Source organism: Sturnus vulgaris, unplaced genomic scaffold, assembly GCF_052056855.1.
Source record: "Sturnus vulgaris isolate bStuVul1 unplaced genomic scaffold, bStuVul1.hap1 Scaffold_157, whole genome shotgun sequence".
In the NCBI taxonomy this organism is placed as follows: Eukaryota; Metazoa; Chordata; class Aves; order Passeriformes; family Sturnidae; genus Sturnus; species Sturnus vulgaris.
Genome location: NW_028276074.1, coordinates 2505305 through 2649483, shown reverse-complemented (window position 1 = coordinate 2649483; position 144179 = coordinate 2505305).

The following is a 144179-nucleotide window of genomic DNA, read 5'->3' as shown; positions in this document are numbered from 1 at the left end:
ACAATCTTGTCCACAAAATAAGCGCATTATTTATGACATTTCTCATTTTTTTGCCTTTCCACCATGTCTGTGGCCCCAGACTCTGTCAATAGGGGTTGTGTTCTCTGTGGTTTTAAACGAACTAAAGGATATCCCAAGAAAGTTTGCACTGGAGATTCCCCTTCTCTGGAGCTTCCTTCTGCTTCCTTTTCTGGAGCTGCAGCAGCAATGTCTGTGTGCAGAGTTGGGGGCAGGTCAGGGGTTGTACAGCAGCTCTGCTCCTGCTGGCCACACCATTCCTGATCCAGGCCAGCTGCCATTGGCCTTCTTGTCCACCTGGGCACACGGCTGGCTCATGTCCAGCCTGTTTTCCATCAGTGCCCCCAGGTCCGTTTCTGCATGGCTGCTGTCCAGCCACTCTGTCCCAAGCCTGCAGCACTGCAGGGGTTGTTGTGGCCAAAATGCAGGACCTGGCACTCGGATTTGTTAAACCTCACCTTGTTGGATTTGGGCTTTGGATCCAGCCTGTCCACGTCCCTGTGCAGAGCCCTCCTACCCTCCAGCACATCCACACTCACACCCAGCTTGGTGCCATCTGCACATTTGCTGATGGTGCACTCAATGCCCTCATCCAGATCACCAATCAAGATGTTAAACAGGACTGGGCCCACACTGATCCCTATGGGACACCACTGCACACACGCTGGATGTGGCACCATTCCCCACCACTCTCTGGGCCTGAACATCCAGCCAGTTCTTAGCCCACAGAAGGGTGAACTGGTCCAAGCCACAGACTTCAGCTTTTCCAGTAAATGCTCTGGGACATGGTATCAAAGGCTGAAATTCTGGTAGACAACATCCACAGCCCTCCCCGCATCCAGCAGCCCTGGCAGAAAACTCTTGGTGGGCAGGAGCTGGGCAGGGGGCAACCGAGTGCCCTGGCAGCAAGGCAGGGCAGGAGCACCCGGGGCTGTGTGACCAGGACATCAAGGACATGGATTATCCAGGTCACTGGGGCCTGGTTTGGGTTGCCCAGGGCAGAAAAGATGTCTGGCAGCTGGAGCAGGGTGAGGGAAGAGCCTCCAACGTGGGGCTGGAGCTCTTTGGCTGTGAGGAGAGGCTGAGGGAGCTGGGCTTGTCCAGCCTGGAGCAGGGAAGGCTGAGGGGCTCCTCATGCCAGACTGGCAGTGCCAGCCAGGAGCTGATGGAGAACACAGAGCCAGGCTCTGCACTGGAGGCGGGGCCTGGGGGAAGACAAAACACAATGGCTGGAAGGCTGGAAGGGATCTCAGCAAGTCTGCAGCCCAACCAGTCAGAAACTGGGCCAGTCCAAGTTGTTCAAGGCTTGATTTGGTCTGAATGTGAAAATCCCGAAGGACAGGGATGGGGCAGCATCTCAGAACCTGTCTGAGCCTGTGAGAACAAAGTTTTTCCACATGTCCTGTCTGATCTCCCCTCATTCCCCTTCCACCCTCAGCTCCCTGATGATCCCGGGACGATGCTGTTCCCGATTTTGGAATGGGCTGGAGCAGATGTTTATGGGACAGGAGCCCTCTGGGGCTGTAGGGGACCTGCAGCTTGCAAGGTGCACGAGCACATCTCATTAGCTGGGGCATTTGAGTACTTTAAGAAATGTAAAATTTTTCCCACCAGGAGGGAGCAGGAATTTCCTGGAATTGTACAATGGTGGGAGAAGAAATATTGATCTTTCCCTCTATTTGTGTCACCAATATTCTGTCTATTATTTCATGTCCTTCTTCATTCATGAGTTTCCACCTCTCCTGTTTAAATGGCCATGTCTAAGGACATCTCTTAACTAGAGCAGCTGGGTCTATGTCCTCCCCATTGCTCCCAGATTTCATCCTCTAGCTGTGCTCTGGCCATTCCAAAGCCTCTCAATTGAGTGTCTTCACACTTTGAGCTTCAGGGAGTTGCCCAGTCTTTCATAACTTTAAATAACTCAATAGTCAATATCTTGTGTATATGTCTTTTACAATTACCTTTGTCTTTATCCAAAAATATTGATGTGTGGATATCCCTTGTGGATTATGGGCATGTCAGATGCTGCTGAGTCATCTCACATTGCTGAGGGAGGACTTTTGATGTTTTTAAAATTTTATGGTGTTTACAATTCTTTATGTTGGCCATGAAGAGAAGCCTTTCTGTGCCTCTGAGTCTCACCAGTTCCTGATCCCCAAAGAACACAAACTGCAGAATTTCTAAAGTCCCTTCCAACCTCAGCTCCTGGATGATCTTGGGACGATGCTGCTCCCCATTTTGGAATGGGCTGGAGCAGATGTTTATGGGACAGGAGCCCTCTGGGGCTGTAGGGGACCTGCAGCTTGTGAAGTGCACGAGCACATCTCATTAGCTGGGGTATTTGAGTACTTTAAGAAATGTAAAAATGTTCCGCCAGAAGAGAATAGAAATTTCCTGGGTGTGTACTGATGGCAGGACAAGAAATACTGATCTTCCCCTGTACCTGTGTTACCACTACACTGTCTATTATTTCATGTCACTCTTCATTTGGGTGTTTCCACCTCTCCTGTTTAAATGGCCATGTCTAAGGACATTTTTTCCCTAGACCAGCTCCTATGGCCTTGCCATTGCTCCCAGATTTCCTCCTCCTGTTATTCTCTGGACATTCTACATTAGTCACCGTAATAACTGTGTTTAAATCTATCATAGAATCACCGTTTCTAATGTCTGTGTCTAAAACTGTTCCTGTATGGAAATACCTTGTTCATGGTGGATACATCAGATACTGCTTTGATATTGCACAGAGTGAGGAAAGAATTTGGAAGTTTATTGAATTTTATCATGGGTACCTTTTTTTATGTTGGCCACGAAGAGAAACCTTCTGTGCCTCTGAGTCTCACCAGTTGCTGACCCCCAAAGGACACAAACCTGATGAGTTTTGGCTCTCACTGCAGTGCTGGCACTTGCACCTCCCTCCATACCCACAGCAGAGCTGCCTTGTCCCACAAAGTCCCTGGCAATGCAGGGATGAAGGAAACAGGACAGGCTGTGGGGATCAGGGGCAGGGCACAGCCAGGGATTTGGGGTGGTTGTGAGCCCAGGGCAGGAGCCAGCCCTTGGCCTTGCTGAACCTCATCCAATTGTCCTGGGCCCATGGCTCCAGCCTGTCCAGATCCTTCTGCAGAGCTTCCTGCCCTGCAGCACAGCCACACTCCCACCCAGCTTGGCCTCACCTGGACACTGACTGAGGGTGCCCTCCATGCCCTCGTCCAGATCTGCAAGAAAGAGATTTCACTGCCCTGGCCCCAGTCCTGAGCCCTGGGGACACCCCTGGATGTGGCTCCATTGCCCAGAACTCCTTGGGCTGGAATTCTGTTTTTTTGGAGCTGTGCCTGCATTTGGTTTGTTTGCTGACAATAAATGAACATCCCTCTGTGTCTGGGGCAGCTCCTTCTCCAAGGAAAGCAGGTGGGAGTTGGTGCCAAGGAGCTGAAAGCTGCAGGCACAGTCTGGAGGGGAGAGAGCTCAGATTTTCACAAGGCTGCTCTGAGTGCCAGGGGTTGGATGGGGGAAATGGTGGGGTGGGGGTAGGGACAAAGTCAGCCACAAAGAGTCTTGATTTTCATATTTCTTCAGACTGCATTAGGAGGTGCTTGGGATCAATGTCAACTGGAGATTACTGATAACAGTGTATAGACTGGAAAAGAATAAACAGGAAAAAAAAATATTCTGTCATTACTTTTTAAATGTAATGCATTCATTTTCAGTACAATTGTGAAATCTGTCTAATTAACCAGAATGGAATTAAAACTCAAATTATTCCCATGGGCTTCCCTTGTTAGGGTGATTTGAAATGTTCATGAGCCCTGGGGCACTGAATTCCTGATCTGAAGAGCTGAAGGCTGAACAAGCCTCTGGAGCTGTAAAATTCAGCAGCAACTTCCAAGTTGCTGAGGATGTCAGCAGCCCCCACTGAGGCCATCCCTGCCCAGAGACCGTGGGGGAATGGGCAGACAAGGAGAGCGTCCCTGGGGCTGGGGAAGCAGAACTCAGAGGCACCAGCGGGTCCAGGTGGAAATGGACTCTGGAATGTGGCTGTGAAAGCCCTGCCTGGGCTGTGCCAAGCAGGACACACAAGCCCTGACCCCATCCCCTGGCAATGGGGACTGATGACCTCACAGGATGCTCGTGGCTGTCCCTGAGCAGTGGGATGTGGGGTGGGAATGGTGAGGGCAGGAGAGCAGCAGGAGCCCCCCTGAGCTCTGTGGGATTGGAGAGGAGGCCACCAGCCCTGGCGCTGGAATAAACTGGTGTCTTCTCATGGGCCTTGGTGGGAGGGACAGCAGCCACAGCCAGGGGACACAAATGTCATTGCTGCTGGCAGGGGGGGTCCCAGCCCCCCAAGGCCTTTGTTCACCCCCACTGCAGCTCTCCTAGCCTGGCCTAGGTCTGTGCTGGTTCCCTGGCAGACTTTACCCAGTGCCCCATTTCCCCAGCTCCCTCTGACCGTGGGAGCTCCCAGAGCTTTACTGATGTCCCTCTGGCCTCCCTCGCTGTTGCTTCATATAAAAAGCAGTGTTTGGCTGAGGAATGGCCAATTCCTGTGGGATTCCCAATACCTGCCTTCTTCCCACACCCTGCTAAAGCTCCCGTGGCACTCAACCAGTCCCAGGCACAGCCTTGCTTCAATCTGTTCCTTCTCTCCCTCTGCCAGCACTGAAATCCATGTCCCATCCCCAGCCCCGCAGAGCAGCCCAGTCCTGTCTGGCCCTGCAGCAGGAACTGGAGGCACGGCAGGTCAGGGACAGCCACTCTGTGTCTGGAATGCTCAGCAGATGCTCAGCTCGGGCAGCTGCTGCAGCCCCAGGGCCAGCCCCGCTGCCCAGCACAGCAGCAGAGTTGGCCCCGGGGCTCCTCAGGCCCTTAAAGCACACAAACACACACGGAGTGAAGCTGGAATACACAGAGAGCAAACACTGAAGATTGAAAGGACAGGGCAGACTCTGGTGATCAGGTACCAGGATCAGCCAGCAAAGTCCACTGAGCAGCCCCTGTTCATCATACAGCCAGAGAATGATTTGAGTTGGAAGAGCTCTGCTCTCATCTGACCCCCCTGCAATGAGCAGGCACATCCTTCACCAGATCAGATTGCTCAAAGCCCTTCACTGTTTACAGGAATGGGACATCCACCACCACCCGGGGAACTCATTAACACAGCAATTATCAATCACACTTGTTACCACAGCAACTACCACAGCAACTGTTAATTTACGATTCCTTCCTAAATCTGGTGTCACAGCAAACAAGGCTTGAACCATTTGTGATGCTCAGTTTCCATGGAAACCAGCAATAGGACCCCATTGCTATGGGCTTGTGCCATGGAATTCCAGAGCTGTGATGTCACCATGACAAGCATCAGCCAAACGCTGCTGGTGCCCAACACCACGGCAACCAGACATGGAAATGCTAAGCCAGGGACTGTTTCCATGGTAACCAGCACTTGGGATGGCTGTCATGGCAACCATCATGGATACACTGCCATGTTGCCATGGACATTTCACTGAGACCTGTTGCTGTGGTTGGCTGCCACCACAACCATTTCAGGTCCTGTTGCCAAGGCTGGTTGCCATGACAACCATCGGGGCAGTTGCCATGACAACCTACACAGACACCCTCCATTGCTGCAATTTCCATGGCAACCATCAATTAACCAATTTCCAGGGACTTTGTACAACATTTGCACAACTCATTTGCCATGGAAACGATCCCACAGTACTGTGGAAGGTCAGTGCCATGGCAACCATCATAAAACTCCATTGCTACAGTTGGTTGCTGTCTTGGCTTGCAAAGCAGGATGTAACCAAAAGTGTGCATTCTATCACCATCTGTTAAAACCAGGTGGGGCAGTGTTCTTTATCTTTCCCACAACCCATCCTTCCTCCAGGAGATATCTCCTGTTAATGGGCCTTTGACTCCCAGTGCATGGCTGATAAAATTCCATCATCCCATTGGGAGATGCTCCAGCCATGGGAAGGAGCCAAGACTTTCCTACCTAGACAAAATCTGAGCTTTAGAACATCACAGCAGCCTTTTTCCACTGGATTCCAGAGGAAAACCAGACCCTTCTACATCATCACTGGACCTTCAGAGGAAAATTGCACCTTCTACAGGAGCACTGCTCCAACTGAACCACACCTGTCACTGCAGGAGGATGCAGCCACCATTTAATGGGACTGCACCAACACCCTGACTGACTGATGGGGTGTCAGGTTAGATTCTGACTGTCAATGTTTTGTGGTTTTTTGTATTACTGTATTTTTAAATTTTTTTCCTAGTAAAGAACTGTTATTCCTATTCCCATATCTTTGTCTGAGAGCACCTTAATTTCAAAATTATAATAATTTGGCAGGAAAAGATTTACATTTTTCCATTTCAAGAGAGGCTTCTGCCTTTCTTAACAAACACCTGTCTTTCAAACCAAGACAGTGGCCATGGTAACTATCCTGATGCCTCATTGCCAGGGCTGGGTGACAGCACTGACAGTGCTGGCCCCTGGTGCTGGGGACTAGTTTGGGCTGGGAGGAGTTAACTTCCTTCCCAGGGGCTTCTCTGGGGCTGGGCTTGGATTTGGGCCAGGAAGATTCCAGGAGGTTTTTGGTCCTGCCCAGAGCCAAGGCCTTTCCTGTTCCTCATCTTGCCCTGACAGTGAGGGGGTTGGGGGAGCACCAGAAAAGGGGAGAGACACAGCTGGGACAGGTGACCCTGACCTGGCTCCAGGGGACTCCCAGGCCATGTAGAAGAAGAATCAGTCTGGAAAGAAGGGACAGAAGCAGGAAGGGGGGGATGCTGGAAGTGATGGAGTTTGTGTCCCCAAGTGCCTGGAATGGAGCCCTGCTTACCTGGGGAGAGATGAACACCCACCAGCCTGGGGGAAGCAGGGAGTGAATTCCTGGCTCTGCTTCCTTGCACAGCTTTTCCTTCCCCCATGGACCTGTCTGTGTCTGAGCCCTGGAGTTGTTTGGTCTCTTTCACCCTCTGGATTCTCCCCCAGTGGGTGCTGCAGTGAACTGGGAATGAGGGGCAGGTGCCAGAGAAAGGGACACAGAGATGCAGCTGTGGACTTGTCATGGCACAAGCACAGGGACCCTGAGGCCCAGAAACGGGCAGGTATCATTTCACACCCTTCCCTGCTCTTTGCATTTCGTGCAAGCTTTCTGGAGCATTGCTGGAAATATTTTTGTAATTTCTGAGGTGATTTACACAACACCTCACAGGACACACTCATGGTATCAGGAGAATTATGTGATATACTATGGATTCACGTCCCTAGAAAACACCAAGGTTCTGATTGATTAGTTACTGTTTGAGTCTAGAAGTGGGCAGTACAAACTTCCATTTTTCACTTTCAACTGCTCATGTGGAAAGCACAGTATATTCTTCCAGATCTTTGCACAATATTTGTTAGTTACATACAAAAAAAAAATTGTATTTACATCCCTACTCAACATAAGGAACCCAAACTACTGGCCTATCCATAAGACTACACAAAAAGAAGGCAATAAATATGTTTTACTTTCCACTTCAGACAAATCTCGGATTATTGATTTTTGATTCTATTTGAAAATTTTTCATTCTATTTGAAGATTTTTCATTCTATTGGAAGTTTGAAGAAACTTGTAGGTTTTTTGTTATCTCTAGGCTCTGAACTGGGAGTTGTCATTGTTGTGAAACCAAGATTAATCAGGATTAATACAGAAATAGATGTTCTAATCTATCCTTACACTTCTGTGGCAGAAGCTGCTGGTCCCTAGGAAGGCTAGCTGGTGATTTCTGTCTGTGTTCAAATATTTAAAGCAACAACATTTAGTCTCACACTTTATATTTCAGAAAAACAATTTAATGGCATCTTAACATTGCTTTCATATCTTATAACATGGATATTTTACTCTTTATGAAGATGAAATATCTTTTAATGCAAGTAACTCTATTGAAACTTCCATTTTAGAAATTCCAAAACCGTTTTAACATAGTGAAAACAAAACAGTCTAAAAAGACAGGTCTAACAGCCAGTGAAATGGAAAAAAAACAGAAGACTTCAGACAAAAGTGCATACATTTAACACCTACATTTCTTTCACTGTGTTATCTATTCAGAAAAACAGTAAATTTAAAAGAACAGAAGTTCTTTAAAACCAGAATTTCTAATGACAGAAGCAGCTTTAAAACAACTTTCTATGCAGTTATATTTTTTTCAAAATTTTAAATTGGCTGATTTGTGTCCCAACATTTTGAAGCACAAGGGAGGAAAGGTGGAAAATGCTCTGCAGGGGGATGCAGTTATAGATCTATGAAGTTTATATGTGTAAAGGAAATGAAAATAATATTAAACACACTGAGCACGACAGAAAAATGCAACAAAGTGCTAACTCAGAGAATAACAACGCTGTGGAGGCACCAGGGAGCAATGCCAGGGCACTGGGCCTTTCTGCATTTTAAGCAAAGAGCTTTACAGCTTCTGGAATTTTTCTTTTCCTGTCCATTTTGGAAACCGCCGCCCACCCCGCCTGGCGCATTCTCCTCATGGTTTGGAGTTTCAGTGCAGAGCCTGGAGATTTCCCATGGCATGGAGCTGGTGTCTAGGAAGGGAAATAAAGCCATCCATCAGTTTCTGTAAACAATCTCATTAACTGTTTGGTTTAATCTTATGAAAGGATAACATACCTTTTTTGGTGCTGTGGAATGTAATTGTGAAGCTTGTGCATAATCTTTGTACAATTTTTTAAACATTTCCTCTTCTGAGACTATGCTCTAATAAATTAAAAAGTTATTTAGTCACAATATATTAAAAAATACTTTTTCTTTCCCCCTCAGGATATTAAACTATTAAAAAAAAAAGATGGTGTTATGAGCCATAACAGTTGAATAAAAAGAATGCAAATTATGTACATATAACCACAATTCCAGAAAGAGCCAATTAAGTAAAAATATACACATAAATACTGGCTTGAATGTAGAAGCCCCAACCCTTTATCTTCACTCTTAGACACAGCAGTGAGCACAAAGAACTGTTCAGCACAGGATTTGTTCTCTGGCTCTTACCAGGAGGTCAGTGTGCTCAGAGCTGTCTGACTGACAATCCAGCTGGACAAGCACTTTTTGCTTTTTCCTTGTGCTCTGCTCCGAGGACAGGTTTGTGCTTCTTCCACTTTGCAGTTTATCTGTTGGAGGAGTCTTTATAATATATGTCTGGGAAAGAAAATGTTTGTAGTTTTAAATTCTATTTTATGGGGTAAATATAGAGTCTAAACCCAATCTCATGACCCACTTTACAGTCTGAGTGTCCAAGAAGACACCTGAGAGACGTGGTGGAATTATTTGCTTTCCATCCAAACACGAAGCAAAGACTCAAACAAAGTGGGGTGGGGTAGAAATATCCTTTTTTTGGTTGCCAAACTAGGAGAATGAACAGGAAGCTGTGGAAGAGTTGAGTTTCATGGCACATTGTTATTTATGTTTATCTGCAGAAATTCTGGTTATTCTCAATTGCAGCCACTACACGTGGACTGTATCAAACATCTCAGAAACTGGAAACTAACAAAACTGCAGGAAGAGGCTTTCAGAGAAAGACTGACAGCAATATCAAGATTGGTGTTACTTGAAACAGCCCTTTCACTAGAAGTTAAACTGAGAAACATTGCAATAGTCCAGTGCAGTCCTTTTTTAGAAAGGTAACACCAAAACGATGGTGGATTCTGTTGTTCCAAAATGAAAACCACAAGCAAACTCCTGACAGGGAAGAAGGGCAAGTTCTGCAGTATTCAGTATTCAGGAATACTTTGATACTTCAATAATTTTTGCAGCTATATAAACTTTTTTCCCTTCCATAGAGAAAAAAGTGCTTTTATAAATGGACACTTTTGAAGACTAAGTAAAACAATTCCAGAGATATAAAGCAACAACTGAGAAACAAAAATGACACACTGGGAGCCTTTCCATAAACTGCTGTCTAATGTCTCCATGGAATGGGATCACCCTTTAAAATCCCTGCTTATCTCAGGAAAAAAAAATTAAGCAACTACAGAGAAGTAAGAAATACAGAGAAGTAAGAACACAAAATGTGTTTTGCTGAACACAAATAATTTATCATGGCACTTCAATTGATTCTACACATATAAATACTTCCAAACTCTAAAACCAATTAAAAAGTTAAAGTTACCTTGTGTTTCTTTTCACTTTCAGGAATCATATTTCCAGAGTGCTCTTTTACAAGATTCTCCTAAAACAGAGTTATGTGATAGGAAGGAAATATTTATTTGAATTCAGTTGTTAAGAATCTTCTTGGTGTAATTACAGAACACAGTTTATAATCACAGACTGTTACAAACTTCACACAAATATATGACCAGACACGGTTTTTCTATTCAATTTCATTCCTTACACAACTTCTAGAGCACAAGCCCAGGCCACACCTCACCCACACTGCTCAGTTAGTGAAAAACTCCACCTTTTCTTCAATTTCTGCTTTCAGCTGCTCCTTAAGGGATGACAGTTCACGTTTCAAACATGACAGCTCATTTTCCTAAAAACAATTAAATAAAGGCTAGGGTTAACTATGCCCAATCCAGAAAAAAGAAAACAGTCCAAAATACTTAACAGGGATATTCATTAGATACAAAAGATAATTCTATTTGTTTTTCAACCCTATACTTGAAGTTTTGCTTTACCTTGTTTAAAATTAAAGACTGAAGTACTATAGGAAACAGGTAGTTGATCATAAGTGTTCAAGGTAAGACCTTAAAACACTTGGGAGAATGGGGTGAGAGGGCAGAATCGAACTATTTAAAACAAAAATTTCCTATTCAAACTGTGAAGTCAGAACATGACACACTGGCTGGAAGAGTAGACACAAACACACTGCTACTCCCATTTAGTTTTAGAAGCATTTGGAGTTTTTAGTGCCCAGAATAAGACCTGTAAGACAATAAAAGGAAATAAATTAGTGGGCTGATTTTTACTGTTCAGTCCCACTAAAGCAGATAGTTAACCCCTTCCCAAATATTCAATAGGAAGAAGTAAAACATGACATTTATAATTCTATTACACTCAAGGTGTGTGGGTTTAACACAGCTTGGCTCTCAGTGGGGGTGGAGTGTTATAAGAACATATTCTATTATTGGCTTTTCACAAATATTAAAATGAATGCTGTATGTATAATGTTGGAAAACTTTGCTGTATGAATATAGTTTCTTTTAGTTCTGCTATTAACAAAACTTAGAAATAGTAGTGTGATAAATACATACATTTTTCTTGGAGTATAAAATGATGATGTAAAAAGGTTTTGTTCATGTATGAGAATGATAAAAATGAGAGAATGATAAAAAAAAAAGATAATCAGGAAATTGTTCACATTCTTGGATTATTGGATACCAGAACCCCAGGGAAGAAGAAAAAAATTGATTTACAGGTTGGGGGGGGGATGATTTTGAAAAATGCTTGAAGATCTATGAATATACAACATGTTGATGCATTTAAGAAGTGTTTTCTGAGTTAGTGGGTGGTCTTGGCTGAATGTCAAGCACCAAGCCTTTATAACCTTTTGCTTTACTTTTTGTCTCATTGTTTTTTATTCAACCTTTTAAATTTTACCAGGAAAGGGAACCTCGTTTTTCACAGAAGGAAGCCACAGAAGTGGCTTCTGAGAGAGAAAGCTTCTTCTGTTTCCAGCAGAGCCAATTTCTGAAGGTGCTGATGATGGACACATTGCTGGTCTGATTTTAAAAGCTGGTAATGCCTCTGTGATGACAGATTTAAGGAAGAAAAAAACTGTGTGCAATTCTTCTTCTTCTGAGGGGTGGAAATGTGCGGCAGTAACGGCGTTGCAGTGTTCTTATCCCTCATGGTTTGAGGGAGATGTTGCAGTGTGTTCTCATCCCCCATGGTTTGAGGGAGATGTTGCAGTGTGTTCTCATCCCTCATGGTTTGAGGGAGATGTTGCAGTGTGTTCTCATCCCTCATGGTTTCAGGGAGATGTTGTGGTGTGCTTTCTTCTCAATAATTTGTTCCACTCCCCCCTGCATTGTTAAACTCTACCTTCCCACCTAGTTGTCCATCTTGCCCTAAACCTGCCCCTTGATCCAGAATGTTCCCTGTTCCTCCTCCCATTAAGTTGTCAATCCCACTTTTAACCTACCCTTTACTTTGGAAACTTCCCTGTCAATTCCCTGTTCTTTGAAGCCCCATTGATCTGTTTCAATTGTTCCCTCCCCGTGTTTCCTTGGGTTATATATTGTAAACCTCACCTTGTGCTCCTCCCCAGCCTTCCCCTATTGGTAAAGAATTTGTGCCCTCCCCTAGAACCTCCCCTGTATAAATGTCCCTGCACACCCAGTTTCTTGGTCTGTCATCCCTGGAAAACTGAGATCAACTTTCAGAGCTGCAAAACACTGTAAGAACTTTACAATTGATAGAACTTGAGTAAAAATGAACCTGCAGACAACAATTTTCTCCTGAATCAGAGAAGAGGAAAAAGTGAAGACACATGAAAAGAACGTGGTGACACTAAAGTCAGTGAGGGGAGGGAAGGAAAAGAAGTGCTCCAAACATCAGAGCTGAGATTCTTCTGCAAGCCATAGTGAGGACTATAACACACAAACTGTGTCCCTGGAATTCACAAAGCACATGGGGGAATGCACAGATCCACTCACAGCCCATGAGAAAAGGTGCCCATGCTGGAGTGAGTGGATGTCAAAAAGCTGTCATCTAGTGGGAAATTCAAACAAAGAGAGAAGATAAAGAGGCCCCTTGTTTCCAAACTAGAACAGCTCATCCTCAAAAGATTTCACCCCATGAACTAATGGCCCATGCACAACAGTTGTGGGAATTCTGTTTGCCTGTGGGAGGGACTCATGTTGCAGCAGGTCGGGCAGGACTGCTACTCCTAAAAAATAAAACCACACTGGAAAAGTTCAGAGAACTGTCTCCATTGGGAAAGAACCCACAGCACAGCAAGAAACTCCCTAAGCAAACTGAAAAAAGATTTTTACAAGTGACAAACTGACTAGAGATCACGTTTTGTCTCCCTGTGCTGTTGGTGGGCAACAGGGAGGGACTGGGATAAAAGGTGTTCTAAAGGTTTATTTTAATTCTCATTACCCACTTTTAAATCTATTTATAATACATTTTCTTGATATTGTTGAAGTTCGAACTTGTTTTACCCCTAAAGTGTTTTTCTCCTAATCCTTATCTCAATTCATGAACCCTTCAATTTTTCTTTCCCCTCCTCTACTCTACTACAGAAGAGAAAAATGAGTGAATGGTTTTTTTGTGCGTGCCTGAAGCTTAGCCAGTATCAAACCACTACACAAGAACATCAGCCCCTCCACTGAATTATTTAACATTGGAAAGTACTCCTTACCAGTGCCCTTTCTGATGATAACTGCTTTTGCTGATTAATTTTATATACTCTTAATTCTGCATCTTTTTCTTCAACCATTTTATCATATTCGTTCTGTGTTAAAAAAACCAAACCAACAACAAACTCAAAACATGTGCTTTGTAACATGGAAATGTTATAATTATAGATCTATCCAGTCTTAAAACATCATTTTTTCAAACCAGACTCCTCAGAAGATTCAGAAAGCACCATGAACAAACACTGATGCTTCTGCAGAAACTGCAGAAATCAAATGCTCAATGCAGTATTATTTTGTGGACTGGCAGAGTGTGCTTTATTTCTATGCAATATGTGTTCAGCACCTAAGAGCCAGCCATGCTATTTTTATTAATGGGATCTGCTAAAGATACTGCAAAAGAGAGTAATAGAAAGGTAAACTAAAATGTATCAAGATAAACTGCTGACAGGCACTAAGTAATTTCCCCAGAGAAGGAGGCCAAACTGATACTGAAAAATACTGCATTCAAGGGTATTAAACGAAGCCTAACTTTAAAACAAAAAATTAAATCCTAGAAGTTTAGAGAAATGAAATTTATCTGCCCATAGCCATGTTTCCAAAATCTTCAAATGAATTTGATTTTAGGTGATGAAAAGTCAAGCATGTGTTCAGCTTCCTTTTCCCAGACTCAGGCCTCTTTGTGGGTTTGAAGGGTTATTAACACATTACAAATGCCAGCAATCAGTAAAATCTCTTACCTTGTGCTTTTCCATAAGTGCCACCATTTCAGTTATCTTGTGCTGACAGTGGATATCAGTTTCTCTCTGTATCACTGCTACTTCCTCATAAAGCAACCTCAGCTTTTCTACCTGGGAGCAGTAAATTGCATTTCATTCATAAACATAACAATATATATTTTAAAAATATTACTTTAATTTCTTCTTCCCCCTGTGGGTGCAATGTAGTCTTGGACTTCATTTGCTTTTGAGATCCTTTTCAAATCTGACATCTTTTATGCAGATTGTTAAAATGGGCAAGATTAAAGGTACAAGTTCACTTTGAACCCAAAGGCCATTTCAAGCACTCTGCCCTAACATTTCTTAGCATTACCATCAAAAAATGTGTGGGCAAAAATATACTAATATGGGAGAAGTTATAATCTCATTTAGCTATGCTGACTTTACACCAAGGGTAGAATTTCTTTGAACTATATCTAGAAAGAAAGAATTTTTAACTGGGTTCTTATTTTCAAAGACATATTCAAATACGTCAACTTAAGCACCTGATGTACTAAAGCTTTGCTCACAGGCATACACAACAACCATTTCTGTTGGTAAGACTGAAATGTAAGAGCAAGGGCTCTGGCCAATAAAGCTTCATAAAAACCTTTTAAATAAAAAAAAAATTAATTGCAGTAAAAAATAACACCTCTCACCTGTTCATTAAGTTTCTTTTCATTCACTTTTCTTGTTTCTATCTCTTTTTGATAGATGTCAACTGCTTTCTTATGTTGCTTGTTCATATTTTCCATCTCTAACTGCAATTTATTCACCTTTTGAGAATGCAGAATTGCTGCTGTTATTTGTTTAGGAATTAATATGTTAATAATTTTTTTAACCTCTTATTTTTGAGCAGAAGCACACTGTTACTTCTCAGGTATATGATTAAAGTGTTTCCTATTTAAAAGTCCAGCTTTTTTTTATGAAGAACTGAACTTTGTCCTGAAGTGAGTTAGAAAATACTCAAAGAAACAATGGCAACAGCACAATGGGAAAGACAACCCTAAATGCTGTGAATTCCTTGAAAAAAAAACAAATACAGATGGAGATTTTATTCTCTCTCTTGTAAATCTATGTAAGATTTTCACAGGTTTTATGGGAAATTTCCTCCCAGCTGTGCATTCTGATTACAGTTTTTCCTTTTAAGTTTCTCATATGAATATCCTCCCAAAAGTCCACTTCTTTCCCTAAGTGCAGTACCCAAAGCTGGACACAATGTTCCCATCAGAGGGGTTTCCACTGCAGAACACATTTAAAGAACAGCCTGAAGTGAGTAATGTATGTAAGTCTTTTAAATGCTTTTCTGTCACAATGGGGTTACTGTTCAGTCCACTACCAATAAAAGGAAAAAAAAGAAAGGGACTGATTGGAAACATAATTAATTGTGATGTGAAGTCCATCTCTTTTAAATGTCCAATAGTCAGTGCCCAATGATTAAAAATGGAAGCATCTTCTAAAAACTATGAGCTCATTCCTGCACAATCTGTATCCTAAATCCATAAACCAGCTCACAATGTATTAAACCAGTACTGTCATTAGTTACACTGGGACTTAAAAACACTCACTTCATCTTCTGTGTGATGTTATTTAAACCTACCTTCCCTTCATGAATACTGGTTTTCTTGCTTTCTGCAGTAATTTTCTTTTTCAGCACCTGATTCTGTTGAAATAAAACAAAACAAGCACTGCACTTTAATAAGTTAACAGAATTATGTAATGGTTTAACTGTGTCAAGAATGTCAGAATCTTCAAAATTCCAGCATTCATCAAGTTCCTGTTATTGAATGGAGTTCATTCCATAACTCTCTCTTGTGCAGTTCAGGTTCCAGAACAATTCTCCAAACAAAAGAATGCTCAGATAATTACTGTGAAAATCCTGTTTCTTCATGACCTTAAGAAAGGCTCCCCCGAGCAACAACAGGGAATAACAAATGAGGGGCAGAATGGGAATTACAACTAAGATGCTGCTGACAGAAGGTGTGAAGATGTCATGACCAAAAATACAAGTTATGTATATTTTACAGTGAAGTTTCTACAATTTGTGATAGTGCAGAATTCTTTTCTACAAGTGGTAACTGTGATGGGTCCTTATTACAAGTACATAAATAATACTATATAGTAAATGAAAAAAGTATAAGTTTGTTAAAGATATTATTTTTGTAATTGCTTTTTTCAAATTAAGGCTAATTTAACAGATCAAGTGATTCCAAAGACAACTCCTTAATTTGATCAGTTAGGATAAGAAAGGAACATTTTTAAATTACATAGGTGTATCTAAAGATATCACAGCAGATGAAAAATGCTGAAAAGTCACCCCAAAATACCATGTGTTGATGTATTTGTGACTTTCAAAATCTCTACACACCTCCTGCTGCAACTCTTCAAAGCATTTGGCTTTATTTTCCATCTGTTTCTTTAAATTATTAACCTGAAAGAGATATTTCAAACATTAATTAGTTAAGTCCTAAACATTACACCCTGTGTTAGCAATTTCTGTCAACATTCCCAAACATGCACTTGCACCAGTCTGGTTTATTCTGATGGGACTGAAACACAAGCTGATGTCTTAGAATGACTGGAGTTTGAGCCATAAAGTACTACAAGATGTTAATTAATTTAATTAATAGCAGTGAACCAGTTCCTTAGCAGTTATAGAGTCAAGAAAGAAAGAAGGAAAAAACCTCCAGTATCTTCACAATTTCAAAAATACATTTGTATGAAGTTCCCTACAATCTATGAAAAAACTATTTTTCCCAATTATTTTCTAGACTCTTCAACTGCTTTTCCTTTCTTGAAATTTCATTTTCAATACTCTTAATCTGAAATTAGAATTGTAAATCTTTGACTTTTAACATGAAATTCTGAAATCTGTTTTAATGCTAAAAACCCCAGGTTGCTTTGAAACTACAGAAAGTAAAAATATTTGAATCTATTTAAGCTAGAACTCACATTACATATAAAAACTAATCTAGAGCCCATCCATCACGCAGTGGGTATATGAAAAAAAAAAAGAAAAACAGGTTCCCTGTTTGCCTGAAATCAAACAAATCTTTAATATTCAATTTCCCAGCAAGGAATAAACATCCCTGTGACTGTGCTTGTCTTTCAAAATACCAGGGCTCAGCATGTGGACACACAATGTCACAGCTGGCAGCAGCTGTGACAGGAGAAAGCCCCTGGCAGAGACCACATCCCCCAGGCAGAGCTTTGCAGAAAAAATCCCAACAAACATTTTACATTTCAATTCTGTCCTGCAGGTTATGTAACATATTTCCATACGTACGTTTTCTTCCTTTTCATCCAGTTTACTTTGAATCTCTTCACCTGTCTTTGCCATTTTCTCCTTCAGAGACTCCAGTTCATTTCTAAGGGCCAAATTAACAAGCATTAGTAAATATTTACTTCTTACCTTCAACTTCCTTTCAGTACTAATAAACTCCTGTTTTATTTTCTACAAAGAGCTGCTGATGTTGATGGGAATTTCATAAGCTGCTCAATGAAAATGTTCTTAAAATGAAGCAACATGCCTAGTAAGTCAAGATGTGAACTGTCCATACTTTTTACTTTAAGTAGGAGAAGATGTTCCAGCTAAGCTAAGGAAAAGACATCCTAACCTGGACTATTGTAATGCAGCTCTGAAACATGGGAGGCTGCCTGTCTATTGAACTGATGGTACAGAGATTTCTGCAGAGTAACACTCAGCCAGTTTTGCCTTGTCACATTTCATCCATAACCTTGAACTTCCATTTTCATTTCCTTCACACCTAACATGTCTAATGCACAACAGGACAGCTCTTTCTATGTAAAACAAAATGATGGCAAACATTGTTCCTGTAGCAACAGGTATTTCTAATCTGATAAAATTTGTACTTGCCAACAGCAGAACTGAATAGTTTCTGTTTAGCTGTATTATCTAGAAAAATATTAATCAAAAAAATCCCAGAAAGCAACATATGAACACAACTATCTATCTGAATCTACTTCCTTTAACAATATCAGATATTAATATTTGTTTTTACTTGCCTTAGCTGGCCATTTGCCTCTTCTAGGTTTACAACTAACTGCTTTGTATTTTCTTCCTTTTTCTCACTATCCTAAATAAAGACCAATGTCAGCAAAGAAATAAAATTCAAAGCGACTTCTTAAAAAATTCAAAGACATCCAAAGCACACTGACCTGCCTTATTCACAAGTGTAAATACACTTCTTTCCCAATTCAAGCACAAAAACCAGTTTAGGTACTCTACAGAACCATGTCATGTTGCAGTTTATCATCTGATTTGTAAAACTGAGCACTGTCCTTTAAAAAAATCTGGACTTTTACAACTTGCCTCTTGTTTTTCTTGCAGTTTCTTGAGTTCTGCAGCCACATCATTTCTCTCCTGTGCTATTTGTTCTTTCTCTAGTGAAGGCTTATTGAGACACACTGTTAGTTGTTCATTCTTTAACCTAATTTAAAACAAATGGCTAAGAGGAATAAGAACATGCATTTTGAAATCTCCTTTGAAGTTAAATATACCCATTATCAAGTGTTACTCCGTGCTGAAAAAAGTCCAGGCCTTTATCTACAAATACAGGATTTGCAGTAGTCACAGTGATATAAAAAGGAGATAGAAGAAGTAAAGAAAACCAGAGTCAACTTTTATATAAATATAATGGTCCGTGAAGATGATGTAGTTCAAAGCAGGATTAACAATGAATTCAGAAACTTTCTCTTCTTGTTAACAAAGTCAGAGATATGGAAGAACTACATATTCCATAGAATAATACAAATAGAGAAAATGTAATTTACAACTGTAAGTATCTAATTTATGTTGTATTGTGTGATTCAAAACTTCCATTAGAAAACAATCACCGCTCATTTCACTGTTTTTAAAGTACCTTAAAGTAACTTCTATATAACACAAAAAAAAATTAAATACTATATTTCAAAATGGTCATACATCTCTTGTTGAAGATCTGTTTTCAGAGCCAAAAGCTGGTTTAAATGATCTTGCTCCTTTTCAGCTGTACTAGTCAGCTGTGCTTTCAAACCATGCATTTCTTTCTGCAGAAGGAAAAGGAAGAGTTTTGAGCACACATGTGTAAACTACAACTCATGGTGGTTGTCAGACACGAGCTATCAGCACAAGGCTTTCAGAAGAACCAAACAACATGCACACCATGGGTTATCCAGACTGTACCTTTACATATCTCTGCTGGGATATGAAGTGGTGTGAGATGAGAGCTCTGACACCAGTGCTGTACCTGGCCCCTGCTGTGAGTTTCATTACCCAGTCTGCAAAACTACTAAATTAGAGTCCTTGGATATCATTTTAAATAAAGATATTTGCTTCAGACTTTACAAGCTTTTGCATTCATCGAAATAAAAAAGACTAAAGAAACATCATAGAATTCCAGTTCTATAGGATAGAGCAGAAAGGCAATCAACAGGGCTGTGCCTCCATCCTCAGTACAGGCACTGGAGGAGTGCAAGGGGCAGCAGCCAGGCCCCTGTGCACAGGAGGACAGAGATCTCCTGCTGTCACTGCTGTGAGCAGAGCAGCTCAGGGTGGGACACTGCTCTGTGTGCTACTTCCATGTACTTGTGTTCAAGTTAGGATGTGTAACTTGACTATAAAAACATGTTATTATTGCCCTATTTCACACCTCTCTGATTTCTCTCTCCAAATTCTTCTCTCTCTGCAATTTTTTTACAGTACCCTCAAGATCCTTCTTCAGCAAGAATCCTCCAATTTGCCCATTTTAGAAAATTAGTGAAACTCAGTTCAGAACACTCAATGCACAGATTGTAACAACAAGCAGAGGTAGTAAAATGCACACCTGATTTCACACTACCTTAACTTTAGTTGATATGGTTTCTTGTTAGACTTGTAAATATAAAATCATCATGAAAATAAACCTCTGTTAATAGTGTAATTCATATAGCTTAGACTCCTGTGACAGAAAATGGGCCTGTGCCACAGTACAGCAGGGTGCACAGAGGCCAGAGCTAATTACCTTCCTGTAAGTAAGAAAAAAATGGGAAAACTTTCTATCCAGAGGGATATAAAGGCATTCGAATGGGCATGAATGAAGAAGGAAATAACCAAAAACCTGACAAGGAAAACCAAAACACAGGAGACAAGAAAACCCAAAAACATAGGAGACAAGAAAACCCAAAACACAGGAGACAAGAAAAACAGTGGTAATAAACATGATCTTCAAAGAAAACACTGAAATTGTGGATGAGAAAGTTTAGTAGAAATGTTAAGGTAGACTAGACTGTATTTATTTATGGCATTTAAGGCACTTACAAAGCAAGAGGAATTTCATATGAAAAGCAAATGCCATGAGATTAATAAAATGAACATTTACCAGAGTTTCTGACAGCTCTTCAAGTTGCACTTCTTTGTCACATTTTAACTTAGTCATCTCTTCTACAGCACATGTAATGCAAAATTAATGGAACAGAAATAGTTTTTCATACTTAGCAGGCAGTATAAAACATTTACTCTTTTGCAATAGCCAGTTCTCAAAACTTACTGGATTAAGTTCAGAAACTGTAGAGTTCATTTATGACTCAATCTAAATGTAGACTTTGAAAAATGATTAAGAAAGACATGAGCAAATCTATATCTGAACAGAAACTAATTATTTATCTTAAATAAAATTCAGAGCCTATTATGTTTTCCACAATTATGGCTTCAAATAAACCATGAACTGTAAGACCAGAGTATTCTCCAAGTATTCATGCATCTGCATTGTTCCAGAAAAAAAAAAAATCTGAACTGCTGAAAGTTCAGATCACATGGATAGGCTGAAAAAGGAAACCAGTTATTACTAACTTCCACATGTTTTCTATGTGCATATTCACAATACTGGTATTTTTTGCAAGTACTCCACACCAAGGTCGTGTTTGGTGTGGAACTCTCACAGGTCTCATCCTGCCTTGCTCTAGACAAGCATTAGCAGTTCACTTTGGAACATTTCTCTTTAGATGCCCTCGATGTATACAGGGACATCCAATTCTATTTCTCATCTGTCAGATGAGATCCAGCCCCATGTGCTGCACAGCAGGAAACAGTGCTGAAGGCAGAACTCTTACTCTGGGGGCTGAGGAGCACATCCCCAGAAACCACACGATATCAAAGCAGGATTTAAAGATAAGCCCTGCCACATCCAGCATGGGGAGGGTCTGCAGAAACCTTAATGGGAGAGTTTTATCTCTGCTACAAGCTACAGAAATCCTGTCTGCTACTCCTGGCACCTGCAGTGCTACTGGTCTTAGCTGGAAACCAAAACTGCTTCCATGAGAATTCATGCATGGATGGCCTTGCCATTGGAGCTCTGCACAGCACTGCCCTTTGGCTGTGCAAGGACCAATGACCACGAAAGAAAAGGGAGTCAGGTGAGTCCAAATAAATGCAGGCATTCCTGACAGGTACAGGTAACATCATTCCTCCAACTACTACAGACAGTCCATTTCCAGAAAGCAGCAGAAAACATTTTTCTTACTGCCTAGCTCATTTTCTGCCTTTCTACAAGCCTTACCCAGTTCAGCAGACTTCTTTTGGAGCTCCAAGGTAACCAGCTTTGATTCGTCTTCGTATTTCTTTGATCTAAGAAAATGATAATTTAAAACCTCCAAATGTACAGTACAAAGCACTGCACTTGAAACTTGAAGGACAACAGGACAGTGTCTTACCACAAGCACTTGAAGAACATTTACCTTTCAACAGGCAGACAATATATCAGCTGCAACACCTACCAAATTTCACTTTTACAACTTCAGAACAGCAGACATTCAAGTCAACAAATAAATACTTACAGAAATTTGTATTTCTTGAAGACAAAATTATCGAAGTTGGAGGGGGAAAAATTTTACTTTTTATAGACCAGTATCAACCAGCACAAATATAAAAAAATTACATTAAATTCCCTGCATTTAGACCACTGTATCAAAAAACCTCCAAATTTCAGCTTCATTTCCAGTTGCTCTTGATTTTGTCATAGACTGCAACCTGTAAGATGACTCTGAATGGAAACTCTTTAATTTACCTATTTTGCTCCTTTTGCAGCAAGCTTTTCAAATTGGCAGTAGAAATCTCAAACTCCTCTGTCACAGCTGCAAGCAAAGCCTTCACTTTTTTACATTCTTCCTCCTGTGCTTCCTTTTCTCTGGTGACCTCAATTAATGTCTTCACTGTAGTTTGGAATTCAGCTTCTAAGTTCTTCTGAGTAGCCTTCAAAACATGATCTAATTTCTAACCATGTTTTGCAACAAACAGCTACAGTTGTTTCATATCTAAAGTATCCATAATTATTTATGCAAATACTCATTTAGTTTATTTAAACTGTAAAACTGTAAGCAAGGTGTACCTCTGCCTTTTGCAATGAAATGTCAGCCTCTCCCAGCTTTGCCCTCAAATGTTCTTGACTGACATGGGATTCCTTTAACATTTCTTCTCCATGTACTAAGCAAAAAAGATGTATGTTTATATTTTTAAAAATAGGATATTTACTAAAAAAATGCTGTTAGAAATTCGAAAATACATACATTTATAGAATTTAACAAAGGCCAGTGGTACTGACATCATATACTATAAAAACTTTGAATATAAATGGCTTAAAAATATTGAAAATCAAGGTCTGAAAAGTAAATGTCCTCAGTGGCACCTGCCTGACTGTAAATTTGTAAAACTGAAGCAATGTGTTCTCCCCTTGCAATTTTCAAAACTTCTCACTGCTTGACTCACCCTAAAAATTACCCTGCCAGTTCTCATCCCACATAAGCAGCTTCTGTTTCAAAGATAAGCCCCAAAATTCTGCTGCCAACCAGCAACAGAACAACTATCACAACCCTGTTTCCTATGCTTCTAAAAACAATTACATTTAAACACAGCAGACAGAACTCTTACATTTTGCTTCTAGCAAGTCAGCAATCTTATTTTGTGATATCTGCAGCTGAGCCTGGATTCTTTTATTACACCATCTTTTTCATCTCTCTGTATGGTAAGAGCTGAAATCTAGCAAAATTAAAGAAATATCATGATGAAGTGTGGAAAAGGGACACAGACTCATTTCCATTTGTACCCCAGGTATGATAAGCTGCTGTCATTCAAGTTACATAAGGTTGTTGATCTTAGCCAAATATTGATCAAGTCACATTACTCCAAATGAAAAAGTCCTCCAGTTCAAAATCAAACTGTGAATTTCAGTAGACTAAAGGTCTGAAACATCACTGAACTTAGCAGAATCTGACTTAAATGCAGCTTCAGCTGTTATTCTGTCTTTTCTACTAATACCCAGAAAGACTTCTTGGCTCTTGCATTGCCCTTTTAGTCACAAATAAAGCTGTTACCACATATTAAATGGTAAAACTGAGCAAACCTGCTTCTCCTTTGGACTCACTTGCAGTTTGCATTCTTTTTTAAACTTGTCCACTTTTTCTGCTTCTTCTTTCACTTTTGAGATACAGTAATAGCCACAGTTAATATTCTAGCTGAAATATACTCCAATTTCAATACAACTTCCAGTTTAAGATTGCCTGCAATTGTACAGCTGTACATTTTGTTTCCCAAGAGTAACTGCTGAGGCAACATTTGATTTTACAAGCAAAATATCTTTTTTTAGCCAGCTTTCCACAGAATTAGTCCATTACTCCATGTTTGTTATAAGAAACTAACAGAAAAGAGCATGTGAAAATGAAACAGGAGCACAAACAGGAACACAGCAGCCTGTACATATAGAGAGAACATTTACCTGAATTTTGTGTAGCTATACACTAGTGCATTACCATTTAAGTAAACCAACTACAGGAAATAAATATTAATCTCTAGGCTGTACTTCACACACAAAACTTGAACTTTGAGTGACTATTTGAAAAATAAAGTTCCAAATTAGGCCCAGATGAACAACAGCAGAAGGGGCCAGGCAGTGAATACAGGCAGCAGGAATAAAAGAGGGTCCCAGTGTCTCAGTGTGACCTGCTCACCATTCACATCTGTCTGCCCTGACACTGCACATTTTTTATGTGTAATAAATGCTATGAAATACAAAATTGTTGAGCCAGCAGCATGAACACAATAAACAGAATTCTCACGTTTGAAACTCATTTCCAATCTGTCCTGCTCTGCTTGCACACGAAGCTCTTCAAATGCTACTGTCATTCTCTAAAAACAAAATTTCATATTTGAAGCTCAATATTGGAAACCCTGGAAGTTCCCAAGGGGCTGCTGCCAACCCCAGCCATTCTGAGAAATCATCACGTAAGTGAAACAGAGTCCAAAAAGAAGACAGAAGTTCTGGCAGTCACCCAGCACTAAGCACATATCACACCCATCACATGGATCCACATCCCACATATCACACCCATCACATGGATCTACATCGATCTACATCCAACAGATCACATGGATCCACATCTCACATATCACAGAGATCACATGGATCTACATCCCACATATCACACCCATCACATGGATCTACATCCAACAGATCACATGGATCCACATCCCACATATCACACATCACATGGATCCACATCCCACATATCACACATCACATGGATCTACATCCCACATATCACACCCATCACATGGATCCACATCCCACATATCACACCCATCACATGGATCCACATCCCACATATCACAGATCACATGGATCTACATCCCACATATCACAGTCATCACATGGATCTACATCCCACATATCACACACATCACATGGATCTACATCCCACATATCACAGTCATCACATGGATCTACATCCCACATGCTGCTGCACTTTCTCCATTGAATGTGCTTTATGTAATACAAAAATAATTCTTGAAGAGGGACTGAAAACCTGACTTCCTGCATCACACATGACATGATATGGACACAGAAAGGATCCCAACATAAACATGTAATCAGCTCAGCATGTCCACACTCACATTCCTTTTAGCCAGCTTCTGTCACTTACTTCCATGTTGCCATGAAGTTCCTCATACAATTGTCTTGTTTCTTCTCTTTCCTGTTCATCTATCAAAGCAAGAATTTTTTAAATTTTTTCTTCTGAAATTTTTTCTTTTGAAAAAGAATGCCAGCTGTCCAAGTCATTTTCCTTAATCAGCATAATGAATTTAAAAAGGAATTATCAGCTCATTTCTTATTAAATAAAGCATTATGAAATACAGTGCCAAAAGCCATACAATCTAGGGAAAATGTGTATTTCATTGAAATATTAAGCAAGCTCAGCTTTTAAATTTCCTTCCCAATATATATTTTTGACAAGTGTAATTCTGGATCAATTTATGTAACCATATTAATTCTTATAGTATTAATGTTGAATAATCATGTATCAAAACTGTTAGTATTTGATAAACTGTAATGTAGGGTTTAGCACTGAATTTCTTCCTATCAGCAGATACCTGTGACCACAGAACTGTCATTATAAAATTACAACAACACTCCATGTCCAAATTTTCCTTCTTTCCTTTTACTCTTTTAATTGATACTATTTTTCCCTATGAAAACAATTATAGGAGAGAATAGTAAGAAACAGAGCTATCAAAAAAGAACAGTACATCTCTACACATGTGTTTCTAGAATTAAGGCTAAAAAGAAATAGACACTTCTTAAATATCCAGGATCAAGTTAGTAAAATTTTAATGATTACAATAACAATTCTACATTGCATATAAAGCAGAATTACCAATCGAGAACATGTTTCAAAGACCTCAAGAATTTAAACTTTATTAAGTTATCCAACTGTCTTGACTTGTTGAGTTACACAAGAATTCTAGTTCCTCATTATACCTTTGGGTTAAGATCTTTTTTCCCCACTAATGTGTAACTGCTGCAAACAGGAAATGCCAGCTCTGGAAATTTCTTAAAGTGTGCTGGGAATTTAAAGTAGATTCCACTGCCTCAAAACAGGCATGAAGTGCCACTTCATATCTCTCAATATCTTCACAGTCCCTGGATGGGACTGAAAACCCTCAGAGGGCTGAGCAGACTCGAGGGGAGCTGCACTGCTCTGCAGTGGCTGTCACTGCTCAGCAGGGTCTGGCACTGCCTCAAACCTGGCTCAGTGTTCAGGCACCCAAACGGCTCCCAGGCTTGGAAACTTTCAGCAAACGATTTGACTGGCTCCAAAAATCCTCTGGATTTAGCATCACAAACCTGATGTGTGTTAGACCTGTGGCTTCACTCCTAGTTTTGTGAGCCACTTAAATTTCACTCCTCATTTTAAGAGTCACATCCAGCCAATCTCAGCTGGAGAGCACATCTGGAACAGCATGAGAACTTTTCTGTGAATTTAGAGCAAGCTAGAAGCACTCTCATACATCTCATTTACTCTCATAAATCAAAAATAAAAAAGTATTTACATTTGCTGGTCTTTTCTGTGAAGAGAGTGCAGGTTTCCTTGAGCAGAGTACACAGATGCATCGAAGCAGTGGCTCTAAAGGAGGGAAAATACCATGTTTTCATAGGAGTGCACAGTATTTTATACTAAGTATAAATATATATATATTTAATGGACAAATTTTATACCAAGTACCTAAGGAGTAACAATGTAAATGACCTTCACAATTTAACTGCTATATGAAACTGCCCATATGAAAACTGATTATTTTCACCAGAAAAACATCTATTTGGTTACATTACTCACTCTTTCTGGAGATCTTCTTTTTCCCATATTTCATCTTCCAGTTCCAAATGGAGTTTATCATTTTTTAACTAATTTCATAGGGAATAAATGCAAAAAGACACTGTTATTGAAAAATACATTAGAAATACACTTTGACTTCTCAAATCCCACATGAAAATGTAATTTTGGGTATCAGCAGACAGAAGTCTATTTAACTGGTATTGCATGCTGAGTCATCTTTTGCATGAAAGGCAGAATAATTAATGAGCAATGACTTACCAGCAACTGAGACACTTACAGGTAAATTCTTCATGCACACACTCATACAGGACACGTGCACACACCTTCTCAAAACAATCATTTGCTCAAGGCACAAACCAAACTGCAACATTCTTTAATATTTAATTGGATCAATAATATTGTCATACTAAATCAGGAGACACTTAACTTCATCTATTCAATGCATATTGTACAATACTGGCCTGCAGTTCTTGAATGGTTTTATTCTGTGCTTCAATAATCTCTTTACTTTCTTGGAGTTTTCTTTCTTTCTGGTTTAGTTCTGATTCCATAGTCAGTTTCCACTGCTTGATCTTCTCAGCCTCATTGTAGAGTTTTGAGAACAAGTCATTCCTTGTTTCTGTATTCTATTAAAACAGGTTCCACAATTTAATCTCAAATACTATCTAATTAATACTGTTGTAGATAAAATATTTTCTCTTAGAAACATCACAAGAGTAATATTTTTCCACAGATGGTGATATAAACTTATATATGATCAGGAAGCAAAGTTTAAATCTTTGTGCATCCACTATGTAGGTATCAAAAGGCATTACAGACCACACAGGAGACAAAAATACAACGAAAATCTTTAAATCTTACTCTAATTAAAACTCACAGACTTCACAGGCACTTCAAATAAAGAAAAAACAACAACAACAACAACCAACATTGCAATCACCCTAATTGTTAAGGATTTGTCTCCAGGCATGTTCACTGAATCACAAATATCTCCTCTAAGTGATTCAGCTTTAAGCAGGAGACAGAAAACACGATTCCCTTTTGACTACTTCCTTCAGCCCTGAAATATCTATTCAATAATGCTTTAAGCACTGTTTGGGAACAAATTTCAAAGATCCCAAGAAATTAGATATGCAGAGTTGATACTTAGCTGACCTCTTCATCTACTTCAGAGCAAAGCTTGACTTGCTGGGAAATTATATCTGAAACATGAAGAGATTTTGATCAATGCATTTCTAAAAAATACTAACAGTGAAACTGTATTTAACAGTGTTACCAGATATGAAACTCTAAGACTACTCAAAAAAAAATTAGAACTCGACAATATAAAAAAATTTAAAGAATGTGCATGGCCAATATTTTAGTCTTACCTGAATCAGTGATTTTGCCAGGGTTGGACACATCGAATGGCAATTTAAAGTCATCGTCCAAGCATTTGTTAAAACCCTGCACAAATTTAAAAATTAGTTCATTGTGGGTAGATTTGTAAAAAAGAATTATAAAATCCTGAAAAAAAAACCCAAAAATCCTACAGATGATGTGAAAATAGAATTTTTCATTAATAAATCAGCTGCCTATACAATTTCAAAGCCCAAGGTTTTGGTGAAGGCTTTGGAACTTGCTTGCTTCTTATTTCACAGTGGTTTATCAAACTTGTTTTTTTTCAGTTTTCTTTATTATTATTTTTGACTGTGGCCAAAGGGGAAGCTTTCAATGCAGGGAACTCAGCAGCTCCTGCCTGTCTGTGCACTGGTGCATGGTAAAGGACTCAAGAAGCCAAATTACTTTTTTCAAGACCAGTAGCTGATATTTCTTTTTTGCTTTACTTCCAAGGGCAGTTCTAAACCATATCTGATTATGTTTCAGCATGAAAATACCAGTTTACAAGGTTTTTAAGTCACAGAAGTTAATCCTGTAAACAGCATAACTCATCAGCTGTCAGAATATCCTGTTTGAATCTCAACATATTTCATAAGGAGCTTCAACATGAAAAAATAACTCGTTGAATTCCCATAACTCAGAGTGGGGACGGAACATTTTCACTGCACACCTGATCTGGTGAGAGCAAAACATCAACGGCAGTGGGAGCATCTGAGGGGGTCACTGCTCGCTCTGGGTGCTGAATGAGCCACCCCAAACACGGATTTATCATCACTGAGCTACAGCTACAACACACAGCACAGGCTGACAAGAGGAGTCCCTTCAGCTGTGTTATAAGCACATATTACATTATTGGCTTTTTGCAAACATTAAAATGAATGCTGTATGTATGATGTTGGAAAATGTTGCTGTATGAATATAGTTTCTTTTAGTTCTGCTATTAACAAGACTTAAAAATAGCAGTGTGATAAATATTTATTTTTTTTTTAACTATAACATGATGATGTAAAAAGCTTTTGTTCATGTAACTAACTCAGAGAATTGTAAAAAGATAATCAGGAAATTCTTCACACTCTTGGATTATCCTATCTGGATGAAGACAGGGCTGATGAACACCAGAAGTCCAGGGAAGGAATTTACTGATCTCCGTTAGCAGGGAGTGAGCTGACAAGGAGGAGACACAAGAAAAAAAAATTTAAAAAAAGGTAAAAAAATGTTGATTTACAGGTTAGAGGGGGTGATTTTGAATAATACAGGAAAGGTCTATAAATATGCAACAGGTTGATGTTTTCTGAGTTAGTGTGTGCTCTTGGCGGAATGCCAAGCACCCGGCCGTTGTAACCTTTTGCTTTATTGTCTCTTACATTCTTTTACTCAACTTTTTCAAATCTACCGGGAAACTGAACCTCGTTTTTCACATTTCTGACAGAAAATAACAGCAGAAGTCTTTGAAATTCCAACCGAAGATGCTCTCCCGGCACCAGTCTAGGCATGTGTCCCTGCGGTTTCCCCTCGCCCCCTCCTCAGCCTCCAGAGCAGCACAGCCTTAGGGGGGGGCTGCCCTCAGCAGCCCCGCGGCCGAGCGCTCACCTGGGATCTGCCCACAGACCACTGCCCAGCGCTCAGGCGGGGCGGAACGAACAATTTAAACCGCTTTTCCTTCTCCACGGCGCCGCTGGAAGGGCGGCCGGGCGCCATCGCCGGCAGCTCTCGGCCAAGGGCGGGAAGCGGCGGCGGCCCCTCAGCGCCGGGCGGGGGGCGCCGCCTAGCGGAGCTGCTGTGGCGCAGGCGCTGTGCGGCGGGAGCTGCGCCCGCCTCAGGCCCGGCCCGGCCCGGCCGGGGGGAGCGGCGGCCCCGGGGGGCGATGGCGGCGGATCCGGGGGGCGATGGGGGCGGATCCGGGGCTTCCTCGTTGTCCGTGACCATCAAAGAGGTCTCGGGGCTGCCCGAGGGGCCCGGCGGGTTGGGGATGTCGCCGTGGTCGCCGGCCAAGGGGGCACAGAGGGACCTTGGCAGTCGCTGGGAAAGCGGGAGAGGTCTGAGGGGAAAGGGAGTCTGTAGCCGTGGAATGGGGTTTTAACCCTTTAAGTGCGGCGGAAATAAGATGCACAGCTACATGGTCATCTTTCATGATAGCAAGGAAAGAGACAAGTTTATTCAGAAACGCACTTGGTTTTATAGCATGACTCGCAATTCCAAGAGTAGAGAAAAGGTGATTGGTTCAGAGAGAAAATACCCCATTCCCGGAGCCTGGTCACGCACCACAACAGGTGTTCTATCTTGTTATTAATTCCTTTTTATTTTGACCAAATTATCACCCTGGGAGAAATTCTCCCTAGCCTTGAGCTGGACCAGCTTATCGGCTGGGAACTGAGCTGAGAAGCTGCAGCCTGGAATATTTTTCTGGCTGTAATTTTCTTACTTTCTCAATATGTGTCCCTACAAAAAAAATATTATTCTTACCACTCTGCCAGTGTTATCTGACACAAAACACCTCCTCTACGTATGGATCTAGGTCACCTGTAGAAGCCAACACAATAAAGAATCCAGCAGGAATCATTTATCTCTGCTCCCATCTGTCACATCTCCTCTGGAGCTGCAGGTGCAGCCCCAGCTCTTGGGAGGGCTCAAGGGGTCACAGGCTCAGCTCCCACACAGAGACCTTGCAGACCCTGGGGTGCCCCTTTCAGCCTCCCTGCCCAGAGCCTTTCTGCAACCTTCCCCCTGGAGCTGCTGCTTCCCTGCAGCCCCGGCCATGGACAGCAGCAGAACCTGGTGTGTCCCGAGCAGCAGGGCCAGCTCAGGGCCCTGTGGGGAGCAGGGGCTGGGCCAGCAGGACAAGCCAGCCCGGCCAGCCAGGACATGCTCAGCTGGGGAAAGGGATGTGCAGGGAGAGGAGCAAGGGAGCGTTTCTGTGCCTGCAGGGAGGAATGCAGAGGAAGCTGCTGCTGCAGGCACCAGCTCTGGCCAGGCCCCTCTGTCCCCTGCCCAGGGCTGCTGTGCTGGCCTGGGGAGAGACAGGGGCTGGCACTGAGCAGGCAGAGGCAGCCTGTGCTGGGCATCTCCTGGAGCCAGGACCAGCAGTTCTGCACTGTCCCTGAGCTCCATTTCCCCTGCCATGGGGAGCTCCAGCCCTGGGGCTGCTGTGGAGGCTGAGCTCCCTCTCTGCCCCTCAGCAGCTGCCAAGCCCTTCAAGGGGGCCAGGGCTGTGGGGTGAGTGCCCCCAGTGCTGGAGCACCCCAGAGCAGGCACTGCCATGGGGTTCACCCAGAATGGGCTGGGCTGGGGTATGGGCAGGTGAGGTGGGCAGAGCTGGGCAGAAGCTGGGCTAGACTGGGAAGTGCCCAGGAGATAAAACCCATTCGTGTCAGCTGAGCTGTGTGACTCTGCAGAGCCAGGACACGTTCCAGCAGGTGTGTGCTGCTGTGCCAGTCCCCTGGCAGGGATCTCAGACAGGCAGGTGCAGCACTGAGGAGCTTGGTCTGTGGCCTTGGTGGCATGGCCAGTCTGAGAAGGTGCCCCAGGGCTTTGAGCATCCCTCCAGCCTCTTCCACACCTGGGCACTCACCCCAGTTTCTTGGTCTATTTGTTCTGTGCTTATCTCCTTCCTCCTACCGATTTCAGCACTGCTCTAGGGGCAGCATCAGCCCTGCCCGGGCTCCCTCCTCACCCAGCCCTTGGCAGACCCCAGAGCAGGGCTCTCTGTGATCCCTGGCACGGGATGTGGGTGCTGGGACTGGACACTGAGGTGTGGAGTGGACACTCTGGTGGGGAACATTTGCCCACCCAAAACACTCCCTGTGCTGTGCCGTGTCTGATGAGGGGATGTGGGGCCTCTGCTGGCCAGGGGGCCTGTGCTGCCCCAGGGCAAATGACAGGCATGAGCCACAACACAACGACCAGGAGGTGGAAGTGAGGACAAGTTACAGAGGAGGAATTCAGAAATATGCCCTGAGCGTGGAAGGGGAATTTTAAACCTGCAAGGCCAAGCGGGACATTGGGACACTGTGGGGCCTGATTGAACAGATGAGAATATCATGACACGGTGAGAATTTACGGAAACAAGGATCCATTGTGACACTTTGGAGTCTCATGTGACCAGGAGTCCAACTGTGACCCTGCATAGCCAAGGAGATCGTTATGACACTACAGGGTCTCATGGAACCAGGGGCCATTGTGACACTGCAAGTGCCTATGGAGCCAAGGCGACCATTGTGACACAATGAGGCCCAAAGTTCCAAGGAAATTTGTGACACTAAGGGCTCCCATGGAACAAAAAGGACATTGTGACACTGGGAGGGCTCAAGGAATCATGGAGATAATGACGACATTCTAGGGCCTAATGGGACTGTGGTGACACCAAGTTGGTTTGCTATCACAAGTGTCAATGTCCTTCCTAAACTGGGAGCCCAGAACTGGACACATCACTTGAGGCACAGCCTTAACAGTGCCAAACACAGGGGAAGAATCACTGCCCGGGTTCTGCTGGCCACACCATTCCTGATCCAGGCCAGGTCCCTCTGCAGAGCCCTCCTACCCTCCAGCACATCCACACTCACACCCAGCTTGGTGCCATCTGCACATTTGCTGATGCTGCACTCAATGCCCTCATCCAGATCATCAGTGCAGATTTTGAAATCCATGCTGGCTGGCTCTGATCCCTCAGCCATCCTGTAGGTGCCCTGTGATGGCACTCAAGGTGATCTGTTCCATCACCTCACCAGGCACCCAGGTCAGGCTGACAGGCCTGCAGTTCCCCACATCCTCCTTCCAGCCCTTCTTGGGCATGGGCTCACATTGGCACCTCCAGTCCTCTGGCACCTCCCTGCTGAGCCAGCACTGATGAGAAATGATGGAGAGCAGCTTGGGGAGCTCATCCAGCAGCTCCCTCATCCCCCTAGGATGGATCCCATCTGGTGCCAGAGACACCTGTGAGCATCTGAATGGCTCAGCAGGTCCCCAGCTGCTTCCTCCTGGATTACAGGGGTCTGTTCTGCTCCCTATCCCCATCTACCAGCTCAGGAGAACACTTGTCCTTAGGACAACCTGGCTTATTGTTCGAAACTGAGGCAAAGAATGGGTTAAGTAGCTCAGCCTTTTCCTCATCTTTAGTTATTATATTCCCCACAGTATCCAAGAAAAAGCTGAGGTTCTCCTTGTCCTATGGTTTGCTAATAATTTCTAGAAATATTTTCTATTATTTTTCACAAAAGTGTCCAGGTTAAGTCCTAACTGAGTTTTCACTTCTCTCATTTCCTTTCTGCATGACTTAATAACATCCTTAAACATTTCCTGAGTTTCCTGCCCCTTTGTTCAAATGTGATGCACCCTCTTTTTCCCTGAACTACTGGGAAATCATCCATGCCCAACCAGGCCAGTCTTTTTCCTCACTACGTCAATTTTGGCACACAGAGACAGGCTGTTCCTGCTCATTCAAGATTTCTTTCTTTAAGTTTCCCATCCTTCCTGGAATGCTTTGTTTTTAAAGACTGTTTCCCTTTGAAAAAATCAGTACCCGATTCAGTTATCCCCAAATCTGCATCCTCCATAGTCTCAATTCTGCTCTCTGTAAGGCCAGTGTAGAAGTTTTGTTGCCCCACCTTCTTTCACAGAAGATTTTAAAACTCAATAATTTCATCATCACTCTGTGATAAATGTGATTCGTGCTAATTAAATTGTAATTATATTAGCAAAATTGTATTTAGATCAATAGAAGACAATTGTTAACAGAGTGAGGTGGGAGATGGGTGAGACAGGGCAAAGGACATCTTCCAGATGTTGGGAGTCGAAGTAGGAGGTTGGAAGAAAGTCAAACAAGAATAGTAGAAGGACGTAGGTCTGGCAAGCATCATCTAGAAACAGAAAGTTTTGACCTTGAAATAGGCCAAAATGGGATGACTCCAAGCATGGGATTTAATTAGAGTCATGTTATGGAAAACATTTGCTCAGTCACACAGGGCGCCTGCGCTACCTGCGGGTCACACCTCGGGCACTGATGAAGATGATGAACCTTTATCGAAAATAAGACCCTCAGAAGGATGAGAGACCCCCTAACCCATTAGTAGAGCATGCACCATACACACGGTGATGTAGATTTTAGGAATAGAAACTAGGAGGAGTTTTCTAGAAACTTCTGTAGCCTACAGTATATAAGTGGGATTGTTAGTCTGGATGCTTTGGTACGTGAGGAATGGCGAGCCCTCCCCAGTCAGTTTTGTTTATGCTTTATATGAACCTCAATTATACTAAATTACTTACTGCCAAATTTTACCTATCCCAAATGATTCAATTTTAATACTTTACTTATCTTTATTACTTTGATTGTATTCAGTTTCAATAATTTTTGTAATCATCTTTAATACTTTTGGGTGTATTCATTTATAATTGTTACTTTTAAAAATTTGTTGTTACATTTAATCTTGTTGCTTGATAAATTGGAAAAATAGAACATCATTCATAACAATTTGGTGCTGAAACCCGGGAACTCCAGTCCCAGTGAAGAGTGGCTAGTTTTGGGAAGGAGCTCCCCACCAGTTGTTAAGGTGGTCCCAGGGCTAGACCAGGCTCTCTTGGAGAAGGAGTTCCAAATTAAAATAAATCACAAGCAAAAGAAGCTCGCTACAAGGAGCTGTGCCAGAAGAAGGCTCCTGTGGGAATGCTGGCAGAAAGGGAAAGGTGCCCGTAAAACGCCTTGTGCACAAGAACCCTGTGTGAAAACGGGGCTGTGTGAGCACCACGGGGTTGGGTAAAGGGGGCGGCTGTGTGCTTGTGTGTGAGTGAGGAATGTCTGAAAGGGGAGAGCGAGTGAATACCCCAAGAGGAACCGGGAGGGAAAGTCCCAGCCCGAGAACTCACGAGAAAAGTCTTTGAGAAGGGAGCTGATGCTCGGAAGAAGTGATTTAAGAAGGGAGTGAATGAGTCAGGTTCAACTATCTGTTGGGAGGATAATAGATGGAAGTTTCAGTACGTGATTAAGAACAGATTGTGGAAAATAGTCAGAAAGAGAGGTTGGGGAGAGAATAAAAGGAAAAGAAGGAATTAGGTAGGAAACAAGTGGTTGGTAAAAGAAGTGAGATTGGTATATTAAGCGAAGGAGTTGAACCGCAGAACGAATGAGAGAGAGCAAGGGAAATGTTGCCGCCAGAGATGGGTCAGAGGAAAAGTAAAATCTCTGACCCAGGGGTTGTGAAGTGTGAGAAAAATTCACAAGAACCCAGTGTGCCTGGAAACCGAGAGGGGGTTCCCAGAAGGGGAGAGAGATTCCTCAGGACAGCCCCCTGAGGATAGTGTTACAATACTAAAGTACAAGGGAATCCCAAAGAGAAAAAGTAAGCAGAAAATTATACAGTACTGTATGTTTGAGTGGACAAAAGAAAAGATTTGTGCAAATAATTTGTACTGGCCAGAGTTTAAATCATTTGAGGATTAGATTTGTCAGGTTTTAAATCTATATATGAGTTCAAAACAACGTTTTAATTAGGAAGAAAGTGAATATGCTGCTTTGTGGCTTCCAAAAAGTGTGTGAGGGGTAAATTTATAGTTCAAAGGCAAGAAAAAGAAGGTTATTCGTTATTCCCTTTGCAAACTAAAGGACGGGCAGCAAGAAGGGACTGGCTAAAGCCATGGGAATCGTTAAATCACCTCCCACCCCCATACAGACAGCCTGGCCAGCCTGGCCAGCCCCTGGTCCCTGATGCACCCCTTATTCAAGACGAGCCAGTAGCACACAGAACTAGAGGCAGAAGGGAACAAGAGGAAGAAAGTGACAAAGAGAGTGAGGAAGCAGGAAGGGAAGATAGATTATACCCTCTTAGAGAGGTTCCAATGGCAAATCTGGCCCCAGGACAGGGACCTATTGGTTACGTGAGTGTTCCCCTGCATACTAGGAACTTTAGGAAATTTAAGAAAGAGATGGGCAGGATGCTAGAAGATCATATTGAGGTAGCAGAGAAACTAGATCAGTTATTGGGACTGAATATTTACACCTGAGTGGAATTGCAGTCTATTTTAGGAATCTTGTTTACAGTGGAAGAGAGAAATGATTAGACAGTCAGGAATATGGGATTGGAATAGAGATCATCAGGGGCCAGGCCAGAGAGATCAGAAATGGCCTATGGCAGATCCAAATTGTAATAATCAAGAGGTAGAACATAGGCAAAATATGAGAGATTTCAGGTAGATGATTATCCAAGGAATTCAGGGAGCAGTGCCCCGGGGACAAAATATAGAGAAATCTCTGAGTGAGCACCAAGGGAAAGATGAGTGCCTGGCAGAATGGTTAGAGAGACTAAGAAAGGATTTGCAGTTATACTCAAGCATGGACCCCGATACACCAGCAGGGCAGGTCCTTTTGAAAACACAATTTGTAGCTAAGTCCTGGGGGGACCTCAGGAAAAAGCTGAAGAAATTAGAAAATTGGCAGGATAGGGGGCTTCAGGAGTTGTTAAAGGAAGAGCAAGAAGAGTATGTTATAAGAGATGAGAAAAAAAAAAATAATAAAAGCCAGGATTCTAATGGCAGCAGTCCAAGAAATACAAGCAGCCACAAACACAAAGAATTTATCAGGAAAGAATAAAAAGAAGAAAGAAAAATCAGGTCCTACTTCTGCGGACACGAGACCTATGTGCTTTTCTTGTCACAAAAAAGGACATTTGCAAAATTCTTGTCTTGTTTCTAGGGGTACAGGACCCATTTGTTTCTATTGTCATAAAAAAAGGACATATAAAAAAAAAAATCTGCAAAAAAAGGCAGCAAAATAGAAAAAAAATGATTCAAGAAGACTAGAAGGGTCAGGGGCTCATTTATTTAATGAGGACCGAAACACCAGAAGAGCCCTTGATAAAGCTGAAAGTAGATTCTCAAAATGAAGAAATCATATTTTTGGTAGACACAAGGACCTTGTTTTAGTTTAGGGTAAATTTGGGAGGAAACTTTTAAATAAGCTTTTTCTAGTAAACAAATTTAAGCAGTCTTTTTTTCTAGTTGGTTAGGGGAAAAATATTTCCTCGGAGAGAAGAGGGGAAAAGAAAAAAAAAGAAAACTGTTTATTTAACAGGCAAAACACTTTTCAGTATAAAAATGAACAATATTGAACAGCAAAACTTCTTGTTGTTTCAAAGAGATGACAGATTCAAAAGAGGTATTTTTTGTGAATTGCAGCTTGACTTACTTAGTCTGGTATCAGTTCCTTCAGTGCTGGGAAATGCCATGGCCCAGGCCAGGCTTGGTGGGCTACGGTGTGAGCTTCCAGTGCTTTCTGGAATAACCAAACTGATTTGTGCTGGCATACAAGTTCTAGAGCTAACCCCTACCAATCTATAAAAGACTTAAAATCTTATTGGGAACAACCAGAAAACACAGAAAACAGATGGAAAGCCCCTGATGGAATATATTGGATCTGTGGGCAACGAGCATACAGTGAACTATCCCAAAAGTGTGAAGGAACTTGTACCTTAGGAGTTCTACGACCCTCCTTCTTTGTCAGACCAAGGTCTAAGGGCAATATACTGGGAACACCACTTTATGAAACCTTAGAAAGAAAGAAAAGAGAACCAAACCTCCACTTACCAATGGCAGGAGGAAACCAAAAATGGAAAGATGAAGAATGGCCTGCAGAAAGAATTATAGCACATTATGAACCTGCTGCTTGGGCTCAGGATGGGTCTTGGGGATACAGAACTCCAATTTACCTATTAAATTGGTTGATAAGGCTCCAGGCAGTAGTGGAAGTCGTCTCAAACCATAGGGCAGATGCTTTGAAGTTGTTGGCCAAACAGCATTCACAAATGTGAGCATTTGTACATCAAAAGAGAATTGCCCTAGATTATCTGCTGGCAGAAGAAGGAGGAGTTTGTGGGAGGATTAATGAATCTGAGTGCTGTGTGGAAATAGATGATCACAGGGGACCATAACAAAACTTGGTGATGAAATGAAAAGAGTGGCACATGTACCAGTTCAAAAACAGAATTCTATCCTGAAAGCTGATTGGTGGGATAATCTTTTTGGGGGTGTGTGGTGGAAAAAATTCATGCTATTATGTTCTGGTTTAGGACTATTGTTTCTGCCTTGCATTATACCCTGTCTAATTAGAGCAATCCACTCAGTAATTCAAGGAATGCAACTTACAGCCATGCCCATGGATCCAGAATCTACAGCAAAAAGGAAACCGAATTTCTTGATGGTACTAAAAGGACGATCCACTCACACTCAATGGAGAGAGATCAAGAAAATGGTGACAGAATGCAAAGAGAATACCCTGGCACGAGAAATGTTAATAAAATTTGAGAAGGAGTCTGAAAAGCTGAATGCAGCATGAGGAATGTTAGAAAAATTGGAGGCTAGTATGAAGGAACATAGAGAATACCAAGCAACAACTTTTTAGAGCACGAATCAATATGATCAGAAAGAGAAATGTGGGGATTGTGATAAATGTGATTCATGCTAATTAAATTGTAACTATATTAGCAAAATTGTATTTAGATCAATAGAAGACAATTGTTACAGAGTGAGGGGGGAGATGGGTGAGACAGGGCAAAGGACATCTTCCAGATGTTGGGAGTCAAACAAGGATGTTGGAAGGGAATAGTAGAAGGACGTAGGTCTGATAAGCAGCATCTAGAAATAAAAGTTTTGACCTTGAAATGGGTCAAATTGGGATGATTCCATGCATGGAACTTAATTTTATTGTGGGAATTTATGCTTAGTGATATAACCTAAGCTTAGGGCGCTTGTGCTACCTGCAAGGTTACACAGCAGACACTGATGAAGATGATGAGCCTTCATCAGAAATAAAACCCTCAAAAGGAAGAAAGACCCCTAAGCATTAGTAGAGCATACACCAAACAATACAGTAACGTAGATTTTTAGGAATAGAAACTAGGAGGAGTTTTCTAGAAACTTCTGTAGCCTGCAGTATATAAGTGGGGTTGTTAGCCTTGATGCTTTGGTACGAGAGGAAGGGGGAGCCCCTCCCTGTACCCCTGGTTGGTTTTGCTTATGCTTTATATGAACCTCAATTATACTAAATTACTTACTCTTAAATTTTACATATCCTGAAATATATGTATTCTACACTTTGATTGTATTCATCTCAAATACTTTGATTGTATAAATTTATAAAAATTACTATCAAAACGTTGCTGCTAAAATTAATCTTGTTGTTTGATAAATTGGATAAATAGAATTACATTCATAACCCTTCCTTCCTTCCTTCCTTCCTTCCTTCCTTCCTTCCTTCCTTCCTTCCTTCCTTCCTTCCTTCCTTCCTTCCTTCCTTCCTTCCTTCCTTCCTTCCTTCCTTCCTTCCTTCCTTCCTTCCTTCCTTCCAAACTTCCTTCCAAACTTCCTTCCAAACTTCCTTCCAAACTTCCTTCCAAACTTCCTTCCAAACTTCCTTCCAAACTTCCTTCCAAACTTCCTTCCTTCCAAACTTCCTTCCAAACTTCCTTCCAAACTTCCTTCCAAACTTCCTTCCAAACTTCCAAACTTCCAAACTTCCAAACTTCCTTCCAAACTTCCAAACTTCCTTCCAAACTTCCAAACTTCCAAACTTCCAAACTTCCAAACTTCCAAACTTCCTTCCAAACTTCCTTCCAAACTTCCTTCCAAACTTCCTTCCAAACTTCCTTCCAAACTTCCAAACTTCCAAACTTCCTTCCAAACTTCCAAACTTCCAAACTTCCTTCCAAACTTCCAAACTTCCTTCCTCCCAAACTTCCTTCCAAACTTCCAAATTTCCTTCCTTCCTTCCAAACTTCCTTCCTTCCAAACTTCCTTCCAAACTTCCTTCCAAACTTCCTTCCAAACTTCCAAACTTCCAAACTTCCTTCCTCCCAAACTTCCTTCCAAACTTCCTTCCAAACTTGCTTCCAAACTTCCTTCCAAACTTCCTTCCAAACTTCCAAACTTCCTTTCAAACTTCCTTCCTTCCTTCCCCCTACCTAATGATTTTCCATAACTGACCAGGTTCCCCAAAAAATGCTCCCAGCTGCAAGGCTGGCACAGCTCCAGGAGCCTTTGGACACCTCTCCCAGGGATGCACAGCCTCCCCTTGTTGGGCTGTCTGTGCAGGGCCGGGCCCTGGACTCCATGATCCCACCGGGTCCCTCCCAGCTCAGCCCCTCCCGCAATTCTCACCCTTTGCCTCAGCCTTTGTGTCCTTGAGAGGAGCTGGCAGAGCTGTTGGGGCCGGGCCAGGAGCAGGGCACCCCAACATTCCCCTCTCTGGGACACGGCAGCTGTGGCAGCCCCAGCGTTCCCCTGTCTGTGACACCACAGCCCTGGCAGCCCCAACCTTCCATCCCTGGAGACGCTCCATGGCAGCTTCCAGTCAACGCAAGGCACCGGCCACGGAGCACCCCCAGCCTGGCCTGATGGGGATTCCTCTGCACACAGCTCGGGCAAGGCCCCCCTGGACACCTTCACTGTGCCACACACAAGTGTCACACACAGCTACAGAGCTCTGCCCAAAGCTGCCAGGAGGAGCTGATTAAAAAAATAAAACAAAAATCAAACAAATAATTCCCAAAAACTAAATGAATCCAAGAAAACAAACAAATCCAATAAGAAGATCAACAACAACAAAACCAAAAACCAATAGAAAAGGAGAACACTCCTCTAATAGACCCGTTTCATCCTTCACTCAGTAAACCTGCACACACACAGGGGCTGAGACTGCAAAAAAAGAGAATTCCTTGAGTACATTTGCAGGAAAAGCAGGTTTAGGACAGGCTCTCAGTTCCGACTGTTCTCAGCAGATTGAAAACGGCCCCTTTGGCACCTGCAGGGCCCTTGCCAATGGCAAGTGCCACACCCTCAGCCCATGGGGGAGAAAAGGGCTCTGAATTGCCCACCCTGGCATGGAAACCCTGTTCCCAGGCTGCTTCACACACAGGATTCTTCTGGATGAATCCAGAAAGCTGAGGGTCTGCTCTGGCTCCTGCATGTCCTAAAGCTGCCTGACAGAAGAAATTGAGGGTGGGCTCCAGCAGCACAATCCCTGCTGGCCCAGGGCACAGTGCCAGGAAGGTCTCTGCGTGCCCAGCCTTTGCTCCAGCCAAGAAAAGCTCCCGGCACAGGCTCACCTTTCCTGCTCAGCCACAACCCCCGAGTGCCCCAGCAGCAGGAAACTGACGGCTCTGGGCGGCACCGATGCTGGCAAACACCAGACCTGGGCACTGCCAGCGTCAACAATCTGCTGGATCTGCAGTGCTGGCACCCACAAATCACCAGATCTGAGCAGTGCTGGTGCTGGAACCGGGGAATTGCCGAGTTTTGGCTTTCTGTGCATGCAAATTGCTGGACTTGGGATGTGCCAGGGTTGGGATGGATAATGATTTGACAGGAAAGTCTCACAGATATGTGTGTATGTGATAAATGTGATTCGTGCTAACTAAATTGTAACTATATTAGCAAAATTGTACTCACATCAATAGAAAATAATCGTTACAAAGCAAAAAAAAAAAGGAAATGAGTGAGACAAAGCAGATGGAATCTCCAGATGCTGGAAAGGAATAGTAGAAGGACGCAGGTCTGATAAGCAGCATCTAGAAAAATAAAGTTTCGACCTTGGAATGGGCCAAAATGGGATGATTCCAGGCATGGGATTTAATTAGAATCCTATTATGGAAAACATCTTCTCAGTCACACAGGGCGCCTGCACTACCTGCAGGTCACACCTCGGTCATTGATGAAGACGATGAGCCTTCATCAGAAATAAGACCCTCAAAAGGATGAGAGACCCCCTAACCCATTAGTAGAGCATGTCCCATACAACATAGTGACATAGATTTTAGGAATAGAAACTAGGAGGAGTTTTCTAGAAACTTCTGTATTAATATGTATTAGCATATAGTATATAAGTGGGAATTTTGGCTTGATTGTTCAGTACGTGAGGAAGGGCGAGCCCCTCCCCATACCCCGTTGGTTTTGCTTATGCTTTATAGGAACCTCAATTATACTAAATTACTAACTGCCAAATTTTGTATATATTCAGATATACGTATCCAATATATTTGATTCTATTTCATTTATATACAATTGTTGCTGTGAAATAATTGCAGCAAAATTTAACCTTGTTGTCTGATAAATTGTTCAAATAGAAGGACATTCATGACAGAGAGAAGCATTTCCAGAGTGATCTTGGTGCTGAATGTCTCCTGAGGAGCTCTGGGCACAGAGAAGAATGAGCCCCTTGCTGGCTGGCCCTGTTTGGACAACCTGCTCCTCACCCCCATCATAACTGTGTCATGATATCGCCCACCTTTGACTGACAACCCCAAATAGAAAAAAAACTCATAAATTTTTCTTTAAATTAAAAATGTTCTTAAATATTAAAATATAATTATATTTTTCTTATTTACAATAGCACGATTCTATATTTTTATAACCAAATTTTTATATTTATAATAAAACTCTTTACATTATTAACAACCAAAAAAAATACTGGCCAATGGTTCTAATTAACACAATTCCCTTCATTAATTAAATAATCTCTCCTGGTTATTTATTTCTCCCTCTTTATGATAATTTGAAATCTTTGATAATTTGTAATATTTGATAATTTGTAATATTTGTAGTCATTCGGTCACCTTTATTATCATCTTTTTCTCCGACAGGGTCCAGGGGGGCACTTCGGGTCCAGGGAGACATTTCTGGGGCACATTTGCGGCAATTTTGGGTCTGGGGAAAGAATTTAGAAGGAAGTTGAGGACGGGAGGACACTTGGGAGCGTCGAGTGGGCACTAACAGAGAACTTAGAGATGCTGAGGGAAAGTCTGGGCTTCGGATGTTACCTGGCTGTTTCAGGGAGGCCCTTGGCGGTCAGGGAGGGGAATCTGGGGCCATTCGGGGTCCGGACGGGCACTCGGGGGCTCTAACGGGGCTCTGCAGGGCGCGGGGGGTGATGGGAGTTGTAGGCGTGGGTATATTAAGGTCTAATGGAGCCGTGGAGCATCACGGGACTTGTAGTCGCAGCTTCAGTGTCTCTCATTGGGACGCGGGGCACGATGGGAGATGAAGTCATGGTTAGAATGGCGTTTTACCGGGACAGCGGAGCATCATGGGAGCTGTAGTCCCGGAAGTGGTTCTTACGGAGAGTTTGGGGGTCTGGGAAGGCACTTGGATAACACGTTTGCCTCTGAGTAGCGGCTTCAGATCCTAAGAGGGAAACATATACGGGAAGGGAGAACTTCGGGGGAGCCTGAGGAACTCTAACCGGGCTCCTTACGGCGCAGGGCAGGACAGGAGTTTTCACCGGGGGGCTGGGTTATGAGGTGCTGTGAGCTCGTGGGAGATGGCAGGAGACGAATTCCCAGAAATAGCTGTAAAGGGGCATCTATGGGGTTGGGAGCATTCAGGGGATCTGGGGACATTTTTGGGGAGTCTTGAATGGGCCCTGAGAGTGCTGTCAGGAAAATTAATCCACACACACTAGAGGTTTATGTCCAAAAAGGAGACAGAGGAGTCCTTTTTGCTTTATTCGAATAAAGGAAGAGGCCATGGGTCATTCCCCTGGGATCTCTCTAATTTTTGGAGGGCACAGCCTCCTTTTTATCCTATTTTCCCGGCCGCATTTCCCTCTCTCTTTCCCAATTGGCTGAGGTACTTGAGAGGCACAGACTTCCCGGAATGCCTGATACCTGAAATTCCCCTCTAATGTATAACCCTCCCTTTTAATTTTTAATTCTTATAGAATTCACAGTTTTTCCCACGTTCCTTCTTTCATCTTTCGATATCCAGTTTCATTTATCAGCAGCCCTGCAGTTTGTTTGTAAAGGCAAATATCTTTTTCCATTAATCAATCAGAGGAATCCATCCCATTGTTTCTTTTATCTCAGTGCTAGCCTTATCTACAAGCAGATCCACAGCTCATTTGTAAAGACAAACTCAACATTCCTCTCACTCTAATACGAATTAGCTTCGTTTTTTATTTCTTTGTTTGTTTCTTTCGTTCCGCGGGGCGCGCGGCTGCTCCTCCGTTGGGCTCGCGGAGGAAGAACGGCCGCGCGCTCCGGCGGCTCCGCAGCAGCGGCAGCAGCAGCAGCAGCAGCGCTTCTCTCGATCGGTTTTCCGCTCGAATTCCGACTCGCTCTCCGTCCCCTTCTCCCTTTCACACTCCCTCTACTCCCGTTCCATCCCGTCCGTGTTCCGCCTCTCCCAGCCCGGCTCATGCCGCGCTGCGCAAGGCGCCCGAGGGCGAGCCGGGCCCCTGCCCGCCTCTGTCCGCACTGGCTGCGGCGCCTTTTGAAGAGCCTCAGCAGGAGCTCCTCACTCTGCTGGTGGTGGTGCTGGAGCATCATCGCCTTTTGGCTCCGCCTGCCGCGGGCCCTGGCCCGGCCCCGGCCCCGAACGAGGCCCCTCCCGCGGTTCCGCCCGGAGCCGCCCCGCAGCCGCCCGGCTCCCGCCCCGTCGCCGGCAGCTTCCCCGGTGCGAGCCCCGCCGCCCGTCAGCTCGGCCGCCGGCCCCGAGGCGCCGGAGCCCGGGGCGGCTGGGCAAGCAGCAGCGCCTGGGGCGAGTGGGTGCCCCGGGCAGAATGCCGAGAGCGCGGTGCCGTCCGCATGGGCGGAGAAGCCTCCCCTGGAGCAGCTCTACCGGGAGGGCCCGCTGCTGGGGAGGGGCGGCTGCGGCAGCGTTTACGCCGGGACCCGGCTCGCCAACGGCGCCCCGGTAAGAGACGGGGCCGGCTCGGAGCGGGGAGGGGGGGATCGGCGGGGGGCGAGCTCAACCCGCCGCTTGTCTTGGCTTGCAGGTGGCCATCAAGCGAGTGGGCCGGGATCGCATCTGGGAGTGGGCTGAGCTGGTGAGTGAGCGGGGCCAGCGGGAGCAGCCGGCGGGGCGTGCCGGGCGGGGCTGAGGCCAGGCCCGGCAGGGTGGGAGCCGGGACGCTGCGAGGGGAGCGAGCGTGGAGTGAGCGGGGGCCGCGCAGCGTCCCGGGCCGGGCAATGTGAGCTGCGGTGGCGCCGGGCAGGGGGTGCCGAAGGCGCGGCGCAGCATCGGCCCCGCTGACGGCATCGCGGTCCCCCCGCAGCACAAGGGCGCCCTGGTGCCACTGGAGCTGGTGCTGCTGTGGATGGTGTCGTGCCCTGGCTTCCGCGGCGTCGTGCGGCTCCTGGACTGGTTTGAGCTGCCCGACGGCTTCGCGCTGGTCATGGAGCGTCCGGAGCGCTGTCGGGACCTGTGGCACTTGCTGGACGCGGGGGGGTTCCTGCCAGAGCCCGTGGCGCGGGGGCTGTTCCGCCAGGTGCTGCAGGCCGTGCGGCACTGCACCAGCCGCGGCGTCCTGCACCGCGACATCAAGGCCGAGAACATCCTCGTTGACCTGGCCACGGGCGAGGTGAAGCTCATTGACTTTGGCTGCGGAACCTTCCTCCAGGACACGTTCTACACCCACATGGCAGGTGAGCCCAAAGCCAGGGCCCAGCTGGGCAGCAGAGGTTCTCCCCTTTGCTGGCACAGGGGAAGACGGAGGGAGGGAGGGAGGGGGAATCCTTCTTCAGCCGGCTGCAGCCAAGTTGTTTTTTGGCTGGGGCAGGGGCTGGCTGTGTTTGAGCTGGCTGGGAGGGAGGGAGCAGCATGGGCCTGATGAGCTGTGCCCGTGTCCCATAGGAACGCCGCAGTACAACCCGCCAGAGTGGATCCTGTTCGGCTGCTACCATGGCCAGCCAGCCACCATCTGGTCCCTGGGCATCCTGCTCTATGACCTGGTCTGCGGGCACCTTCCTTTCAAGACCCCTGAGGACATCGTTCGGGGCCAGTTCTTCTTGCCACCCCGGGTGTCTCAAGGTGGGGATATGTTTTCAAGGCAAGGGAGCAAGAATGGGCTTGAGAGATGGCAGCTGGCACATAAGCGTCCTGCTCTTGCAGCTAGGGAGGAGGTTGATCTCCTGGGCTTAGCTGGAGGAGGTGGCATGTGTGCTGCTCTGCTCCAAAAGGGAGGATGGATGGGAAGCTTTGGGTGCAGCTCCGAGCACTCCTAGTGTGGGGTGGGCACTGTGGAATCTGGGAGAGCATGGACAGGAGGTGACCAGTGGTTTTTGGTTTCTCTCTGCAGACTGCCAGCACCTGATCAGGTGGTGTTTATCCATGGACCCTGCAGACAGGCCATGCCTAGAAGACCTTTTTGAGCATTCCTGGCTGCAGAACCCCCAGCTGGCCCAGGAGACAGCAGAGATCCATCCCTCTGCACAGTAGGATCCAGGAGCCCAGCAAGTTCCAGCTGCTCGTGTCTCATGGCGCTCAAAGCAAACCCCAGAGCATTTCCCTGTGGCCGTGGCACGGAGCAGAGAGCGCGGCCGAGGAGACGCTTCCGTGGGTCCCCGGCGAGTTGTGGAGGGAGCGGCTCAGGGCTCCCCGTCCTATTGGAGAAGTGGTGGCACAGTGCAGTGAAATTGCCACAGACTGGACAAGGGGAAACATCCCCCTGCAGCTCAATGGCATCGTGATGTCCCCACAAGCCGAGGCACAGCTGGCGTGTTCTTCTGGAGCACGACGCGGAGCTGGAGAACACCATCCTCGAGCTGGCCGCTGGCGGGGCAAAGCCCACGGGCTTTGGTTGTGGCCCCTTCCTGGAGGACAGGACAGGCTCTGTGCCCCGACGAAATCAAGATGAGTCCCCAGCCTGTGCAGGGGCGGGGGGATGCTCGTGCTCCCAGGCATGCCAGGGCTCGGCCTGGCCACGCGCCGGAGGTTCCCCGCTCGGCGGCAATGGGGAATATTCATCTTTGCGCCGCCCGCCCAGCTGCTTTTTGGCGGGACAGGGGACGGATGTTGTGGAAGGGGAGCCGGCTCCTGGCCTCGCCTACAGCTTCTGCCAGCCAGCCTGGTGTGGGCTGGGGTGGGGGCAGCCTGCCTGACAAAAGCATCCATCCATGAGGATGGGGGACAGTAGAGAGGGGTGGGTTCCAAAGCCATGCCCCAGCTGGTCTGCTTTTCAGGCCCTTGAGGAAGGGGTGGACTTACGGGCAGGAAAGGTGGGGTTTTTCCCCACGTGGGGAGAGGTTTAATTCTTGCATGGAGTGGTCAGACCCTCCCCAGGCCCATCAAACATTGATAACCTTTGGTGGTTTTTCTTCTTTCTATGTCTCATTTTGAATTGACTTTCATGCAATTGTTCTTTGTTTTTTCCAGGAAGATTGCACCTTGTGCCCAGACCGGGTGGGGAAGCGCCGGCACTGGACGCACTCCACGGAGGTGCCGGCGCTACCCGGGGCAGCCACGGTGTGCAGGGACATCCCCTTCAAGAAGGACGAGGACCTTGTGTGGGATCAGCTCCTCTCCTGGCAGCAGCTCTGCAGAGGTGGGTACCCAGCTCCACAGCACAGGTGGCACAGGGGCAGATGGGAGTGGGCACACGAGAATCTCGCTCTTGCACCTGCTGAGGAGGTTGCTGTGCCGTGCTTAAGCAGAAGAGGTGGAGCGTGACCTGCTCTGCTGCTCTCCTCTAAAAATGAGAGAATGGGTTGGGAGGTTTGGGCTCTGGGCACAGCCAGCAGCCTGGCCCACGCCCAGGCCCTGGTGGGACAGGGGGGACAGGAGCCTTCTGTGACTGACCGTGGCTTTCTGGCTTCTCTCCCCAGGCTCCCAGCACCTCATGCCATGGAAACGGCACCGCTGGGCCTGCCCATCTGGGAGGGCTGGAGGGCGGCAGGTGTTCATTTGCTGCCAAAAATAAATCTTTATCTTGTTATTATCATCACCATCAGAGCGTTTCTTTCATCCTTTTCCAAGCTTTTGGCCTCCCTTCTTCCGCAGAAATCTTTTTCAGCCCTTCCTCTTGGTGGGATTTGGGTTGGGGGGTTAAGCAACATGAAAAATTCAACAGCAGCTCCTGTTGCCAACTGCAGCAGCCCCTTCAAGAACCCTGAGCTTCCAGCAAGGTCTGAGTGTGCCTTGCAAAAGGGAGTGGTTTGCAGGGCTGGAGCTGTCACTCCTCTGCAAAAGCTGGGAGGAAATCACAAGTGGAAAAATGCCATTTTGGCTCCAACACTGCCCAAATTCTTCATCCTTCCCCCTTCCATGCAATTGATCAAACTACCCAGGGAAAACAGCTCAATGTGCTCCAAGAGCCCATTTTGACATGGAAGTTGACAAGTTCAATGTTGGCCATATGCCTTTTTCTGGGCACCAGATGTTACCCCTCCATCACCATGCAGGCATCCTGCCTTGCTCCTGCTCCCAGAAACAGCAGCCCCACCCCTCCCTATGGCCTGGTGCCCTGCCCTCTTTGCCAGCCCTCCCCACACCCTCTCACTGTTCCCTGAACTGCCCAGGAAGGAAAAGCCACTCGGCATGGCACACTGTGTGGCCTGCCTGAGGATTCCAAAGCCACACGAATTTCACAAATAACTCCTGGGATTAGCACATGCAGGTCATATCCCCACTTGAGGATATCCTGCTCTCCCTTCACTCCCCTGTTCCCCACAGACAAGAAAAAGGCTTGTGCTGGAAGAAAACTATTTATTTTTTTAAATAGAACTTGTTTTTCAAACCTCTGTGTGTTCATTCTTTTTTGGCAAAGATACAGTATTATCTGAACAATCTCTGCATATATATAAAATATATCTGTGTGCATATATTTATAAACTTGAACAATTCTGCAACCTTGTGTCATTTACAGCAGCCCTTCCTGCTTCCTAACAGAGAAGAAAACTCCAACAAAGGGCAAAAATGCAGCCCCTCTCAACCAGAGGAACTGAACCACATCCATCTGTGGCTGGAGAGCATCCCACCAGCTCCAGCTGGGAGGCTTGAACTTGAGTGTAAATGCATCTTCTTAGAGCATTTCTAGACACTGGCCATTGCTAGACAGGGCTGTGCTGGGACACATGCCACCCTCCCCTGTGCCCATCCCTTGGGGAGGGCACACCAAGCACAAGGAGCAGCCCTTGAACAGGTGGCAAGTGGTCCTCACTCTGCAGGTGGGCTGTGACTTTCTAACTCAAATACCTACAGGCAGAACTGGAGAACAAGGGAAAAAGGCAAGGAGATGCCTTTCTGAGAGAGGTGGCCACAGTAACACAGACCAGCTGCCCAGAGCATGTTCCTGCATATTCAAGAGTCACTGAGCAAGAAACCTCTCAGAGGAAATGTTTTGTTCCATCTGAGAGCTCCTCCCTGCCTTCCAGGAAAAACGTGAACACAAACTGGTCGAGACAAAGTAGAGGCAGAGGTCCAAGGTGGCAGGCTGGGTGACAGAATACAGCTATTGTAGCTACCACTGGACATCATTATCATTAAAGTAAGAATCACAATCTGAATCATTATCAATCATAAAATTGTCTTCATCAAGGTCATCATCATAGTCTTCCTGCCACTGTGGATCACACTCCTCATCTTCAGCCTCCTTGCCACCTTCATCTGTGTTGGGGCAGTCACACAGGATGTTGAGGTTTTGCCTGTTGAGAAGGAGAGCACAAGAGCAGAGCCTCTGCTGTGAGCACCAGCCACCACCCAGCCCCACAACACCCCACTGTCATGGTCTCAGCATCTCCATCCAAAGAAACTCAAGAGAGTCCAGGGAGAGCAACTTCCATAACTGAGTCTGCCAGTGCTGGAGCTTTCTGGATCAGAGCTGCATACAAGCACAGGTTTTGCTGCTTTCCCTACACCATTATGTCACTTCAATTGGTACCTCAAGCCACAAAACAGGATGCAAATAATCAGTGTCTGTCATTCAGTCTTTTGTATGTCAGTGAGCACAGGAGAAAACTCTGCTCACCTGCTTTTTGTCTGCACTCACTCACCTTGCCCTGTTACCCCACTAAGAAAACTCACCCTGTACATGCAAGGGCTGAAGCAGGCACATTTGGGAGTTTCAACTTTCTCTGAACAGCATCTCCTCAAGTCTGGAGCCCAACATGGAAATCCTGTAAGCAGGAAAGAAGAGCCAAAAGAGACAGAGAAACAAGATGTAATTTGGGGTGCAAACCCCTCCCCTGCACACACACTATCCTGACTCTATCCCCCCAGCTGATCAAGTCCTTTAGTTTGCCCACAATCAAATCAGACCAGAGCAAGACAAGCCACGAGCAGCCACGTGGCCTTCACCTGTGTGGAGTGCCAGAGAATTGCCAAGAGAGGCTCCTTGATCTGCTGCACCAACTCCAAACCCACGTGGAAGTGCTCTGCTTTCAGGAGCTGAAGAGAGGTGCCTGAGTCCTGGTACTGCAGCAGGCTTTCCTCTGCAATTCAAGGCCAACAAAGTCCTGCTGCATCTACACTCTTGAGCAGAGACCAAGTCCTTCTTGGCCCTGACTGTGAAGCCAGCCATAGCTGCTTCAATCTCCTGTGCACATGCATCCCTCTTTCAGAACACAACGTGTTGCTCTTTTACTGCATCAATCTCCACTCGCTGAATCGTTAAAAAAAACAGTATAATCACGGACAAAGACCCTGTAACTAATTAAAGTTACAAAGTGGTGTGTTTATTCACCGGTGGGCAGCATAGGAGTCACCTCTGAAAGGCGTGACCGCCCCGAACAAGGTTCTTTGCCATCTATTTATTGCCCGAGATCTTACATACAATACATCTGCATAACCCCAGCACCTCCCATCCCCACCCCATATTAAAATGAGCCCATTAGTCCTTCACACGTGTGCAGCTCTTCTCTTGAATTGGGTCAGTGGGCTCGAAATGGGTCAGTGGTCTGGAAGGATGAAGTCAGGAGAGTCTTCATCAGGTCTCAGTGACCCTCTGGCACGATCCAAGGCCCTGTGCTTTATGATTAACGGTTTACTTATTTTACGTTTTTCTATATGCAGGTTCATAATAGCAGATAATTATACCAATTTAGCTCTTACCTAAGCATCTAGTAATTATTAACCTACCATTTTTCTACCTAGCTTACATCTTGGTCATGGAAACTACTTCTACCTTTAGTAAAAATCTTAACTCTTTGAAACCATGATTCATTCCCCACTCCCTCTTCAAAGTTAGCAAATTCTTTTACTAATATGGAGATTCTTTATCATCTAGCAAAGCTGCACAGCAGGGATCTCTCAAAACCGTACCATATGCTCTTGATATTGAACTTAAAGCTGCTATTTGCTTCAGCATTCTGCAATTCCAAACAAATATTATAACAGACAGAATTAGACTTATGCCAACCAGAATAAGCAGTACAACAATCGGATGAACCAAAGTATTGAGCAAACCGGTTGCCGTTGGTGACCACCCAAAAAGCTCATCCCACCAATGATGGGATGGGCTTTCTTCTAACCTTTTAAATACTCTCCATATAGTCTCTGTGTCATGATGTATTGTGATTAAAGTCCTTTTTCCTTCATCTCTAATTTCTCTGAGAATTTCTTTTAATTCATTGTGTTTCAATAATTGTGCAACCAAATTCAAATTCATCCCTATAGGCACAGGTAATATTTCTTGGACAGTAGTCAAGTTTGCCTTTATGTGTTGGTGTGATATGACAGGTGCCTGATAGAAAAAGTCACATCCTTCAATTTTGACAAAGTTACAAATGCACATGTTATATTGAGTTTCATTCACGGTAATCCCATCCACTATTATAGTGGGGCACGCTGTCCTAAGACAGACACAACCTTGTCCTGTGTACACAAGCAAAGTTGTTTGATTAATGGGATGCATTTCAAAGTGACAAATGTTTTGTTGTGTGTCCAGACAAGTATCTCTATCATCACCTATATTGCCTTCACATATAAACCCTAATTGTTCCCTTACCGAGCAGGGTTCTAAGTTAATGGTTCACCACTTTCCTTCAGCTTTCCGTGCCCACATTCTGTGCTAGAAGGATATAGTATGGTCCCCTCATGATTTAACCCTAAAGCAACAATTGGATGTATCAAGCTGTCACGATCTGCTATTAATGCAGAGCGGGGGTCGTGATGGTTCTTTTGATCCTAAAGGTGCAAACAGGCAAAGTGCAGGGGACAAAATCAGTTTATTCAACAGCAGAAAATCAGTTTATTCAACAACAGCAATGCATTTCATCAAATGCCAACAACTCAGTTACGGTAAAGGGGAGAGGTATAGGAAACAAAGTATAGGGAGAGGGGAAGGAAAGAAAGGGATGGGAAAATAGCTACCAACAGACGAGACGGGCGTCCTCACGGGTCATCCGATAGACGAGTCTTCGTCCATGGGGAGATCTCAGGGGTCTTCTCCAGGGGGTAGACGGGTCTTCATCAGTGGAGAGATCTCAAAGGGTCTTCTCCAGAGGGTCGCTCTTTTATAGTCCTTCCCCAAAGTGAGTGGCCTCTGGCCAAGAGGTGGGAAGATTTATGGACCATTGTGTGGTGCTGCAGGAGACAGGTACAGTCAAGCAGTCCTCAGTTGGTACAACACAACCTCTGGTTGGTGCCATGACAGCACAGTCCAGTGAACACAATACACCAGCACACAGTCACGAGCATCCACCTTGGCCAGGCCAGGAAACCATTGTTCAGAGTCAGCCTGGGTGGGGGTCCTCGAGGTCTCCTTGTGACAGTCGGGAGGCAAAAAACGAGGGAAACTTCAGACCGACCCTTACATTGGGTCAACTCTGAGGGCTAGCGGGAACAACTGGGCATGATGGGTGTGTACTGGAGGTAGCTGGGATATACTGGGAATGAGTGAGATCATCCTGGAGGCAACTGGAACCATACTGGGGTCTCTGGGATGAGTGGGAATGAGCATGCTGTGGGCAACTGGGATATACTAGGAGTGTCTGGAAGAATACTGGAGGGAACAACACTGGGTACAACTGGGGTCATGTTGGGGGCCACTGGGAGCAACTGGGAGTCACTGTGTCTCTACTGGGGGCCACTGAGATCATAATGGCCATAACTGGGACTAAACTAGGAGCAGCTGGGTGCAACTGGGATGACACTGAGGGGAACTGGGACCATACTGGGAGTGATCAGGAGCATGCTGAGGGCAGTTTGGACCATGATGGGGGCAACTGGGATTTCCTGTGAGCAATTGGAGCTGTACTGAGGGTGACTTGGAGTGGCTGTGGGCAACTGGAATCATGCTGGAGGCAACTGGGAGGAAGTGGGAGTGACAGGGAGCATGCTGGGGTCAACTGGGACATACTGAGAGAGACTGGGAGTCACTGGGATCATACTGGGAGTGAGTGGAACCATGGCAATGGCCTGGGCTGGTAGATGCGGGGCCTCAGGGTGTGCAGGGAATGCTGTAACCCTGCGGGGCCTGATGGAACAAAGGGGACATTGTGATACTGTGGGGCGTCATGGAATCATGGACACCACTGTGACATTGCTGGGCCTGATGGAACCAAGGGGACTGTTCTGACACTGTATGGCTCCATGGAATGTAGGGATCATTGTGACAGTGAGACCTCATCAAACCAAGGGTCCATTGTGACACTGTGGGGCCTCATGGAACCGTGGAGACCATTACAGTGTTTTTGGGTGTCATGGAACCAAAGAGACCATTGTGACACTGAGAGGACTCATGGAATCATGGAGACCATTGTGACACTGAGGGCCTGTGGAATAATCAAAGCACTGTGACACAGTGAGGTCTCATGGAACCATGGAAAGAACATTGTGACCCTGATGGTCCCCACAGAACCAGGAGGACCATTGTGGTACTGTGGGGCCTCATGAAACCAAGAAGCCTTTGTGACACTGCAGGGCTGCAGAGAACTAAAGGTCCATTGTGACATTGAGGAGCTCATGTAATCAGTGGTCCATTGTAACACTGTGGAGCCAAAGGAGGCCATTGTGACACTGCAGGGCTGGATGGAACCAAAGCTCCAGGGTGACACAGAAGGGCCTCCTGTAATCAATGGTCCATTGGGACACTGTGGAGCCAAGGGAGCATTTGCAATGTGACACCACAAAGCAAAGCCTCGTGGTCCAAAGGTTCATTGTGACTTTGTGGGCCTTATGGAACAGAGGAGTTACATGATATTGTGGGGCCTGTGGAACCACAGAGACCATTGTGACACTGCTGGACCTCATGGAATCGTTGGGACCATTGTGACACCACAGGGCCCATGGAATGAAGGGGCCAGTGCTGCTCCTCAGGGACTCATGGAATGAAGGAAACATGTTTGAAACCGTGGTGCCCCTTGGGACCAAGAGGCCATTGTGACACTGTGGAACCAAGGACAGCATTACTGCACTGTGAGACCTCATGGAATCGTTGGGACCATTGTGACACTGCAGGGCCCATGGAATGAAGGGGCCAGTGCTGCTCCTCAGGGACTCATGGAATGAAGGAAACATGTTTGAAACCGTGGTGCCCCTTGGGACCAAGAGGCCATTGTGACACTGTGGAACCAAGGAGAGCATTGCTGCACTGTGAGACCTCATGGAACCAAGGATCCATTGTGACACTGCAGGGCACTGGGGGACCAAAGTGCTATTGTGACACTGTGAGGCCCAAGGATCCAAGGGACGTTGTGACACTAAGGGGTCCCATGTAACCAAAGGGACATTGTGACACTGGAAAGCCTCATGGAATCATGGAGACCACTGTGACACTGCAGGACCTCATGGAACCATAGTGGTACCAAGTTAGCTGAGAGTCTTGATCTGTTGGATGGTAGGAGGGCTCTGCTCAAGGACCTGGATAGACTGGATCCGGGGTCTAAATCCAACAAGATGAGGTTTAACAAGACCAAGTGCTGGGTCACTTATGCACTTTGGCCACAACAACCTCTACAGTGCTCCAGGCAGGGGACAGAGTGGCTGGACAGCAGCCAGGCAGAAAGGGACCTGGGGGCACTGATGGACAGCAGGCTGGACATGAGCCAGCAGTGTGCCCAGGTGGCCAAGAAGGCCAATGGCCCCTGGCCTGGGTCAGGAATGGTGTGGCCAGAAGGAGCAGGGCAGTGATTCTTCCCCTGTGCTCAGTACTGGTGGGGCCGCACCTCGAGTGCTGTGTCTAATTCCTGGCCTAGCTCATTTAGGAAGGACATGGAGGGGCTGGAGCGTGTTCAGAGAAGGGCAACAAGGCTGGTGAGAGGTCTGGAACACAAGTCCTGTGAGGAATGGCTGAGGGAACTGAGAATGTTTATCCTAGAGAAGAGCAGGCTCAGGGGAGACAAGGTGGTGTCAGGGCACAGGTTGGACTTGATCATCTCCAAGGTCTTTTCCAACCCTGTTGATTCTGTAATTCTGAAACCACCCCTGGAGCAGTTGCAGGATGAGTCCTAAGCCTCCTCTTCACAAGGTCCAGGAGCCCAGGTCCCTCAGCTTCTCCACACAGCCCCAAAGCCCATCCTGTCAGTCCTGCAGAGCCTCTCCAGCCCCTCCTCACTGCCCAGAACAGGGAGCCCCACACCCAGACACAGCAGCCCAGATGTGCCCCCCTGGCCTGTGGTGCCTCTGGCAAGGGAGCAGCACGAGGCACTGCAGGACCCTGCAGACAATTCCTGAAGCACTTGGAGGATGATCCTGCTCCCCAAGGGATGTTCCCACGGTGCCAACTCAGGAACTGAAACGGGGAGTGAGGCCAGAGAGGAAAGGGCAAACAGGGATGGGCTGTGTGCTGGAGAGGGAACAAGGGTCAGCAATTCGGAGAAATCAGGTGCAGGAAAGTTGAAAGAAAGCAAAGGTTAAGCAAAGGAAGTGTTCAGGGAAGATTGGGGGTGGCTGCCATGCAGCCCTGGCTCTGAGCAACAACATCTGCAGTGGGACAGGAAACTCATAGCTGATGAGAACAAACTTTCTGGTGGACTTCAGAGGCCACGAAAAAGCTGAGTGCTTTCCCTGCCGTCCCCCAGCCCTTGCTGGCCCCAGGGGCTGATGGCATTTGTGCTCACTCAGCTCCATGTCCCCACAGCAGCACCATGGTTGTGCTGAGCCTGCTGTGTGCAATGCAAACAGGGGCTCCTGAGCCAGTGCTGCCGTGTGTGTGCCAGCAAGGATGCGGCTCCTGTGTGAGCTGGGGGAGAGGCCAGGGCTGCAGAGGGGGGATGTTGTTGGCAGGTGCATGAGGACGCTCTGGGACGCTGCCCTGGGGTGTCCAGCGCAGTGGGGATGGATCAGCCCCTGCTCTGCTGCTCCTTGCCAGGGTGTCCCCCTTGCAGGGACCTTGCAGAGCACCAGCCATACTGTTTGCCCCCAGCCTGCCCACGGCCAGCCTGGTGCTGCTCCCGGGGCTTTTCTGTGCTCAGCATTGTCCTGGCCAAGTGTTGTGGAGAGAGCCTGGCCAAGGAGCCTGGAGCCCCCAGGCCCTGGCCTGAGGCATCAGCGCTGCCCCAGCAGTGCCCATGGCCTGTCCCTGCTGCAGCCCTGGCACTGCCACCCCCAGGGCTGTGCCCGGCCCCGAGAGCACTCAGGCCCTGCAGCAACACGAGGGCCAGGAGGGCAGCGGGGCAGTGGCACGGGAGCAGCACTGGCAACACCAAGTGCTGCTGCTGCTGCTGGGCACAGCTGCTGTGCCAGCACTGATCTGCCCCCAGCTCTGCACACAGACATTGCTGCTGCAGCTCCAGAGAAGGGAAAAAAGGGACATCTCTGGAGAAAACTTTGCTGGGGAGAGATTCTTTCGTTCATCTAAAGCCACCAAGAGCATATCACCTTATTTACAGTCTGTGGCCACAGGGAAGGTGGAGAGAAAGAAAATGAGAAACAGCATGAACAATGCAATTTCTTTATGGATAATAGTAAAAAAGTAAAACAAAGACAATAACCTCCAAAATGAAACCAACAAGAATTTTCAAGGGTGGCTTTTATTACAAATGATTTGCAGAAATTTGACCAGCAGTTTACAGTTTCTTAAATCCTCCAGTCATCAGTGTCCACACTGCAGCCTTGAGCTCCTGGTTCCTCAGGCTGTAGATGAGGGGATTCAGGGCTGGAGGCACCACTGAGTACAGAACTGACACTGCCAGATCCAGGGATGGGGAGGAGATGGAGGGGGACTTCAGGTAGGCAAATGAGGCAGTGCAGAGAAACAGAGAGACCACAGCCAGGTGAGGGAGGCAGGTGGAAAAGGCTTTGTGCCGTCCCTGCTCAGAGGGGATCCTCAGCACAGCCCTGAAGATCTGCACGTAGGAGAAAATCATGAACACGAAACAAGCAAATAACAAACAGGCACCAACAGCAATGATCCCAAGTTCCCTGAGGTTTGAGTGTGAGCAGGACAGCTTGAGGATCTGGGGGATTTCACAGAAGAACTGGCCCAGGGCATTGCCATGGCACAGGGGCAGGGAAAATGTATTGGCCGTGTGCAGCAGAGCATTGAGAAAGGCACTGGCCCAGGCAGCTGCTGCCATGTGGGCACAAGCTCTGCTGCCCAGGAGGGTCCCGTAGTGCAGGGGTTTGCAGATGGACACGTAGCGGTCGTAGCACATGATGGTCAGGAGGGAAAATTCTGCTGAGATGAAGAAAAGAAAGAAAAAGATCTGAGCAGCACATCCTGAGTAAGAGATGATCGTGGTGTCCCAGAGGGAATTGTGCATGGCTTTGGGGACAGTGGTGCAGATGCAGCCCAGGTCGCTGAGGGCCAGGTTGAGCAGGAAGAAGAACATGGGGGTGTGCAGGTGGTGGCCGCAGGCTACGGCGCTGATGATGAGGCCGTTGGCCAGGAGGGCAGCCAGGGAGATGGCCAGGAAGAGGCAGAAGTGCAGGAGCTGCAGCTGCCGCGTGTCTGCCAATGGCAGCAGGAGGAAGTGGCTGATGGAGCTGCTGTTGGACATTTGCGGTGTCTTGGCATGGGGATCTGTAAGAAAAGTAATCATGGAATAGTTCAGTTTGGAGAGGATTTTAAATACCCCAGCCCAGCTTGGTGTCACTTTCCCCCCACTGCCTTCCCAGGGCTCTGCTGCCTGGAGCTGTCCCTGCCAGCAGCTGCTTCCCTGTGCCCAGGGCTGGGCCCTGCCAGTGCTGCCAGAGCCCAGCCCAGCCCTGGGGGCTCAGCTCTGCAATGCAGACCCCTCCCAGCACAGGGCACTGCCCAGGCCCAGCTCTGCCTCTGCTGGCTCTGATGGCAATGTCATAGCTATCCTGAGGAGGCTGGAAAAGTGACACTGATGCTGCCTGTGAGGGACCCTGTACTTATTTCTGTCAGTGCCTGCTTTATTAAAATCCAAGAAAAAAATATTTTTTCCAAACTGAACATAGAGATTAATATCTATATGCAATTTCCCTTCTACGCAACACAGAGCAGTAGATTATAAAATCATGATTTTCCTTTTAATGCAGGCCCTACCTCACTGTGCTCCATGTGTAATCTAGCTAGAAATACTCTGGAGTTAAATGTTATGCTGGGAACAGTTCTGAACTATGCAGCATCCTCACCACACAAGGAGAACACTTCCAAGCCTCACCAGCTGTCTCCTTCCACCCAGACCTTGTCCCCCAGTGCTGGGAGCAGCTCCCAGGGCTGGCTGAGAGCTGTCCCTGGCAGGCAGCAGAGTCCCTGCCCCAGCACAGCGCCCTGGGCTGCAGGACCCTGCTCTGCACCACAGCCCTGGGCACCCCTGGCTGCTCTACACAAGAGATCATCAGAGAATGTACTCACACAGTCTGCAGGCATTGGGATGTTCCAGCTTTAGGAGATCACTGCAGGAGCTGCAGCTGCATTGTCCGGCAGCCAGAGGCTTCCTGTGCCAAGGGCTGGGAGTGATTCTGCCTCAGGCACTTCTGAGCATCTTCCCAGCCCTGACTGATTGAAGCTCTCTGTGCCTCTGTGCTGTGCCTGGGGTGGCTGCAGGCAGTACCCCAACCCTGCTGGGCTGGGAGAAGAGCTTCTCATCAAGAGAAATGTGTTTTTGAAGCTCTTCTTGGTTGCCAGGATCACATTCTGTGCAGGGAGCTCAACCCGGCTCAGCAGCACAGACACAGCACAAGGACTTTAATGACCCTCTTGGGGTTTGTGCTGAGGCCCTAAACATCAGTCCCGGAGAGGGAGCTGAAGAAACCTCTCAAGAACTCCAAGTCTGAATCAAACTCCAAAGTTTCCTGAAGTTTTAATGGGTCCCTCTGAGGGACACGACTGAGAAAGTGTCCCCAGGTTCCAGTCAGAGCAGGAAATTGAAGGCAGAGATGACAGGTGGGGACAAAGAGAAGCCAAGTGTTGGTGCCCTGGGGCACAGCAGGGTCTGTGCCACCAAGGGCTGGGAGGAGACACCTTGTCCTGAGCCACTGGGGCCTCCTGGCACAGCCCCAGCAAGGCTGGCCACTGTCACCCCTTGTCCTGCCCTCAGCATCCCCCCACATCCCAGTGGCCTCAGGGATCTGCTGGGACGAGTCCCTGGGGAGCCTTGGTCAGGAATGGCCCTGGGGGCTCCTTCATGCTCCCAGGGACTGCAGGTTTTTCAGAGGACTTTGGGTTTTGCTTTTGCCTTGGAGTCTCTGAGAGCTTTGTGCAATCATGGCCTCCAATTATCTGCTTTAATTAGTCCCTTGAGAGCCTTGGTAAGTAACAACACTCAGTTGGGCTGATTAATGCTTCAAGATACTTCCGTTTTTTTAAGGTACTTGGAGGTTCCCTTTTGACACCAACTCTTCTAGTAGTTTATGCAATCATGGCCCAATTATCTACTTTAATTAGTCCCTTGAGAGCTTTATATTGACATTCAGTGAATCTCATTAATACATTGAGATACTCAAGGTTTTAAAGGTAGTTTGGATTTTCCTTTCCTCTCTGACTCTCTGAGAGGGTTTTGGGCGATCCTGGCATCCAGTTCTTTCCTCCAAGGAGTCCATGAGGAGCCTGTGTTGGGGATGGACCTCAGTGAGACCCATTAATGCTTTGAGACACTTTGGGTTTTTCTTCTTCCTTAGACTCTTGGAAAGGTTTGTGCAATCTCCTCTCAGGCCCTGAGGTTGAAGGGCTCAGCACCAAATGCACCACGGGGCTGTCAAGGTCGTCCTGAGAAACCATGGCTCTGCCTTGATTTCCCTCTCGTCTGGTGCCATTCATTAGGAAGATTTTCAAATCCAGTTATGGAGAAATATTTCCAAGAGATTCTAAGAAATACACATTCCTATTTTGAAGAGTGTATTTCATTGCTATTCTCTTTAGAGCAGAGGTGATTCCAGCATTCTGTGATTGATATTGATGCAGGGTCTCTCCTCAGGAGGTCTGGCCTGCTCACAGAAGCTGTGCCTTGAGGTCTGATCCAGTGTGGACAACCTTGCTGCACATTCCCCATCCCCATCCTGTCTGTCCTCACTCACCTGGGACCTGCTTTACTTGGAGAACTGGCTGCACACAGGCTAAAAGGAGTGTTCCCCCCCCCCCTTTTTTCTTTTTTTTTTTCTGTTTTGAAGCAATCTACAACTCCGTAATGTCCCCATTGAAAACAGACACCTTCTATTAGTGTGTGCTAAAGCCAAGGTGCCACCAAGCAGCTTCCCCTTCCCCAAGGCAGAACCCTGCAAGAAATGTTTGAGTCCTTTGGACTCCTTGGTTCCCTGAGGCCTTGCAGTGTCACAAAGGCCCCTTGGTTCTGCACTGTCACAATGGAGATTTGGGTCCATGGGGCCCCACAGTGTCACAATGCTCTTTTGGGTTCCATGAGGCCATGTTCTATCACAATGGATTTTGGCTCCTCGAGGTTCCATACTCTCAACAATGATCTCTGTAGTTCCAGAGTGTCACAATGGACTCTTGGTTCCAGGTGGCCCCACAGTGTCACCGTGGTCTCCTTGGTTCCACAAGGCCGTGCAGTGTCACAATGGCTCACAGGTTCCATGAGGCCCCTCAATGTCACAGTGGACCCTTGGTCCCATGAGTTTCCCCAGTGTCACAATGGTTCCTTGGCTCCACGTGGCCCAGGTGTCTCACAATGGACTCTTGGTTCCGTGGGGCCCCGCAGTGTCACAGCGGTTTCCTTGGTTCTGTAGGGTCACAATGGACACTGCAGCGCCCCCTGCTGGCCGGGAGGACCTGGCACATTGTGAGCACCTCCTGGTGGCCGACCCCTGCAACTGTGAGTGGCTTGTACTGGTTTGTACTGGTTTGTATTTGTTTGTGCTGGGATGGGGTCCAGGGGTTGCTGGGACGAGTCTGGGGTCATTGGGTTGTACTGGGTTATACTGGGAGAGGTTTTGTGAGTGTCCAGGAGGACCTAGGGCTGTGTGTACTGGTTGTACTGGGTTATACTGGTTTGTACTGGGATGGGCTGATGGGGGGTTACTGATTTGTACTGGGTTATACTGAGATGTGGTACTAGGGGTGACTGATTTATGCTGGGTTATACTGGTTTATATTGGGATGGGGTGCTGGGGGTCACTGGTTTATACTGGCTTATACTGGCTTATACTGGTTTATACTGGTTTATACTGGGATGTGGCCCTGGGGGTGACTGGGTTGCAGTGATTTATATTGGGTTATACAGGGATATTCTGGATTTTACTAGGTTAAACTGGGGTGTCCTGGGTTATACTGGGAGGGAGCTTGGGGATGCTTGGCACTCCACTGGGAGCAAATTCTGGGGATGCTGCTCTTGCTGATTTATACTGGGATGGGGCTTGGGACCTACTGGGAGTGACTTCAGGTTGTGCTGGCCTTACTGGTTTCTACTGGGAGCTGTCACCAAGGGCTCACGGCCTCAGGGGTGACTCCCAGTGCTTACTGGTTTGTACTGGTGCCATCCCAGTATAAACTTGGGAGCCCCAGGACCACACTAGGAGCCCCTAGACTACACTGGGAATGGGTTTGGGTGCATGAGGCCTTACTGGTTTATACTGGGAGCTGCTGCCACAGGCCTCAGGAGCTCGGGAGTGGCTCCAAGTGCTTACTGGTTTATACTGGTGCCTTCCCAGTCCACACCTGGGAACACTGGTAGGCACTTGCAGTCAGGCAGGACCTCAAGGCCGAGCTGGCCTTCACCAGGGCCTTGCTGATCCTCAGCTTCTCCAACTTCTCGGCCTGGCACCACTGCCTGTGGCTGCTGATGGCCACCAGGAACTACGGCAAGGGCACTGGCCCCTGGAAGGCTGAAGGAAGGTGAGGGATTCCCTGAAAAAACTCCCACAATTTTGCGAGATCCCCAAAACTTTCCAGCCCCTCCCTTACTTTAAATGGGAGCTGTTGGGTTCTGTTGGGTTGAATGGGTAGACCTGATGTTCCTAAATCCCCAATGACTTTAATGGGTGCACACCTGAACTCCTGTATACCTGGGTGTCCCCACTGAGATACTGGGGTTTTCCCCACTGCCCCCCTGAGATTTTGGGGTGCCTCCTTTGCCCACCCCAGAGCTGGAGCTGCTGCAGAATACCATCTTCACCAACCCCATGCAAAAAGCACCTGGGTGTACCTGCCCTGCATCCTCTCCTGAGGTAACTCAGGGCTCCCTCCCACCCTTGAGGCCCTCACATGGAGTTTTGGGGTACCCCCTGAATGTTGGGGTGCCCCCCAACAGCCCCTCGGCTGCCAAGGGTCATCTGTGTCCACGTCGACTGGGAGGACAGTGGCCATCATCTTCTCCTGGCCTGCTAGGGTGCGTCAGGGTACTTGGGTGCCCCAAAAATAACCTGGAGAGCCCCCAAAATTATCTGGGTTCACCTGTGTACTCCCCCAAATCACCTGGATCTCCCCAAAAATCATCTGGGTATCCCCAAAAATTACCTCCGTGTACTTCAGTGTCCCTGAAAATCACCTGGATTAACCCAAAAATCACCTGGATACAGCTGGGTACCCGTGGAACACCTAAATCATCCAAAACCCCTGCGGGTCCCCAAAACTGGTGTCCCAAAAATCTTCATTGCTTTGACTGGGTGGACCTGGTGTCCCTGAATCCCCATTGACTTTAAAGGGTACATGTTGAGTCCTGTTTATACCCATTTATCTCTATAAATCCCTCCCAGTGGTCCCACTTATGCCCCAGTGCTCCCAGTAACCCCAGTGTCCCCCCTTAGCCTTTCCCAGTGCTCCCAGTTGAACGACTAACCCTTCCCAATCAAGCCCTATTAATGGGTAGTCCTGGTATCCCTCAATCCCCTTTGACTTCAATGGGTAGACCCAATGTCTGAAGATTTTTGCTGCTAAAAATCCCAACTTTGGGCTCAGAATTCCCTGATTTGGGGCTGAAAACGAAGATTTGGTGCTTAAGTGGAGGCACAGCTCCAGCACAGACTGAAGTTGTGGGATCAAGAATTTGTGATTAGCTCCCAGGAATTTTGGCAGGACTTCCAGAGTGTCAGCACCATGATCTTGAAATGGAAAATTCCCAGAATTCAACCCAGTATTTCCCCCAAATTTCCCCATTCTAGCACCAAATTTCTGCAAAATCCCCATTGACTTTAATGTGTAAACCTGGTTTTCCTAAATCCCTATTGATTTCAAAAGGTAGACCTGATGTTCCTAAATCCCCGTTGATTTTTTAAAATAGGTCGACTTGCTATTCCTACATTGCCATTGATTTCTGTCACGATCCGCTATTAATGCAGAGCGGGGGTCGTGATGGTTCTTTTGATCTTAAAGGTGCAAACAGGCAAAATGCAGGGGACAAAATCAGTTTATTCAACAGCAGAAAATCAGTTTAGTCAACAACAGCAATGCATTTCATCAAATGCCAACAACTCAGTTACGGTAAAGGGGAGAGGTATAGGATAGGGAAAGGGGAAGGAAAGGAAGGGATGGGAGAATAGCTACCAACAGACGAGACGGGCGTCCTCACGGGTCATCCGATAGACGAGTCCTCGTCCGTGGGGAGATCTCAGGGGTCTTCATCAATGGAGAGATCTCAAAGTGTCTTTTCCAGAGGGTCGCTCTTTATAGTCCTTCTCCAAAGCGAGTGGCTTCTGGCCAAGAGGTGGGAAGATTTATGGACCATTGTGTGGTGCTGCAGGAGACAGGTATGGACAAGCAGTCCTCAGTTGGTCCAACATAACCTCTGGTTGGTGCCATGGCAGCACAGTCCAGTGAACACAATACACCAGCACACAGTCACGAGCATCCACCTGGCCCGGCCAGGAAACCATTGTTCGGAGTCAGCCTGGGTGGGGGTCCTCGAGGTCTCCTTGTGATGGTCGGGAGGCAAAAATCGAGGGGAACTTCGGACTGACCCTTACAATTCCTTCCTATGGAAAAGAACCATCATTCTTCTTCAGGTGTCCATGGCCAAAACTGGTATTCCACCTCCAAAAGTCCTAGATCCAAAGATTGCTCCTACACAAAAGCTGCCATTACAGACAGGTCTGGCTGGCCTTGCTCTCCTGAGTTCCTTGTCTCTCACCTGCCTTTAAAACACAGGGGCTGTGTGCTTTCCTTTCTATGGAAAAGAACTGGCTTTCTCCTCCAGGTAAAAAAGGCAGACATTGGGAATCAACATTCAAAATTTCAAATATCTAAGGGTTACTCCCAGAAAGACCTGCCAGGACAGACAGGTTTGCCTGACCTTGGCTCCTGGTGACTGCAGTTCATCAGCCCCTGAAACACTGAGGCTCCATGGTTTCCTTCCTGTGGAGACCATGGTGACACTGTGGGGCCTTCTGAAATTAACAGGATATTGTGAAATTGTGTGGACCCTGTGGAACCAAGGACATCATTGTGGCCCTGCTGGGCCCCATGGTGCCAAGGGGCCGGTGTGAAGCAGCAGGGCTTTGTGGAACCAAGAGGCCATTGCTGCATTACAGGGCCTGGTGCAGCCCAAGGGCCATTGTGATCCTGCAGGGCACTGTGGATTCATGGAGACCATTGTGGCATTGCAAGGCCCCATGGAATCATGGAGACCATTGTGACACTGTGGGGAACCAAAGGGCAATTGTGACCCTGCAGGGCCTCATGGCAGCAAGGGGCCATTGTGACACTGCAGAAGTAAAGAGAACATTGTGACACTGAGGGGCCCCATGGAACCAGAGGGAAATGGAACTGATCTGACTGGTTTCACTTCCCAGGGCCCTCCTGACTGGGCTATCTGAATTTGGAATGTTGAAGGCTGCCTCTCATAAGCCCCTGGAGAACTTGTGCCCCATGCTTTTCTTCCTGTAGAAAAGAACCATCTGTCCTACCAGATGCCCACAGCCAAAACTGATACTCCCCCTGAAAAATTCTCTATATGCAAGGGTTCTCCCAGACAAAAGCTGCCAGGACAGGACAGAGAGCTCCGCCTGGCCTTGGCCTCTGGTGTCACCGCTGATCTCAAGGAAGCCCTGGAGAAAGTATTTAAACAGGTTTGACTACTGGAACATCAATGAGGCTCTCATCCTCTGAAAAACTCAGATATTCTTCTGATCATATGTGTCTTTTATTTCTCATTGTGTATTATGCATGAAATATTTTTTCAGCTAAAAATATAATTCTTATCACGCTGTGACCATCTCTAAGAGAAACTTACCCTTTCTGCCTGGATAGAAAATAAAAAAAATAAACCAAACTTTCTAAAGCAACTCAGAAGTCCTGTCTCTCTGCTTCTTTTGGAAGAAGAAAAAATCCCCACAAAAAAAGTAACATAAAATCAGTAAGCCCATACTTTAAAAATATATATTAAAAACAATAATCCCTCACTTGAAAAATATAACATAAAAAGCATGAACCCACACCTGGGGACACTTAGTCATGTCCCACACTGGGACCCATTAGAACTTCAGGAAACTTTGGACTTCAAATCTGACTTTGAATTTTGAGAGGTTTCTTTTCATCCTTTACCCTCTTTTTTGCAACCTGACATCAGTGCCATCAATTTTCTGTTTTAATTCCACCCTTGGGAAACATTCTCCTTCATGTTTATCGGTGTGACTCACTAAAATTAAGAGAAACTTTGGAGTTTGAATCTGACTTTGAATTCTTGAGAGGTTTCTTCAACTCCCTCTCAGCCCCAAGCCCCAAAAGGGTCATTAAAATCCTTGTGCTGTGTCTGTGCAGCTGAGCTGGGCCGGGCTCCTGGCAAAGGCAGCACTGCAGAGAGAGCCAGTATTTCCAAAATATTATTTGGAGCTCCTTGGCAGCACCAAATGCACCACGGGGCTTATTGGGATCAAGCAAGACCTGACAAACCATGGCTCTGCCTTGATTTCCATCTGGTCTGGGGCAGTTCATTAGGAAGGTTTTCAACTCCAGATATGGAGAAATATTTCAAAGAGCTTCTTAGAAATATCCATTCCTATTTTCAAGGGTGTATTTTATTACTGTTCTCTTTATAGCAGAGGTGATTGCAGCATTCTGTGATTGATGTTGATCCAGGGTCTCTCCTCAGGAAGTCTGGTAAAGAGGGGTTTTCTTCTTTTTCTTTTCTTTTTTTTTTTTTTGAAGCAATCTAAAACCCTTAAAGTTCCCCACTGCAAACAGACACACTCCTCAGGTGTGTGCCAGCCCAAGGTGCCACCAAAACCACTGCAGAGCTGCCCCGGGCCAGCTGTGAGGGTGGATCATCATCCCAACCTGCCCTGGGCCACTGCCAGGGGCTGTGGCCATGGACACTGCACTGACCCCACTGCTGGGTTTGGGTGCCACGGGAACCGGGAGAAGTTCAAGTTTCCTTGGAAACACTGGGGAGCACTGGGACATACTGGAGAACACTGGGAATGCTGTGGGAGACAATGGGACACACTCAGAGTGATACTGGAGAGGACTTGAACATAGTGGGGAACACTGGGAATGCTGAGAGGGAATCTGGGTGGGCTGGGATGGAATGTGGGGGTACAGAGAGACACACTGGGATATACTGGGGAACACTGGGACAAGATGGGAAGATGGGAAGTGAAGAGGGGGAATCTGGATGGACTGGGATGGACTGTGGGCTGCACTTAAAAATACAGGGACATCCTGGGACATCCTGGGATTGACAGAGACTGACTGGATATGGGACTACAACGCCTCTCATGCCCTGCACCCCACAGAACCCCGGTATCCGTCCCGCACATGTCCCTTAAGTGTCCCCCACACCCTCCAGGATTCTGAAGTGCCTCCTCAGTACTCGAGCACACTCCTCAGCACACTCCAGACCACCTAAAAGTGTCCCCAGATCCCCTGAATGCTCCCAATCCCACAGATTCCCGTTACAGTCACTTCTGGGAATTCATCTCCTGTCATCCCCCATGGCCTCAGAGTCCCTCATAACACAGTTCTGTACCTAAAACTCCTGCCGTGCCCTGAGCCCTAAAGAGCCCGGTTAGAGCTCCCCAAGCTCCCCCCAAGTGCTCCTGAACCATTCACGTTCCCTTCTGAGCACCTCAAGTCGCGGCTCAGACGCAGAAATGTCCCCCAGGTGCCCTCCCGGACCCCCAAACGCCTCAGCTGAGCCACTTCCGGGACTACAGGTCCCATCATGCTCCATGGTTCCCATAGAGTGCTATTGCAGCCATGACTTCACCTCCCATCATGCACCGCGCCCCACTGAGAGACATTGTAGCTGCACCTACAACTCCCATGATGCTCTGCGGCCCCATTGAACCACATTATACCCGTGCCTACAACTCCCATCACCCCTCGCACCCTGGAGAGCCCCGTTAGAGCCCCCCAAGTGCCCGCCCGGACCCCAAATGGTCCCAGATTCTCCTCCTTGACCCTCAAGTGCCCCCCTGGACCCCCAAGAGCTCCCCCGGACTCTGAAGTTTCTCTCAGAATCCTTAAGTGACCACCCGGCTCCCTGAAGTGTCCTCCAGACCCTCAAGTTCTCTCTAAATTCCCTCCCCAGACCCAAAATTTCCTGAAATGTACCCCAGAAATGTCTTCATGGATCCCAAAGAGGCCCCGCTTTATCCTGTCTGTGAAAATTATTAAAAAGATGAGAAAGGGATTAAAATAGGACTAATTGTCATAAACAGGGAGAAATCAATGGCCGATAGTGGTCAATTAATTCATGAAGGGAATCGTGTTACTTAGAACCAATGACCATTAATTTTTCTGGTTGCTAAAAATGTATCGATTTTTTCATATAAATATAAAAATCAGGTATAAAAAAGAATAATAGCATTATAAAAATAAAAGCATCGTTATATTTTATTATTTAATTAAATTACAATATTAATAATAAATTTATAGGGGGTTTTTATGTTTTAGGATATCAATCCCAGATAGGCAATGTCAGACATGGTGAGGCTGGGGGTGAGGAACAGGTTGTCCAAATAGCATTGGCCAGCAAGGGGCTCATTCTTCTGTGGGCCCAGACCTCCTAAGGAGACATTCAGCATCAAGATCACTTAAGGAATGTTTCAGTTGGCCCTTCTCCAACTGAAAAATAAAAATAATATGCCCTTGATTAAAACCTAAATTCCTTCTCTTCCCACTCACAAGGAAAGCTCAGTCTCCTGCTGTTCACAAACAGAGAAGGGCTGGAGGGAGATGTGATGCTCAGAGGCTGTTTGGGGTAGAGTGACCATGAAATAATGCAGTTTTTAATATTCTGTGAAAGAAGGTGGAGAATCAACAAAACTTCTACACTGGACCTACAGAGAGCAGACTTTGGCCTATTCAGAATGCAGATTTGGGGATAATTGAGCTGATTTATTTACAGGAAACAGCTCTTAAAGGATTCCAGGAAGAATGGAGGCATTTCAAGAAAATCTTGAAGGAGCAGAAGGAGCCTGTCTTTCACTTTACTCATAGAGGAAAGTGAGCTAGTGAGGAAAATAACTGGCCTGGGTAGGCAAGGAGCTTTTACCAGGAACTCAGGGAGAAAATAAGGTGCATTACCTTTGGACAGAGGGGCAGGCAACTCAGGAAACGTTTAAAGAAGTTGTTAGGTCATGCAGAAAGAAAATCAGACATGAAAGCTCAAATCAGGAGTTAACTTGGCTGCTTCTGTGAAGGATAACAAAAATGATTTTATAAATGCATTAATGGCAAAAGGAGGGACAAGGAAAATCTCCATTCTTATTGGGGGGGGATATGGCTACCAAAGATGAGGAAAAGGCTGAAGTATTCAACCTCTTTGTTGCCTCAGTTTTCAACAATAAGCCAGGATGTCCTGAGGACAAGTGTTCTCCTGAGCTGGGAGATGGGGACAGGGAGCAGAACAGACCCCTGTAATCCAGGAGGAAGCAGCTGGGGACCTGCTGAGCCACTCAGATGCTCACAGGTGTCTCTGGCACCAAATGGGATCCATCCTAGGGGGATGAGGGAGCTGCTGGATGAGCTCCCCAAGCTGCTCGCCATCATTTCTCATCAGTGCTGGCTCAGCAGGGAGGTGCCAGAGGACTGGAGGTGCCAATGTGAGCCCATCCCCAAGAAGGGCTGGAAGGAGGATGTGGGGAAGTGCAGGCCTGTCAGCCTGACCTGGGTGCCTGGTGAGGTGATGGAACAGATCACCTTGAGTGTCATCACAGGGCACCTACAGGGTGGCTGAGGGATCAGAGCCAGCCAGCGTGGATTTCAATATCTGCATTGATGATCTGGATGAGGGCATTGAGTGCAGCATCAGCAAATGTGCAGATGGCACCAAGCTGGGTGTGAGTGTGGATGTGCTGGAGGGTAGGAGGGCTCTGCAGAGGGACTCAGACACCAATGTGACACTGACACTGCAGGGTGTCATTGCACCAAGAATCCATTGTGACACTGCAGGTTCTTGTGTCACAGAGGTCCAGTGTGACACCGTGCAAACAAAGAGTCCATTGTGGCACTGTGGAGCCTTATGAAATTCGGGGGCCCCTATGACTCCATGGGGCCTCATGAAATCAAGAAGACAGTTGTGACACTTTTTGTCCTTGTGGAAACAAGGAGACCACTGTGACACTGCTGGACCTCGTATAACCAAGAGGCCATTGTGACACTAGAGGCACTCATGGACTGAAGGAAACAATTTTGGCACCACGGTGCCCCATGGGACCAAGAGGCCATTGTGACACTGTGGAACCAGGGAGAGCATTGCTGCACTGTGAGACCTCAGGGAAACAAGGATCCACTGTGACACTGCAGGACCTTGATGGACCAAGGTGCCATTGTGACACTGCAAGGCTGAAGGATACAAGGGAATTTGTGACACCCAGGGGTCTGCATGGAAGCAAAAGAAAATTGTGACACTGGGAGGCCTCATGAAATTGTGACATTCTAGGGCCTTGTGGAACGGTGCTGACATTAAGCTGGGTGTGAGTGTGGATCTGCTAGAAGGTAGGAGGGCTCTGTACACAGACTTAGACAGGCTGGATCCAAGGCCCAAATTCAATTAGGTTGAGTTTAACCAGTCCAAGTGCCGGGTTCTGCACTTTGACCACAGCACCCCCTGCAGTGCTACAGGCTGGGGACAGAGTGACTGGACAGCAGCCAGGAAGAAAGGGACCTGGGGACACTGATGGACACCAGGCTGGACATGAGCCAGCAGTGTGCCCAGGTGGCCAAGAAGGCTAATGGCTGCTGGCCTAGATCAGTGATGGTGTAGCCAGCAGGAGCAGGGCAGTGATTCTTCCCCCGTGCTCAGCACTGGTTGGGCAGCACCTCAAGTGCTGTGTCCAGTTCTGGGTCCCTCAATTTAGGAAGGACATGGAGAGTCTGGAGCGTGTCCAGAGAAGGGCAACAAGGCTGGTGAGGGGTCTGGATCACAAGTTTTGTGAGGAGTGGCTGAGGGAGTTGAGGTTGTTGATCCTGGAGAAGAGGAGGCTCAGGGAGTCATGGTAGTGTCAGGGCACAGGTGTGACATGATGATCTCCAAGGTCTTTTCCAGCTTTTCTAATTCTGTGATTCTCTGAAACAACCCCTGGAGCAGTTGCAGGATGAGCCCTGGGCCTCCTCTTCACAAGGTTCAGCAGCCCAGGTCCCTCAGCTTCTCCAGACAAGCCCCAAAGCCCATCCTGTCAGTCCTGCAGAGCCTCTCCAGCCCCTCCTCATTGCCCACAACAGGGAGCCCCACAGCCAGACACAGCAGCCTAGATGTGCCCCCCTGGCCTGTGGTGCCTCTGGCAAGGGAGGAACACAAGGTGCTGCAGGACCCTGCAGACAATTCCTGAAGCACTTGGAGGATGATCCTGCTCCACAAGGGATACAATTTGGGAACAGAAATGGGGACTGAAGCCAGAGAGGAAAGGGCAAACAAGGATGGGCTGTTTGCAGGAGAGGGGAGAGAGATGGGCAAGAGGAAGAAATCTGGATCAAGAAAGAGTAAAGAAAGGTGAAGCCAAGGAAATGCTCAGGGCAGTTTGTGGGTGGCTGCCAAGCAGCCCTGGCTCTGTGCAACAACATTTGCAGTGGGACAGGAAACTCACAGTTGATGGGAACAAACTTTCTGGCTGACTTCAGAGGCCACAACAAAGCTGAGTGGTTTCCCTACTGTCCCTCAGCCCTTGCTGTCCCCAGGGGCTGATGGCATTTGTGCTCACTCAGCTCCATGTCCCCACAGCAGCACCATGGGGGTGCTGAGCCTGCTGTGTGCAATGCAAACAGGGGCTCCTGAGCCAGTGCTGCCGTGTGTGTGCCTGCAAGGATGCGGCTCCTGTGTGAGCTGGGGGAGAGGCCAGGGCTGCAGAGGGGGGATGTTGTTGGCAGGTGCATGAGGACACTCTGGGACGCTGCCCTGGGGTGTCCAGCGCAGTGGGGATGGATCAGCCCCTGCTCTGCTGCTTCTTGCCAGGGTGTCCCCCTTGCAGGGAGCTTGCAGAGCACCAGCCATGCTGTTTGCCCCCAGCCTGCCCACAGCCAGCCTGGGGCTGCTCCCGGGGCTTTTCTGTGCTCAGCAATGGGCTGGCCAAGTGTTGTGGAGAGAGTGTGGCCAAGGAGCCTGGAACCCCCAGGCCCTGGCCTGAGGCATCAGCGCTGCCCCAGCAGTGCCCATGGCCTGTCCCTGCTGCAGCCCTGGCACTGCCACCCCCAGGGCTGTGCCCGGCCCCGAGAGCACTCAGGCCCTGCAGCAACACGAGGGCCAGGAGGGCAGTGGGGCAGTGGCACAGGAGCAGCACTGGCAACACCAAGTGCTGCTACTGCTGCTGGGCACAGCTGCTGTGCCAGCACTGATCTGCCCCCAGATCTGCGCACAGACATTGCTGCTGCAGCTTCAGAGAAGGGGAAAAAGGGACATCTCTGGAGAAATCTTTGCTGGGGAGAGATCCTTTAGTTCATCTAAAGCCACCAAGAGCATAGCACCCTATTTACAGTCAGTGGCCACTGGGAAGATGGAGAGAAAGAAAATGAGAAACAGCATGAACAATGAAATTTCTTTATGAATTATATTAAAAAAGTAAAAAAAAGACAGTAACCTCCAAAATGAAACCAACAAGAATTTTCAAGTGTGGCTTTTATTACAAATGATTTGCAGAATTTGACCAGCAGTTTACCGTTTCCTAAATCCTCCAGTCATAAGTGTCGACACTGCAGCCTTGAGCTCATGGTTCCTCAGGCTGTAGATGAGGGGATTCAGGGCTGGAGGCACCACGGAGTATAGAACTGACACTGCCAGATCCAGGGATGGGGAGGAGATGGAGGGGGGCTTCAGGTAGGCAAAAAACACAGTGCTAACAAACAGGGAGACCACCACCAGGTGAGGGAGGCAGGTGGAAAAGGCTTTGTGCTGTCCCTGATCAGAGGGGATCCTCAGCACAGCCCTGAAGATCTGTACATAGGAGAAAACCATGAACACAAAACAACCAAATAACAAACAGGCACCAACAACAATGATCCCAAGTTCCCTGAGGTTTGAGTGTGAGCAGGAGAGCTTGAGGATCTGGGGGATTTCACAGAAGAACTGGCCCAGGGCATTGCCATGGCAGAGGGGCAGGGAAAATGTATTGGCTGTGTGTAGCAGAGCATTGAGAAAGGCACTGGCCCAGGCAGCTGCTGCCATGTGGGCACAAGCTCTGCTGCCCAGGAGGGTCCCGTAGTGCAGGGGTTTGCAGATGGACACGTAGCGGTCGTAGCACATGATGGTCAGGAGGAAATACTCTGCTGACATGAAGAAGAGAAAGAAAAAGAGCTGAGCAGCTCTTCATAGGAGATGTGTCTGGTGTCCCAGAGGGAATTGTGCATGGCTTTGGGGACAGTGGTACAGATGCAGCCCAGGTCAGTGAGGGCCAGGTTGAGCAGAAAGAAGAACATGGGGGTGTGCAGGTGGTGGCCGCAGGCTACGGCGCTGATGATGAGGCCGTTGGCCAGGAGGGCAGCCAGGGAGATGGCCAGGAAGAGGCAGAAGTGCAGGAGCTGCAGCTGCCGCGTGTCTGCCAATGGCAGCAGGAGGAAGTGGCTGATGGAGCTGCTGTTGGACATTTGCTGTGTCTTGGCATGGGGATCTGTAAGAAAAGTAATCATGGAATAGTTCAGTTTGGAGAAGATTTTAAATACCCCAGCCCAGCTTGGTGTCACTTTCCCCCCACTGCCTGCCCAGGGCTCTGCTGCCTGGAGCTGTCCCTGCCAGCAGCTGCTTTCCTGTGCCCAGGGCTGGGCCCTGCCAGTGCTGCCAGAGCCAAGCCCAGCCCTGGGGGCTCAGCTCTGCCCTGCAGACCCCTCCCAGCACAGGGCACTGCCCAGGGCCTGCTCTGCTTCTGCAGGCTCTGATTGCAATGTCACAGCTACACTGAGTAGGCTGGAAAAATGTCACTGATGCTGCCTGTGAGAGACCCTTGTGCTGATTTCTGTCACTGACTGCTTTATTAAGATCTCAGAGAATTTTTTTTATTTTTCGCAACCCAAACTGAGAGATTAATATCTATGTGCAATTTCCTTTCCAGGCAACCTAGAGCAGTAGATTAAAAAAGCAGGATTTTCCATTCTAGACAGCCACTCACTTGCTCTGCTCCCTCTATAATCTCCTTGGAAAAGTTCTGGAGTTAAATGTCATGCTGGGAGAAGCCCTGAACAATGCAGCATCCTCACCACACAAGGAGAACACTTCCAAGCCTCACCAGCTGTCTCCTTCCACCCAGACCTTGTCCCCCAGTGCTGGGAGCAGCTCCCAGGGCTGGCTGAGAGCTGTCCCTGGCAGGCAGCAGAGTCCCTGCCCCAGCACAGCGCCCTGGGCTGCAGGACCCTGCTCTGCACCACAGCCCTGGGCACCCCTGGCTGCTCTACACAAGAGATCATCAGAGAATGTACTCACACAGTCTGCAGGCATTGGGATGTTCCAGCTTTAGGAGATCACTGCAGGAGCTGCAGCTGCATTGTCCGGCAGCCAGAGGCTTCCTGTGCCAAGGGCTGGGAGTGATTCTGCCTCAGGCACTTCTGAGCATCTTCCCAGCCCTGACTGATTGAAGCTCTCTGTGCCTCTGTGCTGTGCCTGGGGTGGCTGCAGGCAGTACCCCAACCCTGCTGGGCTGGGAGAAGAGCTTCTCATCAAGAGAAATGTGTTTTTGAAGCTCTTCTTGGTTGCCAGGATCACATTCTGTGCAGGGAGCTCAACCCGGCTCAGCAGCACAGACACAGCACAAGGACTTTAATGACCCTCTTGGGGTTTGTGCTGAGGCCCTAAACATCAGTCCCGGAGAGGGAGCTGAAGAAACCTCTCAAGAACTCCAAGTCTGAATCAAACTCCAAAGTTTCCTGAAGTTTTAATGGGTCCCTCTGAGGGACACGACTGAGAAAGTGTCCCCAGGTTCCAGTCAGAGCAGGAAATTGAAGGCAGAGATGACAGGTGGGGACAAAGAGAAGCCAAGTGTTGGTGCCCTGGGGCACAGCAGGGTCTGTGCCACCAAGGGCTGGGAGGAGACACCTTGTCCTGAGCCACTGGGGCCTCCTGGCACAGCCCCAGCAAGGCTGGCCACTGTCACCCCTTGTCCTGCCCTCAGCATCCCCCCACATCCCAGTGGCCTCAGGGATCTGCTGGGACGAGTCCCTGGGGAGCCTTGGTCAGGAATGGCCCTGGGGGCTCCTTCATGCTCCCAGGGACTGCAGGTTTTTCAGAGGACTTTGGGTTTTGCTTTTGCCTTGGAGTCTCTGAGAGCTTTGTGCAATCATGGCCTCCAATTATCTGCTTTAATTAGTCCCTTGAGAGCCTTGGTAAGTAACAACACTCAGTTGGGCTGATTAATGCTTCAAGATACTTCCGTTTTTTTAAGGTACTTGGAGGTTCCCTTTTGACACCAACTCTTCTAGTAGTTTATGCAATCATGGCCCAATTATCTACTTTAATTAGTCCCTTGAGAGCTTTATATTGACATTCAGTGAATCTCATTAATACATTGAGATACTCAAGGTTTTAAAGGTAGTTTGGATTTTCCTTTCCTCTCTGACTCTCTGAGAGGGTTTTGGGCGATCCTGGCATCCAGTTCTTTCCTCCAAGGAGTCCATGAGGAGCCTGTGTTGGGGATGGACCTCAGTGAGACCCATTAATGCTTTGAGACACTTTGGGTTTTTCTTCTTCCTTAGACTCTTGGAAAGGTTTGTGCAATCTCCTCTCAGGCCCTGAGGTTGAAGGGCTCAGCACCAAATGCACCACGGGGCTGTCAAGGTCGTCCTGAGAAACCATGGCTCTGCCTTGATTTCCCTCTCGTCTGGTGCCATTCATTAGGAAGATTTTCAAATCCAGTTATGGAGAAATATTTCCAAGAGATTCTAAGAAATACACATTCCTATTTTGAAGAGTGTATTTCATTGCTATTCTCTTTAGAGCAGAGGTGATTCCAGCATTCTGTGATTGATATTGATGCAGGGTCTCTCCTCAGGAGGTCTGGCCTGCTCACAGAAGCTGTGCCTTGAGGTCTGATCCAGTGTGGACAACCTTGCTGCACATTCCCCATCCCCATCCTGTCTGTCCTCACTCACCTGGGACCTGCTTTACTTGGAGAACTGGCTGCACACAGGCTAAAAGGAGTGTTCCCCCCCCCCCTTTTTTCTTTTTTTTTTTCTGTTTTGAAGCAATCTACAACTCCGTAATGTCCCCATTGAAAACAGACACCTTCTATTAGTGTGTGCTAAAGCCAAGGTGCCACCAAGCAGCTTCCCCTTCCCCAAGGCAGAACCCTGCAAGAAATGTTTGAGTCCTTTGGACTCCTTGGTTCCCTGAGGCCTTGCAGTGTCACAAAGGCCCCTTGGTTCTGCACTGTCACAATGGAGATTTGGGTCCATGGGGCCCCACAGTGTCACAATGCTCTTTTGGGTTCCATGAGGCCATGTTCTATCACAATGGATTTTGGCTCCTCGAGGTTCCATACTCTCAACAATGATCTCTGTAGTTCCAGAGTGTCACAATGGACTCTTGGTTCCAGGTGGCCCCACAGTGTCACCGTGGTCTCCTTGGTTCCACAAGGCCGTGCAGTGTCACAATGGCTCACAGGTTCCATGAGGCCCCTCAATGTCACAGTGGACCCTTGGTCCCATGAGTTTCCCCAGTGTCACAATGGTTCCTTGGCTCCACGTGGCCCAGGTGTCTCACAATGGACTCTTGGTTCCGTGGGGCCCCGCAGTGTCACAGCGGTTTCCTTGGTTCTGTAGGGTCACAATGGACACTGCAGCGCCCCCTGCTGGCCGGGAGGACCTGGCACATTGTGAGCACCTCCTGGTGGCTGACCCCTGCAACTGAGTGGCTTGTACTGGTTTGTACTGGTTTGTATTTGTTTGTGCTGGGATGGGGTCCAGGGGTTGCTGGGACGAGTCTGGGGTCATTGGGTTGTACTGGGTTATACTGGGAGAGGTTTTGTGAGTGTCCAGGAGGACCTAGGGCTGTGTGTACTGGTTGTACTGGGTTATACTGGTTTGTACTGGGATGGGCTGATGGGGGGTTACTGATTTGTACTGGGTTATACTGAGATGTGGTACTAGGGGTGACTGATTTATGCTGGGTTATACTGGTTTATATTGGGATGGGGTGCTGGGGGTCACTGGTTTATACTGGCTTATACTGGCTTATACTGGTTTATACTGGTTTATACTGGGATGTGGCCCTGGGGGTGACTGGGTTGCAGTGATTTATATTGGGTTATACAGGGATATTCTGGATTTTACTAGGTTAAACTGGGGTGTCCTGGGTTATACTGGGAGGGAGCTTGGGGATGCTTGGCACTCCACTGGGAGCAAATTCTGGGGATGCTGCTCTTGCTGATTTATACTGGGATGGGGCTTGGGACCTACTGGGAGTGACTTCAGGTTGTGCTGGCCTTACTGGTTTCTACTGGGAGCTGTCACCAAGGGCTCACGGCCTCAGGGGTGACTCCCAGTGCTTACTGGTTTGTACTGGTGCCATCCCAGTATAAACTTGGGAGCCCCAGGACCACACTAGGAGCCCCTAGACTACACTGGGAATGGGTTTGGGTGCATGAGGCCTTACTGGTTTATACTGGGAGCTGCTGCCACAGGCCTCAGGAGCTCGGGAGTGGCTCCAAGTGCTTACTGGTTTATACTGGTGCCTTCCCAGTCCACACCTGGGAACACTGGTAGGCACTTGCAGTCAGGCAGGACCTCAAGGCCGAGCTGGCCTTCACCAGGGCCTTGCTGATCCTCAGCTTCTCCAACTTCTCGGCCTGGCACCACTGCCTGTGGCTGCTGATGGCCACCAGGAACTACGGCAAGGGCACTGGCCCCTGGAAGGCTGAAGGAAGGTGAGGGATTCCCTGAAAAAACTCCCACAATTTTGCGAGATCCCCAAAACTTTCCAGCCCCTCCCTTACTTTAAATGGGAGCTGTTGGGTTCTGTTGGGTTGAATGGGTAGACCTGATGTTCCTAAATCCCCAATGACTTTAATGGGTGCACACCTGAACTCCTGTATACCTGGGTGTCCCCACTGAGATACTGGGGTTTTCCCCACTGCCCCCCTGAGATTTTGGGGTGCCTCCTTTGCCCACCCCAGAGCTGGAGCTGCTGCAGAATACCATCTTCACCAACCCCATGCAAAAAGCACCTGGGTGTACCTGCCCTGCATCCTCTCCTGAGGTAACTCAGGGCTCCCTCCCACCCTTGAGGCCCTCACATGGAGTTTTGGGGTACCCCCTGAATGTTGGGGTGCCCCCCAACAGCCCCTCGGCTGCCAAGGGTCATCTGTGTCCACGTCGACTGGGAGGACAGTGGCCATCATCTTCTCCTGGCCTGCTAGGGTGCGTCAGGGTACTTGGGTGCCCCAAAAATAACCTGGAGAGCCCCCAAAATTATCTGGGTTCACCTGTGTACTCCCCCAAATCACCTGGATCTCCCCAAAAATCATCTGGGTATCCCCAAAAATTACCTCCGTGTACTTCAGTGTCCCTGAAAATCACCTGGATTAACCCAAAAATCACCTGGATACAGCTGGGTACCCGTGGAACACCTAAATCATCCAAAACCCCTGCGGGTCCCCAAAACTGGTGTCCCAAAAATCTTCATTGCTTTGACTGGGTGGACCTGGTGTCCCTGAATCCCCATTGACTTTAAAGGGTACATGTTGAGTCCTGTTTATACCCATTTATCTCTATAAATCCCTCCCAGTGGTCCCACTTATGCCCCAGTGCTCCCAGTAACCCCAGTGTCCCCCCTTAGCCTTTCCCAGTGCTCCCAGTTGAACGACTAACCCTTCCCAATCAAGCCCTATTAATGGGTAGTCCTGGTATCCCTCAATCCCCTTTGACTTCAATGGGTAGACCCAATGTCTGAAGATTTTTGCTGCTAAAAATCCCAACTTTGGGCTCAGAATTCCCTGATTTGGGGCTGAAAACGAAGATTTGGTGCTTAAGTGGAGGCACAGCTCCAGCACAGACTGAAGTTGTGGGATCAAGAATTTGTGATTAGCTCCCAGGAATTTTGGCAGGACTTCCAGAGTGTCAGCACCATGATCTTGAAATGGAAAATTCCCAGAATTCAACCCAGTATTTCCCCCAAATTTCCCCATTCTAGCACCAAATTTCTGCAAAATCCCCATTGACTTTAATGTGTAAACCTGGTTTTCCTAAATCCCTATTGATTTCAAAAGGTAGACCTGATGTTCCTAAATCCCCGTTGATTTTTTAAAATAGGTCGACTTGCTATTCCTACATTGCCATTGATTTCTGTCACGATCCGCTATTAATGCAGAGCGGGGGTCGTGATGGTTCTTTTGATCTTAAAGGTGCAAACAGGCAAAATGCAGGGGACAAAATCAGTTTATTCAACAGCAGAAAATCAGTTTAGTCAACAACAGCAATGCATTTCATCAAATGCCAACAACTCAGTTACGGTAAAGGGGAGAGGTATAGGATAGGGAAAGGGGAAGGAAAGGAAGGGATGGGAGAATAGCTACCAACAGACGAGACGGGCGTCCTCACGGGTCATCCGATAGACGAGTCCTCGTCCGTGGGGAGATCTCAGGGGTCTTCATCAATGGAGAGATCTCAAAGTGTCTTTTCCAGAGGGTCGCTCTTTATAGTCCTTCTCCAAAGCGAGTGGCTTCTGGCCAAGAGGTGGGAAGATTTATGGACCATTGTGTGGTGCTGCAGGAGACAGGTATGGACAAGCAGTCCTCAGTTGGTCCAACATAACCTCTGGTTGGTGCCATGGCAGCACAGTCCAGTGAACACAATACACCAGCACACAGTCACGAGCATCCACCTGGCCCGGCCAGGAAACCATTGTTCGGAGTCAGCCTGGGTGGGGGTCCTCGAGGTCTCCTTGTGATGGTCGGGAGGCAAAAATCGAGGGGAACTTCGGACTGACCCTTACAATTCCTTCCTATGGAAAAGAACCATCATTCTTCTTCAGGTGTCCATGGCCAAAACTGGTATTCCACCTCCAAAAGTCCTAGATCCAAAGATTGCTCCTACACAAAAGCTGCCATTACAGACAGGTCTGGCTGGCCTTGCTCTCCTGAGTTCCTTGTCTCTCACCTGCCTTTAAAACACAGGGGCTGTGTGCTTTCCTTTCTATGGAAAAGAACTGGCTTTCTCCTCCAGGTAAAAAAGGCAGACATTGGGAATCAACATTCAAAATTTCAAATATCTAAGGGTTACTCCCAGAAAGACCTGCCAGGACAGACAGGTTTGCCTGACCTTGGCTCCTGGTGACTGCAGTTCATCAGCCCCTGAAACACTGAGGCTCCATGGTTTCCTTCCTGTGGAGACCATGGTGACACTGTGGGGCCTTCTGAAATTAACAGGATATTGTGAAATTGTGTGGACCCTGTGGAACCAAGGACATCATTGTGGCCCTGCTGGGCCCCATGGTGCCAAGGGGCCGGTGTGAAGCAGCAGGGCTTTGTGGAACCAAGAGGCCATTGCTGCATTACAGGGCCTGGTGCAGCCCAAGGGCCATTGTGATCCTGCAGGGCACTGTGGATTCATGGAGACCATTGTGGCATTGCAAGGCCCCATGGAATCATGGAGACCATTGTGACACTGTGGGGAACCAAAGGGCAATTGTGACCCTGCAGGGCCTCATGGCAGCAAGGGGCCATTGTGACACTGCAGAAGTAAAGAGAACATTGTGACACTGAGGGGCCCCATGGAACCAGAGGGAAATGGAACTGATCTGACTGGTTTCACTTCCCAGGGCCCTCCTGACTGGGCTATCTGAATTTGGAATGTTGAAGGCTGCCTCTCATAAGCCCCTGGAGAACTTGTGCCCCATGCTTTTCTTCCTGTAGAAAAGAACCATCTGTCCTACCAGATGCCCACAGCCAAAACTGATACTCCCCCTGAAAAATTCTCTATATGCAAGGGTTCTCCCAGACAAAAGCTGCCAGGACAGGACAGAGAGCTCCGCCTGGCCTTGGCCTCTGGTGTCACCGCTGATCTCAAGGAAGCCCTGGAGAAAGTATTTAAACAGGTTTGACTACTGGAACATCAATGAGGCTCTCATCCTCTGAAAAACTCAGATATTCTTCTGATCATATGTGTCTTTTATTTCTCATTGTGTATTATGCATGAAATATTTTTTCAGCTAAAAATATAATTCTTATCACGCTGTGACCATCTCTAAGAGAAACTTACCCTTTCTGCCTGGATAGAAAATAAAAAAAATAAACCAAACTTTCTAAAGCAACTCAGAAGTCCTGTCTCTCTGCTTCTTTTGGAAGAAGAAAAAATCCCCACAAAAAAAGTAACATAAAATCAGTAAGCCCATACTTTAAAAATATATATTAAAAACAATAATCCCTCACTTGAAAAATATAACATAAAAAGCATGAACCCACACCTGGGGACACTTAGTCATGTCCCACACTGGGACCCATTAGAACTTCAGGAAACTTTGGACTTCAAATCTGACTTTGAATTTTGAGAGGTTTCTTTTCATCCTTTACCCTCTTTTTTGCAACCTGACATCAGTGCCATCAATTTTCTGTTTTAATTCCACCCTTGGGAAACATTCTCCTTCATGTTTATCGGTGTGACTCACTAAAATTAAGAGAAACTTTGGAGTTTGAATCTGACTTTGAATTCTTGAGAGGTTTCTTCAACTCCCTCTCAGCCCCAAGCCCCAAAAGGGTCATTAAAATCCTTGTGCTGTGTCTGTGCAGCTGAGCTGGGCCGGGCTCCTGGCAAAGGCAGCACTGCAGAGAGAGCCAGTATTTCCAAAATATTATTTGGAGCTCCTTGGCAGCACCAAATGCACCACGGGGCTTATTGGGATCAAGCAAGACCTGACAAACCATGGCTCTGCCTTGATTTCCATCTGGTCTGGGGCAGTTCATTAGGAAGGTTTTCAACTCCAGATATGGAGAAATATTTCAAAGAGCTTCTTAGAAATATCCATTCCTATTTTCAAGGGTGTATTTTATTACTGTTCTCTTTATAGCAGAGGTGATTGCAGCATTCTGTGATTGATGTTGATCCAGGGTCTCTCCTCAGGAAGTCTGGTAAAGAGGGGTTTTCTTCTTTTTCTTTTCTTTTTTTTTTTTTTGAAGCAATCTAAAACCCTTAAAGTTCCCCACTGCAAACAGACACACTCCTCAGGTGTGTGCCAGCCCAAGGTGCCACCAAAACCACTGCAGAGCTGCCCCGGGCCAGCTGTGAGGGTGGATCATCATCCCAACCTGCCCTGGGCCACTGCCAGGGGCTGTGGCCATGGACACTGCACTGACCCCACTGCTGGGTTTGGGTGCCACGGGAACCGGGAGAAGTTCAAGTTTCCTTGGAAACACTGGGGAGCACTGGGACATACTGGAGAACACTGGGAATGCTGTGGGAGACAATGGGACACACTCAGAGTGATACTGGAGAGGACTTGAACATAGTGGGGAACACTGGGAATGCTGAGAGGGAATCTGGGTGGGCTGGGATGGAATGTGGGGGTACAGAGAGACACACTGGGATATACTGGGGAACACTGGGACAAGATGGGAAGATGGGAAGTGAAGAGGGGGAATCTGGATGGACTGGGATGGACTGTGGGCTGCACTTAAAAATACAGGGACATCCTGGGACATCCTGGGATTGACAGAGACTGACTGGATATGGGACTACAACGCCTCTCATGCCCTGCACCCCACAGAACCCCGGTATCCGTCCCGCACATGTCCCTTAAGTGTCCCCCACACCCTCCAGGATTCTGAAGTGCCTCCTCAGTACTCGAGCACACTCCTCAGCACACTCCAGACCACCTAAAAGTGTCCCCAGATCCCCTGAATGCTCCCAATCCCACAGATTCCCGTTACAGTCACTTCTGGGAATTCATCTCCTGTCATCCCCCATGGCCTCAGAGTCCCTCATAACACAGTTCTGTACCTAAAACTCCTGCCGTGCCCTGAGCCCTAAAGAGCCCGGTTAGAGCTCCCCAAGCTCCCCCCAAGTGCTCCTGAACCATTCACGTTCCCTTCTGAGCACCTCAAGTCGCGGCTCAGACGCAGAAATGTCCCCCAGGTGCCCTCCCGGACCCCCAAACGCCTCAGCTGAGCCACTTCCGGGACTACAGGTCCCATCATGCTCCATGGTTCCCATAGAGTGCTATTGCAGCCATGACTTCACCTCCCATCATGCACCGCGCCCCACTGAGAGACATTGTAGCTGCACCTACAACTCCCATGATGCTCTGCGGCCCCATTGAACCACATTATACCCGTGCCTACAACTCCCATCACCCCTCGCACCCTGGAGAGCCCCGTTAGAGCCCCCCAAGTGCCCGCCCGGACCCCAAATGGTCCCAGATTCTCCTCCTTGACCCTCAAGTGCCCCCCTGGACCCCCAAGAGCTCCCCCGGACTCTGAAGTTTCTCTCAGAATCCTTAAGTGACCACCCGGCTCCCTGAAGTGTCCTCCAGACCCTCAAGTTCTCTCTAAATTCCCTCCCCAGACCCAAAATTTCCTGAAATGTACCCCAGAAATGTCTTCATGGATCCCAAAGAGGCCCCGCTTTATCCTGTCTGTGAAAATTATTAAAAAGATGAGAAAGGGATTAAAATAGGACTAATTGTCATAAACAGGGAGAAATCAATGGCCGATAGTGGTCAATTAATTCATGAAGGGAATCGTGTTACTTAGAACCAATGACCATTAATTTTTCTGGTTGCTAAAAATGTATCGATTTTTTCATATAAATATAAAAATCAGGTATAAAAAAGAATAATAGCATTATAAAAATAAAAGCATCGTTATATTTTATTATTTAATTAAATTACAATATTAATAATAAATTTATAGGGGGTTTTTATGTTTTAGGATATCAATCCCAGATAGGCAATGTCAGACATGGTGAGGCTGGGGGTGAGGAACAGGTTGTCCAAATAGCATTGGCCAGCAAGGGGCTCATTCTTCTGTGGGCCCAGACCTCCTAAGGAGACATTCAGCATCAAGATCACTTAAGGAATGTTTCAGTTGGCCCTTCTCCAACTGAAAAATAAAAATAATATGCCCTTGATTAAAACCTAAATTCCTTCTCTTCCCACTCACAAGGAAAGCTCAGTCTCCTGCTGTTCACAAACAGAGAAGGGCTGGAGGGAGATGTGATGCTCAGAGGCTGTTTGGGGTAGAGTGACCATGAAATAATGCAGTTTTTAATATTCTGTGAAAGAAGGTGGAGAATCAACAAAACTTCTACACTGGACCTACAGAGAGCAGACTTTGGCCTATTCAGAATGCAGATTTGGGGATAATTGAGCTGATTTATTTACAGGAAACAGCTCTTAAAGGATTCCAGGAAGAATGGAGGCATTTCAAGAAAATCTTGAAGGAGCAGAAGGAGCCTGTCTTTCACTTTACTCATAGAGGAAAGTGAGCTAGTGAGGAAAATAACTGGCCTGGGTAGGCAAGGAGCTTTTACCAGGAACTCAGGGAGAAAATAAGGTGCATTACCTTTGGACAGAGGGGCAGGCAACTCAGGAAACGTTTAAAGAAGTTGTTAGGTCATGCAGAAAGAAAATCAGACATGAAAGCTCAAATCAGGAGTTAACTTGGCTGCTTCTGTGAAGGATAACAAAAATGATTTTATAAATGCATTAATGGCAAAAGGAGGGACAAGGAAAATCTCCATTCTTATTGGGGGGGGATATGGCTACCAAAGATGAGGAAAAGGCTGAAGTATTCAACCTCTTTGTTGCCTCAGTTTTCAACAATAAGCCAGGATGTCCTGAGGACAAGTGTTCTCCTGAGCTGGGAGATGGGGACAGGGAGCAGAACAGACCCCTGTAATCCAGGAGGAAGCAGCTGGGGACCTGCTGAGCCACTCAGATGCTCACAGGTGTCTCTGGCACCAAATGGGATCCATCCTAGGGGGATGAGGGAGCTGCTGGATGAGCTCCCCAAGCTGCTCGCCATCATTTCTCATCAGTGCTGGCTCAGCAGGGAGGTGCCAGAGGACTGGAGGTGCCAATGTGAGCCCATCCCCAAGAAGGGCTGGAAGGAGGATGTGGGGAAGTGCAGGCCTGTCAGCCTGACCTGGGTGCCTGGTGAGGTGATGGAACAGATCACCTTGAGTGTCATCACAGGGCACCTACAGGGTGGCTGAGGGATCAGAGCCAGCCAGCGTGGATTTCAATATCTGCATTGATGATCTGGATGAGGGCATTGAGTGCAGCATCAGCAAATGTGCAGATGGCACCAAGCTGGGTGTGAGTGTGGATGTGCTGGAGGGTAGGAGGGCTCTGCAGAGGGACTCAGACACCAATGTGACACTGACACTGCAGGGTGTCATTGCACCAAGAATCCATTGTGACACTGCAGGTTCTTGTGTCACAGAGGTCCAGTGTGACACCGTGCAAACAAAGAGTCCATTGTGGCACTGTGGAGCCTTATGAAATTCGGGGGCCCCTATGACTCCATGGGGCCTCATGAAATCAAGAAGACAGTTGTGACACTTTTTGTCCTTGTGGAAACAAGGAGACCACTGTGACACTGCTGGACCTCGTATAACCAAGAGGCCATTGTGACACTAGAGGCACTCATGGACTGAAGGAAACAATTTTGGCACCACGGTGCCCCATGGGACCAAGAGGCCATTGTGACACTGTGGAACCAGGGAGAGCATTGCTGCACTGTGAGACCTCAGGGAAACAAGGATCCACTGTGACACTGCAGGACCTTGATGGACCAAGGTGCCATTGTGACACTGCAAGGCTGAAGGATACAAGGGAATTTGTGACACCCAGGGGTCTGCATGGAAGCAAAAGAAAATTGTGACACTGGGAGGCCTCATGAAATTGTGACATTCTAGGGCCTTGTGGAACGGTGCTGACATTAAGCTGGGTGTGAGTGTGGATCTGCTAGAAGGTAGGAGGGCTCTGTACACAGACTTAGACAGGCTGGATCCAAGGCCCAAATTCAATTAGGTTGAGTTTAACCAGTCCAAGTGCCGGGTTCTGCACTTTGACCACAGCACCCCCTGCAGTGCTACAGGCTGGGGACAGAGTGACTGGACAGCAGCCAGGAAGAAAGGGACCTGGGGACACTGATGGACACCAGGCTGGACATGAGCCAGCAGTGTGCCCAGGTGGCCAAGAAGGCTAATGGCTGCTGGCCTAGATCAGTGATGGTGTAGCCAGCAGGAGCAGGGCAGTGATTCTTCCCCCGTGCTCAGCACTGGTTGGGCAGCACCTCAAGTGCTGTGTCCAGTTCTGGGTCCCTCAATTTAGGAAGGACATGGAGAGTCTGGAGCGTGTCCAGAGAAGGGCAACAAGGCTGGTGAGGGGTCTGGATCACAAGTTTTGTGAGGAGTGGCTGAGGGAGTTGAGGTTGTTGATCCTGGAGAAGAGGAGGCTCAGGGAGTCATGGTAGTGTCAGGGCACAGGTGTGACATGATGATCTCCAAGGTCTTTTCCAGCTTTTCTAATTCTGTGATTCTCTGAAACAACCCCTGGAGCAGTTGCAGGATGAGCCCTGGGCCTCCTCTTCACAAGGTTCAGCAGCCCAGGTCCCTCAGCTTCTCCAGACAAGCCCCAAAGCCCATCCTGTCAGTCCTGCAGAGCCTCTCCAGCCCCTCCTCATTGCCCACAACAGGGAGCCCCACAGCCAGACACAGCAGCCTAGATGTGCCCCCCTGGCCTGTGGTGCCTCTGGCAAGGGAGGAACACAAGGTGCTGCAGGACCCTGCAGACAATTCCTGAAGCACTTGGAGGATGATCCTGCTCCACAAGGGATACAATTTGGGAACAGAAATGGGGACTGAAGCCAGAGAGGAAAGGGCAAACAAGGATGGGCTGTTTGCAGGAGAGGGGAGAGAGATGGGCAAGAGGAAGAAATCTGGATCAAGAAAGAGTAAAGAAAGGTGAAGCCAAGGAAATGCTCAGGGCAGTTTGTGGGTGGCTGCCAAGCAGCCCTGGCTCTGTGCAACAACATTTGCAGTGGGACAGGAAACTCACAGTTGATGGGAACAAACTTTCTGGCTGACTTCAGAGGCCACAACAAAGCTGAGTGGTTTCCCTACTGTCCCTCAGCCCTTGCTGTCCCCAGGGGCTGATGGCATTTGTGCTCACTCAGCTCCATGTCCCCACAGCAGCACCATGGGGGTGCTGAGCCTGCTGTGTGCAATGCAAACAGGGGCTCCTGAGCCAGTGCTGCCGTGTGTGTGCCTGCAAGGATGCGGCTCCTGTGTGAGCTGGGGGAGAGGCCAGGGCTGCAGAGGGGGGATGTTGTTGGCAGGTGCATGAGGACACTCTGGGACGCTGCCCTGGGGTGTCCAGCGCAGTGGGGATGGATCAGCCCCTGCTCTGCTGCTTCTTGCCAGGGTGTCCCCCTTGCAGGGAGCTTGCAGAGCACCAGCCATGCTGTTTGCCCCCAGCCTGCCCACAGCCAGCCTGGGGCTGCTCCCGGGGCTTTTCTGTGCTCAGCAATGGGCTGGCCAAGTGTTGTGGAGAGAGTGTGGCCAAGGAGCCTGGAACCCCCAGGCCCTGGCCTGAGGCATCAGCGCTGCCCCAGCAGTGCCCATGGCCTGTCCCTGCTGCAGCCCTGGCACTGCCACCCCCAGGGCTGTGCCCGGCCCCGAGAGCACTCAGGCCCTGCAGCAACACGAGGGCCAGGAGGGCAGTGGGGCAGTGGCACAGGAGCAGCACTGGCAACACCAAGTGCTGCTACTGCTGCTGGGCACAGCTGCTGTGCCAGCACTGATCTGCCCCCAGATCTGCGCACAGACATTGCTGCTGCAGCTTCAGAGAAGGGGAAAAAGGGACATCTCTGGAGAAATCTTTGCTGGGGAGAGATCCTTTAGTTCATCTAAAGCCACCAAGAGCATAGCACCCTATTTACAGTCAGTGGCCACTGGGAAGATGGAGAGAAAGAAAATGAGAAACAGCATGAACAATGAAATTTCTTTATGAATTATATTAAAAAAGTAAAAAAAAGACAGTAACCTCCAAAATGAAACCAACAAGAATTTTCAAGTGTGGCTTTTATTACAAATGATTTGCAGAATTTGACCAGCAGTTTACCGTTTCCTAAATCCTCCAGTCATAAGTGTCGACACTGCAGCCTTGAGCTCATGGTTCCTCAGGCTGTAGATGAGGGGATTCAGGGCTGGAGGCACCACGGAGTATAGAACTGACACTGCCAGATCCAGGGATGGGGAGGAGATGGAGGGGGGCTTCAGGTAGGCAAAAAACACAGTGCTAACAAACAGGGAGACCACCACCAGGTGAGGGAGGCAGGTGGAAAAGGCTTTGTGCTGTCCCTGATCAGAGGGGATCCTCAGCACAGCCCTGAAGATCTGTACATAGGAGAAAACCATGAACACAAAACAACCAAATAACAAACAGGCACCAACAACAATGATCCCAAGTTCCCTGAGGTTTGAGTGTGAGCAGGAGAGCTTGAGGATCTGGGGGATTTCACAGAAGAACTGGCCCAGGGCATTGCCATGGCAGAGGGGCAGGGAAAATGTATTGGCTGTGTGTAGCAGAGCATTGAGAAAGGCACTGGCCCAGGCAGCTGCTGCCATGTGGGCACAAGCTCTGCTGCCCAGGAGGGTCCCGTAGTGCAGGGGTTTGCAGATGGACACGTAGCGGTCGTAGCACATGATGGTCAGGAGGAAATACTCTGCTGACATGAAGAAGAGAAAGAAAAAGAGCTGAGCAGCTCTTCATAGGAGATGTGTCTGGTGTCCCAGAGGGAATTGTGCATGGCTTTGGGGACAGTGGTACAGATGCAGCCCAGGTCAGTGAGGGCCAGGTTGAGCAGAAAGAAGAACATGGGGGTGTGCAGGTGGTGGCCGCAGGCTACGGCGCTGATGATGAGGCCGTTGGCCAGGAGGGCAGCCAGGGAGATGGCCAGGAAGAGGCAGAAGTGCAGGAGCTGCAGCTGCCGCGTGTCTGCCAATGGCAGCAGGAGGAAGTGGCTGATGGAGCTGCTGTTGGACATTTGCTGTGTCTTGGCATGGGGATCTGTAAGAAAAGTAATCATGGAATAGTTCAGTTTGGAGAAGATTTTAAATACCCCAGCCCAGCTTGGTGTCACTTTCCCCCCACTGCCTGCCCAGGGCTCTGCTGCCTGGAGCTGTCCCTGCCAGCAGCTGCTTTCCTGTGCCCAGGGCTGGGCCCTGCCAGTGCTGCCAGAGCCAAGCCCAGCCCTGGGGGCTCAGCTCTGCCCTGCAGACCCCTCCCAGCACAGGGCACTGCCCAGGGCCTGCTCTGCTTCTGCAGGCTCTGATTGCAATGTCACAGCTACACTGAGTAGGCTGGAAAAATGTCACTGATGCTGCCTGTGAGAGACCCTTGTGCTGATTTCTGTCACTGACTGCTTTATTAAGATCTCAGAGAATTTTTTTTATTTTTCGCAACCCAAACTGAGAGATTAATATCTATGTGCAATTTCCTTTCCAGGCAACCTAGAGCAGTAGATTAAAAAAGCAGGATTTTCCATTCTAGACAGCCACTCACTTGCTCTGCTCCCTCTATAATCTCCTTGGAAAAGTTCTGGAGTTAAATGTCATGCTGGGAGAAGCCCTGAACAATGCAGCATCCTCACCACACAAGAACACTTCCAAGCCTCACCAGCTGTCTCCTTCCACCCAGACCTTGTCCCCCAGGGCTGGGAGCAGCTCCCAGGGCTGGCTGAGAGCTGTCCCTGGCAGGCAGCAGAGTCCCTGCCCCAGCACAGTGCCCTGGGCTGCAGGACCCTGCTCTGTACCACAACCCTGGGCACCCCTGGCTGCTCTACACAAGAGATCATCAGAGAATGTACTCACACAGTCTGCAGGCATTGGGATGTTCCAGCTTTAGGAGATGGCTCCAGGAGCTGCAGCTGCATTGTCCTGCAGCCAGAGGCTTCCTGTGTCAAGGGCTGGGAGTGATTCTGCCCCAGTCACTTCTGAGCATCTTCCCAGCCCTGACTGATTGAAGCTCTCTGTGCCTCTGTGCTGTGCCCGGGGTGGCTGCAGGCAGTGCCCCAGCCCTCCTGGGCTGGGAGAAGAGCTGCTCATCAAGAGAAATGTGTTTTTGAAGCTCTTCTTGGTTGCCAGGATTGCCTTTTGTGCAGGGAGCCCAGCCCAGCTCAGCAGCACAGACACAGCACAAGGATTTTAATGACCCTCTTGGGGTTTGTGCTGAGGCCCTAAACATCAGTCCCGGAGAGGGAGCTGAAGAAACCTGTCAAGAACTCCAAGTCTAAATCAAACGCCAAAGTTTCTTGAAGTTTTAATGGGTCCCACTGTGGGACACAACTGAGAAAGTGTCCCCAGGTTCCAGTGTGAGCAGGAAATTGGAGGCAGAGATGACAGGTGGGGACAAAGAGAAGCCAAGTCGTGGTGCCCTGGGGCACAGCAGGGTCTGTGCCACCAAGGGCTGGGAGGAGACACCTTGTCCTGAGCCACTGGGGCCTCCTGGCACAGCCCCAGCAAGGCTGGCCACTGTCACCCCTTGTCCTGCCCTCAGCATCCCCCCACATCCCAGTGGCCTCAGGGATCTGTTGGGATGAGTCCCTGGGGAGCCTTGGTCAGGAATGGCCCTGGGGGCTCCTTCATGCTCCCAGGGACTGCAGGTTTTTCAGAGGACTTTGGGTTTTGCTTTTGCCTTGGAGTCTCTGAGAGCTTTGTGCAATCATGGCCTCCAATTATCTGCTGTATTTAGTCCCTTGAGAGGCTTTTTCAGTAACAACACTCAGTGGGGCTGATTAATGCTTCAGGATACTTCATTTTTTTAAGGTACTTGGAGGTTCCCTTTTGACACCAACTCTTCTAGTAGTTTATGCAATCATGGCCCCAATTATCTACTCTAATTAGTCCCTTGAGAGCTTTATATTGACACTCAGTGGGTCTCATTAATACATTGAGATACTCAAGATTTTAAAGGTAGTTTGGATTTTCCTTTCCTCTCTGACTTTCTGAGAGGGTTTTGGGCCATCCTGGTATCCAGTTCTTTCCTCCAAGGAGTCCATGAGGAGCCTGTGTTGGGGATGGACTTCAGTGGGACCCATTAATGCTTTGAGACACTTTGGGTTTTTCTTCTGCCTTGGACTCCTGGAAAGGTTTGTGCAATCTCCTCTCAGGCCCTGAGGTTCAAGGGCTCAGCTCCAAATGCACCACGGGGCTCCTTGGTTTCAAGCAAGTCCTGACAAACCATGGCTCAGCCTTGATTTCCCTCTGGCCTGGTGCCATTCATTAGGAAGATTTTCAAATCCAGTTATGGAGAAATATTTCCAAGAGATTCTAAGAAATACGCATTCCTATTTTGAAGACTATTTCATTGTTATTCTCTTTAGAGCAGAGGTGATTCCAGCATTCTGTGATTGATATTGATGCAGGGTCTGGCCTGCTCACAGAAGCTGTGCCTTGAGGTCTGAGCCAGTGTGGACAACCTTGCTGCACATTCCTCAACTCCATCCTGTCTGTCCTCACTCACCTGGGACCTGCTTTACTTGAGAACTGGCTGCACACAGGCCAAAAGGAGTGTTCCCCCCCCCCTTTTTTTTTCTGTTTTGAAGCAATCTACAACTCCTCAATGTCCCCATTGAAAACAGATATCTTCTATTAGTGTGTGCTAAAGCCAAGGTGCCACCAAGCAGCTTCCCTTTCCCCAAGGCAGAACCCTGCAAGGAATGTTGGAGATCTTTGGACTCCTTGGTTCCCTGAGGCCTTGCAGTGTCACAAAGGCCCCTTGGTTCTGCACTGTCACAATGGAGATTTGGGTCCATGGGGCCCCACAGTGTCACAATGCTCTTTTGGGTTCCATGAGGCCATGTTCTAACACAATGGACTTTTGGGTCCTCGAGGTTCCATACTCTCAACAATGGTCTCTGTAGTTCCAGAGTGTCACAATGGACTCTTGGTTCCAGGTGGCCCCACAGTGTCACCGTGGTCTCCTTGGTTCCACAAGGCCGTGCAGTGTCACAATGGCTCACAGGTTCCATGAGGCCCCACAATGTCACAGTGGCCCCTTGGTCCCATGAGTTTCCCCAGTGTCACAATGGTTCCTTGGCTCCACGTGGCCCAGGTGTCTCACAATGGACTCTTGGTTCCGTGGGGCCCCGCAGTGTCTCAGGGGTTTCCTTGGTTCTGTAGGGTCACAATGGACACTGCAGTGCCCCCTGCTGGCTGGGAGGACCTGGCACTGTGTGAGCACCTCCTGGTGGCCGACCCCTGCAACTGTGAGTGGCTCGTACTGGTTTGTACTGGTTTGTGCTGGGATGGGGTTCAGGGGGTGCTGGGACAAGGCTGGGGTTACTGGGTTGTACTGGGTTATACTGAGAGAGGCTGTGTGAGTGTCCAGGAGGACCTAACACTGTGTGTACAGGTTGTACTGGGTTATACTGGGTTATACTGGTTTATACTGGGATGGGGTGCTGGGCTGTTACTGGTTTGTACCGGGTTCCACTGGGAAAGGGAGCAGGGCTGTATGAGTGCCCCCTGCTGGCTGGGAGGACCTAGTGGCTGACTGTGTCTTACACTGGGTTATACTGGTTTGTACTGGGATGGGGTGCTGTAGATCAGTGGTTTATACTGGGTTATACTGGTTTGTATTGGGATGGGGTGCTGGGGGTGACTGGGTTGTAGTGATTGATACTGGGTTATACAGGGATATTCTGGATTTTACTGGGTCAGACTGGGGTGTACTGGATTATACTGGGAGGGGTCTTGGGGACGCTTGGCACTCCACTGGGAGTGACTTCAGGTTGTGCTGGCCTTACTGGTTTCTACTGGGAGCTGCCACCATGGGTTCAGGGGCTCAGGGGTGGCTCCCACTGCTTACTGGTTTGTACTGGTGCCTTCTCAATATTAACTTGGGAGCCCCAGGACCACACTAGGAGCCCCTAGACTACACTGGGAATGGGTTTGGGTGCATGAGGCCTTACTGGTTTATACTGGGAGCTGCTGCCACAGGCCTCAAGAGCTCAGGAGTGGCTCCAAGTGCTTACTGGTTTATTCTGGTGCCTTCCCAGTCCACACCTGGGAACACTGGTAGGCACTTGTGGCCAGGCAGGATCTCAAGGCCAAGCTGGCCTTCACCAGGGCCTTGCTGAGCCACAGCTTCTCCAACTTCTCGGCCTGGCAACACTGCCTGTGGCTGCTGATGGCCACCAGGAACTACAGCAAGGGCACTGCCCCCTGGAAGGCTGAAGGAAGGAGAGGGATCCCCCAAAAAAACTCCCCCAATTTTGCGAGATCCCCAAAATTTTGCAGCCCCTCCCTCACCTAAAGTGGGAGCTACTGGGTTCTGTTGGGTTGAATGGGCAGACCTGGTTTCCCTAAATCCCTATTGACTTCAATGAGTAGATCTGGTTTCCCTATATCCCCACTGACTTTAATGGGTAGACCTGAACTCCTGGATACCTGGGTGCCCCCATCAAGATATTAGGATTTCCCCTGGTGTCCCCCTGAGATTTCGGGGTGCCTCCTTTGCTCACCCCAGAGCTGGAGCTGCTGCAGAATACCATCTTCACCAACCCCATGCACCAAAGCACCTGGCTGTACCTGATCTGTACCCTCTTCTGAGGTAACTCAGGGCTCCCTCCCACCCCTGATGTCCTCACCTGGACTTTTGGGGTACCCCCTGAATGTTGGGGTGTCCCCCGACAACCCCACAGCTGCCAAGGGTCATCTGTGTCCATGTCGACTGGGAGGACGGTGGCCATCATATTCTCCTGGCCTGTCAGGGTGAGTCAGGGCACTTGGGTGCCCCAAAAATGACCTGGATATCCCTCAAAATAATCTGGGTACACCTGGGTACCCCTTGCACACCTGGATCACCAAAAACCCCTGGGCCCTCCAAAAACTAGTGTCTCAAGCATCCTCATTGCTTTGACTGGGTAGACCTGGTGGCCCTAAACTTTATTACCTTTAAAGAGTAGACCTGCTGTCCCTAAATTCAATGGGTTAGCACTGGAGTCCTCTTTATCTCCGTTTATCTCTTTAAATTCCTCCCAGTTGTCCCACTTTTTTCAGTGGTCTTAGTAACCCCAGTGTCCCCCCTTAGCCCTTCCCAGTGCTCCCAGTTTAATCAGTAACTCTTCCCAAATAAGCCCTATCAATGGGTAGACCTGGTGTCCCTAAATCCCTATTGACTTCACAAGGGTAGACCTGGTGTCCTTCAATCCCCTTTGACTTCACTGGGCAGAGTTCATGTCCCAAAACTTTTGGCACTAATAATCCCAATTTTGGGCTTGGAATTCCCAGCTTTCAGGCTGAAAATGGACATTTTTGGGCTTACCTGGGGGCCCAGCTCAAGCATGGATAGCAGGTGAAGGATCAGGGATTTGGGCTTGGCCTCCAGGAATTCATCCAGGACATCCAGAGCATTGGCACTGCGATCCTGGAGTGGAAATTCCCAGAATTCAGCCCAAGATTTCCTCCAAATGTACTCAAATTTCCCTATATTAGGGCCAAATTTCCTCAAATTCCCATTGATTTTAATGGATAGACCAGGTGTCCCTAAATCTATATTGACTTTAATGGGATACACCTGGTGTCCATAAGGCCCTATTGATTTCATTAGTCATGTCTGATGTAAAAAAAATGTGTGTTGGGAGATTGATATTGCAAGAGATGAGGCAATTGAGAGACGTTGTAAAAGATGGTTTATGGCCTCATGGTGTCAGTCTCATAGAAGGGTGAGACATTAAAGGTGTTACATCCAACACCATAATATCAGAACCTGCCTCATTCTTAGTTACAAAGCTTTATGTTCGTTTTTTATCCAATCAAATATTTCAGTGAAGTTTGCCAGCATCCTTTTACACTAATCATTAATTGCTTTCCTTCTCATGGCTTTGCTGCAATGCTTCATTTTTCAACCAATCCTAGAACACTTCACCAACCTACATTGATATATCTTAAACTTCTAACTAACTTTATAACAAGTTCTATTGCTAATTATAACAATCTTTTACTATCTTACTTAACATACTGCTTTGCTTACATAATACGTATTTAGGTTTGCTTAAAACATATTTCTACTTAAACTAAAACCTTATATTCCTGTTTTATATCTATTTTACTTTTAATCATCTGATTGTCCAAGATTTCTCCAAGGTCTTAGGTCAAACCTTTTTTCCATCTCAATCTCTGAGCCTGTTTGCACAAGGCCCTGAGAGCTCTCTGTGCCTGCATTTCCCACACCACCTGTCATCTCTGTCTCCAATTTCCTGCTCACACTGGAACCTGGGGACACTTTCTCAGTCGTGGCCCTCAGTGAGACCCATGAACGGCATCAGAAACATTGGAGTTGGAATATTGTCCTGGGGTACAATGCAAAAATGTGTATTCTATCACCATCTGTTAAAATGTGGGAGGGGTGGTGATCCTTATCTCTGTGGGAGATATCCTCTGCTGATGTGCCATCTGATAAAGTCAGGGGGATGATCATCATTATCTTTTCACAACCCATCCTTCCTCCAGAAGATATATTCCATTAATGGGCCATTAAGTCCTATTGTGTGACTGATAAGATTACATCATCCCATTGGGAGATGCCCCAGCCAGGGGCAGGAGCCAAGCCTTTCCTACCTAGATAAAAAACTGGGGTTTGGGACCCGAGGGCAGACCTTTCTACTGGATCCCAGAGGAAAGTCGGACCTTTTCCACATCATCGCTGGACCTTCGGAGGAAAACTGCACCTTCTACAGGAGCACTGCTTCAACAGAACCACATCTGTCATCCAGGAGGACTGCAGCCACCATTTATACGGACTGCTACCAACACCCTGACTGACAGGGTGTCAGGTTGTATTTCTGACTGTGTCGGTGGTTGTTTCTTTTATATTATTGCATGTATTTTATTTTTTCTATTTTCTCCTATTAAATTGTATTACTAACTTGGAGTCTCGCACTGGTTTTACTTTCAAACCAACACATATTATTAAAGGAACAAGAGGGAACCATATACACGGATTCGAAGTATGCTTTTGGGATTGTGCATACCTTTAGAAAGATCTGGAAAGAAACACCCAAGGAAAAGTATTAATACACTAAGGATTAGTAAGTGAAATACTTGAGGCTTTAAAAGGACTGAAAAAGATAGCAATCATACATGTAAAAGGGCACGAGAGGGGAGAGATATTAAAACAAGAGGAAAAAATTTGGCTGATGAGGAAGCAAAAAGGGCTGCCCTAAGGGAAAACAACAGTGCAATTATGACTTTTAAGGAGACAGAAACACAAACTGAAACACCATACTTTTCTTTAACAGAGATAGAAGCTATAAAGAAACTAGGGCCAACCCTGAAGGAAGGAGAATGGATTCTACCAGATGGTAGAAAAGTAGTCCCAAAACCTATAGCCCGACAGATCCTGGACAACTTACACTGAAGAACTCACTGGGGCACAAGGGCACTTTGTGACTACTTTTTAAAATTTTATGGGTGTATAGGAATATTTGAAACTGGGAAACAAATTACTCAAGGATGTCTCACATGTCAGAAGATGAACAAAAAGATGTTGAGGAGTCCTCCCTCTGGAGGCCCTCGGACAGCCTATCGGCCATTCAAAAAGAACCAAGTTGATTTCACTGAATTACCTAAAATAGGCAGGTGGAAATAGCTGCTGGTTATAGTAGATCAATTGACTCAGTGGGTAGAAGCATTTCTTGCCGTTTGAGCCACAGCTCAAACAGAAGCTAAAATTTTATTGGAGCATATTATTCCAAGATTTGGATTAGTGCAAGATATTGATTCAGATCCAGGCACTCATTTTACCTTGAGAATAATTAACACTTTCGGCCAATCATTAGGAATTACCTGAGACTATCATACCCCATGGCATCCCGAAAGCTTGGGATGAGTTGAAAGGATGAACCAAACTATTAAACAACAACTAACTAAATTAATGACAGAAACCAAATTACCATGGACCAGATGCCTTCCCTTAGCCCTGTTAAATATAAGAACCAAGCCTTACTATGAAACTGGGATCTCACCATATGAGATGTTATATGGATTGCCTTACCCCCAAGGCATGACAATGGATCCCTCACTAGTCGGGGACAAAACCATTCAGGGGGATCTTACAACCATCACAAACAATTTGAAGGAATTAAGAGAGAAAGGCATTTTAGCTCAAACCACTCCTCTCGATTTTCCAGTACCTTCTATCCGACCAGGACAGTATGTGTTGATAAAATGCTGGAAAGGAGAAAGTTTAGAACCTCGATGGGAGGGACCATTTCTGGTTCTTTTAACCACAGAAGCAGCAGTCCAAACGGCAGAAAAAGGCTGGACTCATGCTTCACAAGTAAAAGAACCAACACAAAATAAAGATTGGAAAATTATTTCAGCACCAGGAGACCTAAAAATCAAATTAAAAAGGGAATTTAAAAGTTGATTAAATTTCCATCCAGATTCAGAAACATAGAGAAATTGAAATAAATTCATGATTAGGTGGAAAGGAGTACTCGGTGCCAAAAAGCTACAGTCTATAAGAAATTGACATAAAATCATTGTACCTTGGGACAAAAGGGGGAGATGTAATATATAACGGGAAGGATATTATTGTATGGTGTTGTTACTGCTTGAAATATCAATTGAAGTTGTTGTGAGAAGTACATGGTTGTCATTTAGACATCCTGCATTGGCTGCCAACTGCAACCTCATTGAGTTTGGAGGCTGAACAGCGCCCATGGGAAAGAATCAGACGCCTCCTTGATCAGTGGGAAAAGCCCAGATGGATTGAAAAGCTTCTCAGGAGCTTCTGACTGCCAACATTAACTGATTTATTTGAGGAGCTGCAACTCCAGAAAAAGAGACTGGTAACACCTATTATTGAGGAGGCCCAACAACAATTAACACATTGGGAATGTAATAATCATGGCTTAGAATGCCGCCCTTGGGTTTGTATTGTTTGTACCTGTTGTTTTAATGCGTGCTGGAGGGTAAATAGGGCAAAAGAAAAAGAGAGGCAATTGATTTGTTGAAGTTGTTTAGATTGTGTACGTGGACAGCTAACAATAGAAAGATTTTTAGTGACTTTTAAGTTTAACCTTTGAGACAAGAAAATGGGACCTTTTTTGCAGCAATTCAACTAATAGAGAACCAAGACCAACTACTCCTCACCATATTAGCTTTTGTACAGGCTAAAGAACAAACAATCCATAATATTATAGACCAGTGTATTATAAATGACAATTGTTGTGGAGAAGAAATCGATGTGCCACGTCATAGATTTGTTTCAGCAGCTGATTGGCATCGTGAGTGTATCTTTTGGTGGTGACAAATATTTAACTACCAACCCTGATTTCATAGCAGAAAAAGATCAGTAAAATGAACTGTTTAACTGAAGAAGTGTGAAAACAAATTTTGTTGTAGTTGGCATATCTCCAGAGCTTTAGTGGATTAGGAAAAATAGCTGAACAATCTAGGGAAAGAGATAGGGCAGTGCTGCAGAACTACAAATAATTGATGCCATCTTTGGAAAAGAAAAAGCTAAAATGGCTTATATGAGACTTATGAGGCCAAGGATGCCAAAAAGAGACAAATCCCAGGATAAAAGCTTTGCTACCAAAAAGATTGACATCTCGGCCCTTGGTTGCAACCCAAGGGGCCTTGAGACAGGTAGAAAGTTAAAATTCCTGAGGATTCTTTTCATGGTGCTTACAATAATACCCCTGGCAACTGGCCAAAGCCATAAGACTGCATGGAGCAGAAAAGAAAAAGCCATGCATGAACAAATTACAAGGTAACAAGCAGCACAAGAGCCAGCAGTAAAGAAACAAACCATTCCTGATCCCTGTGACAAATGCAACCATTCGATGTGGGTCAAGGATAAGATGGAATCAGTTTTTGTGGCACAGCCACATGTTAGTGCTGCCTGTTACGATTGTAGCAGTTTCTTAGAGATTTGTGTGAAAAGTACAAAATTGTATTGGGTAAGAAGAAATTTGGGATTCAGTGGGTGAGCTCCTTATCCTAACAATGATCACCTTTGTCCTAGATATGAAAATTTATTTTGTTTGAAAAAGATAAGAATAGAAAAGAGCCAAAGAAAAAATAATAAGTTGGAAAACAAAAAGAAACAATGAAGGATAAGAAAACTATCAGAGGGAAAGAGTTAGAGGAGCTGGATGAGCTGTATAAGCAATTAAAACAGCACTATAGCAACTGGGATTCGCCAACTTCAAACAAAAACCTATTAGTAGATCTGATGCAGGAAATTGCCACAGAATTGGGATTATCTAAATGTTTTGTTTGTGAAGGAATTAGAATGGCTGAAAGACGGCCATGGAGAGGTGAGGGTTTAGCTCCAGAACAATTTTTAAAATGGAATAATACTCAAATTTCTAAGACATTAAAGCAGCCTGAGGGTTGGGTTCTGAGTCATCAAGTCATTGGAACAGTTTGTATAACTCGGGAAGGGAGAAAATACACTGAAGTGGTGGGATATACTCCTTGCCTATCTACTTTAGTAGTAAATTCAGACAATAACACAAAGACCTGGCAACCCAAGAGTCCTACTGGATATTGGGGAATAACGAAAGAAATGGATTGTGAGTGGAATAACCAAACTGATTTGTGCTGCCATAGCAGTGCTGGAGCTAACCCCTACCAATCTATAAAAGACTTAAAATCTTATTGGGAACAACCAGAAAACACAGAAAACAGATGGAAGGCCTCTGATGGAATATATTGGATTTGTGGGCAACGAGCATACAGTGAACTATCCCAAAAGTGGGAAGGAACTTGTACCTTAGGAGTTCTACGACCCTCCTTCTTTGTCAGACCAAGGTCTAAGGGCAATATACTAGGAACACCACTTTATGAAACCTTAGAAAGAAAGAAAAGAGAACCAAACCTCGACTTTCCAATGGCAGGAAGATGAAGAATGGCCTGCAGAAAGAATTATAGCACATTATGAACCTGATGCTTGGGCTCAGGATGGGTCTTGGGGATAGAGAACTCCAATTTACCTATTAAATTGGTTGATAAGGCTCCAGGCAGTAGTGGAAGTCATCTCAAACCATAGGGCAGACGATTTAAAGTTGTTGGCCAAACAGCATTCACAAATGTGAGCATTTGTATATCAAATGAGAATTGCCCTAGATTATCTGCTGGCAGAAGGAGGAGCTTGTGGGAGGTTTAATGAATCTGAGTGCTGTGTGGAAAGATGGAATGATGCTGTGTGGAGATGATCATGGGGAGGCCATCACAAAACTTGCTGATGAAATTAAAATTGTGGCACATGTACCAATTCAAAAACGGAATTCTATCCTGAAAGCTGATTGGTGGGATGAACTTTTTGGGGGTGTGTGGTGGAAAAAAATCGGATTCATGCTATTATGTTCTGTTTTAGGACTATTGTTTCTGCCTTGCATGATACCCTGTCTAATTTGACAAATCCACTCAGTAATTCCAGGAATGTAACTTACAGCCATGCTCATGGGTCCAGAATCCACAGCAAAAAAGAAACTGAATTTCTTGATGGTACTAAAAGCATGATTCTATCACACTCGAGGGAGAGAGATTGAGAAAATGGTGACTGACTACAAAGAGAATATCCTGGCACGAGAAATGTTAATAAAATTTGAGAAGGAGTGTGAAAAGCTGAATGCAGCATGAGAAATGTTAGAAAAATTGGAGGCTAGTATTAAGGAACATAGAGAATACCAAGCAACAATGTTTTAGAGCACGAATCAATATGATCAAAAAGAGAAATGGGGGAATTGTGATAAATATGATTTGTGTTAATTAAATTGTAACTATATTAGCAAAATTGTATTTAGATCAATAGAAGACAATTGTTACAGAGTGAGGGGGGAGATGGGTGAGACAGGGCAAAGGACATCTTCCAGATGCTGGGAGTCGAACAAGGATGTTGGAAGGGAATAGTAGAAGGACGTAGGTCTGATAAGCAGCATCTAGAAATAAAAGTTTCGACCTTGAAATGGGTCAAATTGGGATGATTCCAGGCATGGAACTTAATTTTATTGTGGGAAATTATGCTTAGTTATATAACCCAAGCTTAGGGCGCTTGGTGTACCTGCAAGGTTACACAGCAGACACTGATGAAGATGATGAGCCTTCATCAGAAATAAGACCCTCAAAAGGATGAGAGACCCCCTAACCCATTAGTAGAGCATGCACCATACACACAGTGATGTAGATTTTTAGGAATAGAAACTAGGAGGAGTTTTCTAGAAACTTCTGTAGCCTACAGTATATAAGTGGGATTGTTAGCCTGGATGCTTTGATACGAGACGAAGGGCGAACCCCTCCCTGTACCCCTGGTCGGTTTTGCTTATGCTTTATATGAACCTCAATTATACTAAATTACTTACTCTTAAATTTTACATATCCTGAAATATATGTATTCTATACATTGATTTTATTCATCTCAAATACTTTGATTGTATAAATTTATAAACATTAGTAGCAAAAATTTGCTGCTAAATTTAATCTTGCTTTTTGATAAATTGGATAAATAGAATAATATTCATATCTTTCCCTTCCTTCCTTCCTTCCTTCCTTCCTTCCTTCCTTCCTTCCTTCCTTCCTTCCTTCCTTCCTTCCTTCCTTCCTTCCTTCCTTCCTTCCTTCCTTCCTTCCTTCCTTCCTTCCTTCCTTCCTTCCTTCCCTCCTTCCTTCCTTCCTTCCTTCCTTCCTTCCTTCCTTCCTTCCTTCCTTCCTTCCTTCCTTCCTTCCTTCCTTCCTTCCTTCCTTCCTTCCTTCCTTCCTTCCTTCCTTCCTTCCTTCCTTCCTTCCTTCCTTCCTTCCACCCTTCCACCCTTCCACCCTTCCACCCTTCCACCCTTCCACCCTTCCACCCTCCCTTCCTTCCCCCTACCGAATGATCCTCCATCACTGACCAGGATCCCCAAAAATGCTCCCAGCTGCAAGGCTGGCACAGCTCCAGGAGCCTTTGGACACCTCTCCCAGGGATGCACAGCCTCCCCTTGTTGGGCTGTCTGTGCAGGGCAGGGCCCTGGACTCCATGATCCCACCGGGTCCCTCCCAGCTCAGCCCCTCCCGCAATTCTCACCCTTTGCCTCAGCCTTTGTGTCCTTGAGAGGAGCTGGCAGAGCTGTTGGGGCCGGGCCAGGAGCAGGGCACCCCAACATTCCCCTCTCTGGGACACGGCAGCTGTGGCAGCCCCAGCGTTCCCCTGTCTGTGACACCACAGCCCTGGCAGCCCCAACCTTCCATCCCTGGAGACGCTCCATGGCAGCTTCCAGTCAACGCAAGGCACCGGCCACGGAGCAGCCCCAGCCTGGCCTGATGGGGATTCCTCTGCACACAGCTCGGGCAAGGCCCCCCTGGACACCTTCACTGTGCCACACACAAGTGTCACACACAGCTACAGAGCTCTGCCCACAGCTGCCAGGAGGAGCTGATTAAAAAAATAAAACAAAATTTAAAATTATAAACCGCCATAATCAAACCCATCCAGGAAAACAAACAAATCCAACAAGAACAACAAAAACAAAACCAAAAACCACTAGAGAAGGAGAACATCTCCCCCCAGTAGACCCGTTCCATCCTTCACTCAGTACACCTGCACACACACAGGGGCTGAGACTGCAAAAAAAGAGAATTCCTTGAGCACATTTGCAGGAAAAGCAGGTTTAGGACAGGCTCTCAGTTCCGACTGTTCTCAGCAGATTGAAAACGGCCCCTTTGGCACCTGCAGGGCCCTTGCCAATGGCAAGTGCCACACCCTCAGCCCATGGGGGAGAAAAGGGCTCTGAATTGCCCGCCCTGGCATGGAAACCCTGTTCCCAGGCTGCTTCACACACAGGATTCTTCTGGATGAATCCAGAAAGATGAGGGTCTGCTCTGGCTCCTCCATGTCCTAAAGCTGCCTGACAGAAGAAATGGAGGGTGGGCTCCAGCAGCACAATCCCTGCTGGCCCAGGGCACAGTGCCAGGAAGGTCTCTGCGTGCCCAGCCTTTGCTCCAGCCAAGAAAAGCTCCCGGCACAGGCTCACCTTTCCTGCTCAGCCACAACCCCCGAGTGCCCCAGCAGCAGGAAACTGACGGCTCTGGGCGGCACCGATGCTGGCAAACGCCAGACCTGGGCACTGCCAGCGTCAACAATCTGCTGGATCTGCAGTGCTGGCACCCACAAATCACCAGATCTGAGCAGTGCTGGTGCTGGAACCGGGGAATTGCCAAGTTTTGGCTTTCTGTGCATGCAAATTGCCAGACTTGGGATGTGCTGGTGTTGGGATGGATAATGATTGGACAGGAAAGTCTCACAGATCTGTATGTATGTGATAAATGTGATTCGTGCTAATGAAATTGTAAATATATTAGCAAAATTGTACTCATATGAATAGAAAATAATTTCTACAAAGCCAAAAAAAAAGAAAATGAGTGAGACAAAGCAGATGGAATCCTCCAGATGTTGGAAGGGAGTAGTAGAAGGACGTAGGTCTGATAAGCAGCATCTAGAAATAGAAAGACTCGACCTTGGAAAGGACCAAAATGGGATGATTCCAGGCATGGGATTTAATCAGAGTCTTATTATGGAAAACATCTGCTCAGTCACACAGGGCGCCTGTGCTACCTGCAGGTCACACCTCGGTCATTGATGAAGATGATGAGCCTTCATCAGAAATAAGACCCTCAAAAGGATGAGAGACCCCCTAACCCATTGGTAGAGCATGTCCCATACACATAGTGATGTAGATTTTAGGAATAGAAACTAGGAGGAGTTTTTTAGAAACTTCTGTATTAATATGCATTAGCATATAGTATATAAGTGGGAATTTTGGCTTGATTGTTCAGTACGTGAGGAAGGGCGAGCCCTTCCCCGTACCCCTGGCTGGTTTTGCTTATGCTTTATAGGAGCCTCAATTATACTAAATTACTATCTGCCAAATTTTGTATATATTCAGATATACGCATCCAATATATTTGATTCTATTTCATTTATATACAATTGTTGCTGTTAAATAATTGCAGCAAAATTTAACCTTGTTGTCTGATAAATTGTACAAATAGAACGACATTCATGACAGAGAGAAGCATTTCCAGAGTGATCTTGATGCTGAATGTCTCCTCAGGAGCTCTGGGCACAGAGAAGAATGAGGCCCTTGCTGGCTGGCCCTGTTTGGACAACCTGCTCCTCACCCCCATCATAACTGTGTCATGATATCACCCACTTTTGCTGACAACCCCAAATAGAAAAAAAATTAAATTTCTCTTTAAATTAAAAATGTTAAATGTTTAAATATTAAAATATAATTATATTTTACTTATTTATAGTAGTAATATTCTATATTTTTATAACCAAATTTTAATATTTATAATAAAACTCTTTACATTATTAGTAACCAAAAAAATTACTGGCCAATGGTTCTAAGTAACACAATTCCCTTTATTAATTAAATAACCTCTATTGGTTATTTATTTCTCCCTCTTTATGATAATTTGTTATATTTGATAATTTGTAATATTTGTAGTAATTTGTCACCTTTATTATCATCTTTTTCTCGGACAGGATCCATGGAGACGATGTAGCATTGCAAGGCCCCATGGAATCATGGAGACCATTGTGACACTGTGGGGAACCAAAGGGCCATTGTGACCCTGCAGGGCCTCATGGCAGCAAGGGGCCATTGTGACACAGCAGAAACAAGGAGAACATTGTGAAACTCTGAAGCCCCATGGAACCAAGGCGAGAGCCCAGGAGATAAAACCCACTCATGTCAGTTGAGCTGTGTGACTCTGCAGGGCCAGGACACGTTCCAGCAGGTGTGTGCTGCTGTGCCAGTCCCCTGGCAGGGATCTCAGACAGGCAGGTGCAGCACTGAGGAGCTTGGTCTGTGGCCTTGGTGGCATGGCCAGTGTGAGAAGGTGCCCCAGGGCTTTGAGCATCCCTCCAGCCTCTTCCATCAGCCACTTCCAGACCTGGGCACTGAACTGACTTTCTTGGTCTATTTGTTCTCTGCTTATCTCCTTCCTCCTGCCCATTTCAGCACTGCTCAGGGCAGCATCAGCCCTGCCTGGGGTCCCTCCTCAGCCAGCCCTTGGCAGAGCCCAGAGCAGGGCTCTCTGTGATCCCTGGCACGGGATGTGGGTGCTGGGACTGGACACTGAGGTGTGGAGTGGACACTCTGGTGGGGAACATTTGCCCACCCAAAACACTCCCTGTGCTGTGCCGTGTCTGATGAGGGGATGTGGGGCCTGTGCTGGCCAGGGGGGCTGTGCTGCCCCAGGGCAAATGACAGACATGAGCCACAACACAACGACCAGGAGGTGGAAGTCAGGACAAGTTACAGAGGAGGAATGCAGAAATCTGACCTGAGCGTGGAAGGGGAATTTTAAAGCTGCAGAGCCAAGCAGACCTTTGGGACACTGTGGGGCCAGATGAGAATATCATGACACAGTGAGAATTTATGGAAACAAGGATCCATTATGACACTTTGGAGTCTCATGTGACCAGGAGTCCAACCGTGACCCTGCATAGCCAAGGAGATCGTTATGACACTACAGGGTCTCATGGAACCAGGGGGTCATTGTGACACTGCAAGTGCCTGTGGAGCCAAGGCGACCATTGTGACACAATGAGGCCCAAAGTTCCAAGGAAATTTGTGACACCAAGGGCTCCCATGGAACAAAAAGGACATTGTGACACTGGGAGGCCTCAAGGAATCATGGAGATAATGATGACATTCTAGGGCCTAATGGGACTGTGGTGACACCAAGTTGGTTTGCTATCACAAGTGTCAATGTCCTTCCTAAACTGGGAGCCCAGAACTGGACACATCACTTGTGGCACAGCCTTAACAGTGCCAAGCACAGGGGAAGAATCACTGCCTGGGTTCTGCTGGCCACACCATTCCTGATCCAGGCTAGGTCCCTCTGCAGAGCCCTCCTACCCTCCAGCACATCCACACTCACACCCAGCTTGGTGCCATCTGCACATTTGCTGATGCTGCACTCAATGCCCTCATCCAGATCATCAGTGCAGATATTGAAATCCACGCTGGCTGGCTCTGATCCCTCAGCCATCCTGGAGGTGCCCTGTGATGGCACTCAAGGTGATCTGTTCCATCACCTCACCAGGCACCCAGGTCAGGCTGACAGGCCTGCACTTCCCCACATCCTCCTTCCAGCCCTTCTTGGGGATGGGCTCACATTGGCACCTCCAGTCCTCTGGCACCTCCCTGCTGAGCCAGCACTGATGAGAAATGATGGAGAGCAGCTTGGGGAGCTCATCAAGCAGCTCCCTCATCCCCCTAGGATGGATCCCATCTGGTGCCAGAGACACCTGTGAGCATCTGAGTGGCTCAGCAGGTCCCCAGCTGCTTCCTCCTGGATTAAAGGGGTCTGTTGTGCTCCCTGTCCCCATCTACCAGCTCAGGAGAACACTTGTCCTCAGGACATCCTGGCTTATTGTTGAAAACTGAGGCAACAAAGAGGTTGAATACTTCAGCCTTTTCCTCATCTTTGGTAGCCATATCCCCCCCCAATAAGAATGGAGATTTTCCTTGTCCCTCCTTTTGCCATAAATGCATTTATAAAATCATTTTTGTTATCCTTCACAGAAGCAGCCAGGTTAACTCCTGATTTGAGCTTTCATGTCTGATTTTCTTTCTGCATGACCTAACAACTTCTTTAAACGTTTCCTGAGTTGCCTGCCCCTCTGTCCAAAGGTAATGCACCTTATTTTCTCCCTGAGTTCCTGGTAAAAGCTCCTTGCCTAGCCAGGCCAGTTATTTTCCTCACTAGCTCACTTTCCTCTATGAGTAAAGTGAAAGACAGGCTCCTTCTGCTCCTTCAAGATTTTCTTGAAATGCCTCCATTCTTCCTGGAATCCTTTAAGAGCTGTTTCCTGTAAATAAATCAGCTCAATTATCCCCAAATCTGCATTCTGAATAGGCCAAAGTCTGCTCTCTGTAGGTCCAGTGTAGAAGTTTTGTTGATTCTCCACCTTCTTTCACAGAATATTAAAAACTGCATTATTTCATGGTCACTCTACCCCAAACAGCCTCTGAGCATCACATCTCCCTCCAGCCCTTCTCTGTTTGTGATCAGCAGGAGACTGAGCTTTCCTTGCGAGTAAGAAGAGAAGGAATTTAGGTTTTAATCAAGGGCATATTATTTTTATTTTTCAGTGGAGAGAAGGGTCGACTGGAGCATTCCTTAAGTGATCTTGATGCTGAATGTCTCCTTAGGAGGTCTGGCCATGCAGAACAATGAGCCCATTGCAGGCCAATGCTATTTGGACAACCTGCTCCTCACCCCCAGTCTCACCATGTCTGACATTGCCTATCTGGGACTGACATCCTAAAACATAAAAACCCCCTATAAATTTATTATTACTATTGTAATTTAATTCAATAATAAAAATATAATTATTTTTTTTTATAATGCTATTATTCTTTTTTATACCCGATTTTTATATTTATATGAAAAAATCGATACCATTTTAGCAACCAGAAAAATTAATTTTAATTGTTTCTAAGTAACACGATTCACTTCATGAATTAATTGACCACTATCGGCCATTGATTTCTCCCTGTTTATGATAATTCCTCCTATTTTAATCCCTTTCTCATATTTTTAATTATTTTCACAGACAGGATATAACGGGGCCACTTTGGGGTCCATGAAGAAATTTCTGGAGTACATTTCAGAAAGTTTTGGGTCTGGGGAGGGAATTTAGAGAGAACTTGAGGGTCTGGAGGACACTTCAGGGAGCCGAGTGGTCACTTAAGGATTCTGAGAGAAACTTCGTGGTCTGGGGGAGCTCTTGGGGGTCCAGGGGGGCACTTGGGGGGCTCTAACGGGGCTCTCCGGGGCGCAGGGGGTGATGGGAGTTGTAGGCACAGGTATAATGTGGTTCGATGGGGACGCAGAGCATCATGGGAGTTGTAGGTGCAGCTACAATGTCTCTCTGTTGTGCGCGGTGCATGATGGGAGGTGAAGTCATGGCTGCAATAGCACTCTATGGGAACCACGGAGCATGATGGGAGCTGTAGTCCCGGAAGTGGCTCAGCTGAGGCGTTTGGGGGTCCGGGAGGGCACCTGGGGGACACTTTTGTGTCCGAGCAGCGACTCGAGATCCTCAGGAGGGAACATGAATGGTTCAGGAGCACTTGGGGGGAGCTTGGGGAGCTCTAACCGGGCTCTTTAGGGCACAGGGGCGAGCAGGAGTTTTAGGTATGGAACTGTGTTATGAGGGACTCTGAGGCTGTGGGGGATGACAGGAGATGAATTCCCAGAAGTGAATGTAACGGGAATCTGTGGGATTGGGAGCATTCAGGGGATCTGGGGACACTTTTATGGGGTCCCAAATGGGTGCTGAGGAGGCAATTCAGAATCCTGGAGGGTGTGGGGGGCACTTAAGGGACATGTGGGGGACGGATACCGGGGTTCTGTGGGGCGTGGGGCATGAGAGGCTTTGTAGTCCCGGCTCCAATCAAGCTCTGTCAATACCAGGATGTCCCTGTATTTTTAAGTGCAGCCCACAGTCCATCCCAGTCCATCCAGATTCCCCCTCAGCACTTCCCATCTTCCCATCTTGTCCCAGTGTTCCCCAGTATATCCCAGTGTGTCTCTGTGTATCCCCACATTCCATCCCAGTCCACCCAGATTCCCTCTCAGCATTCCAGTGTTCTCCAGTATGTCCCAGTCCTCCCCAGTATCACTCTGAGTGTGTCCCATTGTCTCCCACAGCATTCCCAGTGTTCTCCAGTATGTCCCAGTCCTCCCCAGTGTTTCCAAGGAAACTTGAACTTCTCCCGGTTCCCGTGGCACCCAAACCCAGCAGTGGGGTCAGTGCAGTGTCCATGGCCACAGCCCCTGGCAGTGGCCCAGGGCAGGTTGGGATGATGATCCACCCTCACAGCTGGCCCAGGGCAGCTCTGCAGTGGTTTTGGTGTTACCTTGGGCTGGCACACACCTGAGGAGTGTGTCTGTTTGCAGTGGGGAACATTAGGAATTTTAGATTGCTTCAAAACCAAAATTGCCAGACCTCCTAAGGAGAGACCCTGGATCAATATCAATCACAGAATGCTGCAATCACCTCTGCTCTAAAGAGAACAGTAATAAAAAACACCCTTGAAAATAGGAATGGATATTTTTAAGAAGCTCTTTGAATTATTCTCCATATCTGAAGTTGAAAACCTTCCCAATGAACTGCACCAGACCAGATGGAAATCAAGGCAGAGCCATGTTTTTTCAGGACTTGCTTGATTCCAACGAGCCCCGTGGTGCATTTGGTGCTTCCAAGGAGCTCCAAATAATATTTTGGAAATATTGGCTCTCTCTCTGCAGTGCTGCCTTTGCCAGGAGCCCGGCCCAGCTCAGCAGCACAGACACAGCACAAGGACTTTAATGACCCTCTCGGGGTTGGGGCTGAGTCCCTGAACATCAGTCCCTGAGAGGGAGTTGAAGAAACCTCTCAAGAATTCAAAGTCAGATGCAAAGTCCAATGTTTCTGCCACTTTTAGTGAGTCCCACTGATAAACATGAAGGAGAAAGTTTCCCAAGGGTTGAATTAGAGCAGAAAATTTATGACAGTGATGTCAGGTAGGCAAAAATAGGGTAAAGGAGGAAAAGAAACCGCTCAAGAATTCAAAGTCAGATTTGAATTCCAAAGTTTCCTTCAGTTCTAATGGGTCTCACTGAAGGACATGCCTCACAAAGTGTCTCCAGGTGAATTGATCCCCAGCTTTATTGTTTTTATGATATATTTTTAAAGTGTGGGCTTATAGTTTTTATGTTATTTTTTGTGGGGATTTTTTTTCATTTTCTGAATGAAGCAGAGAGACAGAACTGAGTTGCTTTAGAAAGTGTGGTTTATTTTTTTTATTTTCTATCCAGGCAGAAAGAATAACTTTGTCGACCAGATCTTCACAGCATGACTTAGAAGTCAAAAGATTGATGGTTGCAAGGTCTGTAAAGGATTTATTAACCAATAAAACACTGTCAAGAGAGATACTTGCATTTCAAATTCAATACTAAGTTATTTTTGCCTTACTGACTCATACTACAGTGTGAACTTTCTTAGCCAATTATATCACAACACACAAACTTACATTGCTGCACTCTAAAACTTCTTGTTACGTTTGTAACTACCTTTATTTTTTCTATATTTTAAATTCTAAAATGAAAATTATCTCTACTTAACTGTGTATAATTGTAAGCTTTGGCTTACAGGCCCATGGTTCGGAGAATTCCTTACATTTTGAATTTCAACACCCAGGTTCCAGTTAGAACAGAACACTGGAGGCACTGATGACGGGGGGGACAAACAAGGGAAAGGTGTCTCTGATGCTGAGCACACCTGTGTGGGTTTCAGGAATGCAAAGGGCCAAGGGCTGAGCCCCAGCCCCTGGCAAGGCAGATCCTGTCCCTCCCTCATTGCTCAGGGCTCTTCCCGGCCCACTGGGCTCTGGCCATGTGCAATGCCAAGGGCAGCACCATGGGGCGGCCCCTGCCAGGCTGCTGAGCAGGGACAAGGAGGCAATGAGGCCCCAGCACAGCAAGGCTCACTTGTCCCCTGCTGGCCTCAGGCCCAGGGCCAGCCTGCATGGCCCAAGTGCTGCAGGAGTTGGCTGTGTCAGGGCCTTTCAGCTGCTGCCCATCCCTGTGGCCTCTGCAGCCCAGGCTGTCCTACGGTGTCCATGCCCTGCGCCTCTGTCCCTGCAGGCTGTCGTCATCCCCCGGCTGCCCCACCTCGCTGGCCCCTTCCTTTGCTGACAGCTCTGCCTCCTGCCTGCCTCTGCCTGGACACACAGAGCCTTGGGCTGCTCCAGACTCCTTCTGGGGGATGTGCTGAACCACAGCCCTTTCATAGAAGGAAAATTTCTCCTGGTGTCCAGTCTGGGCCTCCCCAGCTGCCCTTGGCATTAATTCTTTCTTTCTCAGGCGGTTTTCCACTATGTCAAAAGGATCCACCATCTCTGAAACCACTGTTCAATCCCTCCCAGGGCTCTCTTCTGCTGTCCTCAGTTTCCACTCCATTGAGCACAGAGCTTCTTTGTCCCTAGATAGTGGTCAAGTGCTTGAACCCAAGAGCCCTTGGACAAGAGGGATCGCTCTTTTCCATAGGAAGGAAACCACAGAACCCCAGGGTTTTGAAGGCAGATGAGAAGCACTCACCAGAGGCCAAGGCAGGCCAGACCTGTCTGTCCTTACAGCTTCTGTCTGAAAGCAACCTTTGGATATATGGGGAGTTTTGGAGGTGGAATTCCATTTCAGCCATGGGTTCCTGGACTAGAAAGACAGTTCTCCATAGGAAGGAAAGGGTAGAGTCCCAGTTTTTCAAAGGCTGATTAGACGCAGCCTCAAGGAGGCCAAGGCCAGCCAGACCTTTTGTCAGGGAGGAATCCTTGAACAGACAGAATTTGGGAGGCCAAATCCCACTTTTGTCTATGGACATCTGGATGAGAAGGACAATTCTTTTCCCTAGGAAGGAATGTAGGGAGCCCTGGTGTTTCAAAGGCAGACAAGAGCTGGCCCACAGGAAGCCAAGGGAACCTAGACAGTCCTGGCAGCTTTTGTCTGGGACCTATCCTTGGAATTTTAGAGGTGGATTCCCTATTTTGGACATGGATGCCTGGACTTGAAAGATGTTTTTTCCATGGGAAGAAAAGCACAGGTCCCCAGTGTTTTGAAGGCAGATAAGAGGTGGCCCCCAAGAGGCCAAGGCCAGCCAGAGCTGTCTGTCCTGGCAGGTTTCATATGGGAATAATCCTTGGATAAAATCAAATTTGGAGGAGGTATCCCAATTTTGGCCATGAACCCCTGGAGGAGAAGGACAGCTCTTTCCCACAGGAAGGAAAGCACTGAACTCTAGTGTTTCAGGGGCTGATGAGAAATAGCCCCCAACATGGCAAGTCAGCTGGACCAGTCAGGCAGCCCTCAGGAGGCCCAGCCAACCAGACCTGTTCCATGTTCTTGTACCCTTGGGGCCCTGACATCACAACTGCCCCTTGGTGTTGTGTTCCGCTGCAGTGAGGGGCACAACAGCTTCCCTGGGCCCTGGAGTCTTAGACCTCAGGCAGCCATTAATGACCAACAGGAAAAGAAGTAAACAGGATGGGTCTTGGTTTAGCAAAACCCGGGATCCTTTATTGAACCAGGGACCAAGACAAGAATGAGGGTAGAGTCATGGGTTTTATATGCCAGGGTACAGGTGGAGTTTAGGTTCAATTATGAGAAAAGCAGGGGGCTGCAAAGGGGTGGGTCAAGGAGGACAATCAATGGGAAGAACTAAGGCGGGAACACTACAGTCAAATTTAAACCAATGAGGGTACAGGAAAAGAAGATTATTCTGAGGCCATTCCTTATCTGACAAAATGAGTGGAGTATCTTTTCCTGGGCTTGCAGGAGCATGCCCCACAGGGTGGAGAGGCCCTGAAGTACAGAATGGCCCCTTGATTCCATTGGGCCCCTCTGTTACATGAGTTCTTAGTTCTATGGAGCCCTGTAGTTTCACAATGGTCTCCTTGGTTCCATGGTGCCACACAGTGTCACAACAGCCCCATGATTCCATGAGGCTCTGTGATGTCACAATGGTTTCATTGGTTGCACGAGGCTCAGCAGTTCCACAATGGCCCTTGAAGTATAAAAATAGTGTCAGCGGGTTCCCCTGCTGATTCACAATGGCCTCCTTTGTTCCATGATGCCTCATAGTGTAACAATGGTATCCTTGGTTCCACAGAGTCAGAATGGTCCTGTGGTCTCATGGAGCCTGTCACGATCCACTGTGAATGCAGAGCGGGGGTCGTGATGGTTCTTTTGATCTTAAAGGTGCAAACAGGCAAAGTGCAGGGGACAAAATGAGTTTATTCAACAGCAGAAAATCAGTTTATTCAACAACAGCAATGCATTTCATCAAATGCCAACAACACAGTTACGGTAAAGGGGAGAGGTATAGGAAACAAAGTATAGGGAGAGGGGAAGGAAAGAAAGGGATGGGAAAATAGCTACCAACAGACGAGACGGGCGTCCTCACGGGTCACCCGATAGACGAGTCTCCATCCGTGCGGAGATCTCAGGGGTCTTCTCCAGGGGGCAGACTGGTCTTCATCAGTGGAGAGATCTCAAAGGGTCTTTCCCAGAGGGTCGCTCTTTTATAGTCCTTCTCCAAAGCGAGTGGCCTCTGGCCAAGAGGTGGGAAGATTTATGGACCATTGTGTGGTGCTGCAGGAGACAGGTACGGACAAGCAGTCCTCAGTTGGTCCAACACAACCTCTGGTTGGTGCCATGGCAGCACAGTCCAGTGAACACAATACACCAGCACACAGTCACGAGCATCCACCTGGCCCGGCCAGGAAACCATTGTTCAGAGTCAGCCTGGGTGGGGGTCCTCGAGGTCTCCTTGTGATGGTTGGGAGGCAAAATCGAGGGGAAGTTCGGACCGACCCTTACAGAGCCCCACAGTCCCCTTATAGAGCCCCACGGCCCCTTATAGAGCCCCACGGCCCCTTATGATGCCCCACAGTGTCACTATGATCCCCTTGATTCCATGAGGCCCTACCGTGCAACAGTGGTTGTACCCCTCGGTTATACAAGGCCCTCCATTGTCCCAACGGCCCCTTGGTTCCAGTGGATCCTGAAGTGTCATAATGGTCTCCATGGTTCCATGAGGTCCCACAATGTCACAATGGACTTTTGGTTCCATGAGGTTCAGTAACGTAGCATGGATGCCTTGATTCCATAGGGTTGTGTAGCATCACAATGATCTCCTCGGTTCTGCAACCCTGCTGTGGCTGCCGTGTAACAATGGATCTGTGGTACCATGAGGTTCCATAGTGTCACCATGGTCTCTTTGGTTCCACAAGGCCTTGCTGTGCCACAATGGCCCCTTGGTTCCATGAGGTGCCTGGCCTCTCATAGCTGTAATAATTGAATCAATTGAAATAGGAGACATAAACCTGAGACCCTGGCAAACCGGGCACTGTGAGATGTTAATTAGCACATTCCAAAGTAAATTTAATTTGTAGCCCAGATTCTCGGTTGGTCTGACACCTTTGCCATAAAAAGCCAAGTCCTTCGGGATTGGACCTCTGCCCTCAGGTATTCCCTGTGTATTGTGAACCCGATCCCCTGACCCTTGTCTTTGGTTCCTGCTTATCCTTAGATAACATCACTTTTGGAAACTGCTTCATGGACACGTGGATTAAAGGATATCCTGGCAGACCACTGAACCCCTCCCTTTATTATTTTACAGCCATGCTATCATTTATTTAAGCTGGTAATGTTGTCTCAAAGGGGAGAATCCCCGAGGAATGCAACACACAGCCCCTCACAGACCCTTATGGCCCTCATTGCTCCTCACAGTTCCCCATGGTCCCTTGTGGGCCCTCACAGCTCCAGGCATGGGGCCCCTCCCAAAGGAGAAGGGGTCGGGCCCTGCTTGTTCCCCTTTTATTTTGGTCCCTTCACAGCAATGAGTAAAGAAAGGCTGAAATGGAGCCTTTCCCCAGCGTTTCCCTCGGGGTTCATTGCAGGCTGAAGCTCTGTGCTGGCGCTGCCCCAGCACCAACATCCCTGCAGCCCCCAGGGCCTTTGCTGTCCCCCCGTGTCCATTCCCTGTCCCCGAGTCCCGCCCGGCTCTGGCAGCAGCAGCAGCCGCAGCGCAGTGGGCGCCGGCCCGGCCCAGCCGGGGCTCCCGGGCAGGAGCAGCAGCAGCGCCGGCCCCTTCCCACCTGCTCCTGCCTCGGCTTCCAAGGCCTTTGTCCAGGGCAATTCTGGAGTACAGCAACAATCACCCACACCCAGCCCTGATTCCTCAGGGCCTGCCTGTGCTGCCCTGACCCAGCCTGCAGAGACAGAAAGGATCGGGTTCCAGCACTGCTTTCAGACCTGTTTTACTCACCCTGAGCTGACAGCAGGAGGCTGTTGTTGCCTTTGCCTTGGGAATTGTAGATCATGGCTACTCTTGCCCCTCTTCTGTTTGCCACTTGAATTTTATCTGTAAAACTGCAATTGCCTTTTCAGTCAGTACTACCCAGAGTGCTTTTGTGATGGGGAACTCAGGCTGTTTGTTGCAGTCATCATGAGTAGCAGATCTTGAAATGTTCACAAATCCCTGAGCACAAAGTCAAGGAGAATTAAAGCCACACAGGACACTTTGGCAGCACTCAAACACAGCCCTGTTGCTGGTGCTGCTGAAATAGAATCAGCTGACAGAGGCCATCACAGAAATTGCCTCTGGACTGTCAAATAAAATGAGAAATCCATCAAGACAAAGAGAAACCAGAACGCCTCAACTCACTTCATTATTCCTTCCGAGCAGCAGCAGAAAATGGAGATGCCCAGAGGTATTTCCAGCTGCTGCTGATGCCAGTGGGAGCCCAGCCTGCTGCCCAGCCCCAGCGGGATCCTGAGCCCAGCCCGGGCAGCTCCCGCAGTGTCGGGAGCTCAGCGCACGCGGGGCCAGGCCCAGAGCCCCGGGCACGGCCGCCCATTGCGGGGCAGCGGCGCAGGCGGAATGTCCTGAGCCCAAACCTCCTGCTCTGCCACACAGCGCCCAGCCTTCTCCCCCTGCTCCTCCTCTCCCAGCACGGCACAAATTCCAGCTCCGAGGAGGCTTCCCCACACAGGCCTCAGGCTCCTGTTTCAGCCTGAGTGTCCCTGCAGAGGAACAGGGTATCTCTCAGGCAGTTCCACAAGCTCAGGGTTCTCACTTCATGGTGAATCTGGGATGGAAATGGCCTTGCTAAGAAAGCCAAAAGCCAAGGGAATGGATTTGTAATTATTAGAAAAAATTACCCTTCTTCGGGGTGTAATATATGATGTAATTCGTGTAAAGTCATAAATTAATGAACAGTGTTTGTATGAACAAAATAAACTCAGAAACCAAAAAGAAAACCACAAAGGGAAAAAACCAAACAAAACAACACAGATTGCTTCACCACAACATTGACAACATTGTAACAGCCAACAAAAGCAGGACAGCCCAAATTAACAAGTGAATGGACGTGGCCACAAGGAGATGGCTCTCTTCAAAGACAGCCCAGAGAACACCCAGACACTGAGCGCCAAGCACCAGGATTAATCGGGAAAAATACATCTCAATACCAACTTCCCTAAACCAAGGCCTGCCTTCATCAGAATTCATGGTCTCCCAGAATATGGCTTTGTCCAGCCCCATGCAGAGAAAGGGAATTACATGAATAAAATACATGAATATTCGAAGCAACGAAAAGGAGACAAAGACTTCTGCTCCAGGCTATGAAAAACTGTATATAAACTGGACTGACCAAAGTGGTTTTGTGAACACTGGGCAATCCGGAGCAGTAGAGTTTGGATCACAGTGTGTTTACCCGGGCTCGGCGTTGCTCTTTGTGATTTTGCCTGTCGTGGACTGTATCCCGGCCATGAAATAAATTATCACTTATTTCTGATTATACTCAATTCAGCTAAATCTTTTTATTATCTATAACATAGGCAAGGTTAACCAAGCCATTCCCTACATTTCTCCTGTTCAGATTCTTTTAGTTGGCTACTTTGAGAGGTCCAGCTTGTTCTGGTGCTTATCATGAGCGGATTGTACTCTTGATTTATGCACCAATGCACCAGATGTGGAATCGTCTACCCTGAACCCAGAAACAAACTCCCTCTGTCAGACCATTTTCACATTCCAGATAATTTTCAGGACGTCCACTGAGAGGTTGGAATGATTATCACACAACTCTCCACTTCTGCCTGCAGGCCCTGGAGATTCTTTCTCTGAATTCAGCCAGGCTTGTATTCCCTAGCAAGTCCTGGTACCACCTCCTGTTTTCTTAGATCAGAACAGTAACAGTGAAAACATTACCCACGGCACAATTCCCCAGCCCACCAGCAAAAGAAAGGACAAGTTTTCAAGTTCTCAAAACCTTTGTCCTGCTTTGCTGAAGGACAGTGCAGCACGCACAGTGTGGAAAGCTAAGAGACTCTGCAGTTGGTGGCACGTCTTGTGACAGGAGCTCGTCCTCCAGGAAAAGTTTGTGAAAAGAGCAAACACCACTGTAGAGAAAATGCTTGGAAAAGCGGAGCAGCTTTCCAGAAGTGAAATGACAATGGAAGGAAACAACCCAAGATGTTCACATATACTATTAATTCCTTTCCTTATACGCTCCCCTTTTCTGTGTTGCACTGGTTCTACATCAACTGATGTTACCTCGAAGACCTAGGACTTAGCAAGTTTGATGCACTCTGCAGTATCATTAGCTACACACAGTTTGCCTTCTCCCTGATTTGCTTTGAAAGCAATGCTGGAGACATCAGAAACCTGCAAATGCAAGATTTTAAAGCACAGCACTTAGGTTGGCTATGGGTTCTAGAGACAGGGCACGTGCTCTCACAGTATTTCACCCTCAGCAGTGACAATACACAGCAGCAACAAAGGTGATTCCTAGGACATCGTGCAGGGGTCAAGACTCCGTCTCTTGGCTTAACATGGCAAAGCTCACATGTTTTGACAGACTGAGGATCCAAACTAGTTTGCTTTTCTAGCTGTGTCGATGAACAGCAGGACAAATAAAGCAGCCAGCAGTTTCTTTGCAGAGAGGGCCTTTGCTCCAGGCTGAAAGGGCTGGATTGGCAGGGAGGAGGCAGGCAGCTGAGCTGCTGTATTGGACTGGCATCCAAACTCGGCAGAAATAGCAGTTTCATTCTTTTATTTTAATTCTCCTGTCGGCAGTCTGCGATTTTCACCCGGAACTGAACAAGAAAATAGGAACAGCCCTGGGGACGAGGGCACCGCGCCGGGCGTGGCCCCTCTGCTGCCGCTGCCCACCCGGAGCGGCCGGAGAGCAGCGCTGCCCTGCAGGGGCTGCATTTCTCACTCCTCATGTGCTGCTCTGCCCTCCCACGGGGCTGGCTCTGCCTGGCCCTGGCAGGCTCCTCCTTCGGCACTTTGCTGTGCTCCAGAGGAAAGTGCGGACAGCGCTTTGCTTGCTTGTGAGGAACAGACTGCAGCGCGGGGCGAGCGGGCGGGATAGGGCCCGGGGCATGCGAGCACAGGGGACAAGTTGCAAGCCTGCCGGAAATAAAAGTTCTGTTGTGAATGATATTCTATTTTTCCAATTTATCAAGCAATGAGATTAAATGTAGCAGCAAATTTTTAATAGTAACAATTAAAAATGAATACAATTAAAGTATTGGAGATGACTACAAAAATATCAAAGTATTGGAAATTAATACAATCAAAGTATTAAAATGAATATTGAATACATATATTTCAGGATAAGTAAAATTTGAGAGTAAGCAATTTAGTATAATTGAGGTTTGTATAAAGCATAAGCATAGCTGACCGGGGAGGGGGCCCTCCCCCTACCAGCGGTACGAGGAGGGACTCGCCCTTCCTCACGTACCAAAGTATCAAGGCTGACAATCCCACTTATGTACTGTATGCTATAGAAGTTTCTAGAAAACTCCTCCTAGTTTCTATTCCTAAAATCTGTGTCACTGTGTTGTATGGCGCATGCTCTACTAATGGGTTAGGGGTTCTCTCATCATTTTGAGGGTCTTATTTCTGATGAAGGCTCATCGTCTTCCTCAGTGTCTGCTGTGTAACCTGCGGGGAGCACATGGCCACTATGTGACTGAGCAGATGTTTTCCATAGCAAGACTTTGAGTCTCATGCCTGGAATCATCCCATTTTGGCCCATTTTGACCCATTTCAAGGTCGAAACTTTGTATTTCTAGATGCTGCTTGTCAGACCTACGTCCTTCTACTACTCCCTTCCAACATCTTTCTTCGACTCCCAACATCTGGAAGATGTCCTTTGTCCTGTCTCACCCATCTCCCCCCTCACTCTGTAGCAATTGTCTTCTATTGATCTAAATACAATTTTGTTAATATAGTTACAATTTACTTAGCATGAATCACATTTATCACAGTTCCAATCTAATGAAGAAGCAGCTAAACAAGACGGTGGTTTTGAGTGGGTGCAGGAGGAAGAGATGCTCCGTGACTCCAGTTCGGCCCCGGTGCGGAGCGGCCCGTGCTGCCCCGGGGCGCACGGGGAGGAACGGGCACACAGGGAACGGACACACGAGGAACGGACACACAGGGAACGGACACACCGGGAATGGACACACAGGGAATGGACACACGGGGAACGGGCACACGGGGAACGGACACACGGGGAACGGACACACAGGGAACGGACACACGGGGAACGGGCACACGGGGAACGGACTCGCGGACAAACGCTCGCGGCGCTTCGGCAGCAGCAGCAGCAAAGAAGAAGCGATCCCGCAGACCCTCGACGTCCCTTCTCTTGTTCCTCGTCTCACTCTCCCGCTGTCCCACACTCTGTCGCGGTGTCCCGCAGCCTCTCCCAGTACCCCTTTTCCGGTCTCCCCCTCCCCTCTCGGTGTCCCTGTCCCGGCCCCTCCTCTCCCCGCCCCAGGACGAGCCATGTCTCCACCCCACTCCCGGCCCCGGGCGGGGCTGCCCCGTCCCCGCCCCCGGCCGTCCCGCCGCGGCCTCGCCTCCGCCCGGCTCTGGCGGTATTGGCGCTGGCGCTGCTGGGCGGGCATCAGTGCCTGGGCCGGGGGCGGCATCGCCGCTCTTTGGCTCCGCCTGTCCCGAGCCCGGTGCCGGCCCCGACGCGGAGTCCAGTCGCGGCTTCGGCGCCGGTGCCGGCTCCTCCCGGGGCCCGCGGAGGACACACGCGGCGCGGCCGCTCCCGCCGCCTCCGCTGCGGGTTCCCCGGCCCGAGCTCCGCCGCTCGGCAGCGCGGCCGCCGGCCCTGAGCCGCCGGGGCCCGGGGCGGGTGGGGATGCCCGGCCCGGGACGGTCGGGGGGCGCTCGGGGGCCGTGTCTGGCCCCGGGCCGAGCGCTGACGGCCGCGTGTCGCCCGCAGGGAAGGCGCAGGAGGCCTTGCAGGAGCGGTACCGGCTGGGTTCGCTGCTGGGCAGCGGCGGCTTCGGCAGCGTCTACTCGGGGACGCGCCTCGCGGACGGCGCCCCGGTGAGTGGCGGGGCCGGCGGCGGGCAGAGGACGAGGAGGAGGAGGGCGGGGGAGGAGGAAGAGAGGCAGAGGAGGAAGAGGAGGAGGCCGGGGCGCGGCGGAGCGGGCGGTAAGCTCAGCCCGTTTCTACCCTTGCTCGCAGGTGGCAATCAAATGCGTGCCACGGGATCGCATCCGGCACTGGGGCGAGCTGGTGAGTGAGCGGGGCCAGCGGCCGAAGCCGGGGCGTGCCGGGCGGCGAGGAGCTGGGGCCCGGCAGGGTGGGAGCTGCCGGGAGCCCTGCAGGGAGAGCGAGCGGGGGATACAGAGCGTCCCGGGCTGGCTGAGGGGTCCCAGAGCCCTGGCACGGCCTCAGCCCCACTGACGGCATCGTGGTCCTCGTGCAGCCCCACGGCGCCCGTGCGCCCCTGGAGATCGTGCTGCTGGACAAGGTGTCCTCTGGGTGTGCTGCTGTCATTCAGCTCCTGGAGTGGGTTGAGCTGCCCAACAGCTTCTTGTTGGTGCTGGAGCGACCGGAGCGGTGCCAGGACCTGTCGGGTTTGCTGGCGGAGCGGAGGTTCCTGCCGGAGGAGGAGGCGCGGGGGCTGTTCCGCCAGGTGCTGGAGGCCGTGCGGCACTGCAGCAGCTGCGGGGTCCTGCACAGGGACATCAAGCCCGAGAACATCGTGCTCGACCTGGCCACCGGACAGCTGAAACTGATCGACTTTGGCTGTGGCGCCTTCCTCCAGGACACAGCCTACACCCAGTTTGCAGGTGAGCCCTCCCAGGGGATGCTCCTGGGCATCTTATGGCCCAGCCGGGCTGCAGCACTGAGGCTTCTGCCTATTGGAGCCGGGATGGGATTAATGCTTGAGCCAAATTGATTTGGGTGCGGGTGTGAGGGGGGCCAGCTCCCAGCCCTGCTGACAGCCTTCATCACCCACTCTGCCCTGGACTGGGCTGGAGCTGGGGCAGCCAGGCCAATAAAAACCCATGGGGGTAGCAGAGAGGGGGAGGGTCTGACTCCGTGCCCTGGCTGGTTTGGTGTGCAGGCGAGGAAGGGCTCGAACTGCACCTCTCCCCTTGTTTGCCTTGGCTTACTAACATTTTCTGAGGGCCGTGCAGGCGGGGAGGAGAGTGGGTTTTCTCCACCCCTGGGTGGGTTTTTCTTTTGTGTGCCACGGTTGGGCCTTCTCAAGGCTTCTGCTGCCCTCTTCCAGCACCAGTGGCTTCTTTTCCAGCCCCGAGTCTGTACACAAGTCCCAAGTGCTGGTGAGAGGGCAGCGAGTCACCCCGTGTGCCACTGGGGCAGCCCCTGAATGCCCAGGGATGCTGGGGCGAGGCTCTGGGAGCAGCAGCATCCTCCTTCTGAACTCCATCTGTATTCCATAGGAACCTTGTCCTACAGCCCACCAGAGTGGATCCACCACCAGCACTACCACGGCGAGGCAGCAACGATCTGGTCCCTGGGCCTCCTGCTGTACCACCTGGTCGTGGGGAAGCACCCGTTCAGGAGGGGCCAGGAGATCATCTGGGGACGGATCTTGTTCCCACAAAGGCTCTCTCAAGGTGGAGCCTCATCTCTGGGCAGGGGGGAATAGCAGTGCTGGGAGACAGCAGCGGGGTCGTGAGCATCCTGCTCTGGCAGCTGCTGAGGAGGTGGCACAAGTCCTGCTCTCCTGCTCTCCTCTGAACAGTAAATCCATGGGGAAGTTTAGGCACAACCCTGGGTACACCCAGCATGGCCTGGGCACGGGAACGGGGTGGGGGGGAGGCAACTTCTGCAACGTACTGGTGATTTCTGGTTTCTCTCTTCAGAGTGCCAAGATGTTATTAAGAGGTGTTTGTCCATGCAACCGTTGGACAGGCCATCCTTAGAAGACCTTTTCCACGATCCTTGGATTCAGGGTGTTCATCTGCCCTAGAAGATGGGAGAGATCCACGGGCACAGCTGGATCCAGGAGCCTGGCAGGTAACAGCTGCACACATCTCTTGGCAATCAGTGGCAAAGCAAACCAGAGTGCCTGTAGCTCTGAGCAGGGATCATCAGAAGGGAGCATGCAGCTCTTGGGCTGGAGCTGAGCTGGAGACCTGGTGTGGCAAGCACTGGTGGCCACCATCCCCCCTAGGTTTGCTTGTTTGGTTCACTGATGGCTGGGGCCCTGGGCAGAACACTGACAGCCTGGTCTGGCCCCCAGGGAAGGAGAAGGAGCCCCTGGAGAAGCTGTTCCAGGTGGGGCTGCTGCCAGAGACACCAAGGACACCCTCAATGACAAGAATCTCTTCCTCGACCTGGCCAGCTGAAGATGATCGACTTTGATTCTGGCACCTTCTTCACAGACACACTCCACACCCAATTTGTGGGTGAGTTCACAGCCAGGGGGTTGCTCCCAGATCTGGGCACAGCATACCCTGGCTGGGCACCAAAGGTTTCCCCAGTTGCTGGGGCAGATGCCATGAATTCTTCAGTTGGCTGCCAAGCTGCTTTTTGGCTCTGGGCAGCTGCTGAGGGGCTGGATGTGCCATGGCTGGCTGCAGGCTGGGCACAGTCCTGCCCTCCTGCTCTGCTCCCAGAGGCAGCAGTGATTGGGAGGTTTGTGCCCAGCTCTGGGCACGGCCAGCACGGCCTGGGCACGGCAGGAGCTGGGACAAGGGGGACAGGAGCCTTCAGCTGACGGGCGGTTTCTGGTTTGTCTCCTTGCAGCCGGGCTCTGCAGATGCTGAGGCTGCTCTGGGCTCTGCCAGGGCTCTGCTGGGCTCAGCCCTGGGCACGGCTGGGCCCGCTCTGCCCTCACATGGCTCTGACAGCTTTGCATCAGACGAGCCCGTTCCGAGCACAGCGCCTGAGCTTTGTGCTTCTGCAGGTGAGGGAGACTCTCCTGCAGGCCAAGACATTGCAGTTAGGGACACACGTCCAGTTGGCAAGAACCCAAACTCTCCACAGTCCCAGCTGAACGCCTGGATCTCCACAAGATGTTTATTCTGTCCCACTTGTCATTCCTTTTTGGTTAGAATTGTGCAATTGCACTTTCTTCCTCCTCTAGAAGTACCACGAGTGGGCAAAACCTGGCGAGGGGGCCGTGTTCCTAAGGCAGTGCAGTCTGGAGCTGATGGATGGAGAATTGCCCTTCTGCACTTCCAAACCAAGCAAAACGTCGTAAGTGGGACTTTGTGTCTTTAAGAAGCCTCTGACAGTTTCAAAGGGAATGTGCAGCTCATTCACAGGCTGAGAAGGAAGGGCATCTTCTAAAAGATTTGGGCGGTGACAGAGTTGAGATTGCCAGTCCTGCCAGGAGCTGGCAGGGCACAAAGCAATTTCTTCTTGCTTCACACCAATTTCACCACAATTTAAAAGAACAGTATTGGAAACAAATCCCAAAATCTTTTTTAAAAAGGTTACGGAGGCCAGTAAGATGCATCAATGCCATTGACTCATTTGCAAAGTGAATAACTGAGTTTTCTGTTGCAAAAGATCAGTTACCTTTTAAAGTTACAGAAGATTTTTCACTGCACACTTGGGTTTTGCTTTTATCTTTCACATTTTATAGAGGTTTTTTTCTTTTCTTTTTCCTTAAAACAGAAAATATGCCATAAAAGAGCAGCGTCCTCTGCTCCTGGTTCCCGTGTTGAGCATCTCCTTCCCGCTGGCTGAGCTGCTCAGGCAGAGCCCGGCAGCTCCTGGCCCTGCAGGGCTGAGGCTTTTCCCCATTGCTGGGCACAGACTGGTGGAGCAGCACTGCAGAGCACGGGGACACACAGAGGGAGCAGGAGCAGCTGCCTTTGTCCACCTGGAGCTGCAAGGCCCAAACTCTGAGCAGACAGGGCTGGAAGGGACTGACAGGCTCCCTGTTTGCTGTGCTGCCCCACTTGTGCCCGGCCCAGCTCTGTGTGGGGCAGAGGGAGAACAAGGGGCAGCTTCCCCTCTGACCCCAGGGCTTTGGACACTGTCAGCACCAGCTGCTCCAGCCACCGTCTCTGCTGGCACTGACAACAACACCCAAATTGTGGCTGATCCCGAGGGAGCAGCAGCAGGGCCTGGATCTGATCCCTGACTCTGGGGCAGGGCTGGACAAATGACCCCCACAGCAGCAGCAGGAGCAGCAGCACATGGGCCTGACTTTCAGCACAGCCCCTGCCACTCTTCCCTCCCGTGTGCAGTGGTGTCACAGCAGCCTGGGCCACCTGGGAGCCCCCAGGGCCAGCAGGGACTGGAGATGGCAGCCCTGGGCTCCTGGAGGTTGTGCAGGGAACAGAGGTGAGGACTCCCTGTCCATGTGGAGCTTCCAGATGGAAAAGGCTGCTGTGAGCAGGCAGCTCCAAGGGCACAGAAAGGAGGGGCTGGAGCCCTTGATCTGTGCCAGTTCCACAATCCTGGGCAGCAGCCACCAAGCACAGGGGGAACAGAGGGCACAGCAAGAGGGACAAAACCAGTCAAGGTCAGAGACTGGGAAAAGCCAGAGCTGGGAGCAGGAACAGCTGCTCCATTGCACCCTTGGAGAAAGCTCTTGGCTGGTTCAAAGTGCTGAAAGGTGTGAAGGGCAGGGAGGAGAGCACACCAAACAATGCTCCTGTTTCCACAGCCTCCCCTCTCAGTGTCCCAGAAGGAATTGGATGAACTGTGTTCTTCTCCCTGAGTCATCTCGTTCAGCATGAGCAGCTCAGCACCAGGAGCTAAAGGAGCTGAAGCCTTAGGCCACAAGAGCTGACCAAGAGGGAACTTTTGACCAAAGTAATGCTGCCAACATGGACCTAGCTGAATGCAGCAGATGGAATCCTTTCTGTAGGGAAAGACCTCTGAGCTCATCCAGTCCAGCCATTCACCCTGCAGTGTCAAGTTCAGCACTAAACCCAGTCCTGAAGTGCCAAGGCCTGAGTGAGGCCTGAACAACAGGCCCTGAGCCAAAGGTGACCTCTCGATGAACCTTCCAACCAAAGGTTATCTTTGTATCCACTCATTCCTGAAATATTCAGGATCATTAGCATTGTGATAGATGTATCCACTCTTTAGCGAAACATGGATTGACCTTTTTGCATTTAAAACTGGACAAGGCCACGAAATCTGACATCTGGCCTTGTTTGGGGCTGTATGGTCAAAGTCAGCTCCCTTGGGTCCTCCTTGAGCCCTGGCCAGGCTCTGGGAGGGACCCAAGAGGAGAATGAAAGCAGCTGTTCCCTCACTAGAAGTGCTGTCAGTTTGTTTATTCAGCACTATCAAAGCATCCAAAAATTGCATCTCAGAAAAGGAAAAGAACTTGTGGGTTTGGGAAGACAAGGATGGATTTTGTTTAGAGCACATTGGAAACAGCACCAACAGAAGGAAGAATCGGTTTTGGAACACTCCCACATGGAGTGACAGAGGAGGGTTTAAATCTTGAGCTCAGGTTCATTTGTTCAAATGAAATAGAATATTATTATTCATAATAATGGTTATATAAAAATATAACATGATCTTTTTTTTTAGATATCATTAAAAATTGATAATGTGAAATAATGCTGACAATGCTAATATGTCAGCTTTGGCTGCTCACTGTGACACTAAATACCCTACAGAAAAGGACTAGCCAAGACCCAAACATCAGTGGTAAACTTTGCAAATTGTATCCAAGGAATAAAGGAGGAAGGGATGAAATTGGCTATTTTTATGGGGTTTGCTGGTACTGTGATGTGGAATGCTTTGTGTGTTCCTGTGAAAAATGCAGTGAATAAGACATAAGGGTTTTTCATATACCAGATTATCCACAAGCTGCAGGATTGGTTGAACAGATGAAGGGATTGTTAAAAGAGTAGTTGAAGATATGAGGAAATTGGGAACCTGTCCCAGTGGAGAACCCATCTCCCAGATGTGCTCCATACCCTTAGCAATAGGCCCACTGGGAAATGGAAACCCCCTGGCTGTGCATGGCTGCACCCAATTTGCAAATACAGCCATGGACAGTGACACTGTGACTGCCTGGGAAATTATTCCGGGTGTGATGGCCCCTGACAGGGCCCCCCCAGAGGCTGCAGGGCTGGGCCTTCTGCATTGGAATTAATTAGGATAAATCAGAAGCAAATGAGAGTTATCAATACCAGAATAGGAATTCAGATTCCTCCAGGACACTTTGGTTTGATCACTGCTCACTGGAGCTTGGCCTTACAAAGTGTTCATGTCATGGAAGGAAGAACCGATGCAGATGATCCAGGAGAAATTTAAATAATTCGGTTAAGTAATAGTGAACAAGATTGGATTATTCAACCCCATGGCAGGGTGGCACAGTTACTGATATTGCAGTTTTAACAACAATTGTGAAAGAAGGAGATCCACCTCAAATCCACCTCTGTTTGTAGAGATAGAGGGTTTGGATCCAGCAGTCCTAATAATGGAGCCAGAGTGTGGGTGCAGAGGCCAAATGGCCCTCCCAGGCCAGCTGAAGGAACAGCTCTGGGGAAAGACAACACTGCTTGAATCCTGAAACCTGGGCAGAAGCAATGGGAATGTGTCCCTGCACACAAGTGCTCTGTGCCAGAACAAGTGGATGTTATGGGATATTGTTTTACAGATCCTGCCAGACCAAATCTCCCTGTTTGCCCCAACGCCCCCTTTGGAAAATGCTCTGATCCACGGGGCTCCATGTGAAGGCTGGTGGGACACTGAGGGACCTCCACACAAATTCCATCCAGGAGCCTGGGGGCCCCTCAGGAGCTGGGACCTGGCGTCTCTCCAGCCTGAGGGGAAAGGACCCCACCAAGCCTTGTCACCCACAGGCAGTGCAGTAAAGCTGGACAGCAAAGGACCTTGGGGACATTAGTGTGGAATTAAAAAGGCATCAGCTCCATGGACAACAGAATTATTGTTCTTAACCCGAGTGAGATTGAGGAAAAAGAATGAATAACCTTGTCACTAAAGTACTGTCTTGTTCAAGTTGTCTTGAGAGTCAGCCAGAATCTTTGCTTGCCAGAAACACCTCTAGAGTTTCTCCAAGGGATGAGTCATGAGATTCTTATGAAAATTTAAAGATCAAAGTAACCAAAATACTCAGTTTACCTAATTGCTGGAAATGTTGTCAGCTGATGTTGGGAGGAATGGGTTCCCTTGGAGGGCTCACTCAGTGGGGCGGCCAGAACTCTGTCACTGGGCTCTGACTCATAACTCATAACAGAAACTGCGCTGTGGAACAAGGGAATACAATTACCAGTTTTACAGGATTCACTATGATTTCCCTTCAGGAGAAACCAAGCCCTGTTACAGTTAGAGGCCACAATGTGAAAGGATTTCTGTGCTTTACCATCGCTCCCAATGTCAGTAGAACTCGGGGTGCTGGAGCTGGTCAGGGTCAGTGTTACAGCACTCCCAGCTGCAGGGCCACTGTGAAACTCCTGTGTCCCGAAGGCACCAGGGACACAGCAGGAGCACAGGGAGGAGCCCTGGATCCATCAGCAGCCCACAGTGGGAAACAGGAAATCAGACCTTTGGTACTGGGAATGGGAGCTGCTGGGTGTGTGGAGACATCCTTTAGGAAGCCGTTTAGAGGCAAGTTTGGGTTCTGTTTCCAGGCAGTATTGATGCCTCCCTTGAAGGTACTTTGGCAACAAGCACGAGGAAGAATTGGGGCTGGAAAACATTTTCCACCCAAGGGGTGCCTTTGATTTCAGAAAGCCAAAGATTCTGTATCACCCTGTGCCCCATGTGCGCTGCCTCGTCCTGTGGAGTTTACATTAATGAGCTAAATCAATTATTAGAAGAAGTAAAAAGTGATGCTGTTAACATATCCAATAGCACATCCTCTGAGTTCCAACAAACACAAATTGGGGCTCTACAGAGCCACATGGCCTTGGATTATCTGCTTGCTGGCCAGGGAGGAACCTGTGCTTTTCTAGGACAGGAATGTTGCAGGAGTGTCTATCAGTGCTGGGTTTGAAGTCCAACAATCTGGAATCACCTCGATAGAAAGAGCAGCAGAAGAGTGGCAGAAAGAAGAAAATTCTTCATGGTGGGATTGGCTTCCAAATTGGAGGCTGCTGTGAAATGAATTTGTGGCAGTCACTGTAATCATTGCGGCATGAGCACTTGGTGTATTATGATTCCATGCTAGAGCTGTTGTGACACTTTGTGCTGGGAAATGGAGTACTGAGACTTTTCTACCAAGAGACACAGTCTCAAGAAAAAGTGGGATTTGACAAAGAACCTAGAAAATAGCAACTAATTAGGTACGTTTTAAAAGGAATGCGAATTATAGCTGTGAGTAATGAACTTGAACAACACTTAATTGAAGAACACGAGGCGATGCCTTTATGCCTAATATCTAAATCTAAGGTTCTGTATTATGGAAAGAATTGTTATGAAGGTTGTAGTTCATCTCTAAGTCAAAGCATGATTGAAGTACTGAGGCCTGAACACCCGGCCCTGGGTGAGGCATCAACAACAGCCCTGAGCTAAAGCTGTCCTCTAGAGGAACCTTCCAACCAAATGTTGTATTTGTATCTGCTCATTAATGAAGCTTTGTTAGAAATACGATCTCTGTATATGTGCATTGGTGAAACATGGATTTATCTTTCTGTATTTAGAAACAGGACAGGGTCACATCTGGCCACATTTATTTGGGCGTGTATGGTCAAAGTCACCTCCCTTGGTTCCTCCGTGAGCCCTGGCCAGGCTTTGGGAGAAACCAAATTGAGAATGAAACCAGGTGCTCCCACACTAGAAATGATGTCAGTTTGTTTGTTTAACAGTGTAAAAGCTGGGCCCTCTCACAGCCAGGTTGGAGCCTCGTTGCCTGCAAAGGTGGGCGTACCTGCACGAACTCCCAGTGTCTGGGAGGGGCTCTCCAGTCCTTGGCTGTGACAGCTTCCCCCAGCTGATGTGCACATCTGGGTGCTGCTAAAGTCGGGGGTAACTGGTGCTGTCTGTTTCTTCATCATTACAGGCAATTTTTGGTAGTGATGATTGGGTGCATTGCTGATCTCCTTTTGTAATTATTTTCTAATGGTTATGTGCTTTGCTGAGCTTCTCCTTTTGTAATTCTTTGCACTTTTGCATTATATAAATTCCTCTGTTCCTGAAGTTGGTGTCTGTGTCTTTGGTGCTGACCCTGCCTACCAGCAAAGCAGGTGCTGTGGGCCCCATAGAACCAAAGATGCCTTGTGACACTGCAAGGCCTGTTGTGACCAGGGGACCATTGTGACACTGTGGGGCTCCACGGAACCATGGGGACCATTCTGACACTGCAGGGATTTATATTACCAAGAGTCCCTTGTGTTTCTCTCCCTGCCCCTGCCCCAGCCCAGCAGTGCAGTTGACCCAGTCATGGTAACCTCCTGCAGCAGGAACTGGAGGCACTGCAGGTCAGGGACAGCCACTCTGTGTCTGGAATGCTCAGGAGAGCCTCTGCTCGGGCAGCTGCTGCAGCCCCAGGGCCAGCCCCGCTGCCCAGCACAGCAGCAGAGAGTTGCCCCAGGACTCCTCAGGCAGCTGCTGCTGCCCCAGGGACAGAGCAGCCTCTTGCCAGGGCTCCTCTGCACTCTCACGGGCTCCTGCTCTGCTCCTGGCACATGCCAGCTGCCCACAGAGCCTTTGCCAGGGGAACACGTCTGTGCTGGCCTGAGCAGCCATTGCTGCAGCCCCTGCCCTGCTCCCCACAGCCCCGAGCTGGGGCTGCTGCTCTGCAGAGCACGGGGGCTGCGCTGCCCGGGGCCCTGGGCTGCCTCTGCTGGGCTCTGCTGCTCAGCCTGGGACACAGAGGCAGCTGATGGTGCTCCCTGCACTGACCCCCTCCCACACAGGCTCTGCTGGGGCCATGCAGGGGCTCAGAGCTGCCTGCCTTGTTCCAGGGCTGCCCCCAAGAGGCCAAGGGCAGCCAGACCTGTCTGTCCTGGCAGCTTTCACCTGGGAGGAATCCGTGGAGGTACAGAGTTTTGGAGGTGGAATTCCAATTTTGGCCATGGGCAGCTGGTTGAGATGGATGTATTTTTCCTATAGAAAAGCAAAGTGTGAAGTCCAAGGGTTTTGGAACAAGATGAGAAGTGGCCACCCATGGGCCAAGCCAGACCTGTCTCTCCTGGCACCTTTCGTCTAGGGGCTATCCATGGACATAGGACACTTTGGAGGTGGAATCTCAATACTGGCCATGGGCATCTGGCCAGGAAGAAGGAAATTATTACTATTATTTTCTTTTAATTAGGAAAGCACAGAGTCTCAGTGTTTGAAAGGCAGATGAGAGCTGGCCCTGAGGAAGCCAAGGCCAGCCAGACTTGTCAGTCATGGCAGATTTTGTCTGGGAGCAATCCTTGGATATCGGGAATTCTGGAGGGAGATTCCCAATTTTGGCCATGGGCACCTGGTCAAGATGGATGTTTTTTTCCCATAAGAAAGAAAAGCACACGGTCCCAGTGTTTCAAAAGCAGATGAGACGTGGCCCTTGGGTGGCCAAGCCAGACAGATCAGTTAGTTAGTCCTGTTAGTCCTGGCAGATTTCATCTGGGAACAATCTTTGTATATTGGGAAATTTGAAGGGGACATCCCAATTTTGGCCATGGACAGCTAGAGGAGAAGGACACTTCTCTCCCATAGGAAGGAAAGCCCAGAGCCCCGGTGCTTCAGGGGCAACTGAGAGGCAGCCCTCGACATGCCAGGGTCAGCCAGACCTGCCAGAAATCACCAGGAGGCCCAGCCAGCCAGAACTCTTCCATGTTCCCTTCGTTTCATGGGACCTCACAGTGTCACCATGTTTCCTTGGTTCCATGAGGCCCTGCAGTGTCACAATGTTCCCCTTGCTTCTGCAGTGTCACAATGGCCCTGTGCTTCCCTGAGGCCTCACAATCTCACAGTGTTTTCATGGATCCACACAGCCCTGATGTGTCACAATGGCCTGTTGCCTCCATGTGCCCTCACTGTGTCACAATGGCTCCTCTGTGACACTACAGGCTCCACAAGATCACCATGGACCCTTGGATCCTTGGGGCCCTCAAATTCCACAATGGTCTCCTTGATTCCATGAGGCACCAGAGTGTCACAATGGCCCCTTGGTTCCATCAAACACCACAGTGTCACCATGGTGTCCACATTGGCACAACTGACCCATGGTTCCATGAGGTTCCACAGTGTCACCGTGGTCACAGGCTGGATGAGATCGATGTCCCAGGCACCTTGGGATGCTCGGAATGCCCGCGTGGGGCCAGGGCCGGGTCAGGCCTTGGTTTGTGGTGGGACAGAGCCCCGCCCCCAGCCATGGCCTGGCACAGCTGCCAATCACAGAGCAGGGGCAATGCTGACCCAGCTCTGATTGGCCGAGCTGTCAATCAATCACACAATAGCAGCTGGTTCCTGCCCTGACTCTGATTGAGCAAATAACTGGAAGTCCCTCCCAAGGGGCGGGGCCCATGAAGGCCCAGGGGGTTAAAAGCCGGAGCACGAGGTCAGCCCATGGTGTGGATCCTGCCTTCTGCTGGGGTTCTCCTGTGAGCCATGCTGGAACCCGAGCTGTTGGTACCTCTATGTGTATCTCTCCATACATCTTCTGTTGTTCTCTATTTCTTCTTCTCCTAATCCAACTTACCTGAAATACTTTTGGCTAACTTAATATCTTCAGTGTTCAAGGTTTTTCAGTTCAACGGTCTAAGTCAAGGAAGTTAATGCTATGATATGAGTCTTATGCTGGATGTTGTATGAACTGTTTTGTCCATGTTCCTTGTCTATATTTTGCCAGTAAAATTTTGTGTCATTTTGACCTCTTAACTCAATTGTTTAGAGCATGGTGCTGGTATCACTGAGGCTGTGGGTTCAATCCCTGTGTGGGCCATTCACTTAGGAGTTGGACTGGATGATCCTTGTGGGTCCCTTCCTACCGAGAATATTCTTTGCATCTGGCCATGTTGAGAATAGCTGGCTGGGGTTTCTCTTGTGCACCAAACTTGACTAAAGGAACTCTCTGTTATCCCCAGCATTTCAGTGTTCTGGGGTGTTCCAGCCCTGCAGGCTCACCATGGCCTCTTGTTTCCATCAGGCCCTGCTGTGTCGCACTGGCCCTTGGTTCCATGAGCATCTGGAGTGTCACACAGCTTGATGACATTTGTCCTTGCTGCCCCTGCCATCCCACTGCCCCAGCAACAGCCCCGAGCCACCTGTGAGGGACAGGCCCTGCTGGGCCAGGCCTGGGCTCAGGCCTTGGCCTTTCTGCTTCCTCCAGCCAGCCCAGGCCTTGCTCAGCATTGCAGTTCCCTGCTCACAGCCTCGGGCTCCTGCAATCCTGCCCTCAAGGATCTGCTCTCACCAGTCCCTGGGGAGCCTTTGGCACTCCCTGCCCTCAGTGGGGCCACTGATGCTCCAAGGGACTTGGAGTTTTGCTTCTGACTCCTTGAGCAGCTTCTTCAACCTTCTCTCAGTGCCTGAGGGTCCTGGACTCAGCCCCAAATCCACCGTGGGGCTGATTAAAATACAGAAAGTTTTCAGGAGCACCTTGTCTTCTTCCAGTTGTCTTCAAGTTATCAGGGGTTGTGCAGCTGCTTGGAGTCAGTTTGGAGTTTTGTTAAGGAGGAAGGATTTGATGTGCATCTCATGACTTTTGTGTTTTTTAATCACATGAGTAGTTTTTCATTTTCCATTTTAGAGAAGAGCTGATAGAAGCATTTCCCAAGTGATCTTGATGCTGAATGTCTCCTTAGGAGGTCTGGGCACACAGAAGAATGAGCCCCTTGCAGGCTGACCCTGTTTGGACAACCTGCTCCTCACCCCCAGCCTCACCATGTCTGACATCGCCTACCTGGGACTGACATCCCTGTGCCCTGCAGCAGAACCTTGTCCCCTGAGCTCTGCAGCTGGGTGTCCCAGCCCATTGCACCATGTCCCACCTGCTCTCCTCAGGGCTCTGTCTGCACACAGGCCCAGGAGAAATTTTCCTGTTTGTGAGGAAAGAATGGAAAAGCCTGAGCAGGTTTCCTGAACAACAAACCCCACTGAGGAACCACATGCTCAGTCCAGGCTGCCTGGAATGATGTCACCTTCCTACGAGGGACAGTGTGACCAGCAATGATCTCTGTAAGCAGAATTCTGAGTCTTTCAGCTGAATTCTCTGACCCTGTCCTTTCCCTGGGTCTTTGTTGTAGATGGAAGCTGCTGGTGCCACCCTCACCTTTAATCTCACTTTTGAATGCAGACAGATGTTCCCAGGTGTGTTAAGCAGGATTTGCTCAATATTTATACAAAACCTTTGTGTTCTGTTGGAGCAAAGGGGCCATTTTGACACTGAGGGGGTGACATGGAAGCAAGGAGTCAGTTGTGACACTGGGGTCCCATGGAACCCGGGGCCATTTTTGCTCTGCAGAACCAGCACAGCTGCTGGACCTTTTCTGATTTCTGGAATCAGGACTTGACACTGAAATTGTAGAGAGTGTTTCATTGGCAGCTGGGACACCTGGGGGGATATTTCCTCCAAACCACGTGTACCTGGTCAAGACAGGTTCCAGGTATAAATACACATTGATCCCACAAGCCCACACCTCCCTGCCCACCCCTCTCCACCTTCTCCTGCTTTGTATTATAATTAGCTGCCACCAGTCCTGGTGGTTGTGTTTGGTGGTCTTTGGGATGAAGGCTGTATGTCTTCCTCAGTAATCGCTGTTTGACCTCTGCTTTTGGGCAGGTGCAGTGGAGGTTTGGCTCTCCCTCAGGTCAGCTTGTCCCACTCAAAACCACCTGGCTGGTCCTGGCTGGTTTCTGGAGCCACAGGTTTCTGCTTTGTTGGGTTTGTACAATAGCCAGGTCTTGCTTTGCTGAGTTTTTGCAATATATCTTAATGTTTTTTTCCTGGTACCTAAGTTCCTATGTGGTTTGTTACATACGGTTAAGCTGTGTGTTCTATTTCTCCTCTATTTCCTTAAGCATATTATACGCTTTTAAAATTCTGGATTTTCAAAACCATAGATGTTCCCCATCTCATTTCCCCCCTTTTCTAAATGATGCAAATTCTTTTGCTTTCTAAGATATCTATCATACTCTCTATGACTGTCTTTACCTAGTTGATTCGATAACAGGATAGGCATTGTAGCCATTCTTTGTGACTGTTTCAAATTCCAGAAAATCATAACCAAGAACAAAACTTATACTCATCAGAACTAACAAAACTACCATCAGATGACACAATCAGTGTAGAAACCCTGCTGCAGTAGGAGACCACCCAAAAAATACATCCCACCAGTGGTGAGATGTGTCTCCCTCCAACCTTCTATGGTCTCCTTATAGTCTGTCTCATGGTCTATTGTGATCAAGATCTTCTTTCCCATACTTCTCATTTCTTTCAGAATTTCCTGAATATCTCTGTGTTTTAGTAGCTCTATAACTAGAGTGAGATTCATTCTTCTGGGCACAGACAATACATCCTGCACAGTTGTCATGTTTGCCTTGATATACTGATGTGATACAACAGGTGCCCAATAGGAGAAATTGCACCCCTCAATTTTGACCAAGTTACAAATGCACAAATCAGATTGTGTTTCCTTTATAATGAGCTCGTCCACTCTTATGTTGGGGCATGCTGTTCTGAGGCATACACAACCCTGATCTATATATACCAGCATGGTTGTCTGGTTGACTGAATGGATTCTGAAGAGACAGATGCTTTGTTGTGTATCCAGGCAGATATCTCGGGCATTGTTGACATTTCCTTCACATACAAACCTCAGTTGTTTCCTTGTGGCACATAGCTCTGTGTTAATAATCTGCCACTTCCCTTTAACCTCTTGTGCCCACGTTCTGTGTTCAGATAGATGTAGCACAGTTCCCTCACGGTTTAATTCTAAAAGCCTTGGTTTCACATCCCTCTATTTTAAGCCTGAATTCAGAACAGTTAGTGAGGCATGTGTCACAACATTCAGTACCAATTTGAATGGGTTTTAGAAGTCCCTGATGGAATCCGTCCTGAACAAATGCAAATTTGCATCCCCAGACATCTTTCCCTGTCCAGACAGTTGTGTTTGATATTTGTAACACCTGCCACAGAGACTTAGGAGAGTCAAAGTCAGAAGCTTTCCCCTGACACACATAAATGCCAGTCCCATTGTATATAGGAGGTCTTGCACACATGTCTGCCATAGCCATGGCTGTGATAATCAGAGCCACAGCTTTCCAGGCTGCACCTGCCTGATTCTCCATGGTGACTGTGAAGCCTTTTTAATTCCAGTGTGATGTCTCTGTGCTGCTTGTTCTCTGATCTTGATGGCAGGGAAGGAGGTGAGGAGCACCTGGTATGGTCCTTCCTACTGTGGTTCCAAAGTCTTTTCTGTGAGAGACTTCACATACACACAATCTCCAGGTTGTACATTATGTACTGGTCCATCCAATCCCCTACACCAGCTTCTTTCTACATGTTTCCTGATATTGCTGAGTTGTTTCCCTAGGGCCACCATGTATTCTGTGATAGTTTCTTCCCCTATTTGTGCTGATGTTCCCTTCTGTATTGCATAAGGTCGCCCATACAGGATCTCAAAAGGGCTCAGCCTTTCCTTTGCCCTTGGTTTGGTTTGTCTGTGTAAAATGGCTAAAGGAAGGGATTGAGGCCAGGGCAGATTGACCTCCTGTCCTAATTTAACAATTTGCTGTTTAATTAAATGATTCATCTTCTGCACTTGTCCACTTGACTGGGGATGATATGGGGTATGTAATTGCCAATCTATACCTAAAGTATTACTCATCTGATGTACCACATTTGCAATCAAATGGAGCCCTCTATCTGAAGAAATGGCAGCTGGAACCCCAAATCGTGATACTATCTCTTTTACTAAGTTCTTGACCACTTTTCTGGCCTTAGCAGTTGTAGCAGGGAAAGCCTTAGGCCATCCTGAAAAGGTATCAGTTAATACCAGTAAATAACAAAACCCCCCTTTTCTTGGGAGTTCTGTGAAGTCCATTTGCCATAATTGGTCAGGTACATTATATTTTTCAATTTCACCCATTTCTGGCTTTGTTTTTAGGATTAGTCTGGAGGCAGAGATCACATTGTTGAGTTACCTGCTTCACTGTAGTGTATAAATTTCTAGCCATGATGTTCTGATTTAAGTGTTCATACACAGTCTCTGGTCCCCAGTGTCATTTCCCATGCTCCTCCCTTATTACAAACCATATTAGATGGCCAGGTATGATTACCCTTCCTTCTGGGGTATGGGCCCACCCCTCTTTACTGTATGTCTCATCCAAATTTGTAATTAGCTTCAGATCCTCTTTGTCATAATGTGGTATACCCCCATGGGAGATTTTCCTGTCTGGGATTACAGCTCCTTCCAATTGTATCTCTCTTTTTGCTGCTTCTTTTGCTTCCCTGTCTGCCAGCTCATTTCCTTTTTCGGATTCCAAGTATGCCTTTTGATGTGCTCTGATGTGTATAATTGCTATTTTCTTTGGGAGCTGTACTGCCTCCAGCAATTTCAGAATTTCTTCTGCATGTTCAGTGTTTTTCTTTTGAGAGTTCAGTAGCCCCCTTTCCTTTCACATTGCTCCATAAGCATGCACACCCTCAAAAGTGTTCTTTGGATCCATGTCTATGTTCACATTCTCACATTGGGTCAATTCCAAGGCTCGGGTCAAGGCGATTTTCATATTTTGTGCAGAGGTATTGACAGGCAATGGTTCTGACTCTGTTACCTCATGGCTGATGGAGATGCCATATCCTGCATGCCTTTTGCCATTCAGGACATTGCTGCTTCTGTCCATGAACCAGTCCTCTGCATCTTCCACAGGAACATCCTTCAAATCCAGGCAGCTTGAGGATGTTGCTTCAATGGTTTCCAAGCAGTCATGGTGTACTGGTTCTCCTGTGTTTCCACTGAGGAAAGAAGCTGGATTGACAATGTTAGTGATCACCATCTCCACAGCATCCTGTTCTACCAGTATGGAATGGTATTTCAGGAACCTCTGTGGAGAAAGCCACTCCCTGCCCTTCATTTCTAATACTGCAGACACTGTATGGGACACCAACACAGTCATGAGATGTAGGTGACTGCTCTGTGATGTCTAAATCGAAATCTTGTGCCAATACTCCCAGGGCGATTCCCTGTTTCTCATGAGAAAACAAAAAGAAAGGCTTACCCAGTTCAGGGAGTCCCAGAGCTGGAGCTGACATCAGGGCCTTTTTCAATTGTTCCAAGGCTCCTGTGGCCTGTTTGTCCCATTGCAGATGCTTCTGTTCAGAGTTGATCAGTGCATACAGGGGTTGAACAAGCAACTCGTAATTATAGATCCAAAGGCGACACTGCTCAGTCATTCTGAGGAAAGTTCTCAATTCTTTCACAGTCTGTGGTTTTGGTATTTGGCATAGAGCCTCTTTTCAGGCTTGCCCCACAATTCTTTGCCCCACATTAATTTCATACCCCAAGTAAGTGACTTCCTGCTGCATTACCTGGGCTTCCTTCTTAGACACTCGGTGCCCTTGGAGCCCCAAAGAGTTTTAGAGACTCACTGTCCAAGGCATGCAAGTGTCTTCTGTCTCAGTGGTGATCAGGATGTCATCTCTGTATTGTAGCAGTCTCCCCTTCCCGGGTGGGGTTTCCCAAGCCTTGAGATCCTTGGTGAGTTGGTTGCCAAATATGGTGGGGAAATTCTTGAATCCTTGAGGCAGTACAGTCCAAGTGAGCTGGGTCCTTTGTCCACTTTTCCATTCCAAGGCAAATATCTTTTGGCTGGCTTCATAGAGAGGGAGGCAAAAGAAAGCATCTTTCAAATCTAAACCAGTAAACCAGGTTAGTTAAGGTGTCAGTACTGTTAACAAAGTGTATGGGTTTGCTACTACAGGACATAAATCCTCTGCTATTCTATTGACTGCTCTTAAATCCTGGACTACTCTGTACGTTCCATCAGGTCTGTGAACTGGTAATATGAGAGTGTTCAAATCAGATTCACATTCCCTTAACAGACCCCATTGCAAGAATTTTTCTATTACCAGCTGGATTCCTTCCCTACCCTCTCTTTTTAAGGGATATTGTTTTATCCTTACTGGTCATTGTCCCTCTTTAAGCTTTGCCTCTACTGGTGATGCATTTTTAGCTCTTCCTGGCTTCTCAGTGGCCTACATACCAAGGTACACCTGGTTGATGATATATTCACCCATTTTTCCTTCTATGGGAACCTCATTATTTGAATATATTCTTGAGTATCCACCTCCAGAGTCATCTCCCCTTTTTCAAATCTGATTGTTGCATTCAGTTGTTCAAGCAAATCTCTTCCAAGGATTGCATGTGGTGAATTAGGCATGTATAAGAATTTATGCAAGCCTACTATTTTTCCCAATTTATATTTTAGTGGTCCACAAAAATAAGACTTGTCAGCTTGGCCAGTGGCTCCCTTAACCATAATATTATCTTACCTCGCCTGAGTTAAAGCTGTGTTTAAAATCGAACACATTGCCCCTGTATCAATTAAAAATTTTATTTGCTTTTGATCTTTTCCTTCCCCTAGCTTCATTATAACCAAGGGATCAGCCAGGGAAGATCCCCCTGGTTCCTGTCAGTTTTCATTTACATTTGTCACTACCCGTGCCCCTTTGTTTCCCTTTCCTCAGCGTTCTGGGCATTCATTTTTTCAGTGGCCTAATTGCTCACATAGAGCACATTCTTTTCTTCCTACATGCTGAGGGGGAAGCCCCTTTTTAAAATATTCATCTTCCTTTTTAACTACTGCCATCACCCTTTCTTTTTTCCCCTTAATCCCTTCTTCTCGATTGCTAAACACCCTCCAGCCTTCATCCAATAATATTTCTAAGTTTCTTCCTTCAGTGGGTCTGAATTTCTGAAGTTTCCATCTTATATCACCGGTGGATTGACCTAAAAATAATGACACTAACTGCTGTATCCCGATATCTGATCTGGGTCCAAAGGTGTGCTACGACGCATTGTGTCTCAGCCTGTCTGAGAACTCAGGTGTTGACTCAAAGGGACCTTGTTTAATAGCATATAAAGCTGAGCAGTTCATAGATTTGGGGATGGCTTTCTCTATTCCCTTTGCAATCCACTCCTGATATTCTTGTACCTTCTGTCTTCCTGCCATTCTATTCACATCCCACTTTGGGTCCTGGAGGGGAAAGAATTCCTTTACATCCTCTCCCATGTCTTACAGTGCTCCTGGGCCAAATCCCAGGGTACCTTTGGGATCAGCTGTTTCTCTGGTTCTGTCATTGCATGGAACAGTAACTGTATAGCATTCCAATCCGGGTTATGTGATTTCACTATTAACCAAAAGTGTTCAGCTATACTTAGAGGGTCCTTTCTGTAATCCTTTACATTCCTTTTCCAAATTTCCAAATCATTGGTATTGAAGGGAACCTTTAGTAGCATCATTGTTCCATCTGCTCCCACTTCTTCTCTAAGAGGTGCCTGCAAAGGTGCTGGTTGTTCCCTAGCTTTGCCCTTGTATGGGAGGATGCTGGACTTCCCAGGGGTGTTGGAGTTTGATCTGGTGCCCTTCCTGGGCTCCCACCCAACTCTAGTGATTGAGGAGGGGAGATCATCCAGATCAGAGTCTTCTTCCTTATATACCTTGTCATTTTTAGTGCACTTCTGACCAAGACTACAGGCTGAGCAGCATCATTTTAATATATGTGAGACCCTTCTGTTTTCTCTTTCCATTGCTAGGATCAGTGGGTCTTGTGGAGGGTTAATACCACAATCCCTTTGCCATTCTGGGTGGTTCTGTAAGATGAAAAACATCTGCATATGGTGCCTCATCCCATTTTCCTTCCCACCTTAAAAACAACATTAACTTCAACATGGTGTTACAGTCCCATGTTCCATTTAATGGCCACTTTACCCCGTCTTCTGATTTCTAGAGAGCCACCATTGATTAGAGTATTGGATGAAAACCCTTTTGCTCTCCGTTTCTCCTGTCCCCACAACTTCCTTCCAGTGGGTCAGTATACATCCTAAAGGGCTCCTCCTGGGCACCTCTTTATTTTGCTGGGTCCCCATGATTTCTCTCCTTATTTCTCTTATATCCTCTCCCAAACCTCTGCTGGCAATATTCTTTCACTTCCTCTCAGTGTTCATCAAAAACGAGCCAATCCTTGGGAACTGAAAGACTCTTTGCACAGATCAAATTCACAATCTCACACTCAACCTGTATTAATTCCTGAATATGATGCCATGGGTCCGGGGTACACCTGGGGCATGTAGGCGTCCACCTCCTAGATCTGCAGTGCCACTTCCTTTTGCACCAATGTCACTGTAGGAGGTCCCAGGCTGGATGCCACCTTGGTGTCCAAATTGCTGGTCCACACGCAAAGCAAGGAATTGGTCTAACCCTTCTAGGTTCCCTTTCGATTAGAGGTTGCTCCCAATCAAAACCCAGACAACTATCCATGGAATCTGAGAATATTCCTCCTGCTCTATTCCCCCGTCCTCCCGTACCAACCGTACAAGTTTCCCTTGATCGCTCAAGAAATCCGGGGGCTCAGTCTGGAGCCACCTAGAAAGGGCTTCCTCCTTGCTTGTTTGAGCCCTCCGCACTCACTCCCAGCTTCCACCACCTTTTTAACTCTGACAGTTTCCAAAAAAAAATCACTGACCTGTCATTGACAGTTACAGAGGCAAGAGGGCAGCATCACATCAGAAACAATAGAATCTCACGCCTCAGAAAAGAACAGAAATCTTAACTTGTTGCAATGACAGTTAATAACACAAGAGGGCAGTGTTACACCAGATATTGCACAGGTCCACTACAGAAAACAGAGCAGACATTCCCCAAAATCCAAACTCTCCACCACCAAAATTATAGTGATGCAAACACAAAACACCAACCACCATATAAAATACTCCCTTCCACCACCCTACAACAAACAACAAGCACAATTTATGGCAGTTAGGGTTATAGCAGTGGGTTATGCTGTTAATAATGTTGATAACACTGTAGTTCCTTTTCAAGTTAACCCCAAACTTGCTCGTGGCCACCCTAAGTGTTCAACAGAAACCCCTTTGCCGGCTTCCAAATACCTTCCCCAAACCTGTCAGCTCTGTGTGTCGGATGTCTCTGACACACTGTTAGCCATGTGCAGGCATCCCTAGTGTCTTACAGGCTCACCTTACCTTGGGTCTCCCCCAAAAAATTTTGGTCAAACGTTCCTCTAGGCCATATAGGAGGTTGGTTGCTCGTCCCCGCAGAGAGTGACCGGGGAGCAGAGGTCAGCTCCAGAAAAAGTCCGGGGTGCACTGGGATGTCGACGTCCCCTGTGCTCCAGCAGACAGACGAAGACCTTCTGGCTGGTTCAACAACTGATTTCGAGAATCAGCACTTGACACTGCAGTTGTAGAGAGTGTTTCATTGGCAGCTGGGACACCTGGGGGGATATTTCCTCCAAACCACGTGTACCTGGTCAAGACAGGTTCCAGGTATAAATACACATTGATCCCAGAAGCCCACACCTCCCTGCCTGCCCATCTCTACCTTCTCTCCCTTTGTATTAAAATTAGCTGCCACCCCTCCTGGTGGTTGTGTTTGGTGGTCTTTGGGATGAAGGCTGTATGTGTTCCTCAGTAATCGCTGTTTGACCTCTGCTTTTGGGCAGGTGCAGTGGAGGTTTGGCTCTCCCTCAGATCAGTTTGTCTCACTCAAAACCACCCGTCTGGTCCTGGCTGGTTTCTGAAGCCACAGGTTTCTGTTTTGTTGGGTTTGTACAATAGCCAGGTCTTGCTTTGCTGAGTTTTTGCAATATATGTTATCTTAAAGCTTTTTCCTGGAAATAAGTTCCTATATGGTTTGTTACATACCATTTCTGCTATGTGTTCAATTTCCTCTCTACCTACTTAAGCATATCATACACTTCTAAAGTTCTGAATTTTCAAAACCATTTATGTTTCCCATCTCACTAGATCACCCTGGGAGCCTCTAGACCACACTGGGAGCAGATTTGGGCGCATCAACCCTTTCTGGTTTATACTGGGAGCTGCTGCCACAGATCTCAGTGGCTCATGAGTGGCTCCCAGTGCTTACTGGCTTATACTGGTGCCCTCCCACTATAAACCTGGGAGCTCTTAGACTACACCGAGGATGGGTTTGGGTGCATGAGGCCTTACTGGTTTCTACTGGGAGCTGCTGTCACGGGCCTCAGAAGCTCGGGGGTGGCTCCCAGTGCTTACTGGTTTATACTGGTGCCCTCTCAGTCTATGCCTAGGAACACCAGTGGGTGCTGGCGGGCAGGCAGGACCCTGAGGCCAAGCTATCCTTTGCTGGGGCACTGCTGAGATGTGACTTCTCCAACTTCTCAGCCTGGCACCACTGCCTGCAGCTGCCAGGGACTCCAGAAAGGGCGAGGCTGGGGCACTGCCCCACGAAAGGCTGTAGGAATGTGAGCAATTCCCCAGTAAAATTCCCACAATTTCACAGGATCCCCAAAATTTTCCAGCCCCTCCCTTACATAAACTGGGAGGTGATGCGTTCTGTTGGGTTGAATGAGTAGAACTGGTGTCTCTAAATCCCCTTTGACTTTAATGGGTACACCTGAACTCTGGTACACTTGAGTATTCAGATTTTGGGGTGTCCCCCACTGTCCCCTAGAGATTTTGGGGTGCCCCCTTTGCCCGCCCCCCCAGAGCTAGAGCTGGTGCAGAACACTGTCTTCAGCAACCCCACAAACCAAAGCACCTGGGTGTACCTGGACTGCATCCTCTCCCGAGGTAACTCAGGGCTCCCTCCCACCCTTGAGGCCCTCACCTGGAGTTTTGGGGTACCCCCTGAATGTTGGAGCGCCCCCCAACAGACCCTCGGCTGCCAAGGGTCATCTGTGTCTACATCGACTGGGAGGACAGTGGCCATCATCTTCTCCTGGCTTGTCAGGGTGAGTCAGGCTTCTTGGGTGCCCCAAAATAAACTGGAGATCCCCCAAAATTATCTGGGTACACCTGTGTACTCCCCTAAATCACCAGGATCTCCCCAAAAATCACCTGGGTACACCTGGGTATCCCCAAAATTCACCTCAGTGCACTTCAGTACTCCTGAAAATCACCTGGATTACCCCAAAAATCACCTGGATAGTCCTGGGTACCCCTGGAACACCTAAATCACCCAAAATCGCTGCGGGTCCCCAAAACTGGTGTCCCAAAAATCTTCATCGCATTGACTGTGTGGACCTGGTGTCCCTGAATCCCCATTGATTTTAAAGGGTACAAGCAATCCCCTTTGACTTCAATGGGTAAACCCAATGTCTCAAAATTTTTGGTGCCAAAAATCCCAACTTTGGGCTGGGGATGAGATTTTGGGCTTGAGTGGAGGCACAGCTCCAACACAGGCTGAAGGTGTCGGATCAAGAATTTGTGATTAGCTCCCAGGAATTTTGGCAGGACTTCCAGAGTGTCAGCACCATGATCCTGAAATGGAAATTCCCAGAATTCAGCCCAGTATTTCCCCCAAATTTCCCCATTTTAGCACCAAATTTCTGCAAAATCCCCACTGACTTTAATGGGTTTTGATTTCAAAAGGTAGGCGTGATGTTCCTAAATCCCCCTTGATTTTTTAAAATCGGTCAACTTGCTATTCCTACATTGCCATTGATTTCAAAGGGTAGACCTGATGTCCATAAGATCTCTATTGGGAGATTAATATTACAAGAGATGGAACAACTGAGAGACATTGTCAAAGATGCTTTATTGCTTTATTTAATCAGTCTCATAGAAGGGTGAGACATTCAAGGTGTTACATCCAGGGCCATAATATCAGAAGCTTCCTCATTCTTAGTTACAAATGCCTTATGTTAGATTTTTAGGCAATCAAAAACTTCTATGAACTTTGCTGGTGTCTTTTTACACTAATCATGTATTGCTTTGCTTCCCATGGCTTTGGTGCAATGCATCATTTTTCAGTATATCATATAACACTGCACAAACCTACATTGATACATCTTAAACATCTAATAAACGTTATAACAAGTTATTTTTGCTAAACTTGAAAATCTTTTACTATCTTACTTAACATAGTGCTTTGCTTACATAATCCATATTTCTGTTTTCTTGAAACATATTTCTACTTAAACTACAAACTTATATTCTTGTTTTATGTCTGTTTCACTTTAATGCTCTAATTCTCTAAGCCTTCTCCAAGGTCTTAGGTCAAACCCTGTACCCATCTCTATCTCTGAGCCTGTATGCCCAAGGCCCTGAGAGCTCTCCGTGCCTGCATTTCCCACACTGCAGTATCCCAATGGACCCTTGGTTCCGTGGGGACTCACAATGGCAGAAGGGTCTCCTTGGTTCCACAAGGTCCTGCAGAGCCCCTTGATTCAATGAGGCCTCAAAGTGTCATCATGGCCTCCAGGATTCCATGAGGCCCCACAGTGTCACAATGGACCTTTGGTTCCATGGGGTCCAGCACTGTTCCATGAATCCTCAGTTCCATGGAGCCCTGTAGTGTCACAATGGACTGCTTGGTTCAATGGTGCCACACATTGTGACAATTGCCCCTTGGCCTGCCAGGACTCCATAGTGTCACAACGATTCCTTGCTTCAGTGAGGTCTTGTAGTTTCACAATGGACTCCATGACTCCATGAGGCCCCACAGTGTCACAATGACCCCTTGATTTCATAAGGCCCTGAAATGCCACAATGGCCCTTTTGTTTCACAAAACCTCAAATTGTAAAAATGACCTCCATGGTTTCATGAGGCCCTGCTGTGTCACAAAGGACTCTCAGCTCCATGATGCCCCATAGTGTCACAATGGTCTCCTTGGTTCTGCAGTGTCAGAATGCCCCCTCGGTCCCTTGGAGCTCACAGTGTCTCTCTTGTGCCCTTGGTTCCATGAGGCCCTG